The 144,179-nt window shown below is 43.5% G+C and overlaps 2 protein-coding genes across 3 annotated transcripts; one reads left to right on the forward strand and one right to left on the reverse strand.

Annotated features, from left to right (window-relative positions):
* Positions 1–5,451: 5,451 nt before the first annotated feature.
* Positions 5,452–56,502, reverse strand: SRD5A1 (steroid 5 alpha-reductase 1). Of its 2 annotated transcripts, XM_037893363.2 has the most exons (5): positions 55,558–56,502; positions 40,616–40,782; positions 33,564–33,665; positions 27,402–27,552; positions 5,452–7,085 (listed from the first exon to the last, which is right to left on the reverse strand). In XM_037893363.2, the coding sequence occupies exons 1-5, from the start codon at positions 55,869–55,871 to the stop codon at positions 7,019–7,021; spliced, it is 801 nt and encodes a 266-aa protein (XP_037749291.1). In that variant the 5' UTR covers positions 55,872–56,502; the 3' UTR covers positions 5,452–7,018. The 2 variants fall into 2 exon arrangements, 1 of the variants encoding a protein (XP_037749291.1); XR_006288778.1 differs by lacking the exons at positions 5,452–7,085; positions 27,402–27,552; positions 33,564–33,665; positions 40,616–40,782 and adding exons at positions 45,287–47,852; positions 48,590–51,959; positions 53,469–53,720 and having other exon boundaries at positions 55,558–55,686.
* Positions 56,503–56,579: 77 nt separating this feature from the next.
* NSUN2 (NOP2/Sun RNA methyltransferase 2) lies at positions 56,580–103,466 on the forward strand. The gene is made up of 19 exons (XM_037893362.2): positions 56,580–56,794; positions 57,078–57,235; positions 57,961–58,065; positions 59,611–59,716; positions 62,946–63,017; positions 65,965–66,049; positions 66,674–66,866; positions 70,629–70,703; positions 72,526–72,656; positions 74,673–74,746; positions 80,740–80,870; positions 81,595–81,691; positions 84,996–85,171; positions 90,035–90,127; positions 90,626–90,761; positions 98,050–98,130; positions 99,450–99,588; positions 100,835–100,874; positions 102,897–103,466. The coding sequence occupies exons 1-19, from the start codon at positions 56,708–56,710 to the stop codon at positions 103,279–103,281; spliced, it is 2,364 nt and encodes a 787-aa protein (XP_037749290.1). The 5' UTR covers positions 56,580–56,707; the 3' UTR covers positions 103,282–103,466.
* Positions 103,467–144,179: the final 40,713 nt, after the last annotated feature.

Below are 144,179 nucleotides of genomic sequence, written 5' to 3' on the forward strand. Positions count from 1 at the left end.
CCAGCAGATCGAGGGAAGTGATTATTCCCCTCTATTTGGCACTGGTGAGGATACACCTGGAGTACTGCGTCCAGTTTTGATCCCCTCACTACAAAAAGAATGTGGACAAATTGGAGAGAGTTCAGCAGAGAGCAACAAAAATGATTAGGGGGCTGGAGCACATGACTTATGAGGAGAGGCTGAGGGAGCTGGGGTCATTTAGTCTGCAGAAGAGAAGAGTGAGGGGGGATTTGTTAGCAGCTTTCAAATACCTGAAGGGGGGTTCCAAAGAGGATGGAGCGTGGCTGTTCTCAGTGGTGGCAGATGACAGAACACGGAGCAATGGTCTCAAGTGGCAGTGGGGGAGGTCTAGGATGGATATTAGGAAAAACTTTTTCACTAGGAGGGTGGTAAAGCACCGGAATGGGTTACCTAGGGAGGTGGTAAAACCTTTAAGGATGGAGATTTCAAGACCCAGCTGGACAAAACCCTGGCTGGGATGATTTAGTTGGGGCTGGTCCTGCTTTGATCAGGGGGTTGTCCTGAGGTCTCTTCCAACCCTAATCTTCTATGATTCTATGATCTCTGTGCTCTGGGATTTACTCTATCTCCTTTTTTGTGTAGGTGTGTAAATTCCCAGGGAATGCAATGTGGCTCTAGAGTCTTTTAGTGTGTGGAGGGATTCATCAATTTTTTCTGTAAACAACTTGGATCCTTTGAATGGAAGTTCTTCCACGGTAGTCTTAATCTCTCTCGGAAAGCCAGAAAGGTGAAGCCAGGAAGTTCTGCACATGACCACTGCTGTTGAGATGGAGCAAGCATCTGTGTCAGTGGAGTCTAGAAAGGCCTGCAGCAATGTCTTTGTGAGAACCTGACCCGCAGAAATGACCGCCTGAAACTGGTCCTTTTGATCAGCTGGAAGGTGTTCAATGAAGGTGTTTCATTTAGAAAAATTAATTATATGATTGTGTTTTGCCATAAATGCTTGGTAATTAGTGATCCTAAATTGTAGGGTTACCGATGAATATGATTTTTGTCCAAATAAATACAGTCGTTTCTAGCCCTTATCATATGGTGTTGATTTTAGCGTGGTGCTCTCTGCCACATAGCATTGACAACAAGGGAATTTGTGGATGGGTGGGAAAATAAAACATCCAGGTCCTTAGAGGGAACATAATAATTTTTGTCTGGTCTTTTGAATGTAGGAGTTATTATGGCTGATGTCTGCCATAGAGTTTTTGCTGGGTCCAGCAAGGTCTCGTTGATAGGGAGTGCAATGCGAGTCAATGATGGTGTATGTAGGATGTCGAGCAGCTTGTGTTCCTTCACCTCTTCAACTGGAATTTGTAGAAAATCTACTACTCTTAATGAGATCTTGAAACTGTTTGAAGTCATCTGCCAAGGTTGGTGGAGAAGATATAATGGCTTCATCAGGAAAGGATGAAGTTAGTTGTTTGAGTAATCTTTGTCTAGCCTCACTTCCTGTTCCTCAAACATCTCCTCTTGTGGATCATGAGGTCTGATAGAGAAGCTGAAGGAGATTGTCTTCCCCTATCCCAATGAGCGACACTGGGGGCCCTTGAGAATTGGTGCCTATAGGCCACCCAGAGGTCCCACTATGGCTACTGAGTGGCATGTGTGGGGGCATCCAAGGGTGTCTGTACCAACTAGGTTTCTCTCGTGGTGGTAAATTGGTTCTTTAGAGGTTACTGGTTGGCTCGCTCCTTGGTATTGGAATGGAGAACCTTCCACAGAGACTGAATATAAATTGTCATCATCATCCCCTTTATAGCTGCTTGACAGAGGTGGAGCCATCATGTATGCTGAGTGAGACTCTCTTGGTACTATATGTATGTCAAGGGACTGAGATGTGGCAGGTACTGAGATTGTGTTGGTGCCAAGTAAGGGCGAGTCAAGTGTCTCTCAGACTATTAAGTCTTTGGAGAAATGAAATTTCTGCAGTACCAAAATAGCAGTTGGTATCGTTGAGGCAAGCTGAGTGGGAGCATGTGATGTAGATGGAAACTGACAGTACCAGGAGTCTTCTGCACCCTGATGGATGACCAGGAGGTGACATTTTGATCTTCTGCAGGCCCAAAGTACTCTGTACCAAGGCCTTAGAGGATTCCGTCAGTGCTGTCTTAGAAGAGCTGCTTTGCTGCCTACTGCTCCTTTCCCCCGATGGTACCAATCTCCGTGAGCCTGTGCCCTCAAGGTCTTTAGGTTTACTAGAGGTACCAGTACCTGAGAAGCCTGCAGCTTCATGGGTATCCAATCATAGGATGGATGGTACCAAGGTAATCAACCTTCTCAGGGATTGTCTATTTACGGTAGATTCTCTACTCAGGAGACTTGTAGGCCCCCCCCCCCGCAACTTTTTTTAGAGGAATCCAAACATTTTCTCGAACCTGCTGGAGAATGTTGAGCTGAGGACATTGATGGAATCAGCCTTGTTGGGGGCTGCCGTAACAGGGGAAGGGGGCTTGTCCTGGGGCTGGTCTGAGTGAAATTTCCGTCATTAGAAGTCTTAGGGTTTAGTACATGGTTCTTCCTAGCTCTCAATTTTAGTTTCATCCAGAAAATGCACTTTTGAGGCACATGTGACTCTCTGAGGCAGTGAACACAGCAAGAATGTCCATCGCTGACTGGAATTGCTTCTCAGTAGGAAAGTATCAGGGGGTAGCCGTGTTAGTCTGTATCCACAAAAACATTCCTGCATCTGTAATTTTCACTTCATGCATCTGAAGAAGTGGGTTTTTTACCCACGAAATCTTATGCCCAAATAAATCTGTTAGTCTTTAAGGTGCCACCAGACTCCTTGTTGTTTCAGTAGGAAAGGCAACACTTAAACCCAGGAGAGCTGGGCATACCCGCTCCACGAGTCACTTCCCCAGAGGGAAGAGACAACAAACTAACTAAGGACAGGTAGTTGGCTATTCTAACAACAAAATAAAGGAAAATGTATTTATTTATTTATTTGTTTGTTTGTTTTTTAGGGGGAAAATGGAAAAGAAGGGAGGCGTATTACAACTAACTAATGGAAACTCTATGAGCTAACATTATTAATCAAGAACAGAAAGCAAGATATAGATGAGGAATTCTCAAATCGGACCCTGCTGAGGCTCCATCTCAGGCCAAAGGCGGTTGAGAAGGAACTGAAAGCTGCTAGCTTGTGCAGCGCTATATAGCCCTGAGGCAGGGCATGAGATGAGAAGAGCGCATGTGCGGGCCAAACAGACACTGCTACCTAAAAATCTCAATCTGAGATGCAAGGACGTGGATACACCTAGAGTAGAGCACTTACAGGCACACTAATCGAAGAAAAATCTCTGTTGGAGCAGCAACTACAAAGTATCTGGACAGATTGGGAAGCCCAGCTACGAAGATCTCAGCCTGGAATGGCAAGATGGATCCATGAGATCAGAAGGTTTTCTATGAAAGAGAGGAGGTCAGGAAGGCCTTAGCTAAACTGGAACTTGCTAACAGAGATGAGTTGCAACAGGGACGTAAAGAGCTGAGAAATCACCTAGAGAAGGAAATCAGAATCAGAAACCACAGTGGTCAGCTGCCTGGATGTGGAATTGGGCCAGTCAGAGGACTTGGTTAAGACCAGACATTTACAAACTTTTCTACCTGATTTGTAAACTTCCACCCCAAGGCCCAGAGGTGAGACGTCAATCTCTCCCCGCTCAGATAATGCAAAACCCTATAGTCTTTCAGTGGGAAACTCCCCGGGACACTTATTTGGCTCAGTTCAAAATCATAGCCCAAATAAATGGTTGAGAAGGTGAACAGAAAGGGGGATTTCTAGCAGCCAGCTTGAGTGGCCCAGCTCTGATGGTGCTGCAAAACTTATCCTCAAAAAGAGACTCAGTTATTCAGATCTGGTACAAGTACTTAATGTGCAGTTTGGAGCCAGCCATCAATGTGAGCTGGCCAGGGCAGAGCCCAGTGCTAGAAAGAGTGGGAAAGAGGAGACGCCACCTGCACTGGCAAAAGACCTGCAAAGACACATGTTCCTGGCAGCAGTGCACCAAGAAGAGGAAGCAGCCACTATTGAGGAAGATGGACTTGTGGCGATCAGCTTTCTGCAAGTACAGTTCTGTGTCTAATATGTAGAATGCAAGAGGGGATTCTAATCTCATCCATGACATTTTTTTATTACAAAAAGTGAAATTCACTTTATTAAAAAAGCCAATAATGCAAAAACCAAGGGAAAGCAGTTCAGTTAAATATTGGTACTGTGAAAAAAAATAGCATAAATAGGATTGTTATAAATATAAGGTAGGCCAGGACAGAATGTCACAAGTGTCTAGTGAAAGGCTCTCACCCAATTTGAAAAAAGAGTACAGGAAATAAGTAGTGGGTACTGGCTCAAACATAATGTAACCCTTCTGCCAGTCAGAGTTGGCAGCAACAAGGGCTGGGTTCAGCATCTAGGGGTTCCTTTTCAACAATACAACACAAACCGGCTCAAGCGCACACCCAGTGACCTGGGACAATTACACACCACCCTCTGGGCGCCTTTAAGAGGGTGCCTTCCCCTCTTGCAAGAACAGAGTCTGATTGTAGCACAAAACTTTTCATAAAAGGAGGGAAATAATGCGGCATTAATTTGGGGGAAACACTGCAAACAGGGTTTATAAACATAAACCAGGAACAAAAGACCCACCACCAAGTAAGTTGGGCAGTGTCCTTTTCCCCTCATGTTCTTAAATCCAGCAATCCAAAATTCCCTTTAACGTGTGTCATAAATATAAAGGGAAGGGTAAACCCTTTAAAATCCCTCCTGCCAGAGGAAAAATCCTCTCACCTGTAAAGGGTTAAGAAGCTAAAGGTAACCTCACTGGCACCTGACCAAAATGACCAATGAGGAGACAAGATACTTTCAAAAGCTGGGAGGAGGGAGAAAAACAAAGGGTCTGTGTGATGCTTTTGCCGGAGACAGAACAGGAATGGAGTCTTAGAACTTAGTAAGTAATCTAGCTAGGTATGTGTTAGATTATGATTTCTTTAAATGGCTGAGAAAAGAGCTGTGCTGAATAGAATGAATATTCCTGTCTGTGTGTCTTTTTTGTAACTTAAGGTTTTGCCTAGAGGGATTCTCTACGTTTTGAATCTAATTACCCTGTAAGGTATCTACCATCCTGATTTTACAGAGGTGATTCTTTTCTACTTATATTAAAAGTCTTCTTGTAAGAAAACTGAATGCTTTTTCATTGTTCTTAAGATCCAAGGGTTTGGGTCTGTGGTCACCTATGCAAATTGGTGAGGATTTTTACCAAACCTTCCCCAGGAAGTGGGGTGCAAGGGTTGGGAGGATTTTGGGGGGAAAGACGTGTCCAAACTACGTTTTTTCAGGAACCCAGATAAAGTTTGGTGCTTGCAGTGGAAGTCCACAGGTAAAATAGTTTGTACCTTGGGGAAGTTTTAACCTAAGCTGGTAAAAGTAAGCTTAGAAGGTTTTCATGCAGGTCCCCACATCTGTACCCTAGAGTTCAGAGTGGGGAAGGAACCTTGACAGCTTTGTTTGTCTTCAAAGCAGCACTTAAGATCTAAAAAGTGTCCAGGCATACTGAGAATATTTAAAAGGTAACCTCCCAAGGAAACAAAAACAACCCTCCTCCCCTACCTCACCCAAAAAAGAGAAACTGGGCTTGTGTCTTTCCTTAGGATTTAAATAAAGGAAAACAAAATTGTTAAAACACTTTCTGCTTGTTTTTTACATTAAAGATTCAGGACTTATTCCTACTTCTCCAGTTACCATAGTCTTTTACAGTGGATATCACAAGAGAAAGGAGACTGAAAGCTGAGCAACTGGGAAGAGAAGGGATTTTTAAATCACTATTTAAAACTCCATTTACTTTTAGTCTCTATTTAAAACCCAGCAATTAAGTCTCTGTTTAAGATTCAACAGCCCCACTCTTTCAGTTAAGGTACTGGAACTCTCATGAGTGTTTACTGTGAGCTCACAGAAGTCCTTTAGCAAATCTAGGAAAGGAGAACAGACTTGACATTATTAAGGTAAAAACAAGTATTCAAAAATCCAGTTCTCTTTGGAAGACAGATGTCATCCATGCACTTATCACAAAGAAGTAAAAACATTTTTGAAAAATTCTCCATAGTTCTCTTAGGAGGTGAAGTTTGTTATTTTAGGCAAGCCAGAAAACAGTGCTACCTAAAACTGCTAAAAGTGTCAAAGACCCTAAACCAGAAATAGATACGAAATGGAAACTGCAAAAGTCATTAGAAGACTAGTAAGCAATTAAGGCAAATCATTTACCAGTAACACTAACATTCTTGTATGAAAAATAAAAAGTGGAACAAAGAGTACAATGGAAAAAATAAGGAAAGCAGAACATGTCATGGAAGTGGGTGAGAAGACAGCCCCTGAAAAGTACCTGAGAGAGTTATCAATCTGGAGGAAGACATAAATCTTAACCCATTATTTGCCAAAGTTACTGCTACTGTCATAAGTAGTGCATGTAGTGTTAAGTGTTCTATTGTATGTGCCTGCACAGATGTGTGGGGCTGAGGGTACCTCTCACCACTACTCCTTGCTCAGTGGCTAGGTATAATACTGACTACATTTAGTGACACTACTAGCACTAGATTATCCATGGGGGGTAAGGCAAGTCAATCCAGTGTTTGTGTGGGGGTAGATAGTGCACAAGCACCCACTGCTATGGTGCAATATATGAAATCTTGGAGGTATTGTGCCTGGCTGAGGCAGAAACAGCAACAGGTAGAGGTAGGATAAGAAGCAGTACAGGCACCACTGTAGTTCCAATGATGAAGATATGATCTTACTAAGGCATTTATTACACTGTGCTCCAGATAGGAACAGGATGGCTGATTCTTCTGTCACTATGACCTTATCCATCAGTTGAATTTTATATGTTAGGAAACGAACATAAGTGGCACTGAAAATGTTCAAAGAAAACCTTTAGGCTAACTTGTTGGGAGTTGTTTGTGAACTGAATATTTTCAGAAGAGCAGCCACCGTCATTCAAAGTCAGCCAACTCCATGACGCACACCTCAGAACACAAATGGAATCACAATCTTCCTGGACTTTGGGTAGTCTTCAAATTTCTCAAGATACCATCTGAAAAAACAAAGCACTTGAATTAGTATTCATCTTCAAAATACTACAAAAGAGATTAAATTATTGTAGGAAACGGACAGAGAAACATTTATAGTAATATAAGTAGATTAATCTACAAAGGAACATCACCAGGCCTCACTTCATGTGCAGAACTCCTATTTTAAAATTATCACACCCATCCTCATGAGATCAGAGCGCTGACTATAAAAATGAATTAAAACCTATTGTTGCCAACAATGGTGAAATCAAATTAATGAGAGTGGTGTGTGTGGAGCCAGTGTTGGACTAGACTGATGACTGATATCGTTCTAATATGGGAAATGTAAGAAAGAGTGACTCCACAGCAGACCCCAGAATTTGGCCTGATCATTAGAAAGAAATATGTTTCTCAGGTACCCTACTGAGCCTGTGTTGATTGAAATTGCCTGTCAGTTTTACAAGGTCAGTGTTAATTGCAGAGACAAAGCGTTTGTTCTAAAAGTAACAAGATAACAGCTGACCTTTATGGCTGGTACAACTTTGTTTTCCTGAACTCTGGAGTAAGATTTGTGAAATCTCCCCACTCTTGCATGCTTATCTTGTTCGTTTCCTTTTTGATATAACAAGTGGGATGAATAGACTTATTGAAGTCTGCCATGTCCCACTGATTTTAGAGCAGTTATGTTAAAGGATGGGTAGGTGATAAAATACAGATGTGACAGGATATACATTGGAGTGTGAGTATAGTTGTATGTAGGATTGAATGAGGAATGAAAGATTAAAGGTTCAGGTGCCAGCCTTAAAATAAGACCGTTTGGCTGAAGAATGCAGTGGACGAGATAGCCCGACAACCCTGAGGGCATACTTGCCCCAAGGACAGGAGGGCTGAAGAACAAGATAACAACATACCATCATTTTGTCATTGCTGTGCCATCTGCGTGATTATCACTTCAAACATGAGAACAGCATGATGAAGCAAACCCTACACACCACACAACAAAAACACTAACCCAGGAACCAAATCCTGCAACAAACCCCGGTGCCAACTATGTCTGCATATTTATTCAAGGGACACCATCATAGGACCTAACCACATCAGCCACACCATCAGGGGCTCATTCACCTGCACATCTAACCAACGTGATATGTGCCAACAATGCCCCTCTGCCATGTACATTGACCAAACCGGTCAGTCTCTACACCAGGGGTCGGCAACCTATGGCACACGTGCCAAAGATGGCATGTGAGCCAATTTTTAATGGCACGCTGCTGCCTCGTGAGTCCCAGCCACCGGCCCTGCTCAGCCCGCCGCTGAACCCAGGCCAGCAGCGGGCTGAGCGGGGCCGGCTGCCGGGAATCCGGCAGGCAGCAGCGTGCCATTAAAAATCCTGCCCGCCCTGGCCCGCTCTTCTCCACCCCCCCGCGGGGGCAGAGTGAAGAAGTCTGGTCCCGCTGGCTGCTGCTGCAGGGCAGGCAAGCTCCCCCCTTCCCCGCTGTGCTGGATTCCTGCCTCTCCTCTCCCTCCCTGCTGCCGATCAGCTGATGGCCCTTGCGGGGGAGGGGGAGAAGTGGAGCCGCAGTGCGCTCGCTGCTCCGGGGAGGAGGCGGAGAAGAGGTGGGGACGGGGACGGGGCCTTGGGGAAGCGGAGTGGAATCATGGCATATCCCCTCCAGCCCCCTGCCATGAGCCACTCTGGGCAGGGGGCTGGGAGCACCCCCAAGACCCTAGCCCACACCCCCAACCCTCTGCCCTGACCCCTGCACCTCCCTCACCCACACCCAGCCCTCTGCCCTGACCATTGCACCCCCCACACACTCCAGCCTCCTGCCCTGACCCCTGAACCCCCCATAACCCCAGCCCTGACTCCAGCACCCCCCACACATACCCCCAGCCCTCTGCCCTGACTCCTGCACCCTCCTCACACACCCCCAACCCCCACGCCCTGACTCTTACACCCCCCACATTCCCACCTGCACCCCTTGCACCAAATGGGAGCTGCCGAGGTAAGCACTCCACACCCAAACCTCCTGCCCCAACCCTGAGCCCCCTCCCTCATTCTAGCTCCTGGCCAGACCCTACACGCCAACCCCCAGCCTGCTCCTTCACCCCCAGCCCTGTGCTCAGTGCACTCCCACCCTCAGCTCAGTACAGAAAGAGAGGAAGAGAATGGGCTAGAACCAGGGAGAAGGTAGGTACCCACTTTATGTGGGCAGGGCCGGGATCCCAGACCAGCAGCGGGCTGAGCGGGGCTGGCAGCCAGGACCCTGGCTGGCAGGAGCTGGCGGACAGAACCCCAAACCGGCAGTGGGCTGAGCCAATCAGCCCACTGCTGGTCTGGGGTCCCGGCCGCCGGCCCCGCTCAGTCTGCTGCCAGTCTGGGGTTCTGGCTGCCGGCCCCTTGCCAGCCAGGGTCGCGGCTGCAGGCCCTGTTCAGCCTGCTGCTGGCCTAGGTGAACGGAACCACAGGCTGGCAGCGGGCCGGCGGCATAAGATTAGCATTTTAATTTAATTTTAAATGAAGCTTCTTAAACATGTTGAAAACCTTGTTTACTTTACATACGACAATAGTTTAGTTATATAATATATAGACTTAGAGAGAGAGACCTTCTAAAAATGTTAAAATGCAATACTGGCACGCGAAACCTTAAATTAAAGTGAATAAATGAAGACTCGGCACACCACTTCTGAAAAGTTGCCAACCCCTGCTCTACGCAAAAGAATAAATGGACACAAATCTGACATCAGGAATTATAATATTCAAAAACCAGTAGGAGAATACTTCAATCTCCCTGGTCACTCAATATCAGACTTAAAAGTGGCAGTTCTTCAACAAAAAAACTTCAGAAACAGACTCCAACAAGAAACTGCAGAACTGGAACTAATTTGCAAACTGGACGCCATCAAATTAGGCCTGAATAGAGACTGGGAGTGCATGGGTCACTACAGAAACTAAATCAATTTGTTAGTCTCTAACATGCCACAAGTACTCCTTGTTGTTTTAAAAAAATCTAATTTCCCCTTGCTAAATATTCACACCTTCCTGTCAACTGTTTGAAATGGGCCACCTTGCTTACATTGGCTTCATTAACACAACAAAAGTGACTTCCACTCCTTCTTGTCAACTGGTTGAGAATTGCCTACTTCCAACTTAAACTGAATTGGCTCGTTAGCACTGACCCCCCCGCCCCCCACTTGGTAAGGCAATTCCTATCTTTTCATATGCTGTGTATTTATACCTCCCTACTGTATGTTCCACTCCATGCATCTAATTAATTGGGTTTTAGCCCACAAAAGCTTATGCCCAAATAAATTTGTTAGTCTCTAAGGTACCACAAGGACTCCTCATTGTTTTTGCTGATACAGACTAACATGGCTACCACTCGGAAACCTGTCACCTATAAACTTGTATGAGGATAAATCCCTATAAAAACAGACCCTGAGGACTTTGGGTCTGATTCTTCAAACCAACCTCCAAGAGCATCGGATGCGCATCCGACAAGGCCCTGCTCCACCCTCGTGTCCAGGCCACTTGGCCAGTGACTTGGCACAAGCATCTCCTAGGCTGGTAACTATAACAACCTTGCAGAACTTGTGGGTGTATGTGTGTGTGTGAGTGAATGAGATGTTATAGCTATAATTGATTGCTTACTCTGATTCTTTCTGTATTCACAATAAACACGGTGTATTGTCTTATCCCCTTTAATAAGATCCTGCTGGTTTTTATTTTCTTGTTATAACATTTTGGTGGAGAACTGCGAAAGGGGGAATACTGGCATATGTCCTGGTTATTGTGAAAACTGATGTGCACACCACCAGCTCTACTGAGCTTGGCATTTCTAAGTTGGTTAACCAGCCTTCTGGCCTCCAGGAGGCAGAGGTGAAATATACAGACCTCGTATTATTAAGCTACGATCTCAGAATCTAGGCAATGTCACTCGCTGATCTGTCAGGGATGACGAGGGCTCAGAAGCCAGGCTCTGTCACTCGCTGAACTGTTAGGTGTGACAGGATTTTAGAATCCAGGCTGTCACTCGCTGAACTGTCAGGTGTGATGGGAAAGTTTGAAGAAGCTTTTAAAAATGTTCAAGAAAAGGCAGGGTAAGCTCTCGCCTGAAGGGGAAATAGAACTGGAGGTGGCCCCAACCTCACCTTTTGTTAAGGAAATCACTCCTTTTAAACAAATCCTTCAAAAATTTGGGCACAGTCCTTGGACTGAACAAGCCCTAGCTGATGTCTGCACTATTTCGGACCTAGAGGATAGATTGGCTCAGTATATCCACATATACAAACCTTCTAGTGCTGCCAAAAGAGATGCAGCAGCGATTTGGTTGTTGTAGGAGGCATGTAATGATTCTTTCTTCCGGTTGGCTTCATGTAAAGAGGAAAAGGCATCTTTATAGGAAAAGCTAAACCAAACAAAAAAGGGAGCAGACAATTGGAAGGTGCTGGCTACAAATACACAGAGTCAGCTGGAAAAATAGTGAAAGAGGCACTCCAGGAATGCGGAGAGAGAGAGAGAGATTCCTGGCAGACCAAGCTGAAGCCTCTGAGAAAATTGAGAAAGAGAATCATGTGCTCCAAGGCATGGTAAAGAAATTAACCTTGGAGCAGGGCAGAACACCTGCAAAACATTGTCATTATGATTCACTAATTAAAGAGTCTAAGACAAGCTGGGCTTTGCCATTCGGCAGGTGGCAGCCGTTAGAGTGGGTGAAGAGGGAGAAGGTTGCATGTGCAGCACCCCCAACTATGAAGAAAGCACCTCAAGGGGTGATTATGATAGGGAGTGGACTGGGGCTGACTGGGAAAACACTTCCCTCTAGGAGCCCAACCCAGTTGCAGTCGTAACTTGAATCTCCACCACTGTCCTCCAGACAAATGGGGGGACTACCACTGTCATGACAACCCCTATGTCTACTGCCGATCTGCAAGCAGTAGGAAAAGCTTTGGGATCCCTCACACGAGAGAATTATTCCATGTGGGTTGCAAAATCATTACAGGTCTCCTTAAGAGAACACCTGTCGATAGAAGAAGTCAAGAGGCTGATGCTGACTTGCGCCAACTCCAGCATTTTTGGGAATTGTGGAGTGGGCCACTGGGACCATTGTAGCATCAGTAATACACATTTGCAGTACTGGGACAATTACTGGGACGGTGGCAGATGGTAGCAGCTGCTCTGAATGCTGCCCAGGAGCCCAATGAAGAGCCTGAAATGTATTTAACTCATCAGGGGTTGCTACAGGCAGTAGTGGGGCAGATTCAAGCAGGTCCACATCAGACGGTGGACATCCTGCCATACTCAGTTGACTCCCTTAGGGATTGTGCTGCTTCTATGCTACCTGAATACTCTGCTAGGTTTGGTACATGGGCAATGGGAGAGCCCGGAAACCTTGTTTTGAGGGACAAAGTCCAACAGATCAGGATCAAATGGGCCCAAAAAGGGATCGGGCCCCTTACATTGCAGCCTTGGAGCTGGTCACGTATGGAGAAAAACAATCAAGTGAGTCCGGTAAGCCCGACTATGACATGCGCCGGTTGGCATGGAAACTCTTGATGCAGTTGAGAGGAAGTAGAGAGAAATTAGATAGGGCCCCTACCCAGGATATCGTAAAAGAGGTTTTCAGGTTACAGATGCAGCAGAGGAACGTAGCCGTTGTAGCTGCCCTAAGCGCACCTCCCCTGGATCTGCCCCACCCCCACCTATAGAAGTAGATTACTTTTAGAGGGGCCCACTGGATGTAGAATCTCCACCTCATATCAGAGCACAACAGTGGAGATTCATAGGAAAACTGACCTGGAATCCAGGAGGAAGACCACATATATACGTCCAGCAGGGTAACCAGAGCTCCTACACTGGCCTACATTGCTCCTGCTCCTACACTGCACTGGCCTACACTGCTCCTACATTGACACTGGAGCAGCAGTGTCCCTTGTTAAAGCAACCCCTTGAGCCAGCAGTAAGGGAAAAACTGTTGTCCCACAATCTTTTCAAGGGAAGCCCAGTACCGGGCAGGAATGGGTACAAATCCCATTCTCGGTACAAGGTTTTCCCTTCTCGTTACAATGCTACAATATGACTGGAGATTTGATTCAGACTAAGTATATGACCAATGATGTGATTTTGGGTATGGACTGTTTATTTAAAAATATTATAATTGATCTACCCTGAAGTGCCCTATTGGCCGACGGAGGACCATGGCAATATTGTAACTAGGAGGAAAGAAAGACCCATCGCAGCGCTCACTGCAGCGCAGATGGAAGAGTGGCGTTTGAAGTTCCCTACCGTCTGCACCCCCCAAAAAAACAGACTGTGGTAAAATTAATGCTTGTGTTAAAATTGTAGGTGAACTGGTGCTGCCACAAAAGCAATACCGGTACCCCAAGGAAGCTGAAGCACAGCTGGTCCATATCATCAAGGATCAGGAAAAACAGGGGGTTGTCAGAAAAACAAATTCCCCTTTCAACTCACCTGTGTGACCGGTCATGAAAGCAGACAAGACAGTCATAGCGCTTGACTACTGATTACAGGAGAATCAACAAGGGAAGCGTGCCCATGGCCCCTATTTTGTCAAATATGACACAACTCATACAGAGGGTTCAAGCCAGACCCAGGTACTTTTCGGTCATTGATCTAGGTAACTATTTCTTTGCCATACCCCTACATCTGGACTCGCAGGACCAGTTTGCCTTCACCATAAAGGACCAACAGTTTACGTTCCAGCATTTACCACAAGGATTCCAGGACTCCCCAGCTATCACACACAGACATGTGGGGGATATGCTGGATCGACTAAAACTGCAGGCTCGACCATTTGTGTTCTCCTGTGTGGACGGCATTCTGGTTTTGGGGGAAACTGAGGCACAGGTACAAAAGCTCACCGAAGATGTCCTTGCCCTGATCCAAGAGACCAGATTCAAGGTAAGCCTGGAGAAGGAACAGCTTGTGCAACCCCAGGTTGTTTATTTGGGAATGGTAATTGGCCAAGAAGGAAGGCAGGTGGACCAAAGAAAAGTAAGGGCCCTACTTGAGATGCCAACTCCCACTGACGTGCACTCCCTAAGAGTCTTGTTTAGAGGATTCAATTTCTTGCGGCCCCAAATTTACAACTATGCTGAAATTACACTCCCTTTATGGAAGCTGCTAAAGAAAAAGGCACATTGGGAGTGGGGCCCAGAGCAAGATGCTGCTTTTTAAGCACACCAAAACGGAAGGCTCTGACCGCCCCTGCCCTGCGTTTCTCCGATTAATCCAAGTTGTTTGTCATCCAGCTAGCAGCCAATAAAGTGGCCATGGCAGCAACACTGTTACAAGAGAATGAAGCACATAAGCTGTTTCCAGTGGCATACGAGTCTAAGAAGTTGAAGGGAGCAAAGTTAAATTTTGACCCCTGTGAGCGAGAATGCCTGGCAGCTGTGTGGGCGGTGCAGTCCTTTGAGCCGCTTACCGGCAGCGCACCAATTATGATCTAGAATACCCACACTCCTTTAAAATACATCTTGTCTGGAAAACTAATGGGAGGCAACGTGTCTAATACCAGAATGGCACAATGGACTCTGACCCTAGTAAATAGGGGAGTCACTGCTGAGACTGTGTCTAAGCCCGACCTGATGACACATACTCTCACTGAGAAAGGAATCAAGCACAAATGTCCGAAGATTACATTGGAGAAAAGAAATGCTCGAGTACAGGCACCCCCAATTAAAGAATTGAACACAATGGGCCAGAAAAAACACATCTGGTTCACAGACAGCAGCTCAGTGGCAATACAGGGTAAGAAAAGGATTAGATACGCTACCATAAAGTTAGAAGAAAAAGTGATCAAAGGATAGCTGGATCACGGCTCAGCACAACATACCAAACTGCATGCTGTGTATCAAGTTTTAAAGCAGTATGAGAATTCCCCTAGAACTGTGTACATTTATGCTGACAGTAATTACTGTGTGAGTGGGGCACAACACTGAATGTTTGACTGGCAAAGGAATGATTGGAAATCTGCAGATGGAAAAGAGAGAGCATATGTCAAGGAGTGAAAATGGATTTACAATTGGGTTACCACCCACCCTGATCAATTAAAAATCAGACATGTAAAAGCTCACCGAAGGGCTCCAAAATGGAGACCATTTGGAATAACCGTGCTGATGCAATAGCCAGAGACTACGAAGTAGCGGTGGTAACCAGAAGACAGGAACAGAAGGCTAAGGAATCTGTCCGTATCCCCGGGAAAACTGAAAGACAAGAGTTAGTGAACATAGCTCACCGGTTTATGCATGAAGGAGTAGAGGGGACACTGAGAAGGTTAAAGCAAGTAGAAGAATGAAAGTGCATGAGAGCTGATGTGGAGACATGGGTCAAAAATTGTGTACAATGTGCCAGGGACAGAGCCCAACCCCCACACCTGCCTCAGATGCTCCAGCAGTGGCGACTGGGACCATGGCATAGGATCCAAATCAATTTAATTAATAGTTGCCTAGACGTAAGAAAGGATTCCGGTATTTCCTGGTAATCACAGATTCATTTTCAGGATGGGTTGAAGCCTTCCCCACGAGGAACAATAGTGCTCGGACGGCTGCCAAAAAGTTGTTTTCAGAAGTGGTATGCCGGTATGGAACGCCTGAGGTCATCGTCTCCAGTAACGGAGGGTCATTTGCTGGGGAGGTATTCACCTCTATGCTCAGTGCTCTGGGAATTACCCACAAATTCCATGTACCCTACAGGCCTCAATCCTCTGGCCAAGTGGAAAGGATGAATTGCACTGTTAAGGAGGCATTGAAAAAAGTTGTAGATAACACTGGCAGAGACTGGTCTGAGAAGCTGCCGCTTATTCTGGCTGCCGTTCGTAGCAGTAATAGGCTGACAACTAAAATCCAGCCATACCAAATTCTCTTTGGGCAAGCTATGAGATTGGTCATTGACCCAGAACAAGCTGTGGAACCAACAGGAGACAACCCAGCCGGGACTCACGAGCATTGGCAGTGGCTGAAGCAGCTGTAGGAGGATAAAACCACCCTACAATACAGGGTAAATCAAGCTACTGAGCTGATGAACAAGAGAATGGACCAGCAAAAAGCTGGAGATTCTCAGCTATGGGAAGCAGGAGATCAGGTGATGTATTTGAAATTGGGCAAAAGGGATCACACACTGGAGTCAAAATGGACGGGTCCCTACTCCATAGTTGATCGCCTCAGCCCTCTCATTTATCGTATTGATAAGGATGGTAAATTGAAATGGGTTCACATTTCACAAATTAAATTGTTTGCTTGAATTAATACTGTCACAATTATGCTTTTAAGCACAATGCCCCGATGCTGACTCGATACCAGGATCTGTGGACGTGGTGTGTTTTTATTGTTATTTTAACAGGACTACTGGGCATCGGATTGTGCTGCTATTACTCTCCCTGCTGTGGGTGCATGTTCTCCAGCCAGTCTGGACTGCATATTCGTTTCTTCAGGAGAACAGTGAAAAATAACACCGAAGAAGAGCCAAAGAACGCCCCAGTCAGCCTGGGGAATGAAACCACAGTTGGTGCGATGGTCCCTGATTTGGATTAATTTGCTCATTTGTGCAGTCACAGCAGAGGAAACCCACGAGCAGTGGTACAACAACACCCATGTTCCAGAACCCCTGGGAGAAGGTTGAACGATCCTAGCTGTTACACTAATAGGAAATAGCTCAAGATCAGAAAACACCCCATGGATCCCTGCTCATGACCCGGACATCCAGATCAGGTGACTTGAATGTAAGTGCAATGTGAGTACTGTGTTTACCAATAACCACACTTATTATTTGCCACAGCCAGAAAAGTCCTAGCTTACTGTGGGCACTGATCCGACCAAGTTTTCCGTCAATCTTGGTATTGAGTGGCAGGAACTCATCAATTACTTACTAAAAGGTAAAGAAGTAACACAGTTCTTAGAACAGACAAAAGGCAATATAGGAAACTGAACCATCAATATTATACATGCAAACGGGGATATGCTACGAATTGCCAATGCACAAAGACAGATAACGGCTTATTGCTATGACATATTCTCTGGTTGGTCCCCAACAACTACTGGTGTAGTCTCTGTACTGTTATACCCCGGACTAATTATTTTGGTTTTGAGTTGTATTTGTTTAATTGGAATGTGTGGAATGTGCTGGTGGATAAAAAGAATGTATGCAAAGCTAGACCTACAGGCCCAAATTGCCTCCCAGTAGTTTCTATTAAACAGATTAAAAAGAAAGTGACACTGGCAATTAATAGTCTTAGTGTCAAGAGGGGGATTATGTTGGACTAGATTGATGATGGATATCTCTCTAATATGGGAAATGTAAGAAAGACTGACTCCACAGCAGACCCCAGAATTTGGCCTGATCATTAGAAAGAAATATGTTTCTCATGTACCCTACTGAGCCTGTGTTGACTGAAATTGCCTGTCAGTTTTACAAGGTCAGTGTTAATTGCAGAGACAAAGCGTTTGTTCTAAAAGTAACAAGATAACAGCTGACCTTTATGGCTGGTACAACTTTGTTTTCCTGAACTCTGGAGTAAGATTTGTGAAATCTCCCCACTCTTGCATGCTTATCTTGTTCGTTTCCTTTTTGATATAACAAGTGGGATGAATAGACTTATTGAAGTCTGCCATGTCCCACTGATTTTAGAGCAGTTATGTTAAAGGACGGGTAGGTGATAAAATACAGATGTGACAGGATATACATTGGAGTGTGAGTATAGTTGTATGTAGGATTGAATGAGGAATGAAAGATTAAAGGTTCAGGTGCCAGCCTTAAAATAAGACCGTTTGGCTGAAGAATGCAGTGGACGAGATAGCCCGACAACCCTGAGGGCATACTTGCCCCAAGGACAGGAGGGCTGAAGAACAAGATAACAACATACCATCATTTTGTCATTGCTGTGCCATCTGCGTGATTATCACTTCAAACATGAGAACAGCATGATGAAGCAAACCCTACACACCACACAACAAAAACACTAACCCAGGAACCAAATCCTGCAACAAACCCTGGTGCCAACTATGTCTGCATATCTATTCAAGGGACACCATCATAGGACCTAACCACATCAGCCACACCATCAGGGGCTCATTCACCTGCACATCTAACCAACGTGATATATGCAATCATGTGCCAACAATGCCCCTCTGCCATGTACATTGGCCAAACCGGACAGTCTCTACGCAAAAGAATAAATGGACAGAAATCTGACATCAGGAATTATAACATTCAAAAACCAGTAGGAGAACACTTCAATCTCCCTGGTCACTCAGTAACAGACTTAAAAGTGGCAGTTCTTCAACAAAAAAACTTCAGAAACAGACTCCATCGAGAAACTGCAGAACTGGAACTAATTTGCAAACTGGACTCCATCAAATTAGGCCTGAATAGAGACTGGGAGTGCATGGGTCACTACAGAAACTAAATCAATTTGTTAGTCTCTAACGTGCCACAAGTACTCCTTGTTGTTTTAAAAAAATCTAATTTCCCCTTGCTAAATATTCACACCTTCCTGTCAACTGTCTGAAACAGGCCAACTTGTTTACACTGGCCTCATTAACACAACAAAAGTGACTTCCACTCCTTCTTGTCAACTGGTTGAGAATTGCCTACTTCCAACTTAAACTGAATTGGCTCGTTAGCACTGACCCCCCCGCCCCCCACTTGGTAAGGCAACTTCCATCTTTTCATATGCTGTGTATTTATACCTCCCTACTGTATGTTCCACTCCATGCATCTAATTAATTGGGTTTTAGCCCACAAAAGCTTATGCCCAAATAAATTTGTTAGTCTCTAAGGTACCACAAGGACTCCTCATTGTTTTTGCTGATACAGACTAACATGGCTACCACTCGGAAACCTGTCACCTATAAACTTGTATGAGGATAAATCCCTATAAAAACAGACCCTGAGGACTTTGGGTCTGATTCTTCAAACCAACCTCCAAGAGCATCGGATGCGCATCCGACAAGGCCCTGCTCCACCCTCGTGTCCAGGCCACTTGGCCAGTGACTTGGCATAAGCAACTCCTAGGCTGGTAACTATAACAACCTTGCAGAACTTGTGGGTGTATGTGTGTGTGTGAGTGAATGAGATGTTATAGCTATAATTGATTGCTTACTCTGATTCTTTCTGTATTCACAATAAACACGGTGTATTGCCTTATCCCCTTTAATAAGATCCTGCTGGTTTTTATTTTCTTGGTATAACACCAGGGCAAGTGGGTGGCCCAACATCATACAAAGTAGATAATGTACCACAGAAAGTGCACAGATTCCATTACAAGATGGATACATTGGGATGATGAAAGTGAAGTGGGTGGATTTTAGAGCAGCTGCAAGAAACAGCATGAGGAAGGACTGACAGGCTGGAACAATAGTACCTTCCTCTAGGTAAGGATCTATATCAACTCTCATCAGAATTTAGATATACCAATTCAGACTGCTGGTGAGAAAGAAAACAAATCATGAGGCTTAATCATCTCCAAACCTGGAAAAAGACCCAGGCTTATTTTGGTAGTATTGTAAAAGATTTGTCAGCTTTCAAGCTACTACACCCTCAAAAGGGACGCCATCAACTTCAAAACAAGACCATTTTAAAAAATGAGTTAAGTGTTTTGAGGTACTACACCTGTTCCTGGGTCCTTGTTTTACAAATATATTTTCCTGTTTTAAAAATATTTTTCTGCCCCTTCTTGCTGTGTGAATTGGGATCTGACTCTCACATCCTGGTGAAATGGGATCTGACTTGTGTTCATATTACCAGATCCAATGGCAGGATCAGGGTCTAAGTAACTATTAAGGGGAAACATTAAAACTGACTACACAGAAAAGACTGTCAAGTGCACAAAATAAATCATCTGGCATAATTTTTCTCTACTCTTTCATTTAGGGTTTTTTTCCCCACACACATCCCCTCCTGCTTGTCTTCTATGACACGCTTTTTTTCCTCCTCCTCGACCTTTTCTACCTTTCAACAGGCTCCCTGTGCAAAAAGTTTGCACAAGGGAACTGGCAAGGATAATTCAGTTTTCTTCTTCTTTGAAGGAGTTGGCAAAAGCTTGATGTAGGAGGAAACTGGAAAAATCCTAGGCAATTTGCCTTGGCAAACTATTTATACCTGATTGTGTTTATACTGGGCTTTAGGAACTCTAGCCACAATTGATCTCACATCACTGCAGCTCGACAGTGCTAGCACCTTGTGGAAGTGCTCGTGTAGAGCAGTGGTAGCAGGGAGGATTTGATTTAAATCAAATTGACTCAATTTGGATTTCTACATAAAAATGCATTCTTGTTGGTTGTTATAACCTTAATACATATTCTTCACAACTCAGAGATAGATGAAGGTTTCATTTTTAGAAAGTACACACTATGCATTTTAAAAGTGATTTATTTTGAAACTTTTCAGAAAATGAATGATTGTTTGGTTATTTCATTTACCAAAGGTAACTGAAGCTGATATTTATGAAGTCATTGGGAGGTGAACTATCTCCAATTCAACAGGTTAATCATTAATATTTGGAGGATTTTCTTGCTGTGCTGTATTAGGAGGAGAACATCACCAGACAGACATTTAAATTGTTTTATTTAACTAAAACAACGTTATGTATTCTGTTCTTCAACAGCAAACATATAATATTTTAACAAAACAAACATATGAAGTTTTGAATTTAGTTAAACATTCAAGTTTTTTAAAATCAGGTTTGTTTTTGTTAAAACTGTTTTAAACTAAATTATTTTTATCTACCCTGAGTGGTAGAGATTTATCACTACGTCCTAAATCTGGAAGAATTGCCTACAATTTTAAGGAGTCTACTACAAAAGGAGTAGGTTTAATCAGTTTAATTCTGCAGTTGTTATTATCAGCCTCCAGCTACTTAGTCTAGTCCAATCGCTCCATGCCACGTATCAGGGTGGATAAAAATCAATTTAAAAAAAAAAAATCAAGAAAATCAGATTTTTTTTTATTTAAATCAGATTTTTTTGATAAAACACTTTTTGAGGAAAAAACTTATCTAAAGATAGTTTTAATTACAATACATTATAGCTCAAAGATATCTCATCATGGAATAGAGATTATAAATTCTAATTCTATAGTATGAGACCACATATTCATGTAATGTTAAAGAAAAGTTTTGTAAATGAGTTCCAATAGTTCATGGATTAGGGACCCAATCTTATGGGGTTTCAGGGGCTTCTGTTTAGATTATTTAGGCTAATCTTTCTATCCATCCAATGGGACTTAGCGCTCAGTCTAGAAGATACCATCAGAGGTGCTTAGTTTTGCAGTTCTCAAACTGGATTTGTGTTGCCAGAGATAACATACTTTTTAACAGCAAAAATGTTTTAAAATAAATAAATAAATACATAATATACAGAGGTGAGAAATAACAGACCTCAATCCTATTGTCCCTCTGCAAATTTGTGTACACAGAGTCAATCCCTTACCTCTCTCTAAAAGTGCAAAGTTTCAAAAAGTTCGATGAATAGAAGATTGTTGGGGGAACAGATCTGGACACAGAGAAGAAGTCTGGAGATAAATGCGAGAAGGGAGGAACAAGTAGTAGAAACAATAGTGAAACTGAGCAGCATACTGCAGAAGTCTTGAGGTCTTTCTGAGTGTAGCCTTCATTGATTTAAGATCTACCATACCAGTCTCTCACTAGAAGGGAAAACCTATAATGGCAGCAGGCCGTAAAAGAGACTCAGTTGGGAATATTTTAATGAAGTTCCTCTACCTGTGGGTAAGACAGGCATCTGTGCACAATGCAAAGAGTACAACAAAGAAATGCAAGGCCTGGTTTCCCGAATGAAACAACAACATGAGAAGTGTTCCTTCTCAGGAGGAAGCTGCATTGAAGATGATGAAAGGAACATGTCTGAACATGCAGGATCTTCAGGTTGGTAAACTTTTTATTTCATGCTTCTTTCTTAAAGACTGCCTGTCTTCCTTCTGGACTATTCTTGAATTCTCATGTTTGAGCAAAAAATATAGTTGTTACTCTATGGTACTATCATTTTATATGCAGTTGTGATAAAAAAATAAATAACTGAAACAGGCATATCTTCCTTTTACAATTTCACTTTTAAAGTAGTACTGAGTGTCAGTAAATGCAATGAGTAATACTAAATGAGCAGTATGATAATAATAGTTAAATAACTGCATTGACTTATTTTGTTTAATCAGAGAATCACAGAATATCAGGGTTGGAAGGGACCTCAGGAGGTCATCTAGTCCAACCCCCTGCAGACCACCCAACAGAGCAGATGTAGCAGGCAAATTGCTGGATAAAGTGTATGAAAGAGAAACTGAGCAGTGTGGAAAAGGTCTAGAGAGTGAAATTGTTAACCTGAGTCTTGATGGGTGGAGCAATGTCCAAAATGATCCTGTTGTATGTGCTTGTGTGACAACAGAAGAAGGGAATGTCTTCCTTACAAAACCAATTGATACACCAGGAAATGCACACACAGCAGAATACTAACAAGAAGTAGCAGTAAAAGCTATAACAAACTGTGTTAAAAATTTCAAATGTCTAGTATGCAGCTTGGTCACAGACAACACTCCAAATGTATTCAAGATGAGAAGAAATTATTTAGAAGAGAGTCCCAAGCTAATAACATATGGTTGCAGTGCTCATTTGATGCATCTCCTAGCCAAAGACTTCAGTGTTCCAGAAATAAAGGCTAATGTTGTTGAAATTGCAAAATACTTCGGTAATAACCACTTTACAGCAGCTTCTCTGAAAAAAGTGGGAGGAACCAAGCTAACTCTCCCACAAGAAGTGCAATGGAACTCAGTAGTGGACGGTTTTGAGCACTATGTCAAGAATTGGCCTAATCTGATGACAGTTTGTGAACAAAATCGTGAAAAAATAGATGGTACTGTCACAGACAAAGTTCTCAATAGTGGGCTTAAGAGAAATGTTGAACACATGCTGATTACCCTGAAGCCTATTGCTGTAGCCTTGAACAAAATGCAGGGAAATAGCTGTTTTATTGCCGACGCTGTTGAAATTTGGAAGGAACTGAGTGAGATCTTAAAAAGAGAAATATGCAATGACAGAGTTAAATTACAAACATTAAAAAAACGAATGGGACAAGCACTATGTCCAGCTCATTTTCTTCCAAATATTCTCAATACTCGGTACCAGGGTCAAACCTTAATGGATGAAGAGAACGAGTTGGCTATGACATGGACAACCAGCAATCATCCCTCCATAATGCTGACTATAATAAACTTCAGAGCTAAAGGTGAACCATTCAAGAAATATATGTTTGCTGATGATGTTTTAAAGAAAGTCACACCAGTGAACTTGTGGAAGTCACTTAAGCACTTGGATTCAGAGACTTTTGAAGTGATAATCTCACTTTTAACAGCAGTAGCTTCTTCTGCTGGTGTAGAAAGAATATTTTCTTTCTTTGGACTAATTCATTCCAAATTGAGAAATTGTTTGGGACCTGAAAAAGCAGGAAAGCTTGTTTTTCTTTTCCAGATTATGAACAAACAGGAAAATGAAGGTGAAGACGACTGAGTTAGCTGCAGAAGCTAGTATTTTAAGTTGCTCGTGTTGACCTGGCTGACCTATTCAATTTATTTTTTTTTTTAATATTTCATTTAACTCTTTTAGTTAAAATCAATTTTAACAAAAACAAACCTGATTTTAAAAACCTTGAATGTTTAACTAAATTCAAAAATTCATATGCATTTTTTATTAAAATATTATATGTTTGCTGTTGAAGAAAAGAATCCAGAATACATAGCATTGTTGTTTTAGTTAAATAAAACAATTTAAATGTCTGTCTGGTGATGTTCTCCTCCTAATACAGCACAGCAAGAAAATCCTCCAAATATTAATGATTAACCTGTTGAATTGGAGATAGTTCACCTCCCAATGACTTCATAAATATCTGCTTCAATTACCTTTGGTAAATGAAATAATCAAACAATCATTCATTTTCTAATATAGCTGTAAAACTAATCTGAAAAGTTTTCAAAATAAATCACTTTAAAAATGTATAGTGTGTACCTTTCAAAAATGAAACCCACATCTATCTCTGAGTGGGTTTTAACAACCAACAAGGTTATAAGGTTATTAAGGTTATAACAACCAACAAGAATGCATTTGTATGTAGAAATCCATGATTAAATTGAGTCTTCCTAACTAATGATTTAAATCAAATCCACCCTGCCATGTATACACCTTATTTCAGATCCTTTCCTCCTCCTTGGTACTCAATTTTTGAGAGAAATGAGAAGCGAGTTCAAAATAATCAAATATTTTAAATAAGACACAGTGCTCAAACTGATTTAGATTACCATTTTTTAAATACTTAAGTGACTTTCCCCAATAAATGCTTACATTAAAACTCTGTGCTTGTCTTTATAGACCTAGCACAGACAAGAGCTGAATATGAACATATATTATTCAAAACTAATCAGTCTTATGATTCACACAGCAGACATTTTATTAAATGCAATGTATTGTTAGATTATTAAATGTCTTATTTTTATAGCTTGTTTGATATATACAGGTGATTTTGATAGATTACATACAGCCTTCAGATTGATTTCTGAAAGTTTTTGTATGCATTTTGTCCTATAGGAAGAAGCTGGAGTTCAAGGGGCAGAGGACTGGAGTGGTTATTTGTACAAACTACCTAATGTGTCATTCACTTTATAGGGTGCTTTAAGCAATCACTTAACATTCCTTAGAAGTGACAATTAACATACTCGGTTAAGAAAGGAAAAAATGAAACTGGCTATGCTATCGTTAGGTTAGGAGCTTTTTATAATTATTCTTTACAAATCTTTCAGACCTTATGTAATTTCTTAAGAGGGAGGGAAGATCTGAAGCCACCCCTTTGATCCATACCCCACTCCTAATGAATCAGCTTTATAACTAGATATAGTGTTTAACTCTTCATAAATGTTGGTGGTTTACATGATCATGTTCTAAATATGGCCCCAAACCTACACATGCACAGTCCCATTGAGTTCAATAGGAATAGCTACATTCATAAAGTTACTGTAAAGTTTTTGCATGATCAGGACTTGTATCATGATACACTATCTCTTGGTCAGCAACTAGAGAGCATCTTGATTATTTGTATTACCATAGCACTAAGGAGTCCCAGGCATGGAGCCAGACCCCAATGTGAGGTGCTATACAAAAACAGAACAAAAAGATTGATGTAATCTCTTTGTGGCAGGGACTAATATAATACAAGACACAACAGATGGATATAGAGAGATTGAGAGGGGATGTTAGGATATAGATATTCAGGCCTGTCTGTAAAGGCCTATACTCTAAGAATTTAGGTGTATTCTTATCACTTGGCTAGTTATAGAGGTACAAAAGAGAATCAAAATCACTGTCTGCCGGTGTAAGGGCCTTTTCTTACTGTGACAGTCTGAGGCCCTGTTCTTAGGCTAAGGCCTTTGTCTAAGTAACAGAGGCAGCCATAAGTTGGGAAGCGAACGGTCACATCCTCACATTCCAAACTAGTCACATTGAAGTAAGGTGCTGTTGGGCTGTTAGGAATACAATCCTGTCCTGATAGTGCCTATCACCTCCAGAGAAAGGGAAGTGCCTATAAAATGTAAAAGGAAACTTAGTTTGATAGCATCCTGTCTGGCAAGAACTCATTTATCAATAGCTGGGATGTGAAATCCTCACTTCTGTATTGTTTTGTCATTATAGTTCCCACTTTGCTATTGTTTGTCTGTATAATCTCTGTCTGGTTCTGTGATTGTTTCTGTATGCTGTATAATTAATTTTGCTGGGTGTAAACTAATTAAGGTGGTGGGATATAATTGGGTACATAATCATGTTACAATATGTTAGGATTGGTTAGTTAAATTTCAGGAACATGATTGGTTAAGGTATAGCAAAGCAGAAGTCAAGTTTTATTATATAGTCTGCAGTCAATCAGGAAGTAGGGGGGTGGGGGTGGGCATGCGGGTGGGGGAAATGGGAACAGGGAATGGGGCTGGGGAAATTGGAATCATGTTTGGCTAAGGGCAGGAATGGGAACAGGGACACAGGTGTAAGGCTCTGTGGTGTCAGAGCTGGGAAGGAGGATACTAAGGAAGGAAACTGGAATCATGCTTGCTGGAAGTTCACCCCAATAAACATCGAATTGTTTGCACCTTTGGACTTCGGGTATTGTTGCTCTCTGTTCATGCAAGAAGGACCAGGGAAGTGAGTGGGTGAAGGAATAAGCCCCCTAACAGGGGAGTACAAGGAAATCAGTGGAACAGTTTTGGTCACCATGATAGGCTGCAATTTCAGCACCCCAGTAGTCTAACTGTTGTCATGTTGTGGGGCTGCCAGGGAACTGGTTATGGCGCCCCGATTTTCAGGGTAGATCAGTACTGATACTGTGAATGCCCCAGCTACGCTCCTCTCCATGTCCCCTGCATCATAACTGAGTGTGGAGAGGCTGGATGCATCAGCTAAGGAGTTCTCGACTGAGCGGATCTGGCTGCTTTCTGGCCCTCTTGTACTCTGCAGGCAACATAAAGGGTCCAAAACACAACTATGAAGCCAATCCTCTGTTTTTTTAAAAGCCCAGTATTAACTGAATTACTTTAGGGGGTTAATATAGATATTTCTCTGGAGTATTTTCCATCCCAAGTATTCCAATATTAATTGCTAGCGCATCCATTTTACCAAGGCTAGTGATAGTCTCCATCACTGACAATTTTTAAAACCAAGACTGGACGTTTTTCTAAAAGCTATGTTCTAGGAATTATTTTGGGAAGTTATACGGCCTGTGTTATACAGGAGGTCAGAACAGATGATCACAATGGTCCCATTTCGCCTTGGAATCTATGAAAATTAGAATTGTTTTTATTGTTTCAGCTGAGTGAAATGTAAGTAGTAAGCAAGCAACAATTACTTGCAAGTAAATTTGATTTTAAACATTCCTTTAGGTTTCAGAAAAGTGTTTTTAGTAACAAAGGCTATGAAAGGAACATTGTGCAGGGTCCTCCTCTAATGACTTAATTCAACTGACTTCTGCCAACTTATACCTGCTCAGGAAATGGCCCTTATTTTTTTTAACATGCTATTCTCCCTCTCTGCCATTTCTTAAAAAGCCCCATAAGATTAGGGTAAATTATTTTATTTTAAAATGTTTTAAGTAATCCAAATGTAAAGTTATCAAAAGAAAAAATACTTCAGAGTCAACATTTTTGTATGGCTACATATAAAACCCTCTTATATCTTTATGTTCTAGAAATATTTTTACACCCTAGAATTTGTGACTCAATAGCAGATAATTCAGAGGAAAAGTGAAGAAGAGGAGATTGAAATTTTTAAATTTTGAAAACTTACTGATGATGATGGTATGCCCTGGAACCTAGGATGAAAAGTGTGCATATGGCAAAAGCAGCACTTTCAAAGGTGCAGCTGGCAAGAGCAAATCCAAACCATTCAAGAATCTCTCCAAAAAAGTTGGCTCCAGTTACATATTCAAACAATCCTCCTAAAGAACACAACACATTATTATTATTCGATGCAAGCAAAGTTGCAATGGCACCTGTAACAGTAGTAATAGTTGAATCAGGAAGGGCTGGCTAGATTTCCTTTATTAACCCCATTTGTGGTGAAAGAATTACTTCTTTGCAAGGTTTCTACTATGAATGAGTTTCTTTTGTGCTAAGCAGTTCTGAAATCTCAACTTTCAGACAATTTTCGTAAATTACTTAAGTATGGGCAAAATAAGTTAACTGATTTCAGTAGGCTTTGTGCCTACATACATCGCTATTTTACACTGAAAAAAGCTGACTGTTCCATCTACAAAGAAGTCTTTTTGTATTGTAGAAAATTCTAAAATGGTTGAATTATTCATATTTCTGTGTGCTGTAGGGGCCCAGTCTTGCTCAGTTAGTGAGACTACTCCCAGTAGTAATAAGAGCAGGAAATGGCCCTAATTTTTCCCTCTAAGGTTAACAAGCATATCTACATTCATAATGGTGCAACACATAATACAGAGTATTCTAGACATCAATTATGTTGGTACAGTAGGCTCTTATGACTCTTATGACATATATTTCTGAAAGTAGGAATATAGATATATAAGACTGATAAATGACTTCAAAACACCTGTAATAATTTACCATGTCAGTTTGCAAGCAACCAGACAAAATATATTATAAGTGACGAGCAGGACAAGCTATTCCATTGCTATCTTAATAGCTATAAAGACTATACAAAGCTTCGTTGATTATATAAAAGTCATAAATTCTACTACAAAACACAGTTTTCATAGAATCATAGAATATCACGGTTGGAAGGGACCTCAGGAGGTCATCTAGTCCAACCCCCTGCTCAAAGCAGGACCAATCCCCAACTAAATCATCCCAGCCAGGGCTTCGTCAAGCATGACCTTAAAAATATCTAAGGAAGGAGATTCCACCACCTCCCTAGGTAACGCATTCCAGTGTTTCACCACCCTCCTAGTGAAAAAGTTTTTCCTAATATCCAACCTAAACCTCCCCCACTGCAACTTGAGACCATTACTCCTTCTTCTGTCATCAGCTAACACTGAGGACAGTCTAGATCCATCCTCTTTGGAACCCCCTTTCAGGTAGTTGAAAGCAGCTATCAAATCCCCCCTCATTCTTCTCTTCCACATACTAAACAATCCCAGTTCCCTCAGCCTCTCCTCATAAGTCATGTGTTCCAGTCCCCTAATCATTTTTGTTGCCCTCCGCTGGACTCTTTCCAATTTTTCCACATCCTTCTTGTAGTGTGGGGCCCAAAACTGGACACAGTACTCCAGATGAGGCCTCACCAATGTTGAATAGAGGGGAACGATCACGTCCCTCGATCTGCTGGCAATGCCCCTACCTATACATCCCAAAATGCCATTGGCCTTCTTGGCAACAAGGCACACTGTTGACTCATATCCAGCTTCTCGTCCACAGTAACCCCTAGGTCCTTTTCTGCAGAACTGCTGCCGAGCCATTCGGTCCCTAGTCTGCAGCGGTGCATGGGATTCTTCCATCCTAAGTGCAGGACTCTGCACTTGTCCTTGTTGAACCTCATCAGATTTCTTTTGGCCCAATACTCTAATTTGTCTAGGGCCCTCTGTATCCTATCCCTACCCTCCAGTGTATCTACCTCTCCTCCCAGTTTAGTGTCATCTGCAAACTTGCTGAGGGTGCAATCCACACCATCCTCCAGATCATTTATGAAGATATTGAACAAAATTGGCCCCAGGACCGATGCTTGGGCACTCCACTTGATACCATCTGCCAACTAGACATGGAGCCATTGATCACTACCCATTGAACCCGGCAGTCTAGCCAACTTTCTATCCACCTTATAGTCCATTCATCCAGCCCGTACTTCTTTAACTTGCTGGCAAGAATACTGTGGGAGACCGTGTCAAAAGCTTTGCTAAAGTCAAGGAATAACACGTCCACCGCTTTCCTCTCATCCACAGAGCCAGTTATCTCGTCATAGAAGGCAATTAGATTAGTCAGGCATGACTTGCCCTTGGTGAATCCATGCTGACTGTTCCTGATCACTTTCCTCTCCTCTGGGTGCTTCAGAATTGATTCCTTGAGGACCTGCTCCGTGATTTTTCCAGGGACTGAGATGAGGCTGACTGACCTGTAGTTCCCAGGATCCTCCTTCTTCCCTTTTTTAAAGATGGGCACTACATTAGCCTTTTTCCAGTCGTCTGGGACTTCCCCCGATCGCCATGAGTTTTCAAAGATAATGGCCAATGGCTCTGCAATCACATCTGCCAACTCCTTTAGCACTCTCGGATGCAGCGCATCCGGCCCCATGGACTTGTGCTCGTCCAGCTTTTCTAAATAGTCCCGAACCACTTCTTTCTCCACAGAGGGCTGGTCACCTCCTTCCCATGCTGTGCTGCCCAGTGCAGTAGTCTGGGAGCTGACCTTGTTCGTGAAGACAGAGGCAAAAAAAGCATTGAGTACATTAGCTTTTTCCACATCCTCTGTCACTAGGTTGCCTCGCTCATTCAGTAAGGGGCCCACACTTTCCTTGACTTTCTTCTTGTTGCTAACATACCTGAAGAAACCTTGTTACTGTTCTTGTTACTCTTAACATCTCTTGCTAGCTGCAACTCCAAAACTTCCTGATTTCACTCCTGTATGCCCGAGCAATATTTTTATACTCTTCCCTGGTCATTTGTCCAATCTTCCACTTCTTGTAACCTTCTTTTTTGTGTTTAAGATCAGCAAGGATTTCACTATTAAGCCAAGCTGGTCGCCTGCCATATTTACTATTCTTTCTACACATCAGGATGGTTTGTCCCTGCAACCTCAATGAGGATTCTTTAAAATACGGCTAGCTCTCCTGGACTCCCTTCCCCTTCATGTTATTCTCCCAGGGGATCCTGCCCATCAGTTCCCTGAGGGAGGCAAAGTCTGCTTTTCTGAAGTCTAGGGTCCGTATTCTGCTGCTCTCCTTTCTTCCCTGTGTCAGGATCCTGAACTTGACCATCTCATGGTCACTGCCTCCCACGTTCCCATCCACTTTAGCTTCCCCTACTAATTCTTCCCGATTTGTGAGCAGCAGGTCAAGAGGAGCTCTGCCCCTAGTTGGTTCCTCCAGCACTTGCACCAGGAAATTGTCCCCTACACTTTCCAAAAACTTCCTGGATTGTCTGTGCACTGCTGTATTGCTCTCCCAGCAGGTATCAGGATGATTGAAGTCTCCCATGAGACTTCCTTTTACTATTCTTGCAGCTGTGTAATAGCAGAGTTAGTAATGAATTCTGCAGGAATTATTTCACAATGGGAAATAATTTTTTCTCCAGCTGACAGTGACTTTCATGCAAGAAGGCCTTAACAGAGTGGAGTGTCCCACTGAGAGCTAGGACGCTTGGGGCCAGCCAGCCCTATTTAGTTATCAGACCCAGCTGGTATGGAATCAGGTCGGGTGTTTGGTTTCTGTGATTAGCCCTTAAGTAGAGAGAGGGGCTCCTGGGTCCTGGCCGCTTGTTACTATTTATGGTTGCTGGTGAGTATTTGCTTCAGGTTGGGGGGCTGTCTGTAAGCGAGGCCTGGCCTGTCTCCCAAGATCTGTGAGAGTGATGGGCTGTCCTTCAGGATAGGTTGTAGATCCATGATGATGATCCTGCAACCACACACCACACAAAAAAACACTAACCCAGGAACCTATCCTTGCAACAAAGCTCGTTGCCAACTGTGTCCACATATCTATTCAGGGGACACCATCATAGGGCCTAATCACATCAGCCACACTATCAGAGGCTCGTTCACCTGCACATCTACCAATGTGATATATGCCATCATGTGCCAGCAATGCCCCTCTGCCATGTACATTGGCCAAACCAGACAGTCTTTATGTAAAAGAATAAATGGACACAGATCAGACGTCAAGAATTATAACATTCAAAAACCAGTCGGAGAACACTTCAATCTCTCTAGTACAGACCTAAAAGTGGCAATATTACAACAAAAAGACTTCAAAAACAGACTCCAACAAGAGACTGCTGAATTGGAATTAATTTGCAAACTGGACACCATTAAATTAGGCTTGAATAAAGACTGGGAGTGGATGTGTCATTACACAAAGTAAAACTATTTCCCCATGTTTATTTTTTCCCCCCTACTGTTCCTCATAGGTTCTTGTCAACTGCTGGAAATGGCCCACCATGATTATCACTACAAAAGGTTTTTTGTTTGTTTTTTTTTCTCTCCTGCTGGTAATAGCTCACCTTACCTGATCACTCTCGTTACAGTGTGTATGGTAACACCCATTGTTTCATGTTCTCTGTGTATATAAAATCCCCATACTGTATTTTCCACTGCATGCATCTGATGAAGTGAGCTGTAGCTCACGAAAGCTTATGCTCAAATAAATTTGTTAGTCTCTAAGGTACCACAAGTACTCCTTTTCTTTTTACAATGTATAGTCATTCAAAAAAAAAGTAGTGGTTTCCAGTGTTTTTGCATGTACAATTCACCTAACAGTACACCTTTATTCACATGCAGACGTCATTCTCTCATGAATTCTCTCATGTTGCTAGTACCTACGCTTGAAAATGTGGCACAAAGCCTACTAGAAATCCTCAACAAATGCCTGTAAAGCAGTGGCCAATCTGGTCACAGAGCCCCACAAGTACACATTCAATTAACTGCTTCCAAGTTTTGAAATATGTGAGAGCCAGAATTTATGAGAACTCAAAAGCGTGATATTTCTATTTATAAATGATAGCCTTTTTGAATAGTACCATACTGTTTTCAAAGGGTCATTTAGTTAGATTAATACAATGTTTAAAATCTGTATCCTAGTGGGATACCTTAGAAATTAAGTTAGTGCCAAACTCTCCACAATTTTACTCTTCTGAATGACAGTTTAGTCCTAAGTATTTTACCCACTTAAACCACAGAATTCGTTTGCTTAAAGTTTGGTTAAAAAACAACACCTCACTAGGAAACAGGAATAAAAGAATCTCAGGAGAATAGTCAACTTTACTGTTTTAACTCTGGCCTCTATTGAAAGAGACAAGGTATTAAAGAGTCCCAAATTGTATTTCACAGCTGTGTGAGCCTAAAGTCAACTCTTCACTACTGGGAATTAGAAGTAAAATAAATAAAAGGATTCTCGCACTCTTATTCATTTAGAAGAGCACTGACTCAGATAGTTCCATTGTCGTCAGTAAGAGTACTCAGATGAGCAAATGCTATTCAATTTAAGGGAGGCAAAAATCAGGGACAAAGTTTTAAAACTGTTTTCTTTAAGTAATAAAAATGAAACAGGTATCAGAAAAGTACAGTGGATGCCAAGCACAGTACTTACTTTTGACATGAAAATTTTTTACATCACATTTTGGTTTAAAGTTGTTGATTTTATTTAGGTAAATACATTTTTAAAAACAGCATCCTTCTACCTGTGCAGCAATTAACCTCTCACTTCTTTTGCAAAACTTTATATGTTGATCGTTTCATAGCAAGCCTACAATCAAGTCCTGCGTGGGTACTTTATTCACAATTGTCAATGTTAGAAGGTAATCTCAAAATTCAAATAAGAAGAATGATTGCCAAGGAAAGATTGCAAAATGACTGCAAAAGATGGTTGCAAAATTCAGTGGAAAGGCTTGTTAATTCTCAGAAGAGTGAATAAACACATTAACAATAACTGTGAGAAAGCAGTGCAGAAGTGGAGTATCTCAAAAAACTGCAGAGCAACAAATATTAACAGACCTTGGGTCATCACTAGGTCACTAGACTCTACAAAAGCAGCCTTTTGCTCTGAGGCAGTTACACAGAGATAGGCAGGGTTTTTGCGGTGTAGTCAGATCGTTTCCCTTCATTTAGAGTAATAAAGCCAATTTCTTGTTTCAGGAAATATGCTTGAAAATCCTCTTGCCATTGGTTTCCTGATCTTGATATCTGTTATGTCCCTGAGCAATTTATGTCCTTTAAATACAATAGAACCAAGTTCTGAGACATTCCTTTGCCATTTTAAATTCCTTAACTTTTTACTCACCTCTTGGTATTTTGTAGCCTGTTTCCCCTGGTTTTCTCAGATTTCTGAGAATGTGATCAGAATAGATATTAATTGCCATGCCACTCAGCCACCCTGCAAAACCTAAAGAAAAAGAGTCAAAGTAATAATATTAAAATACTGGACTGAAAACACCTGTTTTCATAGAACAAACTATGGTTTATACAAACAAATAACCCTACGTTTATATAAAAAAACATAAGCAGTAGTGTACCTCTAACTCTACATGAACCTGTAAATCCATCAAGCAGTTCTGGTGACACTGTAAAGTATGGCCCCAATCCTACAAAGAACCAATTGCAGGATTGGGAGCTATGAAAACAAGGACAGAAGGCTTTATTCTTACCACTACCCCGGATTTAAATTATACTTTTAATATATGCATATGTTCTCACACCCATATTGATAAACTGAACTGCTCAAATAAACTAACATTCAAAAAGATGTTAAAGAAATTAATCCACATTGATCACTGTCTAAAAAGCATGCTTTAACCTTCTCTTTCACTGGATGTGTTCCTGAATTTTCCACAGCAGATTCATCATTTTAGTTGTTACACAGGAGTAAGCACTGCAGATTCTGTTGCAGGCCCAGCACAGAAGTGTACATCCATGAGGCCCCTAATTCTGAAAATATTTATGCACTTCTAATTTTGTGCATGTGAATAGCCCGATTGTCTGCATCAGGTTGTCTCTCAGTATTTTCCAGATACAGCTTGTACCTTGTTAATATTAGACATTCCCATTTTTCCTACATTTCCTTGACTTCAATGAGACCTCTCATATGAGTAAACTTAAGCATGTGCAGGTTTGCAGAATCAGGGCCTAAAACAGGAACACCTACTTCTAAAAATTCTGCTACAGAGACTGAGTGCTGAGACTGCTGTCCAGCTTGGATGGCAAGCTTTTGAGTAAACTGCAAAGGCTCCATGAGCCCATATGGAGGCAGAGTTCTCTAGATGAGTAGGTCTGTCAGCCCAGCTGAGAGCAGATCAGAGATGAGGAGACTTTTCATATTAACTTTCTGCAACAATGGAAAATAAAGAATATTAAATATTCCAGATTCACCCGCTGCTACCTGTTCCTACAAACCTCCTCCTTTTGGTTGCAGTATTAAGCCAAGAAATTGAATGCAAATGCTGACCTTCTTGCCAAATGGTGTGTGTGTGTGTGTATATATATGTGTGTGTGTGGTAAGTGGAAACTAAGGGCTGGTCTCCACTATGGGGAGATCAATGGTGCTGCAACAGATTTAATGGGTCTAGAGAAGACCCGCTAAATCAATGGCAGAGCTCTCTCCAGTGGACCCCGGTACTCCAGCTCTCAAAAAAGAGTAAGGGTAGGGTGGCCATATTTCCCTATGCTGAATATGGGACACCTGGTAAAATTACTTGTATTCAAGTGAGTTCAATGGCAATCAATTGTACAAACATTCAAATTAACATCAAGTTGACTGAGCCCCTGTTAAAAAGAAATACCTCATAGTTGGATTCTTTTTATTTACCTTATCTTTATGGCTTTAGAATTCACACGGGGAGGAGTGACACCCCCCCCCCCCAACCCCCGCACACAGACACACAAGGAGGGTGACATACACACACTTCCGTACACCTCTCTCACACGGGAGGGTGACCGACTGACCCCACCCTCCCTGCCTGATGCTCTCCGCCCTCCGTGCCTAGCTCATTCACACAAGAAATGACTTAGGCCCCTCAGGCACCTAACTCCAGGTGGCAGGTTCCCTTTCATGGATTGCTAAACAGAGATAGATGCCTATCTCAGAGGACACAGTTTAGCACAAATCCCTATCATCAGCATCTCTCATTGGCTAGTTTGGGCGGCTCCCCACCTACTGTATTGTTTTTGTGGATCATGCTGTAAGGCACCTTTCCCTCCCCCACTCCCCACTCATTGTATAGTGAGCCTAGGCACTTAATTCAGATTTTGTGGATCACAGTGGTGTTCCTGTGATTTCCTAGGCACCTAAAAGTTTGATGCCATGATACTGAGCATGGCAACAACTAAGTACTTGTGTGGATCCAGGCCTTTGTATATAGTTAGGCACCAATCCAGAATGAGCTCTGAGTGAGCAGAAAAAACTATTGCTTACCTATACTATAACTGTTGTTCTTAGAGATGTAGGTGCAGATGTGTATTCCACTCAGGTGTGCACACCCAGTGCACTGAAGCCAGAGAACCCTGTAGTATCCTACGCCTACTTGTGGTCCCTCCTGAGACTAATTAGGGGCAGTGCTGCCATGGGTGGCGGTTTTAATAGGCCAGGGTACACTATGCCTCCCCAAACATGATGTGGCACACCTCCCTTTGGAGGCACACTGATGACCCACCACATTTGAGAGTGCGGATGCCTGGGCCGTAGCCTAGCCTGCGTTCCGCCTCAAGACCCTGCTCCACTCTTCCCCCATGGCCTCGCCCATGCTGCTCCTCTTCCAGCCCTGCCTCTTTCCGCCAATGCCTGCCCTTGCTTAGCCCCTTCCTGTCCCCGCTGCACCCCTTCACCTAAGACCCCCATAGCTCATCAAGTCACTCCTCTCCTCCAACCCGCCTTCACTGAGGCCTCCCACAACTGCTGCCGCCGCCCACTCCTCTCCTCTGCTGAGGAGAGGAGCGAGCGGTGACGGTGAGGCCTCAGGGGAGGGGGCCAAGCATGGGCGTGGCCTCAGGGAAGGAGGCTGAGCAGGGGGCAGGGCCACAATCTGGGTGCTGGGGGAGCTTCCAGCACTCACACCAGCCTCCCTAAATTCCCTCCTAGCAGACGTTATAGCAATAAGAAAGGCTGTCTTTTGGCAAAGGAGGGAAAGAGAATGTGATGCTAGGGACTCAAATGGAGGTCCCACAAGGGCAACAAGCACAATGTTAAGGTCCAAGAGGAGAACCACTTCTTTTACTGCTGGTGGAAAGCGACTGACAATACCTTTCAAAAATCTAACTACCATGGAGTTGGAAAATACTGACTTCCCTTGGATCGGGGGATGAAACGCTGAGATCACTGCTATGTGGGCCCTCAATGAGTTGAGAGACAGACCTGATTTACGATGTAACAGGGAATCTAAAATGATGCATTATAGCTGCCCTATGTGGACAGTGCTCAAGTGAAGAGAAGGTTACTCACCCAGTACAGTAACTGAGGTTCTTTCAGATGTGTCCCCCTAGGGGTGTTCCATTGTAGGTGGGATTGGAGAACTTTGGTAGCAATGCCTGCTGGCAGAGGGGAGGAGGGCGGGTAGTGGAGCACCCATAGGAACACACATCTTGAAGAATCTCAGTTACTGCCCAGGATGACTAACCTTCTCTTATGCTTATAATAGTGTCCTTATGGGTGCTCTACTCAGACCTCCTCATTCCACCAAATGGATACAGTTCAGCGTTCCCCTGCCCCTTTCTTTTCCTTGTTTAAACTCAGACTCCCTCCTCCAGAGCACTGCAGCACTACACCAATTTGAGGCCAGATTCACAAAAGGACTTAGGTAGCTAAAAATCAGAATCAGGCCCAACTGGAATTCACAAAACCCACGCTCAGCTACGCCCAAATCCTGTAGATGCCTAAATTCTCTCAGCAACTAAATTTTTACAGTAAAAGTTCCCTAGGTGCCTATGTTTCTGCCTCTGAACAAAAACACTGCAGCCCCACACCAAGCATCCAGACGCTGAAGCTCCAGAGCAATGCATGAACCAATGGAAAACAGGGGTTTCTCCACCTAACTTGCCTATCCGGTAAGCGTGCTCAAAGCCTGCCTATCAGATTGGGCCACTGTAAGAGAGCTTATTTAATAGCAAAGAATAGACATGCAAGTGATAGAAAATAAGAAAATTAGAAACAAATGGTTACATATAAAACAAAATCATAATATGCTTTCTAGAGCCTAAACTTAACTGACAAGGCATTCACCTATCTCCTACAAAATAGCTTACCCCTAATATTTTCCCCAGTGTTTTCAACCAGTTTGGCTGAGATGCCTCCTCAGACGTTCAAGCCCACTGGCGTCTTGTCCTTACACACTGAAGGAATAATTGGAGATTCATCTGTATCTCAGATATAGTTTCAAAAGTTCATTGTCTTATCCTTTAACAGGATAACCCATGCTGTTTCTCTTTTTTCCCGCAACCTCCACAATCTGTTAGCATTTTGCTCAGGCTGTGAAGGGCCATCCATTGTGAGCCTTAGAATACTTAATCAGTGACCTGCCTTAACTCACAGACCTAAAGAACATACCTTTTAGTACATATACATACCTTCACATATTACCCATACATACATCTCAAAATGATTATGATAACCAGTTTCAGAGGGGTAGCCGTGTTAGTCTGGATCTGTAAAAGCGGCAAAGAGTCCTGTGACACCTTATAGACTAATAGACGTATTTGAGCATGGAGCTCCACTCCATGCATCCGACAAAGTGGGTATTCACCAACGAAAGCTCATGCTCAAATACGTCTGTTAGTCTGTAAGGTGCCATAGGTGTCTTTGCCGCTCTTATGACAACCAATTCAGGCTTTTATTGGAGTCCTTACATGGCACTCTTTGGTGGATTAGTAGATAGATGCCTTACCCAAGAGATCTCTGTAATCCTTTTGTACCACTGTGCCTCTCTCAGTTTGCATCAAGATGTCCTTGAGTCACATCCCCGTCTCCACCTCAGGGGGCGAAGGGATAAGAACAGGGATCTGCCACCTCTGTTAGTTAGTACTCTAATCACTAGACTATAGGATATTCTGATGTGGAGTTCCCTCAGTCTCTCTTGTTGAAGCTGTTCCACTGTAGATAAATACTTGTAAAAAGAAATTGGGCCAGACAAAGAGAGTGAAAGCACACAAGCCTGAGAATGACTAGATTGACTGATGTTAAAGCACTCACCTGGGAGGTGGAAGACCCAGGATCTAGTCCCCTGGCTCCAATGACTCCCTGCAGCCCAGACATAGGTGCTTATCTTTATGAGAGTGGCAGGGCTTAACACATATCCCTTGCTTTTGGCAGCTCCCATTGGCTAGCTTAGGTGAGGAACTGCCTAGAATGCTGACTTTTGTGAATCCCATTGTGAGGCACCTATCTCTCCTTATTCATTGTATAGGAAGGCTAGGTGCCTAAACTAGGCTTTGTAAATCCCAATGATTTTCTACGTACCTCAAAGTTAGGCATGGTAGTGCTCAGTGTCATTACACTTATGTTTCTTTGTGACTCTAGCCCAGCAGACAATTTCCAAAAGAGAGTTTTTCATAAGAACATAAGAACGGCCATACTGAGACAGACCAAAGGTCCATCAAGCCCAGTATCCTGTCTTCCGACAGTGGCCAATGCCAGGTGCCCCAGAGGGAATGAACAGAACAGGTAATCATCACATGATTGATCCCGTCGCCCAGTCCCAGCTTCTGGCAAACAGAGGCTAGGGACACTATCCCTGTCCATCCTGGCTAACAGCCATGGATGGACCTGTCCTCCATGAACTTTTCTATCTACTAACGTATCTTTTTTGAACCCTGTTACAGGCTTGGCCTTCACAACATCCTCTAGCGAGGAGTTTCACAGGTTGACTGCTTTGTGTGAAAAAATACTTCCTTTTTTTTTAAAACCTGCTGCCTACTAATTTCATTTGGTGACAGCTAGTTCTTGTTTTATGAGGAGTAAACAACACTTCCTTATTTACTTTCTCCACACCAGTCACGATTGTATAGACCTCTATCATATCCCCCCTTAGTTGTCTCTTTTTCAAGCTGAAAAGTCCCAGTCTTATTAATCACTCCTCATATGGTAGCCATTCCACACATCTAATCATTTTTGTTGCCCTTTTCTAAACCTTTTCCAATTCCAATATATCTTTTTGAGATGGGGCGACCACATCTGCATGCAGTATTCAAGATGTGGGTGTACCATGGATTTATATAGAGGCAATATGATATTTTCTGTCTTATTATCTGTCCTTTACTTAATGATTCCCAACATTCTATTTGCTTTTCTGACTGCCGCTGCACATTGAGTGGATAGTTTCAGAGAACTATCCACAATGACTCCGAGATCTCTTTCTTGACTGGTAACAGCTAATTTAGACCCCATAATTTTATATGTATAGTTGGGATTATGTTTTCTAACGTGCATTACTTTGCATTTATCAACATTGAATTTCATCTGCCATTTTGTTGCCCAGTCACCCAGTTCTGAGAGATTGTTTTGTAGCTCTCCGCAATCTGCCTGGGACTTAACTAACTTGAGCAATTTTGTATCATCAAATTTTGCCACATCACTGTTTACCTCTTTTTCCAGATCATTTATGAATATATTGAATAGGACTGGGCCCCGTATAGACCCCTGGGAGACACCACTATCTACCTCTCTCCATTCTGAAAACTGACTATTTGTTCCTATCCTTTGTTGCCTATCTTTTAACCTCTTTTAACCAGTTTTCAATCCATGAGAGGACCTTCCCTCTTATCCCATGACAGTTTACTCCATTTACGCTTACATTGAGACTTGTAATTTAGCCAGCCTTTAATCCATTTAATGTATTCCATGTTCATTTTCTTGTAGCTTCTTAATTAAAATGTCATGTGGAACCAAGTCAACTGCAGTACAGAAATCTAAGGATATTACATCAACACTATTACCTTTATCAAACAAACTTGTAATCTCATCAAAAAAGGGTATCAAATTAGTCAGTTTTCCATAATCCCATGTTGACTGACATTAATTTTATTGATTTCCTTTAATGCTATATTAATCCAGACCCATTTCAGCCATTCCATTTTTTTGCCCAAGACCAATGTCAGGCTGATAGATATACAGTTGCTCAGATGGCACATCAGAAAAGGGAATCAAAACTCAAAGATGGAAGTAAGGAAAGAAAAATAAAGATTAAATGACTTCCATTGTATCACAATAAGCAGGTCTAACAAACAAAAAGTCTAGACCACTGGATTCCCATGTATGAGAACTATAATTTTATGTTCCTTTTTTTATAAAGATTTATGATAATCAATTTTGCTTTTGGTTCTCATAAAACAGCATGCTTTTATTCACCTCACCTACAATGAAACAAGGACCTTTCAGCCAACCAGAAGGATATTCTGCATAATTACTTAAGCTCCGGCCTTGCAAGTATCCATTACAGACACAGAATATGAGTGCTAGTGCAAAAACAATGAATGGTGTTGGTTTTCCTCCACGAAGCAAGACAGGAAAGATGAGTGCCCTAGAACAAATAGAAAAAGAAACATTTTAAATTACCTAGTTACTATTATCACAATACATAACAGTAGGTAGGAACTGTATTTTAAGGGCCCAAATCTGCAATCCTTATGCTTGGAAAACTCTTAGTTTTGCCTATGATCCCAATACAACAAAGTGCCAAAGCATGTGCAGAACAATAAACATGTGAATATTCTGATTTACTATGTTTGGACTGCATGATCAGGTCCCAAGAGGCAAGTTTAGTCTTTACCAAATAATCTTATTTTAGTAAGGTCTTTACTGAAGATAAACAAATATTAAAATTCAATATATTTTAGTTTTATGGTAAATTTGTTATATTGAGTAAAGCACCTTGGATAGCTCCTTGCTTGGAAAAGGACAACATGCAGCCGGTGTGTAATGCAGCACATAATTTGAGCCTTATTTTGTCCAAAGCCTTCATCATGGTGCTACCAATCATTTCCTTTAAGGCAAACATGACCTCATAATTCCTGTGTAAAACCTGCTGAAACTAAGCATAGGGGGAAGCAACCTGAGGAAGGCTGATGCTTTTAACCCTAAGGGACCCCAACAGGTTACCTCTGAAAAGCTGATCTAGCAAATGCATCTTCCAATTCCGTTTTGTTTTTGTCACTGTCTTCTCATAAAGTACTAAGTACTCACCCTCTGAAAAATCAATTCCATTTAAGGTCTCTAACTGACCTTCCCCCCCCAAATGCACACAACATCATCAGTCATTTGAAAGTGACTACTTGGCCTCAATCTTTAGCAGGTTTCATAGGAATTAATTAAGGATGTGGCAAATCCCCAACTGGCATTCATCTGTGAAAATGTGGAAAATTCTTCAGATAACATTCCAGAAAAAAACATAGAATATCATTTGATGTCTTGATGATGTGCCATGTTCATTCAGCCAAGTTCTGATCACAGAAATATTAACTTTATTATTCAAATGATATAGTCATAGTATTTAGGAGTAAATAAAATTAAAACAACATCATGTAAAAGCTGAATATGCTTTAACAGTGCTGCAGTTATCCAGTAGTAACAAATCTTTGAAGTGGATAAAATGACCATCAAAATACATCTTTCCTCCCTTCTTCCCCCCAGAGTGGAATACACATGTGCAACCACATCTTGAAGAACAACACTTAAAGTATAGGTATGCAACCATTTTTTTCCACATTGCCATATGACATGTGGTAGTTACAGCTGTTTAAACATTTTTTCCTAGAAGAGTTCTGGCATGATTTCCCTAATCACTCATATGGGGAAGTGTGGCAGTCTATAGCAACATGGTTGTACAATGGTTGTATAATGGTTATATATTGTACAACATGGTTATACTTGAAGAAAACAAAATCTGCCGACAATGATACCTTATCAGAATCTTGTTAAATTATGTTTAAACAAAGTAGTAGATAGACTGCTGATTCTAGGTGCAATGTCTATACTGGCAAAAGTCTGACCTGTAATTCACTGCCAGTGCAAATTCACCTGTGGTACCAACAGTGGAAGTGGTACTGCAGATTCAATCTTTTTTACCATCTTGTCATAGATTTTTTTTGGCAAAAGTTTCCCACCATTGCTAACATCACTGATACTAGCAATGGCAGGAACATTAGCACAGATAAATCTGCAGCCACCCGTGGCTTTTACCACTCTGCTCAGAGGAGTCTTAAACAATGTAACAGTTGTCATGGCAATCTTGTCTATGCCAACAGCCCCAATGTTGCTACCACTAGTAAAGCTGCATATGGCATTCCCCTGAGACCTCTTCCACTAGGTTACCCAAGAACTTAGTTCGACTACAGTCTTGTCACTGAGATTCCTTTATTTAGCATACATCAAAGCTATGCTAAGTTGATCAGACTCAAGCTTATGGCGTGGGACATAGGGTGTGCCTCACATTCAAAGTTACACAACAAACCTCTTCCTTTATATACATTTACACATTACATTGCATTTACTACACATTGCGTCACACATTTTGGGATTGGCTTGATCACTTTGTAGAAACCAGTCCCTGTACAGCATGCACTGTCCATGCACGTACTCTTTACCTCATTTTACAATTCAGGCTTATTTTCTCCATTATCTTGTCCATTGTGCATGGTCCCTGGGTGTTCAACCTTATCTTAACTAGTACAGACATTCTGTTTCTAGCCCGCTGATTCATTTACCTCCCTTAACCTGTTTCTCCAGAAATAAGGCCTGACCCGTGTCCAATTACTCATGTCAAGCCAGGCCTATACTGCATTGGGAAACTTTTGCAAATTCCTTAGCACAGGCAAGGTTTGAGAGTAAGATTATATGACATGATTGAGACCGGTCTGCAGTACAGTTTCTACTATTGCCACTATGAGCTGTTAATTACAGGTCTGCTGTTTCTTAATGTAGGTAAATCAAAATGGTTTTGGCCCTGCCTATTCTTTAATCACAACATTGAAACACTTCTTGACTGCATACCTATTTCTGAAGATGATGGAAGTTTTCAGTGGGTGCAGCTGAATAAAGTATAGTGGCAAGTGTGAGCAAACAAAATGTTTAGCACCATTTCAGAAATTAAGCCCTGGTCTATATTACGAGTTTAGGTTGAATTTAGCAGGGTTAGATCGATTTAACCCTGCACCCGTCCACACAATGAAGCCATTTTTGTTGACTTAATGGGCTCTTAAAATCGATTTCTGTACTCCTCCCCGACAAGGAGATTAGCGCTGAAATCGACATCACTGGGTCCAATTTGGGTTAGTGTGGACGCAATTCGACAGTATTGGCCTCCGGGAGCAATCCCACAGTACTCCATTGTGACCGCTTTGGACAGAACTCTCAACTTGGATGCACTGGCCAGCTACACAGGAAAAGCCCCGCAAACTTTTGAATTTCATTTCCTGTTTGGCCACCATGGCGTGACCACACAGAGCTCATCAGCAGAGATGACCATGGAGTCCCAGAATCAAAAGAGCTCCAGCGTGGACTGAACGGGAGGTACTACATCTGATCGCTGTATGGGGAGACGAATCCGTGCTATCAGAACTCTGCTCCAAAAGACGAAATGCCAAAATATTTGAAAAAATCACCAAGGACATGAAGGACAGAGGCTATCACAGGGACCCACAGCAGTGCCGCGTGAAACTTAAGGAGCTCAGGCAAGCCTACCAAAAAACCCAAGAGGCAAACACCCACTCAGGGTCAGAGCCCCAGACAAGCCGCTTCTATGATGAGCTGCATGCAGTTCTAGGGGGTGCCCCTACAACTACCATACACCTGTACGTGGACTCCTGCAAGGGAGTCTCACGCAACAGGGATGAGGATTTTGGGGACGAGGAAGATGATGAAGAGGGGGAGGTTGAAGATAGCGCACACCAGGCAAGCGGAGAAGCCATTCTCCCCGGCAGCCAGGAACTGTTTATCACCCTGGAGCCAATACCCTCCCAACCCTCCCAAGGTGGGCTCCCGGACCTTGAAGGCAGAGAAGTCACCTATGGTGAGTATACCTTTGTAAATATAATACATGGTTTAAAAGCAAGCGTGTTTAATGATTAATTTGCTCTGAAGACTTGGGATGCATTCGCGGCCAGTACAGCTGCTGGAAAAGTCTGTTAACGTGTCTGGGGATGAGGCAGAAATCCTCCAGGGACATCTCCATGAAGCTCTCCTGGATGTACTCCCAAAGCCTTTGCAAAAGGTTTCTGGGGAGGGCAGCCTTAGTGCGTCTTCCATGGTAGGACACTTTACCACGGCAGGCCAGTAACACGTATTCTGGAATCATTGCATAACAAACCATGGCAACGTGTGGTCCCGGTGTTTGCTGGCATTCAAGCAACATCCATTCATTATCTCTCTGTGTTATCCTCAGGAGTGTGATATCATTCGTGGTCGACTGGTTGAAATAGAGGAATTTTATTAAGGGGACATTCAGAGGTGGCCATTCCTGCTGGGCTGTTTGCCTGTGGCTGAAAAGAAATCATCCCCGCTGTTAGCTACGCAGTGGGGGGAGGGGTGAAGCGATTATCCCAGAGAATTGGGTGTGTGTCTGGGGGGGGGGCTTAGTTGGGTTTGTGCTGCACATTAACCTGAAAACATCAGCCCCTCCTTTTAAATGGCCAATGTGTCTTTTTCAATTTTAATCTCCCCCCCGCAGCTGCAAATGTTTCAGTGCTGCCACTAGGATCTCCATCCCAGAGGTTAGCGCAGATATGAAGGCAAAAAAAATGCACTCATGATGAAATGTTCTCTGAGCTCATGCAGTCCACCCAAACTGAAAGAGCCCAGCAGAATGAGTGGAGGCAGACAATGGTAAAGTCCAGAAAAGCACAAAATGAATGTGAGGACAGGAGGGACACGTGAGAGGACAGATGGCTGGAGCAACAGGAGAGGTGCCGGGATCAAGAGGAAAGGTGGCAACAGCATGATGAAAGTGTTGCCGGCACCCAGTGCCCAGAGGCAAAACAACAGCAGGGGTTCGTTACCCGGTGTGCTTCACTCAATAATCACAATGGGGTGGAGAAGCAGAAAAGTTTATTTGCAGCTGCAAACAAGGTATAGGGAGAATAGAATCTCAAATCCTGCACATCAGAGCAGGTCATTACACACACTTTTATATTCCTTAATGCTACTGCACTACACATTAGCCAATCAAAATTTGCACAAATACTCTACCTTCCTTATATGGGTTACAACAATGTTTATTTCCTGCAACCTCTAACAAGCATTCCTAGCAACTTAAACAACCAGCACATTCTGTCTGGCCTTGTAGTTGTCTCTCCTATTATCTTTAACTTGGCGTCAGCAAACCTTACACTATAAGGCATTATCTGCGGCTGCAATATTGTTTTAAGAGCAAAAGAGCTTACTCAAACCAGCCAGGCCTGAATTCTATTAAGGGGGGTTGAGAAGAAGCCCTTAGGCCTTCAGCAGGGAGACCTCCTCGACCCTTATGGCCTTCCATCCCCTCGACTTAACTAGTGGCCATGCCCTGGGGTCTCCAAAAAAAGGAAGCAGGATACAATGCTGAGGCTACTGGAGAATCAAACTGATATGCTCCAGTGTATGGTTGAGGTGCAGGAAAGGCACAGAGCGCCACTGCAGCCCCTATGTAACCAACCTCCCTCCTCCCCAAGTTCCATAGCCTCCTCACCCAGACGTCCAAGAACGTGGGGGAGCACTTGCATACAGAATGGAGAACTGCACTGAACTCTGGGACCAGAAAAGCAGGGAAGCACTGCATCATGGGAGATTGTCACATGTTAATGAACCTATGCCCGCACACCCCCAGCTCAGCAGTTATCAGACCAATTCTAGTAATGAATCTTTGATTGATACTCAAAATACTGAAGCAAGCTAATTGTATTGTGAGCTCCCTGGAAGGAACATCATCCATATCCAAGAATGATCAGCTCCTATTGTCTAGCCTAAAGAAAACTCTTGAGTCACCAGTTTACCCATAAACAAATCTAGTGTTCTCCCTTGAACCATTGTATTCTCCCTACAAAACCCCCTACTCACACTCAGTAAGTGTTCTGATGCTTGGATCGAAACTATGCATCAGTTCCACCGGGACTCCATCTTCTCCTGACTGATCATGCTGGGGGCTCTGCCTGTCTCCAGCACTCAGGACCCTGAGCTACTACCATCACCTGGGAACCCCGACCAGCTCAAGCTTCATGGAAGTGGTGAGATCCCCCTCTTTTTCTCTCTCTGTTTTCCTTTCTACCTCAGCTATTAACCTTTAATAATGTAACTGCTACATTGGTTTAGGCTCTCCTTGTGTAGTTATCACTATTATCCAATAAATAACTTTTATGGTTAAGCTGGTTGCTTCCCTCTCTCTCTCTCTCTAAACTTCACTCTTTTGTGTTTTTAGGTTCCCCATTTACTCTGCAGTAACGCTTCTCTTACCTAAGCTAAAGATCCCTGTAGAGCCCAAAAATACTGTGGGGTTTGCTCATCAAGGGGGTACTACCAGCATAACTGTGACGTGAAAGAGGTGATAGGGATGTGCTAAAACTGTGACATACGAGGGTGGCAGCTTGAAAGCGCTGCTAGACCCAGACTACTGAGTCCAGGGGCATACGAGGGTGGCAGCTTGAAAGTGCTGCTAGACCCAGTCCGCTGAGTACAGGGGCATATAAGGGTGGCAGCCTGGAAGTGCTGTTCAACCCAGCCTGCTCAGGCTTACTCTGTTCCGGTGTGGTACTTGTGGCACGTAAGGGTGGCAGCTTGAAAGTGCTGCTTGGCCCAGCCTATTGAGCCCAGGTACATATAAGGGGTCTGCTGGAAAGTGCTGACTGACCTGGTCCACCCAGACTTGCTCTGTTAATATGTGGGCGTGCGCCTTCGTTCATCTGGTTCTGGGGCTGAAAGAACCCAGCCCTGGGGAACCTAGGTCCTGCAGGATAGCTCCATTGAGAGGAGACTTACAGAAGGGAGGAGCAGAGCTCCACATGAAAACACAAGTGACACAAGCAGTACATTAATAGAATTACAGAAACAACCCCCAGAAGAGTAATCCTAATAAATGAGCATACCCCAAAGTAACGGGCAAATCTGATAACATTAAATACCAATTACCACCACCCACAAAAGGCTTCGTGGGAAAGGACATAGCTATGAGAGCCTACGCTGCCCTGCAATGTTATGTGTAAGTCCAGCTATCATTTTGGAAGCTGAATGAAGGGGTGAAGTGAATGTGATAGGGAGATGGAATGTGTGGGAGGAGTTTGGGGAGGGCACGGAAAGCCATTCTGTATCAGCTGCGGTGGGGAAGCGGCAAGCATGCATGTGTTCAGCCTGGAGCATTATTAGGGACTACAATATCTCTGTTTGTGCCTCCATCACTTTAATCATCTACTCCTGGTCCTTTACAATTCACTCCTCACTCTCCTTTCTGTCCCGTCTTTCTATTTTAAATTTTTCCTTGAGGGTCTCTCTCCACTTCCTTGATTCTTCCCCCATGGCCTCTGAAGATTGGAGCACCTCTCTGAAATGTCCTCCTTGCTCTGCCTTGGTTGCTTCTTTATCTGGAATGTACACAAGCCAGTGTGTAAGGGGTTGCCCTAAAGGCCACATCTGCAGAAGCACAAGAAACAATACACAGAAGCATGATTGTTAGTTCATGCACAGAATTGAATCAATACACCTCTTTTAACATACAAATCACTTTCTCACTGTCCCCTCACAAGCACATATCTCGGCGAATGCCCTGAACACGGTGAGTGTGGCCTGGGTGGGGGTTGGACGTTCAAGATGGGACTAAGGGTCTAGGTGTTTTTTTAAGGGGATCAGTGCAGTCGACTAAGGACAATATTATAAATTCTGCCACCATTTTCCATGTTGGGAGGGGGAGGGGCGGTCATTGTAGCTGATATCACACCCTGAACATAAGCAAGGATGCTATTTCTTGCATGTGTGTGGCTTCAGACCCAGCCTGTATGCTGCTCACCTGTGTGCTGCTTTGTTCCCTACACAAATTATTGCTGAGTGGCACGGGAAAGTTTCCTACAATGGTGGGAAGGAACAAAGCAGCTCTGCCATGGAACCTCTGGCAGAGAATTGGCAAGTACGTCCAGGAAAGTTTCCTAGAGATCTCTTTGGAGGATTCCTGAAATCTTAGTGTGCATTAACACATGGTTCCACCACGCTGCTTAGTTGTACAGGGGAATGTGGAGCACACTCGAATGTGGCGCACACTCAAACAGAAGTAGTCCTGGATATTTCCATCCCTTCACCCACTTCTAGAATACACAGAGCAAAGGAGAGCTCTATCTCATATAACCGAGCAGCATCAACTCAAGAAGGTCACTTACCAAGGCTCTCCTCTCCTGCATTATGCGTGTCAGAGACAGACTGCTGGGACTTGCTAGACCCCTTTGGTGTGGAAAACAGTTCCTGACTTGCTGTGCCACCAGACAACCCTGCTGTGTACTCCACATCATCCTCCAAATTGACCTCCTCATCCATGACTTTGTCCTTGGTGTTAAGTCCACTGCCTCCAGCCCCACCGAAGTATCCACAGGGCTTGTGGCAGTGGAGGCTGGGTTGCTGCCAAGGATGGCATCCAGCTCCTTGTAGAAGCAGCAGGTCTTCAGTGCAGGAACAGAGTGATGGTTTGCCTCCCTTGCCTTCTGGTACGCCTGTCTCAGCTCCTTTATCTTCGCATGGCACTGCTGCATGTCCTGTTTGTAGCCCTTTTCCAACAAGTCATGAGAAATTGCCTGTAGGCATCGAAGTTCCTGTGGCTGGAGTGGAGCTGGGACTGTGCAGCCTCCTCTCCCCACATACTCAGCAGATCCAGCACAGCTTTGGTGTGCTCCAAGCAGAAGCTGCATGGAGTCACCATAGTCAGCTGGGAAGATGCAATGTCCACACCAAGCAAACAAAGTGGAATTTCAAAAATTCCCAGTGCTTTCAAGGGGGAGGGGCAGATGCCTGTGTGCCTTAGTGCAGCGCAGCTGAGTTCAAACTGCTGACTCAGAGTGGTTACGATGGGCATTGTGGGACATCTCCTGAAGGCCATTTACGGTGACATAACCAAGCGTGGGGTCTACACTCACACTCTGTCAATATGAATTTGCCTCAAAAAGCTCTATACCTCTCATCGAGGTGGTTTTATTCTGGTGGCAAAGCAGGAGAGTTTTGTCCGCAGAAGGAGCATTGCCGTTTGTACGCCTCCCGTGTTTCGTCAACAAAACTGCGTAGCGTAGACCAGGCCTGAGACTGTTAAGTCTTTCTTGAACTGTTGTAGCACATAAAGAACTTTTTATCCTTTTTAAATGTGAAAAAAGACCTTTCACCACTGCACTTTGAGACTGGTAGCGTCAGGTAAATGCGTTGTGCAGTAAAGACATTTGGAAATGCTGTTTGCAAATTATGCATGTTGATTATCAGCATTTGCAGTGGTGTAGGCAGAGCTTGTGATAACAGCTGGGAGGCAAACTGCTTTATAAGCATCCGATGAAGTGAGCTGTAGCTCACAAAAGCTTATGCTCAAATAAATTTGTTAGTCTCTAAGATGCCACAAGTACTCCTTTTCTTTTTGCGAATACAGACTAACACGGCTACTACTCTGAAACCTGCTTTATAAGTGAGCACCATTGTACCCATTCTTCAAATATCTCTTTATTGAGGTCCTCTGATTAGAATTCAATTAAACTTCTGAGAGGCTAACAACAGTACTGTCAAAGTCACCTTTTAAAAAACAAATGGCTGTTTATTTTTGAATATGCACGAATTCTTCCGTTGAGATGGCTGACAAGTGAGTCAGCTAAAATTATTCAGCTTTAGGAGGCTTTAGGGGATGCCGTCTTTCCCAGGAGCTGTGTTTTTGTTTTTGAAAGTCTAGCCATCACTTCCTTGGGCGTAAAGTCAGTTTCCAGGACACCTGCTGCGTCGACACGGGGCAGGGGGCGGAGGCACTCTGGGCACTGCGCATCATTCTGGGCTATGCCGTTGAATACATCCTTGAAGTAGCTGTAGAGATGCTCAGATGGGTTCGTGCAGTAGGGCGAGGGCCCATCTAGGATCTCCCTCATGGCTTTTGAGCGGTTTGCCCGGTACAGCTTTTGGATCCCTGAAGCCGCTGCTGGATCGTAGCGGTGTCTGGTGTCTCTACTTCTGGCTCCCCTGGTGGTGGTGTTGAGGTTTGGAGCAGACGTTCTGTGGGCAGGCGGGGCGTTCTCCTGGTTCAAACTTCTCCTGGCAGCGGTTTCCGCAGACAGTTCTTGGGTGAGCCGGTCTACGAGGAGGTCGAAGTCGTCAAAGGAAGCTGTCGCTTGTAGCTCCTCAGTCCAGGCAGTCTGCCACGGAGTGGCAGCCCTCACCATTAGCTGCTGGCCCTCATGGTCCTCGACCCCGTCTGGTGCAGGCTCAAAGCCTGCACTATCAGCCTGCCGTCTATCTTGTGGGTACTACTCCAAAAAGTTGTCATAAATGCTATCTCCAACCAATCCATGGTTTCAACACATGAGTTTGCCTCTGCTTGTGTGTCACTCTTCTGCAGGGTCTGCACCAAGAGCCTGAAGCACAGATTTGTAGCTTTTGTAGTTGAATGATAAAACTGCAAAGTGCATCTGTTAGAGCTGATCACCTTGTGTCACTGAGGCACCTTGGGAAAAGTTCTCTCTTACTGGCCACAGATGGCTCCTCATTCAGAGAATCTCACAAGAGGCCCCAGCAATAAGTTGATCCTGTGAAAAACATATGCAGTTTTTGGACAAATTGAAAAACTGATTGCATGAATGCATGATTCTGCAGCAGCAACACCACATAGGTCATGCACTGGATGTAGACTCGGGTATACGCACTCGGGTCATACATTGGATGTACACTGCTTTCTCATTAACTGCAATTACCTGAACTTGCACACCAGAAAAAGTGCTAGACATGTTACTAGCATTATCATATGTTTGACCTCTGCTGTCCTTTACACAGATATTTAGTTCATCACTTAGGGTTTCCTTGATAACAATAAATGAACAAACAAAATTCAAGAAGTGTTCCACAGGTGTACAGTTATTCAGCACGTAGCTCACAGTAAACGTCAGTTTATCAGTATGGCGTGGAATCAACGCTGAAGGTAAAGTACTTAGCCAGTTTTAGCTCATCCACAATATCGTGCTTTACCTTGTCAGCCATGAATTTGATGAACTCTTCACAGATTGTTGAGGATAGATTTGATGTTGTGCCATGACAAGCATTCCCATACTTGTTGATGTGGCAGATCAGGAAAGGGTCGTATTCTGCTAAGAACTCTAAGCAGCCAAGGAAATTGCCATTATTAAGACTCCCAAAGGTTTCATTAGTCCTTCTCAGTGCCAGACCTCATGTTGTCAAAAATTTTATTGCTGATACGACTCACTTCAACACTTGTGTCCAGTAATTTCCTTCTTTAATACATCCATCTGCTATATGTTTATCAAGGTTTGAGTCTTTGATAAACGCATTATGTAAGTGGTGAGAGCTGGTTAGTGCTCAGTAGAACTTTCATCGTCACCAAGTCTGCCAATTTGATTCCATGAATCAAATCCTCTCTTGGCTAGTGCAGATGTATTATTCACAGAAAACAATTTGCACACAAAACAGAAGACACAGCCAGTCAATGGTGTGCATATGAGCCAGGGCCTTTCAATTGTTGCATCATTCGGGGACACCTGATTGAAGACTGTATCACAGAGTTTCCTAAAATAAAAAACATTTTAATATTAATGCACACTCTCCAACATTTATAATGAATATAGTCACACTTGTGGGGACATTAAGAGAGTAAACAACCTACAATGTACATTTTTATAATTAGAGACAACAAAAAGTAGTTTATTTCAATTGTCTCACTGTTAGCCGATGGCCAGGGATGTTTGGTGAGGTGCCAGCTATGCCCGTTTATACCATCCGTGACTTTAACCGCTAAGACGCACTGTCCCTTCGCGGCGGGCAGCCCGGGCTAGGCTGACGGATGCCCCAAGGTCCTAACCACCCGTGACTTTAACTGCTAGAGCTCAGAGCTCCTTCGCAGCGGGCAGTCAACACTGACTGACAGGTGCCCCAATGGCAGCACTAAGAGCCTCTCCACACCCGTGACTTTAACTGCTAGAGCTCAGAGCTCCTTCGCAGCGGGCAGCCAGGATTGACTGACAGGTGCCCCAAGAGTTTGCCCCGTGGAGGCGGCACAACTCAACGCTAGGCTCTTAGTACTCTCACCTAATGGCCAGGCTTTATAGCCAAAACGGCTGAGGTTCTTTAATTGTGTTGGCTGCTTTACAGTAAACCAGAGAAACAAGTCAGGCTTATGCACAATGGTTACCAAAATTTATTAAACTAGATTCTAATCATGTGGTTACAAAAATTGCTAGTGCCTACTTATTTAAATGTAGAGATGTTACACACACAAACAAGTTACAAAACTGAAGCCACAATCCCAAAGAAAGAAAACAAAGTATAGAGCTCTATTTCAAAATATGTGTACACTAAAGATAGGAGATCAGGTGTGGGTGCTTCTTACCCTCCTTGCATCTCTCGATTCCAGCGGTGCCAAGCCAGGATCGGTCACTCAATTCCGCGGAAAGACGAATAAGGGACAAGGCTTAGGGACCCTCTTAGCTGCAGGAGCCTTGGGAGGCTGTCACTTATCTGACCAGCAGATAGATAGTGAAAAGCACTCAAAAATCATGGTGCTGTAGGTCCCCTACTTATACCTCTGTACTCCTTTATTCTCTTTCTCCTTTCTATGCTAAATTGGGGCTGGTCTGTCGGGGTGACGCCAGCTCTCGCAAGAGTAGTTCACACTTGCAAGGGAGAAACAATAAGTTTCGACTACTGGACACTTCTTTTATCAGGGTAAATATTTTCCCACCTAGGATGTTGGTGTGTGTGCATCATGCTGTTTTAGTAAGGGCTAAGAGCCATGTCTGTCACAGGGCCTCTGCCTGCTGTGAGCCTAATCGTTGCATATGTTCCCAGAGGCACATTGTCACAGCACACCTGTGCTTCTCACAGCTTCAAAGGCTGTGCTGGAATTTATGTTGAGTGCCCTGTTTTGGCTCCCGTGTGTTTCCAGCAATGCTGGTCTGAGGGGGGGGGCTGGCTGTCTGGCTACACTCACAAAAGCAATAGTAAGTCAACCCCTGCTGGAAAAAGTTGATCTCATAAAATAACTCAAGTATTAAAAAAAGCATAAAAAAAGTTAATTACCGTGTTTTGTTCTTATGTTGCCTTGATGATATTGCATATTTTCCATTGCGATTTTGGCAGAAATCAGGACCCGTGTCTACGCAGTACTGCTGAGTGAAAGCATCAACAGTCCACAGGGTAGCATTGGAAGAAGGTAATCACACTGGTATGTTTTGCAGCAGCAGGTTATCACTGTTTTTTTATTTGGCGAAAGGATTTCATCTGAAGAAACAGCATGTTCTTCACAGCCATCATCAATGTAGGCTGGACCCACTGCCATAATAGTATAATTTATTACACGCTCATCAGTACCAGTAGTATTAATATCATCACCAGGAGTCTCTATATTGTTATTAATGAAATAACTGTTTACGCGACACAGATTTGCATTCTGATCTTCAACTTCTGCTTTATGGCTCCATTTTTGAGTGACACAAATGGTTTTTCATCATTATTTTCTTTATCATTTGGACTTGTTCATTTGTTCTCCTAGATTTATAGTCTCCTGCTCTGCTCCTCACCCATGCCTGCAGTATACCTCAGTGCGTACATACGCACCTACGCTGCTGACAGCATGACACCATGTTCCTTACCGTAAATGACTGCAGTGCAGAAACAAAACGAAAGGGCTGGGCTGGCAGGGAGCTGTGGATTGGGAGTGAGGGGCACCAGCAGAGTGTGTGGGGGAATTCAGGGCTGGGGTAGCAGGAAGCTGCAGGGCAGCACGAGCGGCAGCGTGGCAGGTGTGGGGGATGAAGAGACCAGAGCTGGGCTACTAGGGGTCCTGCCTGGGTTGGTCTCTGAAATAAAGCAGGGGCCAGGGCAAACACAGCAGAGGAGGAGGCAAATCAGTCCCCGGAGCGAGGTAGGGGCCAGAAACAAGAGCACAGCAGGGTGGGGGAGGGTCTATCCCCAGACTGAGGCAGGGGCTGGGGGTAAAGACAGTAGAGTGTGGGAGAGGGCAGATAGGATCCCTCCCAGGGCTGCACGGAGTTGGATCCAGCTCTGACAAAGATGTAGGTACCTTGGGAGACAGTTCTCTCTCTCCAGCTGAGCTGCAGCTCCTCCAGGCAGCAGCAACTGCTCTGATTGCGGTTACTGCTATAACCGAACTTTTAGTGTCTGGTCAGGCCAGGTCTGTGGACACCTGGCAACAGAGGCACTGGAACAAGGGAGGGGGGGAATCACAGGGCCATGGCCCCATCATTTTTAAAAGTGGGAGGGCTGTGCCACAAGGATGAATGACAGGTGTGACGGGTTGGATCACAGAAACTCCCTTGGGGCTGCCAACTGATGTGCCAAGACTACATCTGTCCCTGCTTTCCCTAGCAGCTTGGGACTCCTGTCTTGTTGAGCCAGACACGCACCCTGTCTTGTTGAGCCAGACACACCAGTTTGCTCCAACACAGACCCAGGGTCTGAACCATGTGCCCCAAAGCTGCAGGCTTAAACAGAAAGCATCTTTAACACTCAGATGTATAACTCCCAATGGGGTCCAAACCCCAAATAAATCCGTTTTACCTTGTATAAAGCTTATACAGGGTAAACTCATAAATTGTTCGCCTTCTATAACACTGATAGAAAGATATGCACAGCTATCTGTCCCCCTCCCAGGTATTAATACACACTTTGGGTTAATAAGTAAATAGTGATTTTATTAAAAACAGAAAGTAGGATTTAAGTGGTTCCAAGTAGTAACAGACAGAACAAAGTGAATTACCAAGCAGGTATCCTTGGGGGTGGAGAGGCTCTCTCTTTAGCCAGCTGAAGACCAAATGGTCTCTTGTGGGTGGAAAACCCTTCCTCTCTCCTATGCAAAGTCCAGCTCCAAGATGGAGTTTTGGACTCACCTAGGTAAGTCATATGTCCATGCATGACTCAGTTTTTACAGGCAGCAGCCATTGCTCACATGCTACCTTGAACATCCTCATGCAGACTTCTTATGTGGATTGGAGCCTTCCAAGATCCGCTGTCCCTTAAGTGCTTCTTGACTGGGCACTTAATTTGTACATTCCTTTCTCAAGAAGCTGACCAAATGCTTTACAAAGGTTACTTAAAAATCAAGCAAGTACACAGCCAATATTCATAACTTCGAATACAAAAATGGTACCTGTGCGCGTAGTGCACGATGAACAGCGCCAGCAGTATCCGGTTCGGCCACTCGGACAGGCGGGCCGCGCCGCTGAAGAGGCTCAGCCCCAGCGGGACCAGCAGCGACGGCAGCTCCTGCAGCGTCCAAGCCAGGCGGGCGGGTACTGTGTAGCCCAAGCGGCCAGTGGAGTAGCGCCCGTACGGCATCCGCAGGAAGCACAGCAGCAGCGCGGAGAGCGCCCCAATGCCCACCAGCCCGTAGGACAGGATTTCCAGCAGCCGCCGCTCATCCGTCCTCGACTGCCACTGCCACAACCCGCCCGCCGCTTCCATGGCCACGTGCGCTCAGTCCCCACCGGCCGGTGCCGCAGCGCCGCGCGCGGGGAGCAACGGCGGGGTTTGGCCACGCGGCACCAGTGAGACCACTGGGTGCAAAAGGCGCTGGCCCCTCGCCGGCCTGGGCACGGCGGGACTCTAGCGAGACAGGCAGCAGGCCAGCCAACCTGCACGACGGGGTAGGGACAGCTGCGCTGAGCCAGAGCCCCGCCTATCTACCCACCTACCCTCGCCCTGAGCCCGCCCACACAGATGTCACAATCGGAGAGGCGATATTTGGGGTGCGGCCTTGGGTGGGTTCTCTTACAGCTTTTCATCGACATACCACGGCAGGAGTCAGGTACCCAATCTCTGCAAACATCGACTGGAGAAGTTGTGCTGTCAATCGTTTAGATTAGCTAATACAAATTTGAGACATCGGGCCGAGTTCCTACCCTTATTTCCTCCTGTGGGCGACACACAGGCGCCTAAAGACGGCATGCTCATGGGCTAGTCCAAAAAGATAAAACAGTGAATCCCCACAAGTGATACAGAGATGTCCTCCCCGCCGGCCAGACCCCGGTTCATTAAAACAACGGCGCTTCCCGCTGCCGGCTGGCTCAACGAAGGGGACTATTAGCACACTTGAGTTTATGCTGCATGCGAATCCACGGGCAGCCCTTGGGGGGGGCTTTCCATGCAGTGCCGTCAGCCCGCAAGGACTCTGCGCACGCGCAAAAACTCAGCCACGGCATGCGCCACGTGACAACACTGGGTGACGGCTGGCCTTCGGCTGCGGGACAATTGCTCCGTGGCGCGTGGTAGCAGCCGGTTTCGTGCGGCGCGCGGGCGCGATGGGCCGCAGGCAGCGCAACCGCCAAAGGCAGCAGCAGCGCCGCGAGCGGGGCGGCGGCGGGGACGGGCAGGGCCGGGAGCAGGCGGTAAGCAGCTGCCGGGCGGGCTGGGCTTGGCTGTAGCCGACTCACTGACGCCGCGGAGGCTCGGCGGGCCGAGCGCCTGTGTCCCCCGCACGCATAGGTTGCTCGGGCCCGGGGCGCGCTAAGGGTCCCTGACTCTTAGTCAGATCCTCGCGCGCGAGATTCCCCCCCCCCCCCCCCCCCGCCGGGAGCTCCCTGTTGCCAACCCGGGAGCCGCGCCCATGGGGCGCTCCGTTCCCCTGCCTCGCGCCGCGTCTGACCCGCGGACCGCCGCCGCCTCTTGCAGGGCTGGGAAGGCGGCTACCCCGAAATCGTCAAGGAGAACGCGCTGTTCGAGCGCTACTACCGGGAGCTGCGAATCGTGCCCGAGGGCGAATGGGAGCCTTTCATGGCGGCGCTGAGGGAGCCGCTCCCCGCCACCCTGCGCATCACCGGCTACAAGAGGTGAGCGCGGCCCGGGGCGGGTGGGGGCGGGGAGAGGCCGGTGGCGGGGCGTAGGAAGCGCTCAGCAAAAGGCCGTTGCTGCGGAGAGTGGGGGGAGCCGAACACGCCCGCTGGGGACGCCGGTGGCGCGATACACGGAAGCGGCGTCAGCCCCTGGGGTTCGGCAGCCGCCCCCTGCTCTTACGCCTGCCAGGCGGTGTGTCCAGGTCCGGCAGGAGTTGTCGTGGGGGTATTTTCTGTCTTCTGGCCTAATCTGTAACTGCTTTCATCTGTAGGGTAGAGATGGCAAAGGTGGCGAAAAGGTGCCCCACGTGAGAGGGGTTTATTGTGCTCTAATTAATTCTTCATTCGTCGTCTTCCTGTTTTTACATGCCCTGACCAGTGCCCCCAGCAACAGGAGCAGCAGCACAGAATTGCACTAGTGCACATAGCACTTCACCCAACAGGAGCAGCAGAGTGAAACTGGTGTCAGTTTCTCTGTGTTGCTGGAGCTGCTCGGTAGATGGTGTATGCAGGACCATCAACAAAAGTGTGATCTTGCTTCTTAAAGTGGGAAGGATAAAATCTAGGTGGTAGAAGGTAACCATCAAACAGAAATGGGAGAGAATTGATGATGGTGCCCTCAGCCCCAGATGGAAGTGTTGTAATCAGAACAGTTTTGTTTCATTGCACTCTTCAAATCAATCAACTGTTTTTTAATCAAAAACATTTTGTTCTTTCTTTAGCCATGCAAAAGAAATTCTGCACTGCTTGAAGAACAAGTATTTCAAGGAGTTGCAGGACCTGGTAGTTGATGGGCAAAAAATTCAAGTGCCACAACCACTAAAGTGGTAAGAAAACTAAGACACTTTGTAAACTCAGAATATGTTGTTTCAAGAGTTTAGCTTGCTCTATTCCTTTGCTACCTTATCTAATAATTAACGTATATACTATTAGTAGTGGAATTTACTGAGCTTAAAGTTGAACCCTGGATTTGGCTAGTTGTTCTTGAAAGATACCCACTGGCTAATCAAATCTTATTGCTTATAACGAATGACCCCTTTTAGCATTAAACATTTTTATACATATTATAACTTTCTTGGTGCTACTAAAAATGGATTTAGGGTGCTCAGTAGTACTGTTTTTGGCGGATATTTCTCTATCGCATTTTAATACCCAAAATGAAGTTTCTTATAGAATTAATTTTTTTTTACATCATATATATTTTTTAGTAAAAGGGAAATGCCACATAGTTATTTGAAAAGTTTGTATCCATTGTAGTTACTAGTGACCACCTAAGATTATTATAACTGAACGGAAAAAGATCTGGGGGAGGGGAGAATCTCTATTTTTCAGTTCATTTTTCAGAATCAGTCTTAATTTGTCTGATTGCAGAGCTAAGTTCCCTCTAAGCTGTGCAGCAGCCTATTAACCACTGTGCAGGTGCTCAGGGCTGTGGCGGGGAAAGATGCTTCTCCCCCGGCCCCAACCCAGCCTGGCCTGGACCTGCTGCGGACAGGGAAGAGGCGCCTATTTCGTGGCCCCGGCCCCAGAGCTTCCACGGCTCTCTCCCTGCCATAGCCCTGGGCAGCCTGCACCCCAAACCCCTTATCCCTGGCCCCACTCCAGAGCCCGCACCCCCCTGCACTCCAACCCTCTACCCCATCCCTGAGCCCCCTCCCACTCCTACCGTCAACCCCACCCCCGCCACATGAATTTTTTCTCCATATTGTTGCACATAACAAAATTCATTCTGCACATGTGTGTGAAAAATTAGAGGGAACGCTGTTGTGGCTGTACTTCGCTGTACGCTGACCGCTTGCCACAGCACAACAAAGTATAGTCCAGTGGAAGTTTTTGGGGCAGTGGTTTGTGTGATCTTTCTGATAGTCTGCTATGAATCACAGCTATATCCGTTGTGATGCTGCTTTAGTGTAAAGGTTAATAATAGCCTCACAAAGTGTATCCTGTACTGACATAGGTAGGAGCAGGAATATTGTAGTTTGATAATGTCCTGTTCTGTTGAGTTTGCACATTTTCTTACTTTTCTTTCTTATGTTCTTATGAGATCAGATGGTCCCATGACAGATTTTGGCCCGGGTATCTGTGGTGTGGATTCAGCTAAGCTGTTACAATGAAAGAGTCATAGTGAGAGTTGTAACAGAATTGTTTAAAGCCTGGAATCTTAAAAGTCTAATATTTCTCTTACTTGACCATCTTACATATTTTAATTTTGTACTGTGTTCTGCGCTCTTCAGACAACTTGTATGTAAATAATTTAGACAATTTGTAAATTGCCTAAAGAAAAGTGGCTGTATATTTTCATTTAGAAAGATTTTTGAAGTTGCATTAGTTTCTGGTGAGTTTGCACTGGGTGTCTCTCTTTGTTTATTCAGGTATCCAGAAGAGCTAGCATGGCACACTAACTTGAGCAGAAAAATCTTGCGGAAGTCACCACAACTGGAAAAGTTTCATCAGTTTCTGGTTAGCGAGACAGAATGTGTAAGACGCCTTTTTTTTTTTTTTTTTTAAATAAAATGTAACAAACAAATGAATGAATTGTGTCCAAAGCTGAATTTTCTTTTTAGAACCAGAACACTTTTTATGGGGAAGTGAAGGTTTGTCTACGTATTACTGACAAAGTGCTGTATAGGGTGTGATTTGTAAAGCCCTAACGTGCTCAACTCTTAACTGCTTCATGTAGGAAGTCCTAATGCACTCTGAACAGGTCCCTAGTTCACGTTAATGCCAGCAAGATCTACGTGGGACAGTTAATATGAACTAGGTACTTTTTAGATTGTGCCAGCAGGGTTTATGTGGGGCAGTTAGAACGGCACATGTTAGCGTGCTTACAAATCACCCGTGTGGTGTACTTTGCTACACTGAGTGGACAATCCATGATAGTGATCACTTAGTCTATAATTATGGCTCCTGTTTTTGTGGATTTATTAATTTGGTGATTTGGGTTTGTTTATTAGCAATTTTTGTGTTTTATGTAGCTGTTCATATCAGAGTTGTGGGAGGAGGTTTTCTCTTTGTGTATGCTTTAATGAGTAATGTGTATTATATACATTACTCACTGTAGAAGTATATACTGTGATGAGTAGTCTCTTTGTAATGTTTCCTAGTGCACTTCGTGTAATACTGTTTCAAACAAAACTGTTAAAATGCTCTAGGGAGCCTTTTATACACACCAACAGGTTTACACGGCCTAATTAATGTGCAACACGTTAGTGTGCCTTAGAAATCACACCCCTGTAGTCCACAATACTGCTCTGTATAGACAAGCTTTCAGGTACAAGTAACCGTTTCTCCCAGTGCTTTTCCAGTGTTTATTGGATAAACACTGCTATCTTTATTATTATTTATTTATTTTGTATTTGGGGTGTTTTATCAGTGTTCAAAAGTCCTGTCTATGATTTCTGGAGAGGTAGGTTAAGGTCACAAAAGGTCTCATGAAAATCTATTTGATCTCATCCTAGTCCATTTTTGACAGTGTTTAATATCACAGGACCAGAACAGAGCAACAATAACAAAAAGTTTGGCCTAAATTTTAAAAAGTGGCTAGTGGATTTTGAGTACCTCTAATTTTGAATTGCCCAACTTGACGTGCCTTAAAGGTGCTTTAATATCATTTCTCCCCCCCTCCCCCCCCTTTCCCAGAAGGGAGATGTAGTGCTGAGCATTTCAGGTGGTTCAAGGTAAGTATCCGAAAATGCATGAACCCAAAATCACTAGTTACCGTTTGAAAACATAGGCCTTTGGCTGTCTCTGTTAGAGAGGCTTTTGTTGAGAATAATAGAACATAGGTTTCAGGATTCAAATTCATTAACAGAGAAAGGTGGGGAAGCTTGTACAATGCTTATCTGAACTATGCTTGATTGGAGTTGCTGTAGTTGCTTGCTCTTGAGTACGAAATACATCCCTAATCTTAAGGGAAAGAAGAGACGTTCGAATAGGATAAACTAATGTTGTTCGTTTGACTCATATTTGTCAGTTTTGTGTGAGCTTGATATTTAAATTTGTAATGAAATTTAGAATGCATGAGTGCAATGTCAGAATTATTCTTATTATTTATGTTACCATAGTGCCTAGAAGCCTTAATCATGGAACAGCACATTATTGTGAATGGATATGAGCAGGGCAAGACTGTATTTAAGGCCAGAGAAAAAGATGTTTGTAGTAATTGAGGTGTGAGATAAGCACTTGACTGAGAGATTTAGCTGTGTGGATGGATTGGAAAGGCCACATTTTAGGGATGTTGTGGAGAAAGAATTTGCAAGGTTTAGACAGCCTAGATGAGAGGGCCTAGAGAAAGATCTGAAACTACGATGATGCCCTGATTATAGGCCTGAGTGACAGGCAACATGGTGGCATTGAAGAGAGGTTTTAGGGGGAAAATTAAGACATCTGCGTTAGCCATGTTTTGCTTGAGCTGATTGGTAGGCATCTGTCAGGGTTCCCTCCCCACCCTGAACTCTGGGGTACAGATGTGGGGACCCACATTGAAAGACCCCCTAAGATTATATTCCACCAGTTTAGGTTAAAAACTTTCCCAAGGCACAAATTCCTTTCTTTATCCTTGGACGGTATTGCTGCCACCACCAAGTAATTTAAACAAACATTCAAGGAGGGGCCACTTGGAACCCTATCTCCCCCCCCAACCCCCCCAATATCTCCTCCCAAGCCCCTCCAGATTTGAAAGTATCTTCTTTCCCCATTGGTCCTTCTGGTCAGGTGCCAACTAGGTTATTTGAGCTTCTTAACCCCTTACAGGTAAAGGAGGGATTTTATGCTACCTGTAGCTGTATGTTTATGACAGCATCCATGAGGGAGAGGTCAGAGAGACATGTTGAGATTTTTAGTTCGGACAGAAGGACTTAGGTCTGGAGGAGGGGAGAAAGATTGGTGAATCATTGGCAAAGAGATGGTAATCGAATTTATGATTTTGCTAAGATTACCCAGAGAAAAGGGGCAAGAGAAGGGCAGACCAAGGGCAGAGCCCTGTGGAATCCCCCCAGAAAGCTGGAATGGGAGATCAGGATCCTCCAAAGAACATGTTGAAGAAGCAATTAGAAGCCAAAAGAGGACACGATTTCAAGACGAGTGTAATTGGTGGTCTCAAAGTTGGCTGACTTCAAAGAGGATGAGGATGGATTACTGGTTCTGAGTTGTGGCTAAAAAGAGATTATTAGGAATTTTGGCAAGAGGAGTTTCAGTGGAGCTCAAGGGGCAGCAGCCAGATTGGAGACGGTCTAGGATGGAATGGAAGGAGAGGAGCTCCATCCAGGGATTGTGAACTGTAGATTATAGTTCTGGAAATTTAGTAGGAAGGGAGATGGGACAGTAGTTGGATAGACAAGTGGGGTGAAGAGTGGGTTTTTTAAGATGGGAGAGACTGAGGCATGTTTATATTGTGAGAAGAAGGAGTCGGAGGAAAGTTAAGGAAAAGAGTAAGGAAGCGGAGGAGTGAGTGTGAGAGAGATCAGAAGATGGGATGCGCTCATTGGAGCAAGTGGAGTGGTTAAAGGAAGAGAGCAAAGGAAGAACTTTCTGCATCTGTGACGGAAGAAGGAAAAAGTTGTGGGGGGGGGGGAGTTGCATGGTGTTTTGTAATGCTGACTTTTTCAGTGCACATTCATTTATACAGCACTATTAATGTTTTATTGTGAAGTAAATCACATTTGTATCAGATCTAATGGATGCTGCACATATGTTCATTTTATTTCAGGGAAACATTAGTCGTCAAGAAGCTGTCAGTATGATCCCTCCTCTGCTGCTTAATGTTAATCCTCATCATAAGGTAATCTTCAAAGTAATGTGAGAATTGGAAGTATTACAGGAAAAATAAGAAAATTACAAACCCCATAGCATTTGTGTTGATTTATTTGTTAGAACAGACCATGTGTTCTGCATACAGAGATTAGCAATGACTCTAGGCTCCAGTTCGTGTATACTGAAAAATAAGAACAGATTTTTTTTAACTCTGTATGCTTAAGTTTTTGAATCAATTCATTGCCTCCATCCTTCAAAAAATATTTTATCTTCAAAATTCAACTGTATTCATGTATTTTCCCCCCTTCCTTTTCTGTGGCTTTCTCTGTTTATAATATTATAGTCACCTTTTTTAAGCTCTCCACTGTGGCTCATTTTTTCATTTTGAGCAAGAGCTATTTAGGAGCATTGTTTTGTTTTGTTTGGAGTGCTATCAACACCACAAGATGTGTGACTCAACCCAGGGTGATTGGTGGTTATATCTCAAGATGCCAATTAACTCAAAGTAGTTGACATGTTTGTAAAGCGTGATCTAGGCACTTCCCATAGGTTTGTCCATGGAGGGAACAAAGCGTTGGAATAAATGGTCAGTTTTCAGAATGGAGAGGAGTAAATAGTGGTGTCCCCCCAGGGGTCTGTACTGGGACTAGTGCTGTTCAACATAATCATAAAAGATCTGGAAAAAGGGGTAAATAGCGAGCTGGCAAAATTTGCGGATGATACAAAACTACTCAAGATAGTTAGGTCCGAAGCAGATTGAGAAGAGTTACAAAGGGATCTCACAAAACTGGGTGACTGGGCAACAAAATGGCAGATGAAATTAATGCAAAGCAATGCACATTGGAAAACATAATGCCAACTATACATATAAAATGATGGAGTCTAAATTAGCTGTTACCACTCAAGAAAGAGATCTTGGAGTAATTGTGGATAGTTCTCTGAAAACATGTATTCAGAGTACAGTGGCAGTCAAAAAAGCTAAGAGACTGTTGGGAATCATTAAGAAAGGGATAGATAATAAGACAGGAAATATCATATTTAAGGCTACATTTTAGTGATGGGTATTTTTAGTAAAAGTCATGGACAGGTTGTGGGCAGCAAACAAAAATTCATGGCCTGTGACCTGTCCATGATTTGTACTATATACCCCTCACTAAATCTTGTGTGCTTTCGGGGGGTAGGGTGTCCCAGGACCACCACCGCTTCTGGGGGCGGGGTGGGGCTTGGCGGGGCTGGCAGGCTCCCTACCTGGCTCCGCATGGCTCCCCAGAAGTGGCATCATGTCCCTCGGCTGCTAGGGCCAGGAACCATGGCCAATGGGAGCAGCACCTGTAGGCGGAGGCTGCGCATGGAGCCACCTGGCCTCGCCTTCACCTAGGAGTTGAGGGAGGGACACGTCGCTGCTTCCGGGGAGCCTCCCGAGGCAAGCGCTGCCTGGAGCCCTAACCCCCTCCCACACCCCAACCCCCTGCCCCAGTCCTGAGCACCCTCCCACACCCAAACTCCTGCTGCTGCTGGGGGGAGAGAGGGCGCGGTGGCCTGAGACTGCCCCAACAGTGGCTCCCAGGCCAGTCGCATTGGCCGCAGCAGAATCTGTGACTTCATGACAGATTCACAACCTTAATCATATTGCATCTATATAAATCCATGGTACGCTCACATCTTGAATACTGTGTGAAGATGTGGTCGCCCCATCTCAAAAAAGATATATTAGAATTGGAAAAGCTTCAGAAAAGGGCAACAAAAATGATTAGGGCTATGGAAAAGCTTCCATATCAGGAAAGATTAATTAGACTTGGACTTTTTAGCTTGATAAAGAGATGGCTAAGGTGGATGTGATAGAGGTCAATAAAATCATAGCTGGTGTGTAGAAAGTGAATAAGGAAGTGTTGTTTACTCCTCATTACACAAGAACAAGGGGGTTGGGTTTAAAACAAACATAAGGAAGTATTTCTTCACACAATTCACAGTCAACCTGTGGAACTCTTTGCCTGGGATGTTGTGAAGGCTAAGACTAAAAGGGTTCAAAAAAGAACTAGATAAGTTTGTGGAGGTTAGGTCCATCAATGGCTATTAGCCAGGCTGGGCAGGGATGCAAAACCATGCTCTGAAGTGTCCGTAGCCTCTGTTTGTCAGAAGCTGGGAATTGGCAACAGGGGAAGATCACTTGATGATTACCTGTTCATTCCCTCTGAAGCACCTAGCATTGTCCGCTGTTGGAAGACAGGATACTGGACTAGATGGACCATTGGTCTGACCCAGTTCTTATATGAAAATTTGTAGTTTTACTGTAAATTGTCCCCTAAGGTAAACCACAAACTCCTGGAGAGTGTCCAGACTGGCCTTTACAAATGTGTTAATTTTCAGTTCACCAAAGATAATTAATATGAAGTAAAAAACTGTAATTTAAAGGTACCCTTAATGTGTATGAATAGTTCTCATTAACTCTAATGATAGTTGCTCAAGTGCATGGAGACTGAACTAGAACGCCTGTCTCAGGCTTTGTCTACACTAGAGAGCTTACAGTGGCACAGCTGTACCGATACAGCTGCGCTGCTGTAAGATCTCTTGTGTAGTTTTTCTATGACAACAGGCGAGAGCTCTCCCATCAACATAATTAAACCACCCTCAAAAAGCAGCAGTATCTGTTAGCAGGAGAGCTTCCATTGTCCACATTGGTGTTATGTCGGTGTACCTTATGTTGCTCAGGGGTGTATTTTTTCACACCACTGAGCGAAATAAGTTTTGCCAACAGAAGTGATAGGGTAGATACAGCCTTAGCTGATGGATATATGCTCAGAACAAGGGTAACTCATCTGAGAAATAGCTAGAATGAACTCTTTTGTGTCATACTTTTGAACTTTCTATTTTATGCTTAAAAGAAATCTTTGCAAGAAATCACAGTTTAAAATCAAAACTGCTGAACACGTTTGAGAAATCTTGAAATGTTTTACTTTTAAACTTTTTATTGGTAGATTCTAGATATGTGTGCTGCACCAGGGTCTAAGACTGCGCAGCTCATTGAAATGTTGCATGCAGACATGAATGTTCCTTTTCCAGGTAAGTCTGAGAGTTGAAGTAACATTAAATGTGATTGGAGCTTAATTTGTCCATGTAATTAAGCAAGTGTGAATTCAACAGACTGTATCTTGGAAATTTTTGTTCTAGTGCTCTCCTTAGATATTACGTTAGGTTGTGTTAGTTCTTCATTATAAGAACCATCTGTTTACAGTCACTTTTCTTTAACTTTAGAATTCTTTTTACTTTCTATAAAATTGCTGCAAAAATACCATGTGTTGTGTTCAGCAGAGCAACTTTGTCCTTTTCGGGCATCAGTGCATATCATCTCTGCGATTAAGCTCTGCTAACTCTGGGATGAGATGCGGAAGAACTGTATTTTGTTGCAGTTGCATAGTGTCAAGATGGATCACTTCTAATTTAAACAGAGCACTCCATGTTCCAAATGTTTGAAACGAGGCTTAAAAATTAGGACTATAAAATGCTCATCTCCAAACAATTTATGCAATATGAAGGGAAAACTATATTTTAAAAATATAATTATTGAATAGTAAAGCCACGATTTGGCTTCTGTGATATATATTTTTGCAGAATGTTTGCTGGCTAATATATGAATGCAAAACACAGATGCTTCCTGTTAACCTGTAAATTTTATTTTGTTCCCAGAGGGGTTTGTAATTGCTAATGATGTTGACAACAAGCGCTGCTATTTGCTGGTTCATCAGGCTAAGAGGTTAAACAGTCCTTGCATCATGGTGGTAAATCATGACGCTTCCAGCATCCCTACTCTACAAATAGACAATAATGGAAGAAAAGAGGTCCTCTTCTATGATAGGATTTTATGTGATGTCCCCTGCAGGTATATTGCATTTACTTCTTAATACACATATTAAATGTGCTACTTTTAATGTAATCTTTTTTGTTATTAATTTGTCCTACTGTCTTTCTGCGAAGAAAGGCAGGGTTCGCTGTGATTTCCAAAACAAGCTGTTTCTCCTTTCACATCAGATTAAATAAAGAATTTTAGTTTAAAATAAGTGATCTTTTTGCCTCACTCCAGCCTATCCTTAGCTTCCATTGGCCAATGAGCTAAGTTTGTCTTCTAAACCTTTATATCAGGAATGGGAGGGTATATATGGAGCATATATATGCGATATAACACCTTTTAGTTTTTGTTTAATTCCAGAACTGCAGGAATTAATGGAAACAAAATTCATATTAAAAGCAAATACAATCTTATATACTAATACTGTATCTAAAATGAGATAGCCAGTCTAAATACCTATGGGAGAGCTAGCACTACTAAATCCTGCACTAATCTTAATTTCTTTCATTTGAAACAAGTTGTACAAGCATAGTTGTTTTTATTTCTTTCAGGGCTTAAAAGTGCAGTTCTGTTCTGAAAAGCGACTCTCTCAAAAAATGGCGTTGTAGGATTCCTAGTTATTGTCTCAATCACTTCCATATCAAATCTACCTAATTTACAAGTAAAACCTCTTCACCCCCACCCCCGTTACCCCCAACTGTTTGGAAATTTAGCTTGGAATCGGAAAGTCAGAATTCTTCCTAGTTCATGCATCACCAAGAAAAAAGAAAGTTAAGGGAAACGTAAATGGAATTCAAAGGGATGCAGTCAGGAAAAATACATAAATTATTTTCCCTCTATTGCTATCACCTTTGCCTACTAAAAGGAATTTTTTTTAATAATTCAGCATAGTTGCCCTTGTTTACTTTTTGCACTTCTTGGATAATGAAAATCAGTAAAGTCATTTTCATTTGTTTATGATCACTAATTTCAGGTTCCTAGTGCTGCCGTGTTTCTTTCAAATACTGCAGGGGTATGTTTTTAAGACTCTGAAAAAATCTGGAAACATTTTTATTTTTTGTAGATTTTCTAAAAGCTTGCTTTTTTAAACAAAATGTAAATTTTTGCACAAATGTAAGTTAATGTGCATTTAAGTATTCTGTTGGTAATGCATGAGCCAGAGTAGAATCCAGATAATTCTTTCAGAGCTGGGCTGGTGCTTGAAGAGTACATTGGATTTAAAAGTAAAAATTAGTTTAATGAGTAATGTGAACAGATATGACTCTGAATACCCTGAGTTAGAAGGTGCCGTTTTCACTGATTTTTTTTTTTCTTCAGAGAAGTATTCTTTCATCTTCTGTGAGTAGGATCACTCCTGCCTGCTATGTCAGCACCCTCTCCCACTGGAAGATTCCAAATGCTTGGTCAGAGGGAAAGATGAGACGTTGTCGTCATTTAGCTACTTTTGTATTATTAAATCAATTGATAGTTAATTGGATTGGAAGCTAAAAACTGAGGGAGAATTCCTATTCTGTGACTGAACAATCTTCTATATGTATTTTTTGTTAGTTCCATGTTTTTTGGAATTTTATTGTCCCCGTTACTCCCCTTTGATCATCTCTTCCCCTTGCTCCCTTCCCCTTTTGTCTTCTTTCCGGTGTCCTCTTAGTTGTTCTGTAGGCACTCAAGCCATTTTTCCTTTAAAGTTATGTTCACGCTCTTATTTTTGCTGCTGATGCACATTGAAGAGTAAGGGTTTATTTGTGCTAGTTATGGGTGGTGGGCGGGTAAACCGCTCATCCCACTTAGTGAATGGAGAATGAGACAAATGAGTGGCTTCAAGCCCCACCACATTCAGCACTCTGTGAGAGAGGGGTATAGAAAAAAAGTCTGGCCTGCTGAACAGGACCTCAGTGCAGTTCTTTAACCAATTAGTGTCAGTGGCTAACTGGCCATAGCTTAGAGCCATCCTGTGTAGCGCTGACTCTAATTGGCTGCTTGGGAAGGAGAAAAGTTGCAGGAGCAACTTCAATTTAAAGCTCTCCTCATCTAAAAATGAACTTGAAAAAAATCAATCTGTCACTACAAAAGCAGCTTTTTATGTGCCCTTATCCTGTATCATATTTTAATGAACATTCACATTTTTATGATTGTGCATTTTTAAATTTTTTTTTTTTTAGTCTGGAAAGAAGTCCTTTAGTATGAATAGCCGCATCTTAAAGCATTTAAAGCAACTTGTGTACTCTGGTTCTATTGTAAAAAGCTGGGCAGGAGGGGAGGCAGGGCGGTGTAGACCCCATATGTAGTGGCCTAGATGTTTCTATTGAGAGTATCAACAAAAATAACAGATGAGATGTTGTTTCTTATTGTGTGGATTATTGTCCACTGTAACTGGGATGGAGACTACTATTTTCACATCACCATCTGCTGTATGATTTGTTCTCACTTTTGGTTACAAGGAATCTACCATGACTCTTGATAAACTGTTCCAGTGGTGAATTACCCTCACTGTGAAAAATGTGCACCTTATTTCCAGTGCAGTGTTTGACATTACCAGCGTCCTGAACCATCCAACCAGCCATTTTGTATGAGTAAACCAAGTCACTTTCATATACTTACTTTACTTTCTCTTTAACTTTTAACTTCATTATACATCTTCAAAATGGAATTCTTTTAGTGAAAAGAGTACTTGTCGTGAAGAAGCATTTGTCAGGAATTTACTTGAGCCCAGTGATATAGCAATATGAAGTTCCAACTGTTGTAAATGATGTCACATTTTTGTTAAATCTCAATGCATAGTCTGAAATAAGTTAATTTAAGCAAAAATATTAACTAACTCTTTGAAAACCTCTCATGTTTTATATTAAAATAAGGAGTGAAATCCTAGCATCATTGAAGTCAATGGGAGTTTTTTAATTTATTACTTGGGGCTGGGATTTTATATGTTAGGTCTGTGAAATTAACTTCAGTGGGTGCATTACAAGGTTTTGTTGCCTATTGGACTTTCTTGATTGATTCTCAGCTGGTAAAACTAGTCTGGTGCTGGAAATCCACTCAGAGTAGAGATGGGTTGCATAGTTTCTGAGACTTTGGAGCTAAATAGTTGGATTAAGATGGAAGATCCAGTTTGCCCTAACTTAGAGGTAGGAGTCTGAGCTCTGCTCTTGGGTCTGGTAGCTTACAAGGAATGTGTTGAAGTGAGTAACTGGGGTAAGATAACTAGCAGCATATGAATCAAATTAGATAGTAAATTTTTCAGTTCAGGATTGGTATTCCTACATGTGTTCAGTGCCTAGCAAAAATGGGGTTGTAATACTGACTGGGCACTATTGCAATAATAGTGAAGAAAGTACTTGTTTAGTGATGTATTTTTTTTATTTTGCTTTATCATGTTTTGATTATTAACTTTGAAAACTTAATTTGTTTTTAAAGAAATGATTTTTTTGCCTGTAAATAGTTGTTCCACAATTTTCTTATCTTGTGACTGCCTTTAATCCCTAAAGAAATAATTAGAAAAGGGGGAAATCTATGTCTAACTTGATTGCTGTTCCAGTTTTTAGTGGGAATTCCGGGTAATAACTGAGACAGATTATTGTTCCGTTGTCTCACAGTTGGCTAATATTAGAGTCTGAGACAAGATCTGCGTGGGGTTTAGCATCCTCTTTAAGATGAATCCCCTGTGATTAGTATCAAAATGGATTGTCGCCTCATGGGTTAAACCACCATTTTTGTATTTACTTATTTTTCAGCATAGAGTTAAATGTAGATCATAAAAAATCTTTTATTTGTGAATTAACATATAAACTTCTATTGCAGTGGAGATGGAACCATGAGAAAAAACATAGATGTATGGAAAAAATGGACAACACAAAATAGCTTACAGCTACATGGGTAAAAGTGCATATTCTAATTCCTGTATATATTTGCAGAAAATATCATCAGTGTAACAGTTTTACAAATAGAAATTATGAAGTGTTGCCACCTTTCACTTCCCCAACAAACCGCTAATTTCCTCGTACTTTCTTCTGAGAAGGGGATAATTGTCCAAATGTGGGATCAGTCTACATTAAAGATAGGGTAGCATCCCTATTGTTTTTGGTTTTTATGAATACCAAAATAACTGGAGCCCTTCCAAATTCACAGCCATGAAAGACACATAGTGAACTGTGAAATCTGATCTCCCCTGTGATATCTATTATAGGGGAGGGGCAGGGCTGGGGGTGCCCCAGCGGGGGATTCCTACTGTGCACTGGACTCCAGCTGCTAGTCCCGGTGGGGCTAGGCAGGGATGGGACTTCCTCTTCCCCTGCAGGGGCCACTCTGGGGCTGGATCAAATCCCCAGGAACTTCCCCCGGCTGCAGGAAACTCCATAGTTGTGCTGGGCTCTGAAGGCAGCATCCCTGCCAGCAGCAACACAGAAGTAAGGGTGGCAATCATGCGACTCCCTACCCCCATCCGCACACATGCAAAGCTTTGCAACACCCTACACTCCCCTTTTGGGTCATGACCCCCATATTTACAATACCATGATATTTCAGATGTAAACATCTGAAACTGAAATTGACTTTTAAAAATCTTATGACTGAAATTGACCAAAATGAATTGGTAGGGCCCCACAAATAATGCAAAGGCAGGGAATCCATTGGAAGTGAGTTGTTAGCAGTGGGGGGCACAGTAATGGCAGTGAGCCAGCTAATTGGATAGGAGGCGAATGGCAGGAGCTGCAGGGAAGATCGTGCAAGCCTAAAATGGCAGTGTCCACTTTGTATACCAGAAGTCTAATGTAAAATAAAATATGAATATTGTTGAAATCCCTGTATTGTTATCTCTGATAAATATGAATAAAAGATTGGTCCTGACCTTGTTGTACAAATAAACAGCTTGGGTTCTTGGCTATTGTAATGCATCAAACATGGCTGTTAATTTAACACTGTAGTTTGGTGGTAGCGGGTTTATGTGAATTCTGGAATTAAGCATATCTTTGTAAATTGATTTTTTTTTTAAAGAAAAAAGAAATTTCTAAAATCTTACTTTAAAACCTAAAATTATTTAATTTTACTAACCTCTCAATTTAGATATGGTTTGATATGTTAATATTGTACTAACTTTCTGTTGTACAGATTTATATATGCTGCTTTTCAACACTACAAATTATTGCAATCCATAGAAATTTTTTTGTAAGGTTTTTGGGAAATAGCTTAATTGACTAAGTTCTTTAAAATTTAACAGTGTTTTGTATACCTAAGAAAGTGTATTTGAAAGAGTAGTATTCTAGTAGTTGAAATAAATTCGTTTATGGGGTTTATTTTAGGGGCAGAGTTGTATTGTGGATGCACATCCCCGTCCAGGATATTGTATTGTGTGATATGTGTCTTTCTGGTACAACACTAACTGTTGTGCTGGCCGTGCTTCTCATTCTGTTGATTTTAATGCTAGAATTCCTGGGCCAGAGAGGGATAGTGGCCAAGATAGGTTGCCTGCATTCAGATACTGTGGTAATGGACACATTCAATAGAGGCGTGAGGAAATTAAGCTCTGTGTTTAAATGTTGTGTGTCCCGTTTTAATGCCTAATTTAATATAGCTAGAATGTCTGTAATGAAGTTTTCCCTGAGGTTTCAAGTAAGCGTCACCTGTAACAGGGTGCTTTGTACAAGGGATAATGGGAGTCTTGCTGGTCCCTGAATGGTTTAGACAAACACTTTTCTTTTAGATTGCAGTTAAGGATTGCAACCCGTGGTGTAGAACAACTGGCAGAAGGAGGTAGGATGGTCTATTCTACGTGTTCATTGAATCCTGTTGAAAATGAAGCTGTGATTGCATCCCTGCTGGAAAAAAGTGAAGGTGAGAAAATGGGATATCTTGGCTGAATATTTACTGAACAATACATTAAAATCTTACTGATTCACAGTAATGGGAGATATGCAGATTAGAATGCCAGGGATGAGTGCAGTATAGATGAGAAACTCCCAGTGCGTGAATGGGAGGGAAGCTGCCTTATTTTCTCCTCTTACATCAACAGTTGTAATAAAAGTTCTCTAGACCAAATAAGGTCTCCTGCGACATCCTATCGGCACCAATAGCGTAGCTGGGGGGCGCCCTGCTCCCCCACCGAGCAGAAGTGGCGCCGTTTTAATTCTTTGGCGCCTTTTAAATTTTAACTCACCCGGCGGCACTCCGGGTCTTCAGCAGCACTTTGGCGTCGGGTCCTTCACTCGCTCTGGTCTTCAGCGGTATTGTGGTGGCAGGAGGGTCCTTCAGCGCTGAAGACTGGAGCAAGTGAAGGACCCGACGCCGAAGGGCTGCTGAAGACCCAGAACACCGCTGGGTGAGTACTAGTGGGTGGCGCCTTTTTTTTAATCTCCGCTCCCCCTGTTTTTTCCACCTGGCTACGCCACTGATCAGCACTGGTAGATTTTATAGCTGTAACTGTTGGATCTTAAACAGTTCTGTAAATGATGTACCAAAGACTCATTTAGACTCAGCTGTGTTGCCTTGGTAGCATCAACAGGAGTAAAAAGTAGTTAAACCTTTATTTTTGTCAGTGTAGCAAGCAAATATGGAGCACAACTGTTGAGTAAGAATGTGCCATTTTATGGGGGGAGGATCAGATGCAGCAGTATTTGGTAGTAAGTAGCCTAGGCCTGTTTGAGGAATGTTACCAAATATCAGGGAATGACACTAGCTCATGGGCAACTGTGTTCTAGTGCCTTCTGCCTGGGGACTGAGAGTTATGAGGCCTGGATTCTATTCTTGAGTCTGCTGAGATCCTTTGTGTCCTTGACTAAATCATTTAACATCTTTGGTTTTTATCCCACATCAGTTTCATGCCATCTGTAAGGTATTTCTAGACTTTCACATGAAGTTTTTTTATAAACTATATTATTATTCACACTAGACCCACCCCAAGCAAACATTTATTTTCTGACTGAATCAGCAAACTGCACACTTACAAATTATTTCCAGTGGTTTTGAATGTCTGTTTTACTGAAGCTCAAATCAAGGAGTTTTACTGTACATGGAGTCCTTCTAATATTTGTGACTAACTTCCAATTGAGACAGCTTTGAAAAATGACATCTCATGCCAATTTGGTGGGTTTACAATTATGTTTTTCTATTTTAAGATTTTCACCTTTTTATTATTGGGTGGAATACCTGTGCAAATAAGAGATGTGGCCGCTTGGTTGACAAAGGGGAGTGAACTGACAAAATACTATAAAATACATAAAGCAAGTAAACTGAAAATCAGTAAAGAAAAAAACCTTTCTCTGTTCTTTCATTTATAGCAATCCTGAGTTACAGCAATTTAATAATAATAAAAAAAACAGTAGTGTGTGGCCTTTTTTTTTTTAGATGGGTGATGATTCAAGTACACTTAAAGGAATCATAGAAAATGTAATTTTGTTCATGTTCAGAGCATCTTGAAGCATTTTACCAAGTAATGAGTTAAATACTGGAAATAGTGTTTTGCTGAGGGACTGTTAGATTGAAAGTCTGATGCCTCATAACCTATCAGGGTTGGAAATGGGCATTTTATCAAATTATAAAGTCATTTTCAACAGCCAGTGTTGTGTAGCATTGTCTTTTTATCCTTTACTTTTATCTGTTGTCAAACTTCTTTAAAGTTCTTACTGGATTTTTAAAAATCTGTTCATAATGATGTGTAATTTCATATCTTCTTTGTTACATTTTGTACTTCAAGGTATTTCAAAATAAATCTCTCTATCTTACCCAACATGGTGTATAATTTTATAGAAAATCATGTTTTGAAAGGTTACGTAGAAGTACACCTCTAAACAATTTCCCTGAAGTTTATATTTTCAAAAATACTTACTTGCTTTTGCGTATTTGGCTTTCTAGGTGCCTTAGAACTTGCTGATGTCTTTTCTGAGTTGCCAGGCTTGAAGTGGATGCGAGGGATTACACAATGGAAGGTATTCAGAAGATATTTCTGTAAAGATATATACCATAGTCCCAGTCTTGATGCATGCTTTGTTATCTGCACAATTTAGGGCTTTCAGCCCCCACCCTCTCTTTTTGGGTATTTAGGAAGTAAGGGACCCAACTTTACCCCTCCAAGTGTAAAGGTGGGCTCCCGGCTCTACTCCTCCTTGGACTCAGAGCTAACACCCATCCCCAGTGGACCCAGGGCTCTGCAGGGCCTTTTAGCAGTGAAAGTCTCTTACACAGTAATATCCTTAATCTCTATTTATTAACAATTACCAAAACAGAATACACACACTAAGCATACAGTGATCACCACACCCAATAAGGCAGATGAACTTTTCTTGATTGCCAGTCAAGATTAGATCGTCCGGGGCTCTAAGGGGCTCTAGTTTCTGCATGGTGTGGTCAGCAGATTATTGAGGTCTGACAGCTCTGATCTTGGGCTGTGTCCTAGAGTTAGGTTCCAAAGAACATCCCTTTGGACCCCAGTGTATATAGTTAAAACTATCTAGCTATATATACCTTAACCAATAATTTTAAACTACAGTACTACAAAACAGTGTTTTTCACCAATCCTAGCCCATGATGAAACAATTCCTTAACTAATCCTAGCACATTACAAAATAATTCTTGAACCAATTAGACCCCACCACCTTAGTTCATTTAAAACTTGTGAATTTAGTTATTCAACAGACAGAAACAATTAAAGAATCGGACAGAGACCATACAGATAAACAGTAGAGAAGTAGGGACCATAAAGGCCAAACAATAGAGAAGTATACATTTCACAATCACAGCTGTTGATAAGTGGTTCCTTGCCAAACAGAATATCAAACAAAGTTTTCTTTGAACATCTTATACTCTGTTTCTTTATCTGGAGATGGCGAGTACTATTAGGAAAGGAGTGCCTGCCTAACAGCCCGGTATTACATTGTTTGGATGCAATTTAGATGGAACGGGAGAATGTGACTCTGCGTCTTAGCTCATGTCTGCTGTTTCTCACTCTTGCTGCTGCTTTTACTGCAGAAAAAGGCCTCAGACCTTACAGCTTTGGGTAACTCAAAGAGCTCTAAAATTGAGGTATTAGCCTAAGCTAATAAAACTGGAAGAAGTTAAATGATATCAATAAATATGACACCAAGGTTTTTAATCCTCCCCAGCTAGAGTACACTCTACACGTTTTTGAGGCTCCACTAATACAGTCTCCCGGGGGGGAAAAAAAATCACTGTCATGTTTCTTAATTTACTTCACCATTTCAGGCAGTTCTGTCTCCCATTTTGTTGATAATGCTGTCAGATCCACTTTAAGTTGTCTCTTACCTTTAGGCATGAAGAGTTATAATCTGTCAAAAGAGGAAGCCACTTGGCTTCTTTCCCATCCTTTTTTATCCAGCCAGTTATCCGTCCCTGAGGCTCTGTAGCTGAACTGGATGCTTGGGAAAAAGGGTCAAGAAGTGGACAGGTCCTTCAGACTTATTGAAATACAGGGAGTCCTCGATTTTCGACTTATGACGTTTCTGAATTGACACCCTGATTCGACTTCGAATTTACGACACTCGGTCCTGCAATGGAGTGGATTGCAGTTTCGTTGTTTCGACTTACAACGCAATTTTCAGGAACCAATTGTATCATAAGTCCGAGGATTGCCTGTATTCTTTCAGCAGAAACCAACCTGAGAAGGTTGCTTTAAGTTTCCTACCCCTTCTGACACTGAAGGCTGAACCTTAAAATGTGTACCCATGTTGTAAATGCAAAATGGGTAATGGCATATGCAATTTGGAATCTTGTGTTTTGCATTTACAATTTAAGTACACACTTTTCGAAGCTTCACCATGAAATAGAATCTGTCTGCAGAATCATTAGCAAAATAGACCTGCCTGCGAGTAGAGGTGAAGCTAAAAGAAAGGAAAACAGAGGTAACTTAGGATGCCAAATTTATAAAACAAATCTTGCTTCAGAGGATCCTGGCAGATTAAATGTATTTACGGATAGAATGGTGGTTGGGGAGCGTGATTCCAGTTGTTTTAGGCTGCATCTCCAGCTTGACCATAAATGGAAAGGGGTTCAAGTAGCATCCTTAGTTGTACGCAAATAGCAAAACACAAAGTGAAAAGATTTTGCTTTCCCTTGACTGGGATTCATACTTTACTTTTTAAATAAGCAAAAAGATAGGGTTTACACACACACTGCTTCAGTCAGACACAAAATATCCAGAAAGAATGTTAACTGATGTACTGCATTCCTATGAATGTTTATGCTAAAAGTTGATCTCGGGATAGAAATCTTCTCCATAACATTAAGATGTATATTCAAAATAATGCACAAACACTATGCAGAGAAATACTGGCAGATTTACTTGTCTTGAACCCATGTCATGTCATCTACTTGAGAATGTACGTTAAGCCTTATTTTAGTGCATTTGTGGATGGTGAAAACAGCAGTAAAGATTAAGTGCAAGACTCATTTTAAATTCCTGGTTTTCACTGCACATAATTTTCTCAAATAAATCTTTACCACTGAAACTTAATGCTCAGGTCTGTCCAAAGGTGTAACTAGCTTCCTTTAAAACTACAATCTTTATGGCAGCTTTTAAGTTAGCTCATCATTATGTAGGGGGAGGAAAACATATCTTATTCAAAGATGCCCATTACAATTCCAACACACCAATATGGATGGAACTCTCTCAGGTCAAAATTGTGAGGTTCAGCAGAGGTCACCTTATGCTTTTTCTGCTGAGGTGTGTAGGCTTTCCTTGGTATTTCCATGGTTGTTTCCTTTTTGACTGTATGTCAGAACATCCTGCTGAAGGAGACCTGCTAATGTCCATGGGATGTGGACCAGAGAATGAGAAACTGTTGTGATGTATGTTTTCATAGATTTTAAGACTGGAATGGGCCAATAGATCAATCCAGTGTGACTACCTGTATAACACTTACCGTAGAATTTCACCAAATTACCCCATCATCGAGTCCAGTAATTTGTATAAAGTACATCTTCAAGAAAAGCAGGTTTTGAACAAGGCTAATTAAAAAATGGCTGAATTTTAGAAGTTGAAACTTCATGTGCTAGTCTTGACAATTTGTAAAGTATAAGTGACTGAAATTTAGTACAAAACCCCTTCATTATTGAATTGTATGTGATGACAGAGTCACATAAAACTGTAAATATTGTGTGAGCAGTTGTGTTTTCATGGTATTGTTTCATTGGAGTTCCACAACTATGTAGTTTTGATATTATCCAAATGTGAAAGTATGCAGTTAATTCAGCAAAATAGAGCTACTCCTTTTTTGTCTTAAATAGGATGACCTGATGTCCCGATTTTATAGGGACAGTCCTGATTTTTGGTTCTTTTTTTTATATAGGCTCCTATTGCCCCCCACCCCGTCCTGATTTTTCACATTTGTTGTCTGGTCACCCTTCTTAAACATATATTAATGTGATAAGAAAGATTAAATTAATCGTACAAGTCAGGAAAATGTTACCATTCTTACAGAAATGTTGACTTGATATCCTTGCCCATTTGTAATGATTGTTTTTTCTTGGTAAATGTATCCCGTACAAATATACTCAGACTAATATTGCCAAGTTAAGGTTACTACAGGAATTTTGAATTTCCCGCCTTTTTTGGTGTGGTTAGTTTTTCAACCTGCATTATTTCTTTATGTTCCCATCTGTATTTGTTAACAAGTAAATTAACCTCAAATTTTATTCCTAAATGGACAACTGGCACTAGTAATCTTGATACAGCAGATTTTAGTTGTTACACAGGGTTGCCAACTTTCTAATTCCAGAAAACCGAACACCACTGCCCCGTCTCTGCTCACTCCATTCCCCCCTCCCTCTGTCACTTGATCTTCCCCACCCTCTCTTGCTCATTTTCACTGCAAGGCCCAAACAGGCATATTTATTGTTTTGACCCATGTATTCAGGTTTTATTTGTTACATGACGCTAGAGCTGGCAGCCGAATAGTCAAAAAGGGTAATTTTTTAAAAAAATGAAATTTCACAAAGGTTTTCATGATTCTTTCCCTCCCCTCTTTCCATTTTTCGTAACTAGCTCTATGTTTTTTGTTCACTAAAGTTATTTTAATTTTATGTATGGAATTAGGACCACATGTTATCACAGCTACAATGGGTCCATTAAAGACCCACTCCTGAAGCCCAAATACAAATCCATAGAGCACAACCACAGAAATGCACACCTGTCCAGATACCTATATAAATAAATCTGTAGAAACTGATACCCACATCTACATGCAGATACACACTTGTGTTCATGTGTACACATCTAGCATGCACTAACACATGTACTTCCACATTATTTAATATTACAATTGTTGTTTAGTGCCTAGAGACCCCAACTAAGATCAGGGCTCCAGGGTGGTAGGTGCTGGACATACACATAAAAAGAGAGAATCTGCAACAAAGAGTTTATAGAGTAACTAGACAAAGGTGGGGAGAAACATATGATATATTGGCTCTTCTGCAATTACTAGTCAACAACAACTAGTCAACAACAGGGATTGGTCCTGCTTTGATTAGGGGGTTGGACTAGATGACCTCCTGAGGTCCCTTCCAACTCTGATATTCTATGATTCTGTGATTAACTTTTTAAGAAATAATACTTCTTTTTTTTAAGAGTTCCCTTCTCTTTTAAAAACTTGGTATGAAATGAATACACATTTTATGTCATCAATTTTTTTTAGCACAAGCCAGCAAAAGGAATAAAAGTCAGAGTTAGGCTGCAAATTTTATTCACACAGATATATACACATGTGGCAATACACACAGCCCCCTATACAAAGACTCACAGTCTCTTACACACATACAGTGCATGTGTATTAATAAGACACACACTTGCCTACACAGAGACACTTTTCCAGGGGCTGCCTAAATCACCCAACCGGGAAGGGAGGAGGGTGGGCTGGAGGGGAAAAGATGGGGGTGGGGTGTGGGTGGAGGAGAGAGGATGGGGAGGGAAAGAGGCTAAGGATGAGAGCAGGGTAGGGGTAAGAGGGGGCAGTAAAGGAGAGAGGAGGAGGTGTGTTGGGGGTATGTGGGGTGGATGGCGATGCAGGGGGAGGCAGGAGGTTATGGGTGCGTGAGGATGTGGGGGGCACGGGTGTATAGGGACATAATGGGAGTGGAGCAGTGTATGGACGTGAATGGGATACAGGGCTGTGGGGGGTGAAGGACATGGAGGTGGCAGCTCTGGGAGGTGGAGAGGATGGGTGGGAGAGCGCTGTATGGGATACAGGGCTGGGATGGGTAGGTGTGCGGGGGCTGGACAAGACGGGACAGGGAGGGATGCTATGAGGGAGGCGGAGGTTGGGATGCAATGACGGGGTGATGGGGGTGCAGGGGAGTTGGGACAGGGAGGGATGCAGTGGTGGGGAATGGGGGTGCAGAGGGGTTAGAATGGGGAGGGATGCAGCCGCATTCCCAGCACTCAGAGACAGGGATACACATACTCCTGGGTGCCGGCAATGGGGAGACAGAGAGACTCATTGCGGTTCGCCACAGGCCCCGCACTTCAGCTCAAGCCCAGTCACACAAGGCATCCGAGGAGAAGAGGGCCGGGCAGCAGCGGAAGAGGTGCATGCCACGCGACCCCTCAACAGCTGCATGCTGAGCGCTCATGAGTTGCGCTTGCGCTAGCTCCTCCCCTGCCATGACCCAGCCAATAGGAGCTGCGGGCAGGGAAGCACGTGGACCTAAGGCTAGGAGCTGGACATGCCGGCTGCTTCCCAACCCTGGAGCCGCACGGGGCAGAGGCTAGCAGGGAGTCTGCCAGCCCCGCTATGCCGCGTGGCGGCACCACCAACCGAACAGTCAGTGGCCCGGTCAATGGTGCTGACTGGAGCCACCAGGATCCTTTTTTGACCGGGTGTTCCGGTCCAAAACCGGACACCTGGTCACTGTATTGTTACGTGATGCAAAATTGCAGGCTGAAATGACATTGTCCCATTTTCCCATGCAGGTAATGCTAAAAGATGGACAGTGGTTTGAAGCCTGGAAGGACGTGCCTTCTAACAGGCAGACCCAAATTCGGCCCACCATGTTCCCAATAAAAGATGAAGAAAAACTAAAAGCAATGAACCTGGAGCGTTGGTACGTTTTCCCGGAGTGATTTAAAATGATACGGAATTTTGAGGTTTAGCTTTTATGGTGATGGGAAGACACTTTGCAGTAACTGGCAGTTCAGTTTTAGGAATGAATTGTGAGCTAACGCTAAACTTTTTAGTGTCTAGGATGGGGTTCATTATAAGCATTGGTAACTGGATACTATGATTAGAACCCTAAAAATACATATGGCGGTGAGAAATAATTATAGGTTGATTTCAAGGAAGATTGTACTACTTGATGACAACATAAGGACAAATTCTGGCTTTATTTACAGTCTGGTAGAATTACTACAAGTGTGTAAATGGCATGAAAAGTGCTATGTAACAGCTAGGTATTATTGTTAGATCTCTTGATTAAAATAATAGTGCAGTTAAACAACCAGTTGTGTGCAAATTGGAAAGATTTTCACAGTGAATAATCGTAAAAAAAAAAAAATCAAACATTTAAAACTCTCATTTTATCAATGCTAAAGTTTAGTCAAATATAAAACTAAGGCTGTTTTACAACTGATGCAATTCACTATAGGAAACTAGAGTATTTCATTTAGACTCTGTTTCTAACTTGATGATTTCATCTTCCTAATTTTAACAGATGCATAATTTTCACTAAAGTAAATGTGAGCATGTTTCTTTCATAAAATATTTCATAAAGTATTTCATAAAATCCCAGTTGCTGGTATTGACCATGAAGTTCTTTTTTCCCTCTCCAGCATTAGAATATTGCCACATCACCAGAACACTGGAGGTTTCTTTGTGGCTGTATTAATAAAAAAATCTCCAATGCCATGGAATAAACGCCAATCTAAGGTAATGTTCCTTTTTAAAGAGCAGTGATGACAGCATATATTGTGTTTTGGAAGCTTTCATAAACTATTTAGAGTATTATTGGGAAAACCACAGTTAGCTAAAGTAGTTGTCTTTAAAAATCCGTGAAGTATTTTTTAAACAGTGCAAAAGTTCAATTTTTTTTATTTTATGGAAACGTAAAGTATGGATTTATATAAAATATTAACTTTTTCTATATATTCTATATGTATATTAAACTCATGTGGTGGCTCTTCCAGTGTGAAACTTATTTGCAAAAACATTCCATGAAAACTCCAGAACTTGATTCCATGCTAGAATGACCTTTCCAAGTATTTATAAATACTTTTCATACTGATAAACACTCTGCTTTACAGGATTATTGTAATGTTTGTCTGAATTTCTTTTGTCTACTATTGTTAGAAGTAATACCTAAGAATGCAATAACTGAAAGAAATTAAAATTATTTTTCTCTGTTTTGTCAGTTTATTTTGTGTAGTCAGTCAGCTAGCTTGTCAATTCTCTTTTGTTTGTGTGGGCCTTTCACACAGCAAGAAGGTAAAGGAAAACATTTAGAGGTGGTCAAACTACAGCCTGTGGGCCACATCTGGCCCGCGGGACCCTGCTACCCGGCCCCTGAGCTCCTGGCCTGGGAGGCTTGCCCCCAGCCCCTCCCCCGCTGTTCCTCCTCCGCCGCAGCCTCAGCTCACTGCGCTGCCGGCGCAATGATCTGGGTGGCGGGGCTGCGAGCTCCTGGGGCAGCGCAGCTGCAGAGCCTGGCCTGATGTGGTGCTCTGAGCTGCACGGTGGCATGGCTGGCTCTAGCTGCGCGGCTGGGCTGTAACACTGCCAGCCACCGGTGCTCCAGGCAGCGCGGTAAGGGGGCAGGGAGCCGGGGGGTGGGGGGGGGGTTGGATAGACAGCAGGGGAGTTCGGAGGGGTGGTTGGGGCTGGGAGTGTGGATAGGGGTGGGGCAGTCAGAGGGCGGGGAACAGGGGTGTTGAATGGGGGCAGGGGTCCCGGGGGGGCAGTCAGGAATGAGAGGAGGGGTTGGGTGGGATGGCAGGGGGCAGTCAGGGGCGGGGACTCTGGGGATGGTCAGGGAGTGGTGGATGGGGCAGGAGTCCCGGGGGGGCCATCAGGGAACAGGGTGGGTTGGATGGGGTAGGAGTCCCGGGGGGGCCATCGGGGGCAAGAAGCGGGGGGGGTGGATTGGGGTTGGAGGCTGTGCCACGCTTGGCTGTTTGGGGGGAGACAGCCTCCCTTAACCGGCCCTCCGTACAATTTTGGAAACCCGATGTGACCCTCAGGCCAAAAAGTTTGCCTGACCCTGATTTAGAAGAAGGTTTTCAAAAGCACTTAAGGCAGGGATTCTCAAACTGGGGGTCGGGACCCCTCAGGGGGTTGCGAGCTGTCAGCCTCCACTCCAAACCCTGCTTTGCCTCCAGCATTTATAATGGTGTTAAATATATTTAAGTGTTTTTAATTTATAAGGGGGGTCACACTCAGAGGCTTGCTGTGTGAAAGGGGTCACCAGTACAGAAGTTTGAGAACCACTGACCTAAGGTATTTAGGGTCCCATAGTCTGTAAATCCCTTTTACAAGTAGGAGAATGGGATTGTGAAACCACAGTAAAAAAGAAAGGCAGATAGTGTACTGAAAGAGAACTTTTTTTTAAACAAGGTTTCAAGTTGGTGTCCCTTTAACTTAAAACATTGCGTCTCTTTAGAGGAGAATATTCCTCATGGGAATCACTTGGACCAATGAGGTGAAGTGACTTGCCCAGCAGGCCAGTGGCAGAGCTAGAAATAGTTTCAGTCCAGTGGTTTCTCCACTATGCCGCTATGTGATTCCTCAGTGTTCAGTCCCCCTTTCTGTACATGTTGTTTCAATGGAATGGAGATAATGGTCGTACTTTGAAATGTTTGCAATGTGTAGTTGCTGACAGGGCTGGTGAGAGAAATTTCATCTATGGTCAAAACCTAGACAGTTTTATTATATTGTTATTTTATAATTTTCAGTGTGTGAGAGAAGACAGGTGTGTCTTCCTCTCTCATTCTGCCTTCCATCTCACCATTCCCCTCAACACATACCCCCTCCCCCATCAAAATGTCCAGCACCCCTTCCGATCCCATCCCATTAAGCTATTAGTTGGCACTGTAGAAACCATTAACATGTAAAAAGTTGCTCCTTGCTGTCTCATACCCTATGCTGCTGCATGCACATATCACAGGCTGAGCAGCAGCAGTTTCAAGGGCTACACACGACCTTGGTTATATAGTCTGAGCTGCATGCTGAGCTGGCCCCTCACTCCTACTACCAGTCTCCAGCTGTGACTTCTCTGCCTGTTTCAGCCAGACTTTTCCAGCCATCATGCTCCACCTGCACCCAGCCTGCCCCTCCTCCAAACTGTACCACTTCCCCACAGCTTGACCAGCCTTCACACCCCACACAGGGAGTATCTTAACTATTCATTTTCTGGATTTCATGTCTTTAAATTTGTTACCTTCATTCCCACTCCCCAGATCCCCCAACACCATGAGAAAGTAGAGGGGCTCAGCCCCCTGCTGAGGGGTAGGGCTTCCATATATCCTAGCATGCACACCAGTGGGGAGAATTGAGGACTGACATCCCTACCTCCCAGTTTCTGCTATTCCTGATATTTTCCAACCACTCCTGTGTTCTCCCTTTCCACTTTCCTTAATTTCTACCCCTTCCACTTTACCAGAGGTCCCCTCCCCCCATTCCTCTTCCCATCCTTTAATGGAGACCCAAACCCTTCTTCCCCTATTACCACCTACTCTTGCACCCTTAGTTGCCTCTCCTCTCCCAATAAGCATTCTTGAGGGGAGGGGAAAATTTCCAGAAAAAGTTTCAGTGCGTTATGTATTCAGATTACATTTCTCAAAACAGACACACACCCAAATAACTTGACAAATGTCCCAGAATTTGAGCCACTATTAGTATCTCTCACCTCCAAGATGCATGCCAGATACCAAGGCAATCTGAACAACTGTGTAGATTTTAGAGGACTTAGAAAAGTTGAGGTCTAAATGGAAAGCTGGTCTTAACCTTAACTATAGCAGAGTTCTTGCTCAGCTATAATGGGGTTTATAGAGACCAAATACACTACATGTAACTTTGAATGGATGGTAACTTGACCTTTGGGGAGCTACTTTATCCATGATATATACAATTAACTTTTATGTAAATGTTAGTGAGAGCTGAGCATATGTTCATTTTAGGGATAATGTAGGCATTTTGTTATAACAGTTGTATCTAACTTTTTCTTCATAATCTGGAACAGCTTCAGCGCAAGTTATCACAGAGAACAGGAGATGTTTCAGTGAGTGCAGCTGCTACAGAAGATGGCTCTGTAGAAATTGTTGAAGAACCACCAGCTGCTGAGGATGAAGAGACTAAGGAAACTCAACACTTGCTGAATGTAGAGAGTGAACAAAGCAAGAAAGATGGAGTATGTGGGTAAGAGACTACATTTAAGCATCTGTCCTGTCCTTGTTTCCTGAGTGTCTAACAGAAGAGTTCCATGGTCTGTGGAGAACTTCAGTTCTGTTCAGTTCTTAAATTGTATGTCTAATTTTAAAAAGTGGACCTAATAGAATACACATTGCACTTTCTATAACATGATCATTTGCTTTAATTTTGCCCTTTTCCTTGCCCCGTCCTTAGATTGGTGCTAAAGTCATTTAAAGAGCTTACAAACACATTGCTGTACAAGACTCAGTGGAGGATGCAGTTCCAGTCTTGATTATCTTACTGTGTGAATACTCAAAGAACTAGTCTAAACAACTGGGCAGCCCAGAGGGAAGGGTGCTGGCTTAGAATGCCTTTTTAATAGTGGAATGATGGTGGCTTTTTGCAGCTATGGCTTGGTATTTGTGAGCTTTTTAAGAAATGAGTTTAAAAGAGGAACTTTAATGAAGAGAGTAGGTCTGTGGTACACTGGGATAGGAATGGAGTTCTTCGAGTAATTGCTCATGTCTATTCCACAATAGGTGTGCGTGCTCACCACGTGCGCTCGTGCCGGAAGCTTTTCCCCTAGCAGTACCCATAGAGGGGAGTGCCCCAGTGACCCCTGGAGTGGTGCCTCCATGCATGGTATAAGGGGAGCTGCGCGCTCCCCCCACCCTCAGTTCCTTCTTGCTGCCAGTAAAGGTGCGTCGGACCTACTCTGCTCCAGCTTTGCTGTAGCTCATCCGCAGAACTGCTTGTTCGTTCAGTGTTAGTACCTGTAGTTAGTTAGCGGTTTAGTTAGTTAGAGCGCCCGGGCCGAGGCATGCCCCACGCTCTGGGTTTTAAGTTGTGCGACGCTTGTAGGCGATCTGTGCCAAGGAGTGACCCACCCTCGGACTGTCTCTGCTGTTTGGGAGAAACCCATATCAGCGATCTTTGCAAAATTTGCAAGTTGTTTAAGCCCTGGACCAAGAGAGAAAGGGACATTAGGCTCCGGGCTATTCTGATGGGGTCGGCACTGACCCCAACTCCGGCGTGCTGCTCCACCCCGAGTTGGCACCGGGCACCACGGTGTTGGTGCACTGCGACCTTCTGGCGCCATCGACCAGTCGGCACCGCTCCGCATCCATGGGGCACGCCAAGAAGACTAGAAAGACGCCTTCTTCGCAGGGGCACCAGAGTAGACCAAGGACAGAGGCTAGACCCATGTCGGGCAGTCCTTGATCCCCACCGGCCTCTAGGCCTCCGACTCAAGTCGAGCAGAGTAGCCCAGCCCATTCAGAGCAGGCCTCCCTGGATGTCCAGATGCCCTCCACGCCAGAGACCCTGCAGGCGGCCCGGGACGTTATGTCCATGCCAGTACCAGGAGCACCACCTATGTCGGCTCCGTACTCCAGAGGCAAGCCACCGCTGGGATCTCCGCAGTCGGTCCCAGCTTGGTACCGATCTCTGTCGAGGGTACTTTCCCTACGCCATTCGCCACCCAGCAACCGTTCAGGGCAAAGTCCACATGCAGTGGCACCGAGGGGGGCTCGTTCGGTGGCCAGAACCTCCCTCCCTCTCCATCAGCCTCCCTCTCCAGACCTCCAAGGAAGGAGTCAATGGGATGTACGTCCTCGGCACCGTGCCCGGAGACTGATCGGGTGGTGGACCCTCTGGTGCCGGCAGACACCCGGAGTACCGCACCAGCCTGCTCGCCCTCCCTGGATGAGGTGATTATGGCCCCGCCTGCCTCCGTCCTGCAGGAGGATTTTAGGGCTCACCAAGAACTTTTAAGAAGGGTGGCAACAAGCCTCCACCGCCAGGCAGAGGAGATGAAGGAGCCCTCGGACTCCCTGTTCAATGTGCTGTCCTCTTCGGCACCGGGCAGGGTAGCCTTGCCTCTCCATGAAGGGGTGGCAAAAATTTCAAATGCCCTGTGGCAAACACCGGCCTCGTTGTCCCCCATCTCCAAGAGGGCGTAATGCAAGTACTTTGTACCCACCAAGGGACACGAGTACTTATACACCCACCCGGCGCCCAACTCCATGGTGGTTGTGTCGGTCAACCACAGGGCCAGCCAATCCCTACCCCAAAAAATAAAGATTCACAGAGGCTGGACTCTTTTGGAAGAAAAATTTATTCATCCTCGAGTTTTCGGTTACGAGTGGCAAACCACCAGGCTCTCCTGGGCCGGTATGAGTTCAATCTGTGGGGCTCTCTGCCCAAGTTCGAGGACTCGCTCCAGGAGTGCGATAGGAAGGAGTTCAAAGCGCTGGTGGAGGAGGGTACAGTGGCTGCCAGGGCGACCCTGCAGGCAGCTTTGGATGAGGTGGACACGGCCGCACAATCCATGGCCCCCGCAGTGTCCATGAGAAGGGCATCGTGGCTCCTGCTCTCTGGGCTGTCCTGCAAGGCGCAGACCTCCATGCAGGATCTCCCATTTGACGGCAAAGCTCTGTTTGCAGAACAAACGGATACAAGGCTGCAGGGCATGAAAGACTCCCGCACGACCCTCCAGACTCTGGGACTCTACGTTCCGCCTCCGGCTAAATCTGAATTCAAGCCGCAGCAGACTCCCACTCAAGCCACTCACCCGAAATACGAGGCTGCCTATAAGAAGTTGCGGGACTACAAGAGGCACCCTCAGAGGCAGTCTCAGCCTGCCCCCCAACCTGGGCCCTCCAAGGGCAAGCAGGCGGGGAAAAGGCGGTTTTGACAGGACGCTTGGGGGCACCCTGCTGGTTCTCATCAGGGATCCACCCTCTATAAAGCTTCCCTTCTCCAATCGGTTGTGTGCTTTCCTCCCGGAGTGGTCGCAGCTGACCTTGGACCGATGGGTCCTCAACACCATCTCCCCAGGCTGCACCTTCCAATTTACTTCCTCCCCGCCCAACCATCCCCCGCTCCCATCCCTCCTGGGAGACCCCTCGCACGCAGCTCTGCTCGAGCAGGAGGTGGGGCGGTTCCTGGGCCTAGGAGCAGTAGAAGTAGTGCCCAGGGAGTTCAAAGGCAAGGTGTTCTACTCCTGCTATTTCCTTATCCCGAAGGCTAGAGGGGGACTCAGGCCCATCCTGGACCTGCGAGGTCTGAACCAATACATGGTGAAGCTCAAGTTCCGCATGGTGTCCCTGGCCTCCATTATCCCCTTCCTGGATCCCGGGGACTGGTACGCTGCCCTCGACCTGTAGGACACGTACTTCCACGTTCATATATTCGAGGGGCACAGACACTTCCTCCATTTTGTGGAGGGGAAGAATCACTACCAATTTACGGTACTCCTGTTTGGCCTGTCCACTGCCTCCAGGGTGTTTACAAAATGTATGTTGGTAGTAGCGGCCTACCTCAGATGACGGGGTTCCAGATCTTTCCCTATTTGGACGATTGACTGATCAAGTGCAGCTCCGGGTCACAGATGAGGGATCATGTGATGCTTCTGTCCACGTGCACTTCTTTGGGCATGTTGGTAAACAACACTAAGTCCACATTAGTCCCAGTTCAATGCATAGAGTTTATTCAGGCACTCCTGGACACCTTTTCGGCCAGAGCCTCCCTCCCACCGGACAGGTTTGAGACCCTGAAGGGGCTAATCGACAGTCACAAGGTTCCCGGTGACAACAGCCAGAACGTGCCTCCAGCTCTTGGGGCACGTGTCGGCGTGCACGTACGTGATCCGTCACGCCAGACTCAGGATGAGGCCCCTCCAGCTCTGGTTGGCCTCGGAGTTCTCCCAGGCCAGGGACAGGATGGACAAAGTCCTCACTGTACCTCACTCGGTGATCGACTCCCTACGGTGGTGCTCCGCCCCAAGCAACATGCTCCAAGGGGTCTCGTGCAGGGACAGGGCCCCATCGTTGGAACTGGTGTCCGATGCGTTGGACCTGGGTTGGGGGGTCCACGTGGGGAACGTTCAGACCCAAGGTCTGTGGTCGGCTCAGGATCTGACGCTTCACATAAATGTCAAGGAGCTCAGGGTGGTACGGCTGGCATGCGTGGCCTTCCACTCACACGTGGAGGGCAGGGTGGTCAGGGTCTTCGTGGACAACACGGCCTCGATGTTCTATATCAGCAGGCAAGATGGGGCCTGATGTTCTGCCCTCTGCTGCGAAGCCCTCATGTTGTGGGATTTCTGTATAACCTTTTTCAGGCATAGAAGGCACCATGGAAGAAAGCATAAAAGAGTGAGGAGGAGAAAAGGGTTTCAGTAGCGAAGAGATGAGACTGATTATAGATGGGTGCTCTCATTTTTTACCTAACTCTGTATTGTCTATATTAAGGTATCTGTGTTTTATGGAATCATAGATTTTGTTTATACCTTCAAAAACATTTTATGGGTATTTTAAACCCTTCATTTCAGTGTGCCAGCTGTGCAAGCAAAGGTTTACATCACATCTAACACACTTCAATGCTTGATTTTCACTCACACTACATCAGCCTCCTATCTGCACTAACTGCTTCTTACATCAATCTCCTATCATAGCAGTATGGAAACAGTTGCCTCTTCTGGCTCCTCCAGAGTCCATTATTTCTCCCTTCCCTACTTAGGAGGGCAGTACTACTTTCAAGAGTTGAGCTGTTGCCGTTCCTGACCCTCTTCTCTTTACCTTATCTCCCACCTGCCTTCCCATTTGTGTCTGAGAAAACTCAGCGTGCTTCACAATTGCTCCCTCAATAAGCCTCTGCTCATCTTCCAGCTGCCATATATTTCCTTTCTGCCATCTCCATCTATGAGTTTTCAGTGGTTAAAATTGTAGAATAGTATGGAATGCTAACTAAAGTATGGGAAAATGTCAATGCCTGGTTTTGTACGTTTGTTACTATTTGCAGAACAAGCATTGACTAATGAGTAAATCTGCAGTGTTTAACTAAGTATTTACATGAATTTGCTTCTAGACCACCACCATCTAAGAAAATGAAGCTGTTTGGATTTAAAGAAGATCCGTTTGTGTTCCTCTCTGAAGATGATCCATTGTTTCCAGCCATCCAGTAAGGAGAAATTCTGTCCTTTTATTCTGTAATAAAGGTTTCAAAGTAATTCAAGATCAGTTTCACAGGAGACTAGATCTAGTTGTAGTTCTTGGGGGGAGGGGCGGAAATCTGGATTATTGCTCATACATACAGCAAGTTTCCTTAATTTTAAGATGAGGTGAACATACTCAAAACTATAACTCTTCCTTTTAAATGGAAATAGCCAAGTAGGAATGAAAATTGAGTTAAACTTAGAAATATATTCGGAATGCAGGCAAGGCATTCAGCATGGAAATTTTCAACTGAACTTTATTTTTAAAATGTATTTTTTCTCTGTGAGTTTTCTAAAATGCTTTGATTCTATGAAGTACCTGGATTAACCTCATGTATTCTGAAGCCAAGCCATCTATTAAGTGGCTGATTTGAGAGGGTGTTGTGGGGAATAGGTAAGTCAATAAATTGTCATGTACTCAATCTTGAACGTGGGCAAACAAAACATAAATATTATGACCACAGGAAGTTTTATGCATTGGATCCTTCATTCCCCAAGATGAATTTACTAACTCGAACTCAAGAAGGAAAGAAGAGGCAGCTATACATGGTTTCTAAGGAGCTAAGGAATGTATTGCTGAACAACAGTGAGAGAATGAAGGTATGACTCTTATTTTTAGATTTTTAGCATGGGGCCCACAGGCATTCAGTGTGTGGATACTTGTTTGTGTGTCCCTCCAGAACCTAATGTCTGTCTACAGAAGCTATCTGCTGCTGGGACCTTCACTTAGTCTGAATAGGTGTGTTTTGTTTCCTCTTACCTTATTGTCAAGGAAGTGACTGTCTGAATTTTTGGTACCCTGTCTCCTCCAAGACTGGAAGGAATACTACTTTTACAAGATGGGGGAAGGGAATTCTTTAAAATGGAGATGGTGCCACCCTACATAATGAAAATAAAATAAGTGGAGAGGACCGTACAATAGAATTTGTATAGATACATTTTATTCTTATGACCTGGGATTTGTAACAGTGGAGTAGAGCTGGTTGGGAACTTCTCAAACAAAACTTTTTTTGTTGGAAAAATATTGATTCTTTGAAGCCAAAACTACTACTGTGAGTGCTTGTCTATATGTGTTCCACGTCAGGTACACATGTGCTCTATGTGCCGAAGATTGGAACACTTTGATCAGCAGTGTTTGTTGTTCACACCTGCTCCCTGCAAAGCCTAAACCCCTTCTCCCTTGAGGTTTAGGGTTGCCAACCCTCCCAGTTTCACCGGGAGTCTCCGGGATCGGGCTCTATCTCCCGGAGGCTACTGAAGCCAAATGGGGAAATTTTAGGCCTCTGAAAGTCCGGCTGGGCTAAGACAGGCTCCCTGCATGCCCTGGTCCTGCACCATTCCCGGAAGCGGCCAGCATGTCCTTGGGGGGGCGGCAGAGGATCTCTGCGCGTTGCCCCCACCCCGAGCACCAACTCCACAGCTCCCATTGGCCAGGAACTGCAGCCAGTGGGAGCTCCGGGGGTGGTGCCTGTAGGCATGGTCAGCGCGCAGAGTCCCCAGCCTTCCCCTCCTCCTCCTCCCTCCCTCCCCCCCCCCCCACTGCTACCACAGGGACATGCTGGTCTCTTCAAGGAGCGGCGTGGGTCCAGGGCAGGCAGGGAGCCTGTCTTAGCTCCGCTGCTCCACCTGGCCGAAGCCCACACCCCTCACTCCCTCCGCACCCCAACCCCCAGCCCTGAGCCCCCTCCTGGAGCCCGCATCCCAGCACATAGCCCCCTCCAGCACCCAAACTCCCTCCCAGAGCTTTCATGCCCTCCTGCGCCCCAACCCCCTGCCTCAGGCTCAGCCTGGAGCCACCTCCCACACTCTGAACCCCTTGGCCCCAGTCCAGAGCCTGCACCCCAACCCCCTGCCCATTGAAAGTGAGTGAGGGTTGGGGAGAGGGAGGAGGGATGAAGTGAGTAGGGTGGGGCCTTGGGGAAGGGGCGGGGCAAAGGTGTTTGGGTTTTGTGATTAGACAGTTGGCAACCCTACTTGAGGGGATAAAAGAGAGCAGAGCAACCAACCAACCCTCATTTCCTTTCACTGTCCTTGACTGTTAGTCAGAACCAGTTGATAGTGTCCCATCTTGTCCACTCATATTAGTTTACCTGTAAATAGTTAGTTATTGGTAGTTAGGGTATATTGTAATTGATTTGATAGGTTTTTAGTTTCTTTGGGGTTTTTTGTTTTGTTTTTCCCAGTAGGGAAATTTCCTCATGTCTGCTCAAAACTCCCCAGGTTTTAAATTGTGTTTGTCATGTGAGGCTGCTGTGCCCCTTAATGACAGTGCTCTAATTGTCTTTACTGCCTGGCTAATGGACTTGTTAGGATTGTAAGTCCCTTATGAAAAGGTCTGCTAAATTCAAAGAAAACAAGCTAAAACTTCCTCTGATAGAAAAATCAATGTAGCCTAGTTCAGTCCCTGAAGGGAGATAGGATCTTCCCAGTCTGGAACAATTGTCAGCTACAAGTGTTCCTGCCATGGCCTGAGCCTCAGAGGGTCACTATTACCTAAGCCTCTTCTGATTGTGAGGATGCCTCACCTTCATCAAGGTTGCCATGGTATGAGCCATATAAAGTGGGGATGCAGACTAGCATTAAACGCAAACTAAGGTAAGTTAAGCCAGTTCCCTCTGCCTGATATCCAACCCCCAGTCACACTTTTTTCATCTATGTGGTCAAAACTCTTGAGCTTCTTGGCCTCTGTAGTCCTATCAACACATCACCGGCTACTCTTCAACATCTGCTTCCAGAGACAGGTCGTCTTCGCCTCAGAATCTGTCTGTGTTTCAGTAACAGCAGTTGTGTCAGCAGTTTGGGGTCTCTGCTTTTTAGCTCCCTTGGCTTTTTAGTAAGGATTTTACTTAGCATAATGCTATTGATATTATCCTCACATACACATCCCCTTCATTACCAGATAAAGCTGATTCATCACCTTCAGCTTTACCAGGATTAGAAATCAAACTTTGGTAAATGGCAGTGATACTTGGAATGCCAATTCAGACTGTCTAAGATAAGGGATATAAATTATTGGACATTTTATGTATGTCCTAATCTGAGGGGTTTGCTTTGCCCATAAACAAGATTGTTTTAGAACTGTCACAGTTACAATGGTAGACACCAGCATCACTACCTGCAACTTGTAGAAAGGTGAAAAAATGGCATTGGGTTCCTTCAGCTGAGTTTGAATATTTCCCATTTTTGGTGCTGGAAATAATTCAAAAAAGTTAGTCTATCCAGTAGCCACAACCTCCTTCCTTGTCCCTCTCCTGGGAGGGGTCCCTGAAGAGTCTACTTTAGCAAGGGGTTCAGTTGCTTCTGACTCTAGGGCCTGTCAAGGAAGTCCCCTGTTCAGCATTGGGCGAAAGGCTTCTATGCCCAATATCTTCCGATTCCCAAGAAATCGGGAGGCACGTGTTTGAGATTAGACTTGAGAAATCTAAAATCCTTTATGCATCAATTCAAGTTTCAGATGGTAGCCCTCTCTTCCTTTCTGCCCATCCTGGAACCTCCTGGTTGGTTTGCAGCTCTTGATTCACCTAACACATTGGACATACCTGTGTTTTGTAGTGGGCAGTATGCATTACTAATGCAGGGGGCTGCCTTTTGGCTTGCTGATGGCCACAGGGACTTCATGAAGTGCCTGGCTGTAGTTGTAGTGCATTTAAGTTGAAGGAATATCTTGGTTTACCTGTATATCAATGAATGGTTAGTTCAGGTTTCTTCTCCTTGATAGCATTTAGTACATGAGAATAAACAAGGGCCTGTCTCTCCTGACTATCTAAAAGAATAGAATTTATTAGGGCACTCATAGATTGCACAGTTGCAAAGGTGTTTCTATCTCAGACCAGGTTCAACAACATGTTGGAACTGATCTATCGGCTACAGAACAACCCTCAGACAGAACATGCCTTTTTGCCTGTTGGGTCATATGGTCTCATGCACTCTGGTAAGTCCATTTGTAAGGCTGAGTCTTCAGGAGTGGCTAAAACCCCTTTATTGGCTCAGAGTATGGATGTGAAGCTTCCCTCAGTTGGTGGAAGGATCAGCAACAAGTTTGCAAGGGCATTCCTTTCTCCCCATCACTTCTTGCAAGTTGATTGTCACAGATGCATTTTTAGAGTTATTTTAGAGATCTCTCAGTTCAGGATCAATGGTCTCATTGCATTACCTGACATCCTATTAACATTCTGGATCTCCGGTCAATACAGCTTGCATGCAGATTCTTTCTCTCTCATGTTCTACATCAGCATACTGAAATTTGATTGACAATACTGCAACAGTGTTTCACGTGAATAAGTAGGGCAGAGCCAGGGAAGCAGTCCTTTTATGGAACTTATGTATTACTTGGCATAACTTAACAATATCTGCTGTTCATCTGGCATCTCTTCACAATTTATTGGTAGACTGTCTAAGCAGGAATTTTTTTGATGAACCGCAAAAAGACTGTAAAGGACTCTGTCGTTAAGTCTGTATTTGGTCAATGGGGCATACCTCAAATAGATTTATTCCCACCAACCACAAGAAATGCCTGTCTTTCTGCTCAAAGTGGGAACAGAACCTGAGTTCTTTAGAGGATGTGTTTCTGATTCCATGGACTCAGGGTCTTCTTTATGCTTACCCCTGTTCCCTTATTTCCTTGTGTTGAGGAAAATCAAACAAAATGGAGCCCTGGTTATTCTGGTAGCTCCAGTGTGGCACAGACAGCACTGGTTTGCAGAACTCAGGAAACAGTTGCTTCCTCTTCCTCTGTGTGCTGACTTGGTCAGCCAGAACAATAGGGCCACTTTTCACTGACTTGTGGCATCTTTGAGCTCTCTGCATGAAAAGAATCTGGCTGACAGATTTGGAGAAAACTTGTTCTGTTGATGTTCAAAAGGTATTGATTGAAAGTAGGAGAACTTCTGTGAGTATTTACACAGCAAAATGGAAACGTTTTTCTATTTGGTTGACACAAAGCAGTCTTTCTCCAGTGGAAATGATGACTGTTGATAATCTTGATTACCTTTTTATCTTTGAAAAACTTGAAGTTTTCAGTTAGTTCTCTGCATGTCCATTAGGCTGCTATTTTAGCTTATCCTTCAGTTCAGGATTATCCTGTGTTTTCTTCTCATCTTTCAGTGAAAATATTTTTGAAAGAAGTTGTTAGAATTTTTCAGTTGTGTGGCAGCTTTCTCCTTCATGGGATCTTAAGGCTGTTCTTACAGGGCTCATGGGTCATCCTTTTGAACCACTGAGCTCCAGTACCTTGCTGCATTTGTCCATGAAGACAACTTTACTTATGACCATTACATCAGCACGGTGGGTGAGCAAGTTGCAAGCACTTATGGCAGGGCTGCCATATACAATTTTCCCCAAAGACAAGTTGATTCCCAGACTGCAACCTAAATTTTCCTAAGGTGCAGTTTGATCGATTTTAAATGACAATCTATACGTTTATCACTGTTCTTTCCCAAAACCATACTTTCAGTTGGATATTACAGAATCATTTAGGACATCCCTTAGGCCGTTTGTTTCTATTGCTGATAAGGGTCCTTCTGTTTCGAATACTGTGCGACCAACATGGCTTCAACAACTAAGGGTCAGGCAGTTTCAACCCAAAGAATTTCTAGATGGGTGTTGGGTTATATAGAGTTACAAGATGGCCAGTTTACAGCTCCCTGGGAACGTTAGGGCACATTCAATCAGGAAACAGGCAGCCTCTGCAGCCTCATTTAGAGGTGTTCCTATACTTGATATTTGTAGGGCTTCTACCAGGAGTGATGTACGTACCTTCACAAAACATTCCTCTATTGTGGAAGTATCATGTGCACATTCTCAATTTGGCAGAGCTGTATTAAAATTCCTATTTTAATGTACCCTCCACCTTTTAAGATTATACTGCTTCACAGTTACCAGACATGGAACACACATAGAAAAGCATGCAAAGAAGAAAGGAAGTTACTTGTTCAGTAACTGGAGTGCTTTGAGGTGTGTTGTCTTTGTGTTCCACAAAACATTCTCCTTTCCCAGCTTCTGCTGAGTCTAATACGTTGGAGTGGGTAGTGGTAAAGGAACAGAGGGTCAGTTTGTTTTTCCACCCTGCTTTATATACTCAAAGTTGTGAAGGTCTTGAGGCTGTGCAGGGAGTGGGGACACTGCAGGCTAAAGTGTTATGATCTCCAGTGCATGGAGTGCTTGCTCAGCAGACGTGGAACACACATAGATGACACATCTCGAAGAACTCCAGTTATTGAACAAGTAAATAACTTCCCTTTTTTGTGGAAATGTAGTGGCTACTCTCAGAATAGTTATTAGGGTCTGATTCACATCAGGGACTTGAATCTGAGTCTCCCACATGCCGAGCGAGAACCTGGATCATTGCCTCTTGGCTATTCTGGGGTGTGGCTTTTTTCATTAAAAATATTAAAAGTTTTGTTCACATCAGAGCAGAAATGTTAAAACCTCAAATTTTTTTGTGAAGTGGTGTTCTTATTTTCCGGACGGACCTATAGTGGAAATACATTACAGCCCTCTGGATCATGTGTGAAAGTGTTCAGATTCCATAGCCTCCCAAATAAAGGAATGTATATGGCCTTCATCAGAGAAGTATCTGGGCATCTCACAAACATTAAAGGCTTATCCTTGCAACACACCTGTGAGATAGGGAAATAGTCTCATTTGTACAGATGGGAACCGAAAGATTCGTGGCAAGTTTTTTTTTTTTTTTTTTTAATGGGTTACACTGCTAAGCATGGGTGCTTAAAATAGATTTAGGATCTTAACATTAAATGTGTACGTGTGTGTGCATTTTTTATTATATATAAAATTATATATATTTTCTAATATATATAAATAAAAATACACGCGCGTACACATATACATATATGGAAAAGTCACTTAAAGCCAAGATTAAAAACACATACCTGTGAGTGTGTGTATATGTGTGTGTGTGTATATATATAGAAGGGGTTACCTCAGGTCAATTAGGGACACCTGAATCCAATTAAGGGCTGCCTGAGGCCTTTAAAAACCCCTCCTCTAGGCAGAAGGAGGAGGGGGCGGGAGAAGAGAGAGAAGCTACTGCCAGGCTAATGGCAGCTGGGAAACAAGCTTTTCCAGGCTGAGAGGCTGTGCTCCTTCCCATAGGGGAACAGCCAAACCTGAGTGCCTGCTAGGGGAAGGACTGGCACCTCAGGGCAAGCAACAGGATGACACTGTGCCCCAGTGAGGAGGCAAGGAAAGGTATTCCCTTTTGTTTTGGGGTTTAAGAGACTGTTCCCTTTTTCTTTGATGAAGGATCACCCATTAGGCCAACCATGGGGCCTACCTTGGAAACACCGCTAAAGGAGCACAGAAGTGGGGGAGGCAAACTCTGCCCAGAGTGGGACTTATTTACCCCAGGCCCGCCATTGCCAGAGAGGGAAGTGCTAAGTCTGGCAAAACGAAGGAGGTGCCTTGCCACAGTATATATGTTTTTAATCTTGGCCTTAAGTGACTTTTCCAAGGTCACACAGGAAGTCCTAAACAGAGCTGGGAACTGAACCCATTTCTTAGAAGCATTTCAGTGCCTTAATTGCAAGACCACCTCTTCTCCCCATAGGAATAAGTGATCATTTTTCAACATGGAAGTGGTTAACAAGAGGATACCCCAAGATGTATAACTGTATCTTCAGAGTTGGGAACTTTTATTCATCCTTTTCTTCCAAAGCACTATAACTTGAACAGCACTAATAATGTAAGCTGGTCTAAATTTTGATTCTGACTTTTGAGTTTAGTTTAATCTCCAGCAGAAATGAAGACCTCTGTATGGCAGAGTTACTCTTCCCTGTGACTGCTAGTTAAGCAGTTTCAAGATGAGTTATGTAACTCTTAACCTTGGTTTTCCTTAAAAACTTTATTGATACTTTTTTACTTTAACTGACAGGTTATTAACACTGGGATAAAAGTCTGGTCTCGCAACAGTGATGGTGAACAGTTTGGCTGTGCCTTCAGACTAGCACAAGAGGTAATTGCAAAGCACTTTGCTTTCATATCATGGGATTTCTGTTCATATTTCCCATAGTGCCTGCTGTATCGTCAATATGAATGTTGCACATTATGAAATGCAGCCTCCAAACTTAGCGTTTTAAACTTCGTTAAACAAATGGATTGCGTTCTGATGTTACTGTTCATTCAGAGCTTTTCTTTAATTTGATCTTTTATCAGAAAGCAGTGTGAGCATGGCTGGTATGGTATACAGATGAGAATGCCAAACTCAGGACAGACTGATAAAAATAGGACAAACACACCCCAAACTGGTGGTTATTCAAACATTAGTTTCACCAAACCAGCAACAGAATGAGCTTCTGTAGCACCACACTGGTTAACAAGAAGCTAACAAGCCAGTCCCCTTAGGCAACCAGCCCATATCACTACGCAGACACCTGGGCTTTGGTGGGAGATTACTGAAAACCAGATTCATCGCATATGAAGTTCTTCTTCCTATCCCAAAGGATTGGCCACTTCCCCAATTATATATACTTAGACCTTACCCAGATATCACACTGAAGCTAATCCCTTTAGTCTAAAAGTTTTATTATTTTAAAAAAAAAAAGAGAGAGAGAGTTGTTAAATGGTCAAAGGAATCCTATACATTACAAGTGATTATAGAGATGTAAATCAGGTTCATAGCAGAGATGATAATTCTGGTGGCTTGCAAAAGTTGTTTTCTGGATCACACCCAAAAGCTTCAGGGTCATTCAGTCCTTTGTTCAAAGCTTCCATAGAAAGTTACAGTTCAGAGGAATGAAGCAGGAATGAAGATGATGCAGTGATGTCATAGCTGCAATTTATAGTTCACAACATAGGTACATGGAAATTTATTAGCAGAAATGGAGTCCAGAGTCACATGCCTTTACTACATCTCCTTACATGCTCTGTTGAATCATAGGGCATCAGTGGCTCCAGGCTGTCAGGCATCCTGGAGAAGAACTGCAGGGCGAGTTAAGTCCCTTCAGTGGCCTGTTACCTCATGGATGGGCCATAGTGCAGACATGGTCAGTGCTGATGCAAATTTGTCTGGGGGTGTCACCTAGGAACACAAAGCACAAGTTTGAGATACAAATATATAACAGATATTCATAACTTCAGATACAAAGATGACACATGCAAATAAACAGGATTATCAGATTTAGCAAATCATAACTTTTCTAATGATACTTTAGATGACTTGCATAAGATTTATTGCAGTTATATAATTATAATGTGATAAATAGCTACCCATCTTTTATATAGCATCACAAGCAGAGATTGCATTTTAAAACTAATTGTTTTTTTTACCACCAGGGAATATATACACTGTACCCATTCGTTAATGCAAGGATTATAAACGTGTGCATAGAAGATGTTAAAGTGCTGTTAACTCAAGAGAATCCATTCTTAAGTAAATTTACCAGTGAAACACACAAACGGGTCAAAGACTTGGGTAAGCTTTCTTTTTTTATTATGGCAATATAGAGCACTATTTTGCATCTGTAAAACTTTCAAACTCTTTACAGTGAGTTATCCATTCAAATGAATGGAAAATCCAACATCCAATTACTTTAATATATTAGTCTTCGCCATGACTTCTGGCCATCTATAGTGCAACAGTTAATATAGACGTTCTAATGTTGCTGGAGACAAGAGCCTTTCCAGAGGCTGTGGCTCCATCTGGCCCCAACCATGGAATCTTAGTAGACTAAGGTCTGTAAATCCTGCAGGACCCAGAGAGCCTGGACTCTTGCAAAGAACATGACCTTCATGGAACCAGAAGAGTCACCAGGTCTGGGATTCCCACAAAGCATAAATTCAGCAAGAACTTCTGACTAGCCACATTTCTTAACTCTGCCTATTTTTGTTCCTGAATGTACTTTAGTTGAAGCTGTTCCTAATCCCTGCAGGTGTCTTTATTCATTGTATGTTTTAAGGATGGCATTGGCCATCTCTAGATTAAATATACTAATATTTTATCTAAACAGGTAGGAAAAGACACCCACTCTGAACTTTTTTTCCTCTCCCTATTATGTGAAGAACCCTTACAAACAGGTCACTGACTATACAGGAGAAACAGAAAAATGACTATAGGCATAGTTCTGTCAAATGTACACAGTAAAGCAAAAGAAAATTTCTTTTTGTTTAAACTCTTTCAGCTATAGTAGTCTTAAGTATTACTTGTAAAAATTCAGACAGAAGTTTGATTTTAGTTCTTTCATGCTAGGGTTTTATATAATCTTACGTCCATACTCATCACAATGGTATCTGCATGCCTGATGCTGTCCCTTTAAGATAAAATGTAGAGACAAAAGTATTCTTCCAGAACTCTAACCTAGTCTTTTGGCCAACACTCTGTGACTTCTGATTTATTTTTGGATACTACGTATGGAACCTGTAACAGATTTGTAGAGAGACATTTTTATTATTCTAGAATTCAGGCATGTCTTTGTTCCTATAAGGGTGTTGTTTGGTTTGGGTTTTTTTTGTTTGTTTTTTTTCTTGGGGCGGGGGAGGGCAGGCTTTTCTGTGTGTAGATTTTTCCATCTATAAATATGAAACAGGAATAAAAATCTGAACTGTTTTCTAATCCAGTTTATTGTATTGCTAAACATAGTGATAAGGCTGTTTATAACATTTTGGAATCACAAGTATTTTTTATGTTTCCAAGTAAATTTTATCTAATCTTTCTTTTCTAGCTATGGGGAGCATTGTCCTGAAGTATGAACCAGATCCCAGGTAAATAGATGCTTTACTAATACATATTTTTTTTCACTTATCCCTCCTCAGAAAGTGTGTAAGATAAATACATGTGAATATAGAAACAAGCACGTAACTCATTACAGTGGGTCTTTATCTTGAATTTCAGTGTCAGTTTAAAGCATTTGAACATCTTTTGAAATGAAAATATTTGCTGTGAATTGTCGCTGTATTTGCTGATTAGAAAAATAGGCTTCAGTTAGTTTAGTGGTTATGCCTAGCAACAGCCAAGTGGTATTTCACTCCATCATAGGCCATGCTGGAGCATGAAAATTATTCATAAATGTGGCATTAGCACTTCTTACATTTTTAAAAAAAAAAAAAAAGGCTAATGTTGATTCTCCTTAAATTTGGTCAAGAAATGTTTTTTTAAAATCATCTTTCAGTCATGGATGTTACGGCCCCTATTTTTGTTTGGTCCTGAACTTGTCCTTCAGCATTGCAGGTGCAGCTTGGTGCTTCTAATTTACATGCCAAAGTGATTTGTAAATGTGATTGGGCAGTTAGAATTCTAAATGGGTGCAGTTGTGCAGGCCATTTTTGTAAACTTGCTTTTCTAAAAAGTTATGGCAGATTAGAGGTTAAGCAGCCTTTGCACTTCACCTTCACTATTGTCAGAGCTCTGAATGTAAATGCAAGGCTTGAAATACTTATTAACTCAAAGACTAAGCCAACTAGCCTGGAGTAGATGAAGAAAAATGTGAATGGAAGGCCCACCAGTAAGGTCAAGCAATACCAGGCAGGGGAGACATATCCAACACACAGTCTCTATTCCTCCTTACGGTCCTGGGGTTTTTGGCTTCTCCTTCTCCATTAACAACTGCAATACTTACCTCTGTTGCTGCTAATAGCTTTGCGGAGCACAGCTCTACAGTGAAATTGACGTGGTTCTTTACCAGTTTCACTGCTGCCTGCAGAGTTTGGAATAGAAAAAGTGAAAATGACTATTGTCTTGTCTGTCTTTACTTCGTAAAACGTAGAGCAGTAGCAAAAGCATTGGAGTTGTCAGTTGACTCAGGAAGGTAACAGTTTACATTTAGTTCACATTGAGAAAATTACCTTTGAAACTGTAAGGACCAGACAGTTTTATTTTAAAGGAACGCTTAAATGATGCAGACATGGATGGCTTAGTAGGAAAATATTGTTTGTCAATGGCAAGTTGGATGAGTATATTTTTTTTCAAACTTCTATATATCTGGTTGAATTTTGATCAATGGATTCTCTCAGTCTTTTCCATATATGGAAAGAATCCTGGGATTTAAAAGTTCTTCCCTTCCTCGCTACTGTGTAAGGAAACGGAAAAGTATGTTGAAAAATTGGAAAGGGTGCAGAAAATAGCCACAAAAAATTATTCAAGGGCTGAAGAAAATGCTTTGCAGAATTCAATCTGTTTCGGTTATCAAAAAGAAGATTGAGAGGTCACTTGATTGCAGTGCGTAAGCACCTTCGTGGGGAGAGAATACTGGGTACTCAGGGCTTTTAAACCTAGGGGAGAAGGATGTAACAAGAACCAGTTTTTGGAAGCTGAAGCCAGACAAATGGAAATTAGAAATAAAGCTTTTTTTTTTAACAATGAAGGTGATATTCCTTGGTAGTTTGTTCCAATGGTTAGTGAAAGATTCTCCAACTCCATGCTTTAGGCTCAGTACAGGGTAATTAGGTGAAATGTAATTGCCTGTGAAAAATAGGAGAATAAACTGATCAAATAGTGCCTTTTGGCCTTAAACTCTGTGAATATATGAAATATGAGTTTATATAGTTACTGCTCTACTTGCCTGTATTTTCCTCTCCCAATCTGTAAAATTGACTTGTCCTTATCAGTGTTTAAACAGTGCTGGATTAGGTATTGCATTAAAAGTAAAGTTGCTGTTAGAAATACATAATACTGTTGCCTTGCTCTATTGAAATCATGTGTATAGCTATTAAATTAAAATATTTCTGTAGAAATGAATTCTCAAGATTAATTTACTCAATCTTTACCAAACACTAATTTTTTAATAGCAAACCTGATACTCTTCAGTGCCCTATTGTTTTGTGTGGCTGGCATGGAAAGACCTCACTTCGTGCCTTTGTGCCCAAGAATGAGAGACTTCATTATCTGAGGATGATGGGAGTTGAAGTGTTTAAAGCAAAGAGGAAAGAGGAGGATTTTGAAAGTAAAACAGAGGAAGGAGATCAGGACAACACAAAGCACATGGAGGAAGAGATGGATATAGAACATAATGAATTAGCCACAAAAATGGAGGCAGAAGTGGACGAAGAACCTATTCATGAGCTTATGGAAAGCAGTGTTACAGAACCAGAGAATAAAATGGAAAATGTCCAGCCTTCCGGTGAAAATGCTGAAAATAGAGACATTGCTGACCTTAGTAGTGTGAAATCTTGAGTTTTCACTGTCTGTCATTTTGGCATTACTTTCATGATATGTAATCTAGACTTTTGTCTTCAGTATGTAAATACACTTTTAAAACTGTTTCAGTTTCTTGGGGGAAGTTGAAATGTTGGCACAAGGTATTCTTTTTACAGAAGTTCCTGTGTTATTTTTTAAATAAAAAAAAAATCTTTCCCTAAGAGTCTGTCTTGTTCTTCCCATTTAACTCCATTTCATTGATAATGTGGTATGTCTGTTGCCATCGATGGACTATGCACCAGTAAATTCCAACACCTGGTGTGTAGAGATTGATTTTCAAATATGAATTGTTTATTTAATTTGTAAATCCTGTCTGAGTCTGTCTTGATAGGATCATTTTTGAAAGAAGATCAATAGGTTTTCATGCAAAAAGCATGAGGTTTTCAGAGAAACATGATTACAAGAGAAGTAATTTTCCTCTATAGTAAATTATGCTAAATAGTTTATTGTAAAAGTATAAAACATATTGGGCCAATGTACCACAGTACAGTTACCAGAAAAATTACTCTTGTTACTGAGTATATTCAAAGTTGTAAACAAGAGACAACCCCCCTGAATAGGAAATACAGAACATATATATTTTTACATTGAGTGATCAGTATGTGCAAAAGTCCTAGATGGAAAGGCAGTTTCCCAAGTTTGAGAGCCAGTAAATGTCTATGTAACATTTCCAGCTCTTGTTGGGTGAGCGTACAGTAGCAATGTCCAGGAACACTATTGGTCATAGGTTTTTAGAGTGGTAGCCGTGTTAGTCTGTATCAGCAAAAACAACAAGGAGTCCTTGTGGCACCTTAGAGACTAACAAATTTATTTGGGCATAAGCTTTCGTGGGCTAGAACCCACTTCTGGGAAACTGCAGCCATCTCTTCCTGATGCCCACCATGCTTTTGTAATCCATGCCTCTGTCACTTGAAGACTAGACTGCTGCATTGCACTCTACCTGGGCACTGTACCTTAAGTGTGCCTGGAAACAAGCTGCCACAGAAGGCAACCCAAGGTAAGCAGGGCTTCCTAGCAGGAGCACATGACATCAGTGTTCCATAATCTGTATCAGTTGCCCTACGAGTAATTATGGGTGGAAATTAAAGTGTTGGGTTTGATACACAAAGTACTAAATGGCTCAGAGCCACTTTCTACCAATTCAGTGATACCCCACAGCTATGACTTTCTGATCCGTAATCTCAACAACAATATCAGACAAATGGTCTCTATTTCAGTTTTGTATAATTTCATAAAGAAGAATGTCCTATCTTCTGACGTGTTAAAGAAAAGAAAAAACAAAGTGGGTGAGGTAATGCCTTTTATTGGACCAAATTCTGTTGGTGAGACAGACAAGCTTTTGAGCTACGCAGAGCTGCTCTTCGGGTCTGGGAAGGGTACTCAAGTACGGTTTTTTTGTTCATTTTTTTAATAGTCTCATGTAGTAAACTTTTCAATTAAGAATCTCTGAAAAAAGGTTAAGAAAACTATTCTTCAAACTCATATTTCATTTGTTAAAGATGAGTCCATTTTGGAAATGAAAAGCCTGCTAAATATATTTTAAATGAAAGTTAGGATTCTTTCCTCTATTGTTTGATCAAATCAACTTGAAATTAACTATGCTACTTTTGGGCAGCTTTATAAACTGAAAAATGACTTGGCAGAGCTTTCCCTTGAGAGAGAGGTTTGTATGCCAACAAGTTCCAAATAAATTCCTGACTCTCTCTAATTCTTTCTTTTAGGGTGACTTGGATTTCATGCTGTTTTAATATTGGCATCCAGTCAGTTCGTATTTGCTTGTCTGCATCTGAGAATTAAGCATTTGCTTTAAGTGGAAGACGGGTGAAATATTTGTAGTATTTTTGAACCTTAAGGTCTCATGTACAAGGCCTGCAATGCCCTCTCCCCGTAATATAGTAACTCTTATCCAATCAGTACTGTTGATCAAAGCTGTTAGAACATAGTGTAAAAATTCACCCACTCAAATTCTCATTTGTGTTTATGGATTTTTATTTTAATGATGCCTGCCATTATGTTGCTCTCTAAGGAAAAGCCACCCATGAGCAGGTTGCATGAGCTGTTAGGATTGACTGACTTTAAGTCAACAAGTTCACATTGGCATCAGTTTATTTAAATACTTCCAAATAGTATTTTTTTCCTGTTTACATCAATAAAAGGTTTATTGGTGTGGTTCTAAAAATAATGTAAACCAAAGAATACTTTTAATATCTACCATTGTTTGGCACTTGGAGTTTCCTCTTGCTAAATGCTAATGCAAAATTCATTCTAATTTTTTTATACGGGTAGCAAGGGGTGGGTGGGGCAAGTAGCAAGGGGAAGGGTGCGGGGGGGGGCAAACTGCTGCAGTGGGCAAAGCAGAAGATGGGGAGGTCCACTGGCCAAAAGCAGCAGAGGAGCAGAGGGCCAGTCCAAAGGGGAGGGAAAAGGCATATGTGCTTCTGCACTCAGTCTATGCTGGCTGCTGCAATAGTCCCAGATGGTGGAGGAGGGTGCAGCAAACAGCGCTGAGTCCAGGAGTGAGGAGTGGAGGCAGATGGTAGGCGAAGGTGGTGAAGGGGACAGTGTGTTGGTTGGGGGAGTGGGGGGCAGATGGATCAAGGGAGGGCTCCTCCACCCACGCAGCAACAGTGATTAACACTACCACAAGAGCAAAGGTGGAAAACAGTTACTCAGTTCTGCAGTAGTGTTAAGGAAAAGTTAGCACATGTGACTCCATTTTGGTTTGGGGCCCACCATTGTCTAAAAGCAAGCACATCATGCACCAAGAGGAGTGTTCCTTAGATACTGCATTCCTGTGAAAATCCTCCCCCTTGTCTCCAGCCTGCCTTGACTCTCGGTATCTGTTCTTTGTCTGTCCCTAACTCCCTATCTCCTGGCCTTTGATGTGAGGCCTCCCATCCTGATAATAAAAGTTACTAATGCATTGCTTTAGGACCATGCTGTGTAATTAACATACTAGTTTAGCATGAGGAATGCACCAAGCAGGGATAGGTGGTAGATAAGAAAAGGGTTTGTTTATTGGCTAAGGTTTCCGATGCACAAGGGCAACATGCTTTGCTAAAAAGCATATAACCTTTGTATAATCTATATTCGGGGTCCCCTCCTGGCTAGCAGGGGGGCACCATGCTCGAGCATAATAAACTTGGTGTTTTTTGGGAACTCTGCAGTTGTGGACTTTGTTCATGTGCCTCAGCCTAGATTCGAACTGTGCGTGTCCTATCAGGTATAATTCGCAGCATTTGTGTGCGTGACCTATCAAATGTAATTCGTAACAGTAGTTGGTCCAGACTTTTCAGTGACAAGGGGCTAAAATGACTCTTTCATTTTCCAGAAAATCTGTCAATCAAGGATTATTAATAATCTGTGATGCTGCTTCTGACTCTTGCTTCACCCCACGTGTGCAGTGACAGAGATGATGATCTTGTCCTGACTCAATACTTGCAAAGAATGGATAATTCACACAGAATGTCTGGCCCAGAGCAGTGGGTGAATCAGTCCTGTCTTCCAGGCTATCTCCTTTCCATACCTGCCATCTATTAATTTTCCCACTCACTGTTTTCTATAAGATTTTTGTGGGAGAGAGTGGAATAATCATGTTCCATCAATACTGGTGGTACTGCATCTCTTAATTTACCATTGGTTGAGTTTCTAAGATAGCCACTCTCACTGGCCTGTATAGAAATACTTGTTCAAAATGGCATCTCCATTATGCTCCACACATTTTCCAGACATGGAATCTTTTATTTTTCCTGAAATGTATTCTGCAATAACATGTTACATAGCCTAATGTTCAAATGGCTGAGACATGTTTGTCAACTTTTTGTATTGAGCATTGGCTTCATGTATCACACAGCAGAAAAGAAGACTAGAGAGGACGTCAGAATAGAACATTGACCTAGTTATTAGAAGACAAGAGTTCTATTCCCAGCTCCGCCACTAACTTGCTAAGCGACCTTGGGTAAATCACTGCCCCTCTCTGTGCCTCCGTTTCCTCATTTCTACGAGGAATATACCACCACTCTCTTTTTGTAAAGCACTTTGAGATCTATGGATGAGGAGCAATGCATGAACTAAATATTTCTTACTGTGAGACCAAATACAAAGTATCTTCAGTGACATTTTCAACAGTTTAAGAGACTTCAAAATACAAGCCTCATTGATTTTCAGTGTCATTTGTTTTCCCAAGTCACTAAGCTCCTCATCCATAGATCTCAAAGTGCTTTACAAAAAGAGAGTGGTGGTATATTCCTCGTAGAAATGAGGAAACAGAGGCACAGAGAGGGGCAGTGATTTACCCAAGGTCACTTAGCAAGTTAGTGGTGGAGGTGGGAATAGAACTCTTGTCTTCTAATAACTAGGTCAATGTTCTATAAGAAAGAAGACTTAGACAAGCTGGACAAGTTAAATGGCTAGCCATGTATTTATTATTTATCTGTATTATCATAGTGCTTAGGAGCCCTAGCCATGAACCAGGACTCTATTGTGCAAGCCATTGTATAGTCACAAAAGGACAGTCCTTGTTGCAAAGAGCAGCTTACCGTCTAAGTAAGTTTGGCCAAGTCTGTCTTGTAGTCTTATAATTGCTACAGAGCTTTAGCATCATCTGAGGTTTGTAACAATTGCATAGTGATGTTCAATACTGTAATGTAACCAATTTGTAAGCTTGATTTTTTGTCCAGAGCACAATGTACTCAGTATAAGCATACATCTACTACCAATAGATGACATTTAATTAAAAAAGTGGTCTCCATGTTAAATCCTTGTTCTCATAAAAACAATTGGTGTATATGGTTAATCATAATGTACAATGTAATCCAATGTATGAAAATCCAAAAGATGGTGGAGTTGTTAGCATTGACTTAAAAGTACCTTAAAAGGTATGTAAAGTAGTGCCATTCATTGCTGCATTTACACAAGTTGCAAATGGATACCTGCAAAATCCCACTACACATATGTGAGATATCTTCTGCATCTTACACTGCCAAACGTTTGTTTCCAGAATGAGGTGGTTGCCTCTTCCCCCTCCCCCAAAGAAATAGATCCACTCTAATGTTGCGGTTATCAAAGGATCCCACTGCTTAAGTGCTGAGAAACACTGGGCACAGCAGGCGGCAGCACAAAGTTATAAACAAATGGCATATTCTGCATTTATTTCTGGGTATTCTAGGTGTTTGGGCCTGTTTAGGTTCAAGTTAATTTAAAATGCCTATGTTAATCTTTGGTACCAAGACTGTAATTAGATTATGGTTAAATCATGCAGTGTTTTTAAATAAAATTTCTGAAGATTATTTCTGCTTGGTGAATTTTGATCGCGCAGTTAAGCCTATTTTTGGGAAAGGCTACAGATTGCAAATCTACAGTTCTATGTCCATTTCTTTTATTAATGTATCCACTTCTGCTGTAAATAGAAGAAAATAAAAATCCACATCCAAGTTCAGTGTACTTTTTCCTTCAAATTACATTTAAGGTGACCATATGTAGTCTATCTAATTTAGTCGCCCATAATTGTTTTATAAATCATTTGTTTGTGTTCACAACATTTGTCACCTGTGGTGTAATACAGAATGTAAATATTGAGTTTTTCTTCTAAATAGTACAATAGAACAGAGCTAATTGATCTACATGTACCACTCATATTGCAAGATCCGTAATTATTACTTAAACATCAAATGTTTATTGGATAGGATAAATGTACAGGAATTGGTAAATCTGACAAATAAAAGAAGATAGGATATAACAGCTGAGCTGACTATGCAGTGTATTGTTTCTGGATATAATGTAGTTATCCAAGTACTGATTCCTGCCTTTATTTCACTGTGGGGTACGCATGTGCTGCATGTGCCTCAGAGTGGAGAATTCTAGCAAGTAATATCTTTTGGTCCACACCTGCTCCCTTGCTTTTCTCATGCTCTGTGTCAAGGACATAAGGAACCACCGATTACAAAGAGTCCATTTACACTGACTCTGGTGGCACAGGTGCCGACTTCCAAAGTGTCAGGGGGTGATCAACCTCCAGCTCTGCCCCAGGCCCTGCCTCTACTCCACCCCTTCCCCCAAGGCCCCACCCCCACCCAGCCTTTCCTGCCCTGCTCCACCCCTGCCCCGCCTCTTCCCATCCAATTCCACCCCCTCCCCATAGCGTGCTATGTCCTCGCTCCTCTCCCCAAAGCCTCCTGCCTGCATGCCGGAGAACAGCTGATTGCTATGGGGGGGAGGTGCTTATGGGGCCTGCCAGTGAGTGCTCTGCACCACCATTTTTTCCCTGGGGGTGCTCTAGCCCCGGAGCACCCACGGAGTCAGTGCCTATGTCCGGTAGTGTGACACAACAAAACACAGACTACTAAGGATTCGGGGTCCTATACCGCTCAAGAGGATATCTTCATCCTCCAGGACCTGCAATCTCTCCTGTTGTTGAGACCTGTACTCACCAGGTTGATTCTAGCACCAGGAGGAACCCCATCTCACATTCTATCCACTAGCTGTAGCTTCCCAACATTGGTACTGTCAGTGCTACCAACGGGACCAGACCAGACCTTCTCATCAGGAGAATCTGATATACTGGTGGAACCATACTCCCCTCCACCATAACCTATTTTTGACCCTTCATATTGGCCTTACAGGGATCCATAGGATACCTACATGTGGCATCAAGCAACATGCAATCCAATAAGGATCACACTTAACCCTCTAACAGGTCAACCAGATCCTTTTGAGCCTATGGAGGAGGAGGAAGACAAATCGGATCCACCTGTTCAGAGAGATTTCCTCCTCTTCACCGAAAAAGACGGTTGCCCCATCCTTGCCATCTCCTCTGGATGACAGACAGTTCCAAGAACTACTTTGGAGAGTAGAAGAAGAGCTCTAAATCCACTTAGAAGAGGTCCAGGACTCTCGGCACAAACTCCTGGACATCCTATAGCCTATGGGATCTAGCCGAATAGCACTCTCAGTCAACGAGGCCACCCTTGAACCAGCAAGAACTGTATGGCACACGCCAGCTTCTTGTGTCCCTACTCCCAAGAAGGCAGAAAAGCAGTAGTTTGTCCCTGTTGAGGGAGAGGAGTTCTTGTTCTCTCACTCTGCCCCAAATGCCCTTGTCATCCAAGCTGCCATGGAAAGGTCCAGCCAACAGTACCCAAGGACCACCTCTGTGTATAAGAAATCAAGCATTTAAATGACATGGGGAGAAATGTATTTACTTCTGCCTGCCTCCAATTTAGAATTTCCAGCTAGCAGGCCTTCCTGGCAAAATGATTTTTGAATTATTCTAAGTTCTTGGACTTTAAAGACAAGTTATCCCCTGAATAATAAGGTTCAATTTCAAGCCCCTATTGATGAGGGCAGATTAATGACAAGAGCCTTGTTACAGGCTGCAGTCAACACTTCTGATACTGCTTCAAGATCCATGGTGACTGCTATAGTGATGCACTGGGAATCTTGGCTTTTCAGTTTTCCCAGGGAGATATAGAACACCATACAGTACTTTGCCCTTTTAAGTCAATTTTTTCAACCAGAAAACAGACGTGTCTTTGCATCCACAAAAAGCCTCCAGGGCAACACTACTCGCTGTGTTTATATTCACCAGCCCAGATGTGATCTACTCTCAATAACTGATGAGGAGGTGTCAATACCAAGAGAGGGAAAATTGCTTTTGTAGTGAGCCAGCCACTCCCAGTCCCTATTCAAGCCCAAATTAATGGTGGTAAATTTGCAAATGAATTGTAGCTCTGCAGTTTCTCTTTGAAGTCTGTTTTTGAAGATTTTTTGTTGAAGTATGCCTCCTTTTAAATCTGTTTTATAGACTGTCCAGGGCGATTGAAGTGTTCTCCTACTGGCTTTTGTGTGTTAACATTCCTGATGTCTGATTTGTGTCCACTTAATCTTTTACGTAGAGAGTGTCCAGTTTGGCCAATGTACATGGCAGAGGGGCATTGCTGGCACATGATGGCATATATTACATTAGTAGATGTGCAAGTGAATGAGCCCCTGATGGTGTGGCTCATGTGGTTGGGTCCTCTGATGGTGTCGCTAGAGTAGTTATGGGACAGAATAGGCAACAGGGTTTGTCACAAAGATTGATCCTGGGTTAGTGTTTCTGTGGTGTGGTGTGTAGTTGCTGGTGAGTATTTGCTTCAGGTTGGGGGAGCGAGGACTGTAAGCGAGGACTGGCCTGTCTCCCAAGGTCTGTGCGAGTGAGGGATCATTTTCCAGGATAGGTTGTGGATCGTTGATGATGTGCTGGAGAGGTTTTGGCTGGGGGCTGTATGTGATTGCCAGTGGTTGTTATTTTCCTTGTTGGACAAGATGTAGGTGTTGAGACCCACAAGATCTTTCTCAAGCATTCTTAAAACTACAATACTCACCTGGGGAAGTGAGGAAACAGATTGACAGAGCAAGACAGGTACCCAGAAGTTACTTACTACAGGACAGTTGAAATGCCAATAGTGATCCTGGAGGACCCAGCCTACCCCTTGCTCCCTTAGCTCATGAAGCCATACACTGGTCATCCTGACAGTACCAAGGAAAGATTCAACTACTGGCTCAGCAGGTGCAGAATGACAGATGAATGTGCATTTGATAGGTTTAAGTGACACTGGTAGTGTTCATCCACAAGACTGGATCTCAGTGAGGAAAATATGCCAATGATTATGGCTGCCTGTTGTGTCCTGCATAACATCTGTGAGGCATAGGAGGAAAAGTTGCCCTCAGGGTGAAGCCTAAAGGTGGAACATCTGTCTGCTGACTTTGAACACCCAAACACAAAGGCCATTAAAAGAGTTCAGTGTGGAGCTATGTGGCTGAGGGAGGCTTTGAAAGAGCATTTTAAGAGTCAGCAGTGATGGGTAGTGGACTGTGCTCTATCTGCCCCTGTAGTTTTGGGGGCTGTTTTAAGAATTGTGCAGTGCTTGGTGTGTATATTTATGAATATAACCCTGTTAATGCAGTTATTAATTAAGCAGTGCTTACCATACATTTATAATCATTCCTGTTTTGCACTGAACCTATGAGTTCTGTGGTCCTCAACAATTACAAGTATTAGTGCTTTGATTAGCTCTCTCAGACCAGTGTAAGTAAAGCTTTTGTTTGGGAGGGGTAGTAAGGTGCCCTATGATGCCACGTAGAATGTTGGGGTGTGTAGGAAGGTGCTGAAATGGAGTTCTGCAGTGACTGCAAAGGGAAACAAGTCCTGAATGTGGGCTCTGCAGGTCAATGAGCATGTGCAGCATTTGTGTTTTTCTGCCTGAGCATACCCATTATATCTTGCTGTATCTCCCTCTCCTGTCCCTGGGCCTTTCTCCTGTCCACTTTTTCCTTCATGCTGTCTGCCATATCTAGTCTCCAGACCCTCTGTTCACAAACTGATGGTACACGGACTTGTAGAATCTCACCAAACATGTCCTCCCTAGTCTTTCTTTCTTTCTTTCTTTCTTTTTCTTTTTCTTTCTTTCTTTCTTTTTCTTTTTCTTCCTTCCTTCCTTCCTTCTCATCATGAATATCAGGCATTCCACAGGTGTGGAAGGAGTGCCCCTCAAGGCCTGAACGGCAGCAGCTACAGATAAAAGAGACAGATGTATCACTGTATTTACAGCACAATGGAAAGTGAAAAGTAAGTTTCAGAACTCACTTCCCTTATTTCTATAAACGTTTTAAATAAGACATGCTTATTGACACTTCAGCTATGGAGTGCCTCTGCACTGCACCACGCTCCAGCCATGGTGAGTATGGCCCATCAGGGCTAGGTGGTGGTGGGCAAAGTAAAGAGGGAATTGTTTGATTGCATGAAACAATAATGTTTTGGCCCCTTTTTCTACGACTATGAGTACAGGGCAGTAGCATGGAATACTGGAACTATTTTCCACAAGTTGTGGTGATTTTAGCTGATCATAGAATCACAGAATATCAGGGTTGGAAGGGACCTCAGGAGGTCATCTAGTCCAACCTCCTGCTCAAAGCAGGACCAATCCCCAATTAAATCATCCCAGCCAGGGCTTTGTCAAGCCTGACCTTAAAAACTTCTAAGGAAGGAGATTCCACCACTCCTAAGGGTAACAAAGGCATAGACAACACCACAGCTGCTGCTTGCATCCTGAAGGTGCCTGGGCCCAGATGGCACTAGCCAGTTTACTGTAAGGTGCCTGCCGAAGTCATTGCAGAGTGGCATGGGAGTGTCTGACTGTGGAAGGAAAAAAGGCTGCCATCCCTAGAAACCTTGAGGAGAGAATTGTAGAATGCCTTCATGAAAGTTTCATTGGGATCTCTCAGAAGGATACAAGGTTAATCCCCATGTACATAAACTGCTCATGAACCCTTCTGCCCTCCCCACCTAACCCTACATGGGAATGAAAAGCAGTTAACTCTACCTTTGTTTGTTGTACCTCTCCATACTCTAAAACAATGAAAAGTTGATACCTGACTTTTGCTAACTTGGAGTTGGGCTGGGTGCTATCTTTACATTTAAACATTGTAAGGAAAAAGGCATGCACACACTTAGCCAAGGTTCCTTCTCTTGGATTGGTCTCATCCATGCTCAGCTGGCATGACTAGCTAGACTGCATTGGAGTCTCGAAGAGATCCTGCCTATTGGCATAGCTGGACTCTCCTGCTGTGTCTTCCCCCTCCTCTTCACTGTTCACAGAAGGGGTATTTGTCTTGGGCTCCTTGAAAGTATCCATGGTAGTCTATGGGATGCTGGTGAGGTCTCCACCAATGATGGCATGCATCTTGTTGTAAAAGTAGCAGGACTGAGAGTTGGGGCCAGCTTGATTGTTGGCCGCTGTGACCTTGTGGGATGCCTGCCGTAGTTCCCTCACTTTCACATGATGCAGCTACTGATCTTATCGTATCCTTTCACCTGCCTCCACTGTGGAATCTGTTCATACACATCCATGTTTCTAGGACTGGTCTGTAGCTGTAAATGCACAGCGCTTTCTCCCCACAGGTCCAGGAGATCCAATGCTTCCTGTCTTCTCCAGGCAGTAGTGCATCTAATGTGGGGAACCAGCATGTTGGGCAGTTTCACCCAACAAAAGAGAGAGGCTAGGTGTGTTCACCAAGCTGGGTAATAAGGAAAAGACATTTCAAAAATACACTAGGGCTTTAAATGGGGGAAGGGGAATGGATGGCTTCCAGTTTGTGTAACCCCTGTATGCTGGAGTTCACAACTGTGACCAGAATGGATGATTTAGTTGGTGTTGGTCCTGCTTTGAGCAGAGGGTTGGACTAGATGACCTCCTGAGGTCCCTTCCAATCCTGAGATTCTATGACTCTTGTGCGTTGTGGGACAACTGCTGAGTGACTGTTAGGGTCACCATATGTTAGGCAGTGTCTACACTTACACTGCATTGACATCAGTGGGTCAACCATGGCTCAACACCTTTTGGGGAGATGGTGTTATTGCATCATCATAACAGGGTGCCTGTGTTGGCCGGAGACAAATTTGTGTGCGCACATGTAGGTTGACCTAACTTCGTAGTTTAGACCAGATCTGAGACAGGTAAGTGGACTGTCCACTATCTCCGGCAGAAGCATGGAGCCTGCACAGCTCTGCACTATTGTCAAGCACAGGGCACACAATCCTGCAGTATTTTCAAAGCCATAAAAAGAACCAAATGAGTAAGGAACATGATGATTACTTGGAAGACAGATTGCTGTGGTGCACAGTGAGAACCAATTCAAAGATGGTGGTGGTATTCATAGAGCAGCTGCAGACAGTTCAATGAGTGAAATCAGGAAGGCCAAATCACACCTGGAGTTACAGCTAGCAAAAGATGTTAAGAGTAACAAGGAGGGTTTCTTCAGGTATGTTAGCAACAAGAAGAAAGTCAAGGAAAGTGTGGGCCCCTTACTGAACGAGGGAAGCAACCTAGTGACAGAGGATGTGGAAAAAGCTAATGTACTCAATGCTTTTTTTGCCTCTGTCTTCACGAACAAGGTCAGCTCCCAGACTGCTGCACTGGGCAGCACAGTATGGGGAGGAGGTGACCAGCCCTCTGTGGAGAAAGAAGTGGTTCGGGACTATTTAGAAAAGCTGGACATGCACAAGTCCATGGGGCCGGATGCGCTGCATCCGAGAGTGCTAAAGGAGTTGGCGGATGTGATTGCAGAGCCATTGGCCATTATTTTTGAAAACTCATGGCAATCGGGGGAAGTCCTGGATAACTGGAAAAAGGCTAATGTAGTGCCCATCTTTAAGAAAGGGAAGAGGGAGGATCCTGGGAACTACAGGCCAGTCAGCCTCACCTCAGTCCCTGGAAAAATCATGGAGCATATCCTCAAGAAATCAATTCTGAAGCGCTTAGAGGAGAGGAAAGTGATCAGGAACAGTCAGCATGGATTCACCAAGGGCAAGTCATGCCAGACTAATCTAATTGCCTTCTATGACGAGATAACTGGCTCTGTGGATGAGGGGAAAGCGGTGGACGTGTTGTTCCTTGACTTTAGCAAAGCTTTTGACACAGTCTCCCACAGTATTCTTGTCAGCAAGTTAAAGAAGTATGGGCTGGATGGATGCACTACAAGGTGAGTAGAAAGTTGGCTAGATTGTAGGGCTCAACGGGTAGTGATCAATGGCTCCATGTCTAGTTGGCAGCTGGTATCTAGAGGAGTGTCCCAAGGGTCGGTCCTGGGGCTGGTTTTGTTCAATATCTTCATTAATGATCTGGAGGATGATGTGGATTGCACCCTCAGCAAGTTTGCAGATGACACTAAACTGGGAGGAGAGGTAGATACACTGGAGGGTAGGGATAGGATACAGAGGGACGTAGACAAATTGGAGGATTGGGCCAAAACAAATCTGATGAGGTTCAACAAGGACAAGTGCAGAGTCCTGCACTTAGGACAGAAGAATCCCATGCACCGCTACAGACCAGGGACCGAATGGCTCGGCAGTAGTTCTGCAGAAAAGGACCTAGGGGTTACAGTGCCCTTGTTGCCAAGAAGGCCAATGGCATTTTGGGATGTATATGTAGGGGCATTGCCAGCAGATTGGGGGACGTGATCGTTCCCCTCTATTCGACATTGGTGAGGCCTCATCTGGAGTACTGTGTCCAGTTTTGGGCCCCCCACTACAAGAAGGATGTGGAGAAATTGGAAAGAGTCCAGCGGAGGGCAACAAAAGTGATTAGGGGACTGGAACACATGACTTATGAGGAGAGGCTGAGGGAACTGGGGATGTTTAGTCTATGGAAGAGAAGAATGAGGGGGGATTTGATAACTGCTTTCAACTACCTGAATGGGGGTTCCAAAGAGGAACTAGACTGTTCTCAGTGGTAGCTGATGACAGAACAAGGAATAATGGTCTCAAGTTGCAGTGGGGGAGGTTTAGGTTGGATATTAGGAAAAACTTTTTCACTAGGAGGGTGGTGAAACACTGGAATGCGTTCCCTAGGGAGGTGGTGGAATCTCCTTCTTTAGAAGTTTTTAAGGTCAGGCTTGACAAAGCTGTGGCTGGGATGATTTAGTTGGGGATTGGTCCTGCTTTGAGCAGGGGGTTGGACTAGATGACCTCCTGAGGTCCCTTCCAGCCCTGATATTCTATGATTCTATGACACTTCTGGGCCTGAGAAACAAGCACTGACTGATGGGATTGGTTTGTAATGCAGTCTTGGGATCATGAGCAGTTGCTGAAGAACTTCAGATGCACAAGCCCACATTCCTTGATCTGTGCACTGAGCTAGTCCCAGCCCTTCAGTGTAGGGACACCAAAAAGAGAGATGCAGTAGCTGTGGAAAAGCAAGTGATGACTGCACTATGGAAACTTGCAAAACCATATTTCTACCAATCAGTCACAAATCAATTTGGAGTTGGGAAAATCCACCATGAGGGTGTGTGACATTGCACTCCATATGATTTTATGAAAATATGCTAATGAGTGTGAATATAATGTAACTGGAATACACTTCATGCAAAAGGTCTCTTGTAAATTATCATTACAAAGCTTATAATCTACTGAGTGTGGTTATCCTATTTGTATAAATGTATCATTCTTGTATCTGAAACTAGAAATATGAAATATAACTCTGAGGTCCTATTGTAATTATGCAAATGATGGTTTGGAATCTTGATGGCTCCTATCAACTAGGACAGTTGGTTGTAAATGGTTCTGTTTACTTGCAAGCCTTCCTGTCAGTCAGACCAGGAAGAACGAAGGCTGGGGTCTCACAGGACATGTGACCATGTCACCTGGTACTGGAATCCATCTTAAACCTAAAAGAAAAGGAGTACATGTGGCACCTTAGAGACTAACCAATTTATTTGAGCATAAGCTTTCGTGAGCTACAGCTCATTTCATTGGATGCATACTGTGGAAACTATAGAAGATCTTTTTATACACACAAAGCATGAAAAAATGGGTGTTTACCACTACAAAAGGTTTTCTCTCCCCCCACCCCACTCTCCTGCTGGTAATAGCTTATCTAAAGTGATCACTCTCCTTACAATGTGTATGATAATGAAGTTGGGCCATTTCCAGCACAAATCTAGGTTTTCTCCCTCCCTCCCCCCCACACACACAAACCCACTCTCCTGCTGGTAATAGCTTATCTAAAGTGATCACTCTCCTTACAATGTGTATGATAATCAAGGTGGGCCATTTCCAGCACAAATCCAGGGTTTAACAAGAACGTCTGGGGGGGTGGGGGGTTAAGAAAAAACAAGGGGAAATAGGTTACCTTGCATAATGACTTAGCCACTCCCAGTCTCTATTCAAGCCTAAGTTAATTGTATCCAATTTGCAAATGAATTCCAATTCAACAGTCTCTCGCTGGAGTCTGGTCTTGAAGGTTTTTTGTTGTAATATCGCAACTTTCATGTCTGTAATCGCGTGACCAGAGTAATTGAAGTGTTCTCCAACTGGTTTATGAATGTTATAATTCTTGACATCTGATTTGTGTCCATTTATTCTTTTACGTAGAGACTGTCCAGTTTGACCAATGTACGTGGCAGAGGGGCATTGCTGACACATGATGGCATATACCAACAAACACCAACAGAAGAGTGGGTTTGTGTGTGTGTTGGAGGGCGGGGGGAGAAAACCTGGATTTGTGCTGGAAATGGCCCAGCTTCATTATCATACACATTGTAAGGAGAGTGATCACTTTAGATAAGCTATTACCAGCAGGAGAGTGGGGTGGGGGGAGAGAAAACCTTTTGTAGTGGTAAACACCCATTTTTTCATGCTTTGTGTGTATAAAAAGATCTTCTATAGTTTCCACAGTATGCATTCGATGAAGTGAGCTGTAGCTCACGAAAGCTTATGCTCAAATAAATTGGTTAGTCTCTAAGGTGCCACAAGTACTCCTTTTCTTTTTGCGAATACAGACTAACACGGCTGTTATTCTGAAACCATCTTAAACCTTGTGCTTTTCAGTTTAGAAGGAGGGGTGGGGACCCAGAGAGACAAAAGATTCTCGCCTTGTGCCAAACCTATATAAGGGGGTGGAACAGAGAAATCCCCTAGTTACCACCTGAGCTTGAGCTAACAAGAACTGTACCAAGGAAAGGATTGGGCCCAGACTAGGAAGGAGTCCAGCCTATGAAAGAAGCTTATTGGAACATCTCTGAGGGTGAGGTTTTATCTGGAATCAGTTTCTTAATGTATTAGGCTTAGACTTGCATATTTTGTTTTATTTTGCTTGGTAATTTACTTTGTTCTGTCTGTTACTACTTGGAACCACTTAAATCTTATTTTGTATACTTAATAAAGTCACTTTTACTTATTAATTAACCCAGAGTAAATAATTAATACCGGAGGGAGCACACAGCTGTGCATATCTCTCTATCAGTGTTATATAGGGTGGACAATTTACAAGTTTATCCTGTATAAGCTTTATACAGAGTAAAACAGATTCATTTGGGGCTTGGATCCCACTGGGAGCTGGGTGTCTTGGTGCTGGAGACAGGAACAATTCTTAAGCTGTTTTTAGTTAAGTTTGCAGCTTTGGAGCACGTGGTCCAGGCCCTAGGTCTGTGTTGAAGCAGACTGGTGTGTCTGGCTCAACAAGGCAGGGTTCTGGAGGCCCAAATTGGCAGAGAAAATGGGATCAGAGGTAGTCTCAGCACATCAGGTGACAGTCCCAAGGGGGTTTCTGTGATTGAACCCATCACAGGGGGTTGGTCATGCAAGTGAGCAGAGCCATTAATCACCTCCTGCTATGCAGGACTGTGACTCTTGGCTGTGTGCAGGACATAGTGGGTGGATTTGCAGCAATGGGGTTCCCGAACTGGCGTGGAGCAATAGATGGCACTCATATCCCTATTTTGTGGTACCTTGCCACAGAGTACATCAACAAAAAGAGCTACTTTTCTATCATTATGCAAGCATTGGTGCATCACCAATATCAGTGTAGGCTGGTCAGGGAAGGTCCATGACACTTACATCTTTCAGAAAGTTGCAAGCAGGGACTTTCTTTCATGAGCAACAGATTAGCACTGGGAATGTTGAAATGCCAATAGTGCTACGGGGTGACCCAGACTACCCTGATTTTCGAAGCCATATGTTGGCCACCTCAACAGCACCAAGGAATGATTCTATTACTAGCTCAGCAGGTGCAGAATGACAGTTGAATGTGCTTTTGGTCAATAGCAGGGACACTGGCATTGTTTGGATTTCAAGATTGGATTTCAGTGACAAAAATGTCCCACTGTTTATAGTGGCCTGCTGTGTCTGGCATATTATTTGTGAAGCAAAGGGGGTGGAGGTGGACCTTCTGTCTGCTGAGTTTGAACAGCCAGATGCAAGGGCTACTAGAAGAGCTCAACACAAAGCTATACAGCTCAGGGAGGCTCTGAAAGACTATTTTAGCTATCAACCAGAGTAGTGTGTGGTCGTGGTGTGTGCTGTACCTGGCCCTGCTCTTTTGTGGCCTGTTGGGAATTGCATGGTGATTGCTGCACATGTAGGAATATCCCATTGTCAATACATATATTAATTTTGTTTGTGGCTTAGCCTATGAGTTGTCACACTACTGGTAATAAGTGATTGATTGCTTTCAGACTTGCTAAGCACTTGGTAGCAGATGTTGCAAACTAATAAAGATGAATTAAGTTTTAAATAATAGGCATTTATTTTGTAACAGAATTCAGTGCAAGAATGTGTAAAACTTTGAAATAAATATGTTTAAAACTTACTGTAGCTTAATAAATTAAGGGAACAGAACTTATGAAGGGGAAAGAACATTCATGTCCATTTCAGCTATACATGCACCAGCCGTGGTTTTCACAGGTCAGTGTAGGCAAACCTATGATTGTTTTTAATATCCTCTAGGGTGGAGTGGTAGGGGTAGTGCAGCAGCCCCAGATGCCACATGGGATGTTGAGGTGGGGCTATAGGGAGGTCTCAGTATTGAGTTCTCAATGAGCTGCAGAAGGAGGCAAGCCTGGGATAGTTGAAACTGCAAACCCCACAGAGCCTGCAGTATTTGTGTTTGCTGCCCAAGAAGCCCCATTATGTCCTAGTGCATCTTCCTCTCCTTTTCCTGCACTGTTCTCCACTCCACTTTCTTTCTTTCTCTACTGTGTCCCAACTGTTCATCCTCCAGGCCCTCAGTTCATGGATCATTGCAGCACGAGCTTACAGGATCTTTTCTCCTCCTTCTCTGGGTCAGATATTCTACAGGTGTGGGGGAAGACCCTGAAGGCCACAGTGGCAGCAGCTGTAGATAAAACACATAGATGTACCATTACCAGAGTATTCACTATGGAAAGCAAAACTCAACATATTGAACTCACTCCCCTTGCTCCCTAAAGTTTTAAGCCCTACATTCTCACTTCCACTTGGGATTGCTTGTGCATGGCACCAATCATAACATCAGCCATGGTAAGTATGACCCACTGGGAGTAGGGGAAATGAGGAGGGAATTGGTTGATTGCATGATTCTAGAAGTATAGGTTCTTGGCACTGAATACTGGCACTGTTTTCCACAGACGGTGGTGATTTTAGCTGATATCTCACTAAGGGTAACAAAGCCTGAGAGCCTTTCCCAAAGCTACACAGGCTCATATGCTACCAGCCTGAGTACCGCAGTGGTGCCTGCTGAAGATATTGCTGAGTGGTTTGGGGAAGTGTCCTACCATGGAGGGAGAAATAAGGCAGCCTTCATTAGAAACCTGTGGCAGAGGATTGCAGAATACCTCCATGAAAGTTTCATCCAGATTTCCCAGAAGGATTCTAAGGGACATCCCTGTGCATATAAAGAAACTGCTCTGAGTGGCCCCACCACCTCACTTTAGAGAGGCATTTGATGAAGTGGGTTCTAACCCACGAAAGCTTATGCCCAAATAAATGTGTTTGTCTCTAAGGTGCCACAAGGACTCCTCGTTATTTTTGAAAAGCTGATAGTAACTCTACCTCTCTTGGTTACTTCTAGTACAAGTAAATCAATGAAAAATCAAAACCTGTGTCCTGCTATTTTGGGGTGGGATGTATCCCTACAATGGAAAATTTATCTACACACTTATCTGAGGTTCCATGCCCTGCAGCAGGCTTGCCCATGTTCAACTATCCGGACTATGGTGAGTCAAAAACAGGTCCTGGCTTGCTGTGCAGCTGGATCCCCCAGTTGCTTGTTCTCTGTCCCCATGGTCCTCTTCCTCTTCCACCTCCTCATTGCTGTGCATGGCAGAGGCCTGTGACTTAACAGTGTTGTGTGGGGGTCTGGGGGGTTCTCCATCAAGTATGACATATGACTGGTTGTAAAATGGGCAGATCTGCCGCTCTGCACAAGATCGATTTTTGGCCTTTCTGGCCTTCTGGTATGCCTGCTTCAGCTCCTTGGCTTTCATGTGGCCCTGCTATTGGCATAGATGTCCACATTTCTCTATCTGGTTCAAAGCTGTACCTGCACAGCGTCTTCTCCCCACAGGCCCAGGAGATCCAATATCTCTTGTCTACTCCAGGCTGGAACACGTAGCCAGCATGGTCACTTGGGAAGTTGTACTCAACAATGGAGAGCTGCTAGGCATGCTCACCAAGACAGGCAACCAGTAGAAGGAATTTCAAAACTTAGTGGGCCTTAGACCAGAAACCCCCCCCCCATTCCAGTTTATGTGACCCTTAGACAGTGGAGTTCACTGTGGTGAGCAGAGCAGTCAGTGGGAGGCTTTCTGGGGCCATTGCTGGAGGACTGTTAGGGTTGGCATAGGTAACTCAGCACCTATGTGAGTGCTCCATCAACCTCCATACATTAACCTTGGCTCAACGCTGTTCAGGCATGTGATGTCACTATGTCGGTGTAACAGGCTACTTACATCAGTGGGAGACAAATTTAAGTGTAGACACATGCACAGCTAGGTTGATACAAGGCAACTTACATTGACCTAACTTTGTAGTGTAGAGCAGGTCTGAGCCTGCAGAGAGCCTAACACATTCTGGCTGCATGAACTGTCCATGAATCTCAATGGAGTGTTAATTCCAATATATATTCTTCCATGGGTCTTGGCAGCATCACATCAGCAAAGACCTCTGTGTGGCAGGAGAGGAGTGCAATGGGTCTGGCCCACCCTCCCTCACACTTTCAACCCAGCTGCTGTGTCATAAATATAAAGGGAAGGGGTTAAGAAACTCTGATACAGTATTATAAAATCCTCTTACCTGTAAAGGGTAAAGAAGCTCAAGTAACCTGGCTGGCACCTGACCAAAATGACCAATAAGGGGACAAAATACTTTCAAATCTGAGGGGGGAAGAGGGGAAGGGGAAGGCTTTGTTGGTTTGTCTGTGTGATGCCTCTGCCGGGGACAGATCAAGAAAGCAAACAATTCAACTCCTATAGAGTTAGGGTGTAAGGCTTGAAGGGATATTTTGGGGGACAATGTCTCCAAGTGGTCTCTTCCCTGATTCTTTGTTAAATCGCTTGGTGGTGGCAGCATACTGAATCCCAGATGCGGGGAATTTTGTATCTTGGGAAGGTTTAAACCTAAGCTGCTAGAAATAAGCTTAGGGGGTCTTTCATGTGGGTCCCTACATCTGTACCCCAGAGTTCAGAGTGGGGAAGGAACCTTGACATGCTGGGATAAGGGCTGGGGGTCCTGTTGGCATTCTGGGGCAGGGGAGAGCCATCTGCTATTGCTACTCCAGTTTAGGGGCAAGGCTGTGAGGGTACAGTGCTGTGGTGTGCCTACAGCCTTGGATTACCTTAATCTAACCCTGTCTGTAGCATGTGATAGATTTAAATCAGGACCTGACTTGCTTTACTGATTATTAGTCAGTAGTTCCATCTTTAAATGCTTTGAATTGTTCAGACTCACAAGGGGATGCTTTGTTTCTTAATTCAGCTGTATGGGGAGCTGTCTTTCCACACATCTTCTGGTTTGTGCTTAACAGACCCATGCCTTTCCAAAGTCAAATTTTTCCTAGGGGTGCAACATTTCTAAAATTCTCAATTACTTAATGTTTAATTCTATGCCTTCCTGATCTCACTGGAAAGAAAGATGCAATTACAGTACTGTCTTCTTCCCCTGCAATGTTCAGGCTTTTGCTGCATCTGCCAGTCAACTGAGCAGGCAGTTGAGGCTAGCCTTCCTTTCCTGTTCTCAGCATCCTTCCATTTAAAGTGAGGTGACTTGACAGTCAGGACAACATTTGTGCTGGTGATTTGCACACACACAAACCTCCCCTTTTTATCATCCAGCCAATCAGTTGCAGGCCTCTTTCAAAGCTGAGGCCTCCCTCCCCCTGAGGGTGTCTTGACTAGGGAGCTCTGACTTCTTGTCTGCTGAACTGAGAGGGTGGTAACTATGGGTTTGTCTATGCTGCACACTAAGCCCGGGTCTCTAAGATCCGGGTGTGTGGACCTAAGTTCCCTCTAAGCTGTGCTGCTGCACAGCTGCCTATTAAGCCCCGCTGTGGTGGGGAGAGGCCCCAGCGTGGACCTGCCCCGGTCAGGGGAGAGGCGCCTCTCCCCTTTTCCCCCAGCTGCTGCAGCAAGAGAGAGCTGGGGGGAGTCCTCTCTCCCCACCGCAGCCCCGGGCCAGCCTGCACCCCCAAAACCCCTCACCCCTGGCCCCAGCCCAGAGTCTGCACCCCAAACCTCTCATCCCCAGCCCCACCCCAGAGCCTGCAACCCCAGATGGAGCCCTCTGCCCCAGCCCTGAGCCCCCTCCCACACTCCAAACCACTTGGCCCCACCTCCATCACGTGAATTTTGTTATGTGCACCAATATGAAGGTGATGTGTCACACCAATATGAAGGTGATGTGCTGGAACCTGCTGTCTAGTAGCCATGAGCTCCAGTAAACACTCAAACAGTTCCTGCTGTGCTCTGTCTTTGTCCCACAACCCACAGGCATGCTCTGTGAATCTATCTGCCAATCTCTCCTCACACTGTGCTGCCTGTCTCTCTCTTTCTGTTCTGCGAGCATTCTTATCCTTTTGGTACTTGAGTTGGGCCTTGTGGACCTGGATTTCCCAGTTCATTTTATCAAGAAGATCTCCCATCAGCTTGCATTGACTTTCTCTTCTCCTGCATTAGAGTGGTCTGCAACTCCAGGCTCCTGGTGCCGTGTGTTTGCTCCGTGGAGGTGGAAGGGCCTTGAAAAGACAAAAAAACTGGAACATTGCCTGAGCATGGCAAAAAATACTGTGACGGGTTTGGTCACAGAGACCCCCTTGGGACTGTTACCTGATGTGCTGAGCCTGTTTTCCCTGGCAGCTTCGGACTTCCAGAACCCTGCCTTGTTGAGCCAGACATGCTAGCCTGCTGCAACACAGACCCAGGTCTGGTCCACGCCCCCAAAGCTGCAGATTTTAACTGAAAACCATTCAGCAGGTCACCTATCTCCAGCACCCAGACACCCAGTTCCCAATGGGATCCAAACCCCAAATAAATCCATTTTACTCTGTATAAAGTTTACAGGGTAAACTCATAAATTGTCCGCCCTCTATAACACTGATAGAGATATCTGCATAGCTGTTTGCTCCCCCAGGTATTAATCACTTACTCTGGGTTTAATAATAAACAAAAGTGAGTTTATTAAGAATAAAAAGTAGGATTTATCTGGTTTCAAGTAATAACAGACAGAACAAAGTAAGTCACCAAGAAAAATAAAGCAAAAACACGCAAATCTAAGCCTAATACATTAAGAATCTGTTTACAGGTAAAATCTCACCCTCAGAGATGTCCCAATAAGCTTCTTTCACAGACTGGACTCCTTCCTAGTCTGGGTCCAATCTTTTCCTCTGGTACAGTCCTTGTTCCAGCTCAGGTGGTAAGTAGGGGATTTCTCATGACTGGCAGCCACCCTTGTTCTGCTCCACCCCCTTTTATAGCTTTGGCCCAAGGCAAGAATCTTTTGTCTCTCTGGGTCCCCAACCCTCCTTCTAAATGGAAAAGCACCAGGTTTAAGATGGATTTCAGTATCAGGTGACATGGTCACATGTCCTGTGAGACCCCCAAGCCTCCATTGTTTCTGGCCTGACTCACACGAACACAGGAAGGCTTACAAGTAAACAGTTACAACCAATTGTCCTGGTCAATGGGAGCCATCAAGATTCTAACCCACCATTGCATAATTACAATTTCAGAGTAATACTTCATATTTTTAGCTTCAGATACAAGAATGATGCATTCATACAAATAGGATGAACACTCATTAGATTATAAGTTTTGTAATGATACCTTAGAAGACACCTTTTGAGTGATGCATATTCCAGTTATATCATATTCACACTTATAAACATATTTCCATAAAACATATGAAGTGCAAAGTCACAAATGCATTTCACAGTTTATGAAAGAGGCGACTATACTTCAGGGGGTATTGTTTATTGGGAGAACTTATCAGTTGTCTTAGTTCCAAGCTTATGGTTTTTCAGTTCTTCCACTCAGGAAGCTCTAGAATATCAGTGTTATCCAGAGCTTATCCTGCCTGAAAGTGTGAACGTCTGTTCCAGACCAGCAGGACAGCTATCAGAGTGTGCTAAGGAGCTATTTTGGTATCTAGTGACTGAACAGCATATCACAGAATGGAGTGGGTTCATGAATTACAGAGGTGGCCCTAATAAGTTTACCCTGCTCTGGAATGTAGCAGACCATCTGGAGTTTCTCTGTGTTAAGTTCGCTTTCATCACCAGCCAGCAATGTGTGAAAATTGGTGGTAAAATCAACAAAATGCTGGATTAGCATGGAGATGCAGTACAGCCTCCTTATAAGCACCCTGCATCCATCCAAACACCCAGCTCACTGCCATCCATTGGGACTCAGACAGACTGATACCCTCCGCTGCAGTTTGCACTCGTACATTAAATCAATAACAAACCAGATACACACTCCAGTTTTATTTGAACTTATAACAACGAGGTTTTTGGTGACTCAGTTCACAGGCAGGTAGGAACAATATGTGCATGGACAGTTTATAAAGTGTATTGCATTGCATGGAAGGAGTACATGAGACTATGAATTGTTGAGCACCAACCCATACATATACCTATCAGTGAGGAACTAGTAAAAATTTCGTAACTGCTTGTTTAATTTTTTCTTCGTTTTTGCAGTGTCCATTTTCAATCCACATGGCATTGGGGGATGGTAGGGAAATGACATAGGTTCTCCCCTGAATGGAAGTACACAACCCCCCCAGCTTGTATTAATAACTCAATAAGCCCATAAGCTGGAAATCCCTCCCATCCATATATTGCTAAAAACAAACATGGAGGCAGAAACTTACAGGCTCCAGCTCCAGCATAGCTTCTGATGCTGTATCTGCAGCAGACTGCTCCCCAGGGCTATCCCTAAATGGGTCCTCTGAGTACAGATCTAGGATGTTCTGTAGCTACTCCAATGGCATAACCTCTTTGGTTATTGGCATTGGCTCCAGGGTTGCTTCTTGCCCTTCATCTGGTGGTTGACTCTCCTCTGGTGGTACTTGTGAGGGGTGTTAAGAAGTCATCATCCTCACCATTGTCATGCACCCTGGAAGCTCAGAGCTTAATGCAGTTTACATTAGTAGGCTGAATTCCTTGTAAAAGAGGCAGGAAGATGGGGAGTTCCAGAGGTGCCATTAGCATCCTTGACTTTGCAGTAGTCTAGCTTCAGCCACTTGAGCTGGTCTCTGCATTGTTCTGCTGTCCAGTCAATCCCCCCCACTCTCACCAGCTGCTCAAATATAGATGTGATAATTTCTCATGCTCTTGCTAAAGTCAAATGTCTTGCTCACTTTGCACCAGAATCTGAATCTGTTCCTCTGGCCAGCTACCAGTGCACTTTGTTCAGGAATTCATCTTACTGCTAGTCACAGCTAATACATATTGCAATAGTCTGTGTCAGTTCCTGTTGAGCAGGCTGCTTGGAAATGAAGTGTTAAATGCCAAGCAGCTGTATTTGAACCAGGAGGTTGCTTCCAATTCCTGGGAAGTGAGTTGCAAGTTTTGGAATTGCAGGACTGTGAAGCATAGCCCTCAGGAATCGTAGGATGGTGTTAGTAAACTCTTCAGACCCAAGTCTCGTGGTTTGGACTTGAGCTGTGTCCAAACTGCAAAATGCCTGGGGCCCACCCCTCTTAGCATGGTCCACAGGTCCAAGTCAAGAGAGTGTTCCTAGCTGAATCAGACTAATTTGTGGTGATGGAAGAGAAGGTTGGCCCTGAACCTGAGTCTGGGCTTAGTGTGTTGTGTAGACTACCCCAAGGTACCAGGACTTCCTCAGCCAGCACTAGGGAGATACTGAATAAGGCTCTGATTCACCAGGATGTCTAACTTTAAGCATTTAGTCCCTCTGAAGTCAATAGGAGTACTGACATGCTTAAAGTTAGGTACTTGCTTGATTACATAGTTCCACACAAATGTCACAAGGGCTAAAAAATGGTTCTGTGCTGCTTACATTCTATTTGTTCAACTGCTTCTCTCCTTCCTCCTGGGAGGTGGGATGATCAGTGAAAATGTGAAATTGCTGCCTCCATCCTTTGGCTTCTTAGAGAGGGGAGAGAAGATGCTCTTTTACACTGACAGTCTATACTATTATGGTCACCACTTTTACAAGACTATGACAAACTTTGTACAAAGTATGCCTTGTGAGGGATCATTTGAAAAGTCATTATCTGCTAGTGTATCTTCGTCGCAGAAAAACTGGTTTGTGGGTGTTACCCAGAATTACAACGTATTTCAGTGACAATCATACAGTAGAATCTTATAACTTTGTATATAGTGTTGCCACACGTATTTTAACAGGATAATGATACATCATGAGTGGCTGGTCAGAGTGCTCATGTATTTAGCTGGTAGTGAATTTGCATGCTGAAGGCTGTGTGCGCAGGGCAGAACTGGAAATTCTGACAGCAAAGCAGTGTGAAAGGCACCCCCTGCTAGAGATTAAGGGGACACAGGTGTTCAACAGGCCAGATTGTACTCTGGGTAATGTCATACACACACATCCCTCCAGCCTTCCCAAAAGTAGAGGATCCCAATGTCATCCTCTCTGAAGGCTAAAGGTATTTGAGAGGGAGGGTTACTTCTGCCAGATTGAGTATTCCATGGTGCCATGGTTCTGTGTGGGCTATTCATAGAGGTGCAGGATTACTCTGGGTTTTGTCGGATTTTCCCCATACCATAAAATTTATGGGAATAATAAAAACAGAGTTGTTTGGGCTGAAATTAGCAATGAGGCAGAGGGCGGGAAGGCCAAAACTCAGGCAAGTTTCTTGGTTTTCTCTCAGGACAGCAGAGTTGAACAGAGCGATACAGCCCCCTGCCTCCTTATTGAAATTGGCAGGTACAAAGGACACATGGGGGGGGGGGGGGGGCTATTTCTTTGTTAATTGCTATTGATTCTGTTTTACCATTTAAATATAGTGTTTGAACTTGTTGGCTGATACCTTGTTTTTCTTTTGTTGTAAAGCCATTTTGCCCATTTAAACCAGCTTTGTAACTGTTCCCCTGAAACCATTACAGGAATGAAATAGCACTGACAGTGCCCCATTTCATTTTTATACTTTATTCTGATTAGAATCCATTGCTACCTGTACCTTCTGGGCGCACCAGAATGAGATTTTGCCAGGAGCAGGTGTTTGCTCTCTGTAGATGCTGTCCAGATGCTCAGAGATGTTATCTGACATTGTGACTTCCTGCTTCAGTTGATATAGATAATATTTACAGAGTGGGCTCGTTCAAAGGTAATAGTGACTAGAAATGTCTTCTGTGAGAGGAAGAAATACAATCACATACATTATAACCTGAAAGATGGCGGTTGGATTCTGTAATGGAAATATAGAGTCCCCAGCTAGTAAGTTGATTCTCTGTAACTTGAAGTCTTCAAATCATGATTTGAAGTGCACAAGATGGAAGAGAGCACAAAAAACCCCACGAGGCCCCAGCCACAAGTAGGGACCAGACCAGTCGCAATCTCGGTACTCACCTGAGTACAGTGACATTGCAGGGCTTGTGTTGCTAGCAGCACACCATTCCAAATGGGGAGGTAGGGTCATGACCCTGCAGCCCCGGAAGCTGCCAGGAGAGCTGACTTGCTCCAGAAATGAACGTGTGCTGCTCTCCTTTATGCAATAACATTCCCATTTGCCTCTGCATGTTACAGCACTCCAGAAGCCATTGTGCAGTGCCTGAACGAGGTCATAGCCAGAGCCTTAATGCTGCTGTGTGCCCTTAATGTTTATCAAGAGCTTTGAAGATGAAAAAGCATTGTCATTGGTTGGAAGTAGCTATTATGACCACTCCCCCTGAATAATTTATAACTCGAGGTCTTAGGAGTGGAGTATGGGAGGGAGCCCAAGTTACATGTAGCCCTGTTTTCAATATACATTATTTTCTTCTGGTTGTTAGCGCTCAGGTCCCAAACATCCAAGTCAGAGTATCTGCTTCAAAGGTAACAATTTTAATTGCTACAAAGTTTGTTTTTGGATCTGCACTTTAATTGGTGGATTAATAAAAGCAGTGTTCCTTCTTTCTGCTGTCTTCCCCCATTCTCCTCTATATTTTCTAAACAGACAGCATTTCCTGTCCTGTCCTGTGTTATAATATAGAGGATAATGAACACTGCTCAGAGCAGCTGAGTTCTGCAAAACTCACTGAGAGCTTTTGTTCCTATAGGATCTATAGATTTTTATCACTGCAAAAGTCATTCTGCTGGAGCATATGTAATTACATAAAAATGGACATAAAAGCTTTGGAAGTTAATTGTTGAATTATCTCTGAAATTGAATGTACATGGCAGAGAATGGTGATTGTCGACCTGCATCAAGAAGAGCCTCATTAAATCAATCCCAAGAGTCAGTTAAGAGCTTGAGCTGCCTGCCCTTTGCTAGGAGAGAGGGGGAAAAAGTCAGCATCCTTCATGTACCATATGGGCTTATGTACAATCAGAAATTGTAGGTATGTTGCCCTATGTAAAGCCATTTCACCCAAAGCAGAAGTATATTTCACTCTCCAGTATTTCCTGGGGCGGGGTTCACATTTGAGACATTATCATTTCTCTCTTTAGAACATTACAGTTTAACGTTGTGAGTTTTAAGCTTGACTAGGTTTGAATGACTCTTTGAGTTTAACAGGAAGAAAGTGCCCTGTACTCTTTCCAGCTAAAATTCGTAGGTTCAGTTCAAATAATTTTTAACTTGTTCTACCTTAACTATGAATTTTTCTTTGTAGTACAGACAATCCTTGGAAGACTATCCTTTTCAGTTCAGCAAAAAATTATAGGAGCCTCTTATGTGTAATACACAAGGCTATTCATGCCTAAGTCCTAAAGGAAGCTTGGAAACCATTTAACCAAAAAGTGCCACTATCTGCTTTGTGTTCTTAGATTTTATTCACTGTCATGAAAGGTTCATATTGAGAATACTAAAAGGGATTAGTTATAAAACTGGAGAATTTCTAAATGATTTCCAGCATTTCTTGGCTTATCAAATTGAAAAGGAAAAAATGTTTTCCTACAGACCCCATGGTATCTTTTCCCATAAATATATTTTCTGTGTATTTAAAAGTGGCCTTACTGACTTGTGTATACATTTCCTTTAAGGCTTCAGTATTGTACTCAAGCTCTGTTCACAATCTCAGAATAGCTGTTTTTTCTACTAAAATGATTAGTTATTGGTAGTTAACCAGAGTAACATTAAACCTGTCAGGTTTCACTCCCCACTCTGAACTCTAGGGTAAGGATGCGGGGACCCGCATGAAAGACCCCCTGTCATAAACATAAAGGGAAGGGTAACCACCTTTCTGTATACAGTGCTATAAAATCCCTCCTGGCCAGAGGCAACATCCTGTTACCTGTGAAGGGTTAAGAAGCTCAGCTATTCTGGCTGGCACCTGACCCAAAGGACCAAAAAGGGGACAAGATACTTTCAAATCTTGGGGGAAGGAAGGCTTTTGTTTGTGCTCTTTGTTTACGTGTTTGTTCTCTCTAGGGACTGAGAGAGGCCAGACAGAAATCCATCTTCTCCAACCCATCCTAATCCAAGTCTCCAATATTGCAACCAGTATAGGTAAGCCAGGCAAGGCGGATTAGTTTATCTTTTGTTTTATGTGAATTTTCCCTGTGTTAAGAGAGAGGTTTATTCCTGTTTTCTGTAACTTTAAGGTTTTGCCCAGAGGGGGATCCTCTGTGTTTTGAATCTGAATACCCTGTAAAGTATTTTCCATCCTGATTTTACAGAGATGATTTTTACATTTCTTTTTTTTTAAATAAAATCCTTCTTTTAAGAACCTGACTGATTTTTCCATTGTTCCAAGATCCAGGGGTTTGGGTCATTGATGATTTTGTAACAAATTGGTTAGGATATTATTCTCAAGCCTCCCGAGGAAAGGGGGTGTGTAGGGCTTGGGGGGATATTTTGGGGGAATAGGAACTCCAAGTGGTCCTTTCCCTGTTCTTTGTTTAAAACGCTTGGTGGTGGCAGCATACTGTTCAAGGACAAGGCAAAGTTTGTACCTTGGGGAAGTTTTTAACCTAAGCTGGTAAGAATAAGCTTAGGGGGTCTTTCATGCGGGTCCCCACATCTGTACCCTAGAGATCAGAGTGGGAAAGGAACCCTGACACCCCCTAAGCTTATTTCTACCAGCTTAGGTTAAAACTTCCCAAAGGCACAAATTATTTGCCCTTGGAGGGTATGCTGCCACCATCAAGTGATTTAACAAAGAATCAGGGAAAGGACCACTTGGAGTTCCTATTCCTCAAAATAGCTCCCCAAGCCCTTACAGCCCCTTTCCTGGGGAGGCTTGAGAATAATATCCTAACCAATTGGTTACAAAGTGATCACAGACCCAAACCCCTGGGTCTTAGGACAATAAAGAAATCAGCCAGGTTCTTAAAAGAAGGATTTTATTTAAAAAAAAGTAAAAATCACCTCTGTAAAATCAGGATGGAAAATAACTTTACAGGGTAACAAAAGATTCAAAAACATGGCAGAACTTCCTCTAGGCTTAGTTTCATAGTTATAAAAAACAGGAATAAACCTCCCTCCAGCAAAGGAAAAATTCACAAGCAGAACAAAAGATAATCTAACAGCCTTGCCTGGCTTTTACTTGCAATTTTTATAATAAGAGAGACTTTTAGGATGGTTTATAGGATAAGGAGTTTTCTGACCTAATGCTTCTCTGCTTCCCAAGAGAACACACAAAACAAAGCCCCCCATCCCACCCTGGATTTGAAAGTGTTTGCTTTCCCCATTGGTCCTTTTGGTCAGTTGCCAACCAGGTTATCTGAGCTTCTTAACCCCTTACAAATATGGAGGAATTCTAGGCTACCTTTAGCTGTATGGTTATGACAAAACCCAATGCTATAGCAAGACAAATTGGGATAGTTCATGCCTTCTCAGGATGTTGTTTCAATCTGTCTGACTACAGATTCAAGGTGACAGTACTGCCCAGATGTCATTTGGAAGCAGAAATACTAATTTTAAATCTGCAGAAAATGATCAATCTGCAATCCAAAATGTGGTATGCTGTATGGGCTAGCACTGTCTTTTGTCCCCCTTCCTGTGTCACTGCTGGCAGTTGATAGGGGGCTTATTCCTTCACCCTCTCACTTCCCTGGTCCTTCTCACATAAACAGAGAGCAACAATACCCGAAGTCTGAAGGTGCAAACAATTCGATGTTTATTGGGGTGACCTTCCAGCAAGCTTAAATCCAAGTTCTTTTTTCCTTATTTTCAAATCCCAACTTACTTCCTGTTTGCCCCAATTTATATTGTAATATTCTTAGCTATACCTTAACCAATCATTTTTCTGAAATTTACCTAACCAATCCTAACATACTGTAACATGATTATTTAACCAATTATATCCCACCACCTTAATTAGTTTACACCCAGCAAAATTAATTATACAGCAGACAGAAACAATCACAGAACCAGACAGAGACCATGCAAATAAACAGCAACAAAGTGGGAACTATAATGACAAAACAATAGAAAAGTGAGGATTTTACAACTACATCTAGAAACACATAAGGGTTTCCCAGCTGTGTCTATTGATAAGTGAGTTCTAACTAAACAGAAAACTATCAAACTAAATTTCCTTTTACATCTTCTAGGCTCTTCCCTTTCTCTGGAGGTGATAGATCGGATCACCTTTCTAACAGTCCCAGATTGCCTTATTTCAATGTGACTAGTTTGGAATGTGAGGATGTGACCATACACTTCCCAACTTATGGCTGCTCCCACTGCTTAGCCAAAGGCCTTAGCTTTTTGGAAACTGTAGGGGACAATTTCCTGGTGCAGGTGCTGGAGGAACCAACTAGGGGCGGAGTTCTTCTTGACCTGCTGCTCACAAACCAGGAAGAATTAGTAGGGGAAGCAAAAGTGGATGGGAACCTGGGAGGCAGTGACCATGAGATGGTCGAGTTCAGGATCCTGACACAAGGAAGAAAGGAAAGCAGCAGAATACGGACCCTGGACTTCAGAAAAGCAGACTTTGACTCCCTCTGGGAACTGATGGGCAGGATCCCCTGGGAGAATAACATGAGGGGGAAAGGAGTCCAGGAGAGCTGGCTGTATTTTAAAGAATCCTTATTGAGGTTACAGGGACAAACCATCCCGATGTGTAGAAAGAATAGTAAATATGGCAGGCGACCAGCTTGGCTTAACAGTGAAATCCTTGCTGATCTTAAACACAAAAAAGAGGCTTACAAGAAGTGGAAGATTGGACAAATGACCAGGAATGAGTATAAAAATATTGCCTGGGCATGTAGGAATGAAATCAGGAAGGCTAAATCACACCTGGAGTTGCAGCTAGCGAGAGATGTTAAGAGTAACAAGAAGGGTTTCTTCAGGTACGTTGGCAACAAGAAGAAAGTCAAGGAAAGTGTGGGCCCCTTACTGAATGAGGGAGGCAACCTAGTGACAGAGGATGTGGAAAAAGCTAATGTACTCAATGCTTTTTTTGCCTCTGTCTTCCCGAACAAGGTCAGCTCCCAGACTGCTGCACTGGGCAGCACAGCATGGGGAGAGGTGGCCAGCCCTCTGTGAAGAAAGAAGTGGTTCGGGACTATTTAGAAAAGCTGGACATGCACAAGTCCATGGGGCCAGATGCGTTGCATCCGAGAGTGCTAAAGGAGTTGGCGGATGTGATTGCAGAGCCCTTGGCCATTATCTTTGAAAACTCATGGCGATCGGGGGAAGTCCCGGAAGACTGGAAAAAGGCTAATGTAGTGCCAATCTTTAAAAAAGGGAAGAAGGAGGATCCTGGGAACTACAGGCCAGTCAGTCTCACCTCAGTCCCTGGAAAAATCATGGAGCATATCCTCAAGAAATCAATTCTGAAGCACTTAGAGGAGAGGAAAGTGATCAGGAACAGTCAGCATGGATTCACCAAGGGAAAGTCATGCCTGACTAATCTAATTGCCTTCTATGATGAGATAACTGGTTCTGTGGATGAAGGGAAAGCAGTGGACATGTTATTCCTTGACTTTAGCAAAGCTTTTGACACGGTCTCCCACAGTATTCTTGTCAGCAAGTTAAAGAAGTATGGGCTGGATGGATGCACTACAAGGTGAGTAGAAAGTTGGCTAGATTGTCGGGCTCAACGGGTAGTGATCAATGGCTCCATGTCTAGTTGGCAGCCGGTATCTAGAGGAGTGTCCCAAGGGTCGGTCCTGGGGCTGGTTTTGTTCAATATCTTCATTAATGATCTGGAGGATGATGTGGATTGCACCCTCAGCAAGTTTGCAGATGACACTAAACTGGGAGGAGAGGTAGATACACTGGAGGGTAGGGTTAGGATACAGAGGGACGTAGACAAATTGGAGGATTGGGCCAAAACAAATCTGATGAGGTTCAACAAGGACAAGTGCAGAGTCCTGCACTTAGGACGGAAGAACTCAAAGCACCGCTACAGACTAGGGACCGAATGGCTCGGCAGCAGTTCTGCAGAGAAGGACCTATGGGTGACAGTGGACTAGAAGCTGGATATGAGTCAACAGTGTGTCCTTGTTGACAAGAAGGCCAATGGCATTTTGGGATGTATAGGTAGGTGCATTGCTTGCAGACCGAGGGACGTGATCATTCCCCTCTATTCGACATTGGTGAGGCCTCATCTGGAGTACTGTGTCCAGCTTTGGGCCCCACACTACAAGAAGGATGTGGAGAAATTGGAAAGAGTCCAGCGGAGGGCAACAAAAGTGATTAGGGGACTGGAACACATGACTTATGAGGAGAGGCTGAGGGAACTGGGATTGTTTAGTCTATGGAAGAGAAGAATGAAGGGGGATTTGATAGCTGCTTTTAACTACCTGAAAGGTGGATCCAAAGAGGATGGATCTAGACTATTCTCAGTGATAGCAGATGACAGGACAAGGAGTAATGGTCTCAAGTTGCAGTGGGGGAGATTTAGGTTGGATATTAGGAAAAACTTTTTCACTAGGAGGGTGGTGAAACACTGGAATGCGTTCCCTAGGGAGGTGGTGGAATCCCCTTTCTTAGAAGTTTTTAAGGTCAGGCTTGACAAAGCCATGGCTGGGATGATTTAGTTGGGGAAAGGTCCTGCTCTGGGCAGGGGATTGGACTAGATGACCTCCAGAGGTCCCTTCCAACTCTGATATTCTATGATTCTATGATTCTAAGAACAGGGCCTCAGTCTGTCACAGTGAGAGAAGGCCCTTACACAAGCAAACAGTGATTCTGATTCTTTCGTTTATACCTCTATAACCAGCTAAATGATAAACATATACCTACATTCTTAAAGTCAATGCCTTTACAGACAGGTCTGAATATCTATATCCTAACAGAGGTAAGAAGGGAAATGGCTGGCTTGATTAACCTATCCTCTCTCCTTGGCTGAACTCAGTGGCACAGAACTGTTGTATGTCTTGTACTGTCAGGGCCCTTAGTGCTTTGCTTCCCTGGACTTCTGTGGTTGTTTGAACCAGACTGCGTGAGCTTTGGAAGAATCCAACTACTTTTACTTTGTCTGGGTGAGGTAGTTTGTAGTCAACTTGCTGCAGAGTGTTACTGTCTAGATATCTGGTAGTGTGTCCTACAAGAAAGTAGCTCTATGCCCACTCCAAGCACTGCCCCTACCAGCTCCAGCCCTTGGGAATTCCCAGTAAACACTCTTCTATTTCTATTAACTAAAAGAGGATTCTTTACTAGGTCTGGCAGGAAAGACAGTATGCAAATACCCTAGGACACAAGTCTTAGGGAGCAGTTACAAAAAGAAAGGCAGAGGATTTCCATATTATCCCCATGGGAGGAAGGCCAAAAGTGTACAAGTTTCAGGATTTCTTGGGTCTAGTATACAAGCTGACTATTTATATCCAGCCACGTCAGACAGAGTCAGTGAATGAGTCTTGGTCTCACAGTCCTGAGCTTGGTTGCCCATCTGGTGCTCTGGATGGTGCCTAGTGGTCATGTTGAGGGTCCTCCCATGTGGTCTCCCTGTGCCTTGTTACACCGTTGGTTTATGTCTTTTGCTGGGTGTGTGACTTCTGCTCATGTAGGTGATAGATACACTGCATGATGCTCCCCCCTGTGGTACCTATATGAGGCTCTTCTCATACCTTGTTCTCTGCTTCCCCTTATCTTCTGTTAGTCTAGCTCCTAAACCATTGGCCAGCCTGCTCTATCCCCCAGCACTAACTCTTCTGCAGCAGCTGCTCCTCAATAGCTCCTTTGGGCACCTTGTATCTCTGCCTTTCCTGCTCCCAGATCTTCCAGACTTGATTTGTGGCTGCCCAACTCTAATGCAACTTTCTCTCCACAGCCAGGTCTAAGGCTGCTATGCACACACTTCACCTTCCATCTACCAGGTCCAGTTGCTGATCCTGTCTGTGCCCTCACTTCCTTATCCTGGTCACTGTGGGTAACACAGAGACCACTACTGGCTGGATGCTGATCTAAGTCACTCCCCTTCCTAAGAATTGGATGTGTTACCCAGTAAAGATTCAGCAGGCTTGCTACACTAGTTTCTCATCTGAAAAGGTTGCTACTCTGTATCACAGTTAAACCAGAAGGGGATCCAATGAGCTGCCCTGTACAGTCATCCTCTGAGCTCATAACTCACTCTCAGCATCACCACTTGCCTTGCTTGGGTGCAGAAATGGCATGTGGTCAGATTGTTCAACCAGCTGCTGTGTGTGTCTCATTGGCATGACTTGCTCCAATCCTTGCTCCAAACTGACCAGTAATGGCTTCTATGTGCTCTCCTACTGTGTGCCACATGGTGATCCTAAAGCCTAAGATATCTCCCACTCTGGGGACCTCTCTGATTGTGGAAGACCATGTTTTCCTTTGGCCTTAGCTTTCTGATCCAAAACTCTTGATCCAAGTGTAGCACAGGCCAGACATGCACGGCTGCATCTTTGGCTTCTGCTAGAACAGGGGTGGCCAACCTGAGCCTGAGAAGGAGCCAGAATTTACCAGTGTACATTGCCAAAGAGTCACAGTAATATGTCAGCAGCCCCCCATCTGCTCCCCAGCTCCCAGTGCCTCCCACCTGCTGGCAGCCCCCACCAATCAGCACCTACTCCTCCCTCCCCCTGCCCACCACAATCAGCTGTTTCATGTGCACAGGAGGCTATGGGGGGAGGGGAAGGAGCAAGGTCATGCAAGGCTTAGGGGAAGGGGCAGGAGCCTTAGGGGAAAGGGTGGAGTGGGGGCCGGGCTTGGGGCAGAACAGGGGGTTGAGCAGTGAGCATCCCCCAGCACATATAGCTCCAGCCCCGGAATCAGTGCCTAGGTAAGGAGCTGCATACTAACCACTGAAGAGCTGCATGCGGTTCCAGAGCCACAGGTTGGTTACCCCTGTGCTAGAAAGTTCATTCATCCATCCTTTTTTCAGCGCCTCAGCAGGATTCATTTCCTGGGATTTTCTTATGGCTTCCACTGGCTTGTCTCTTACTTAAACATCTCCCCCCACCCCAGGGCTAGTGTCCTCATGTTTCAAGGCCATCACCCAGTATCTGAAGCAATTCTTTCCTATGTGCACTCTGATTCTTTATCCTTCTTCCCATCCTTGTCACTGTGATAGCTCTGTTGGCCATTCTATGGCCTATCTTTCCATGTGAGAGTGCATCTATTATTTCCTGCTCCATATTCACAGCCTTGTTCCAATGTCCTACCAGAGCCTGTGACGTTCACGGCTGCTGGGCCCTTCCTGCCTCCAGCCACATCAGACTCCCCAGTCTCTCTCAGTAGAGCTGGTCAGGAATATTTTGATATCATGTGCTTTCATCAAAAATATTGATTTGTCGAACCTGAACTATATCTGTTGTATCCTTGGGGGCAGCAAGTTTAGGAAGAAATCACTTGAGACACAGAGATCTGAGAGCAATGAAAGCAGACGTTTATTTTCACACACTGAACTACCCAAACCAGCCAAAACTGGCTGGGCTATCCCCTAATAATCTAACTCAGTTGCCATAGCAACAACAAGGTGCTATTACCACAACAACCAAATACACAACATATTCCTCCCCCCTTAATAAGAACATCCCCTAAATAAAACAAACACTAAACTAGAGAAGGAGGGTAGACTGCCTTCATTCCCGGCTAAACCCAGGGGATTATTTTGCCCCATAACCGTGGGTTCGCCCTAGCTAAAGATCCAGCCATTGAGGGGGTCTTCTGTCTCTAGGTGGATTACGGTGAACTTCTGGTGTTGTTGCACTCGAAAGTACCTTGGGCGCTGGCCTGACAATGGGCTCAGGGTTCGTAGCATGAACGGGTGAGGAGGTGGCATCAGCTTGTTCCGGGCAAGGGGGTATCTCAGCCGCCGGCAGTAATGGAGGAGAACAGTCAGGAACAGGTGATTCTTGATTCGGTGTCTCGCCAGAAGGGGTGAAGTCAGACAACTCAACTGAAGATGTGTCCTGACGACTGGCATGACCTGGCAACAGCTGATCTACATGTCGCTGCCAGGTGAGATTCTTTGCAGTCCGGACTGTGTAGGAAACAGGTCCTGTTTGAGTGATGATCATGGCAGGGACCCATTTAGCTCCAGAAGTATAATTCTGAGCCAAAACTGGCTGTCCTGAGCTAAAGGTTCGGTCTTTTGCTCTGGGTGCATGTCTGATGACTTGATATTGCTGCTGACGTTGCACAATTTGTCTGGGTTCAGAAGGTTTCAGCAGATCAAAGCAAGTGCGCAGCTGTCGTCCCATCATTAGAAAGGCTGGGGATGCCTTGGTTGTAGCATGAGATGTGTTTCTGTAGGAAAGTAAGAAGGTATCCAGACGCTTTTGAATGGAGTGTTGTCCCTTTGCTGATTTCAAAGCTTGTTTCATTGTCTGCACAAATCTTTCAGCTAATCCACTGGTTTGATGGATGATATGGTGCTGAAGTGATGTGGTGTATCCCATTTGCCTTAGTAAAATTTTGAAACTCCCGAGAGATGAACTGCCGTCTGTTGTCACTCACAAGTTGTTCTGGCAGACTGAAACGACAAAAGAGTCCCCGTAGTTTTTGGATAGTATTCTCTGCAGTAGTGGACTGCATTATAGAGACTTCTGGCCATTTAGAATGGGCATCTACCACCACCAAGAACATGCTTCCTTCAAGGGGGCCAGCGAAGTCAACATGAACGCGTTGCCAAAGGTTTTCAGGCCAGTCCCATGGGTGTAGGGGCGCCCACTGGGGTGCATTCCTGACACCCTGACATGACATACAAGCTCTTGCCTTCTCTTCAATAGCACTGTCCAATCCAGGCCACCAAAAATAGCTTAGTGCAATTTCTTTCATGCGCACTATTCCACAGTGACCAGAATGCAGCTGTTCTAACATCTGTGATCTCATTGGTGGTGGGATAATGACACGTCTCCCTCACAACAAACAACCAGATTGGATTGATAATTCTGTCCTCCTGGACATGTAGGTAACAAGATTGGGTGAGACCGGAGAGGTTTGTCGAGATTTCCCATGCATCACCAGGTCCATAACTTGGGACAATACTGGGTCAACGCGAGTTGCCTTCTTTATCTGAATAGCAGTGATGGGTGTATTCTCTATGTGTTCAAAGTAGAAGATTTCCTTTTGGGCAGTATCTTCATGTTTGATTGGCAAAGGCAACCGTGAGAGACCATCTGCATTGCCATGCAGAGTGGATTTCTGATATTTGATTTCATATGTGTGCGCTGAAAGTAACAATGCCCAATGTTGCATATGACTAGCAGCTAATGGGGGAATGCCTGCATAGGGTCCAAAAATTGACATCAGAGGTCGATGGTCTGTAAGAAGAGTAAACTTCCACCCAAACAGGTACTGATGAAACTTCCGAATTCCAAAAACGATTCCCAATGCCTTGTGTTCGATTTGGGCATAGTTAGTTTCTGCTTTGCTTAGAGTGCGTGAAGCAAAAGCAATAAGTCTCTCTTCTCCCGAAGGCATAATGTGTGACACGGCTGCTCCCACTCCATAAGGGGAGGCATTGCAGGTCAATTGTAGGGGTAAGGACGGATCAAAGTGTGTTAGAACTTCAGAATTTAGCAATGCATCCTTAGCTTTGTTAAATGCAACATTATAGGCTTCAGTCCACTTCCAGGTCTTATTCTGCCCAAGGAGTTTGTGAAGTGGTTTTAGCAGTGTGGCTAACTGTGAGATGAACTTTCCATAATAATTCAATAGTCCTAGAAACGAGCGCAGCTGGCTAACATTTCGAGGTGGGGGAGCCTCCACAATAGCCTTAACTTTTTCAGGGGCCTTCTGAAGACCCTCAGCATCAATGATGTGTCCCAAATATTCAACAGAGGGCTGGAAGAATTCATATGTGTGTTTGCGGACTTGTAGGCCATATTCTTCCATATTCTTCCATATTCTTTGTAGGGTAGCCTCTAAATTCTTTAAGTGATCCTCTTCATTCCTTCCAGTGACCAGGATGTCATCCAGATAGCACTGAACTCCTGGCAAGCCACACAAGATCTGGTCCATAGCCCTCTGGAACAGGGCAGGAGCAAACATTATTCTGAAGGGTAGGGACAGTATCGATAAAGCCCCTTATGAGTCACAATAGTCAACAGCTCTTGGGACTTTTCATCAACGTGCATCTGTAAATGCGCTTGACTCAGATCAATCTTACTGAACTTTTGTCCCCCAGCCAGACCCGTGAAGAGGTCATCGATGCGGGGAAGCAGGTATTGCTCTGCACACAACACAGTGTTGACAGTGACTTTAAAATCATTGCAAATCCGGAGGGAGCCATCTTTCTTCACTATTGGAATGATAGGAGTGGCTACGATTGCTATGGCTACTAGGCTTTATTCTATCCTCTTCATTATCCCTGCTTCTATGAGAGCGCTGGTTCTTGGTGATATTAGTGCCTCTGCACTATTCTGACTGCCAGTGTTCAATTTAACCCATCTGAAAAGAAGTGTCATTTTTTCTAATGAAATATTTTTAAAAATGGTCCAGCTGTTGAAGATCCAAGGGGGGCAGTGTCTGCTTTCAGCAGCAGCAGAGCACATAGTTGAGAAGCTCTGTCTTAATCAATAGATGTCAGTGTATCATCAGTAGAAATTATTCTAGGATTGGCTTTCACCAACTGAAAAAAAAATGTAAGTGGCTAGTCCTTCGACCATATTAAAGAAGCAGCATACTGACAGGTTATTTTTCAGGCTCTGCAATAATCAGATTGGTTTGCTGTTGGAGGCAGAATTGCTTGTATTCTATAGCACAGTAAAGAGATTATTCATCACTAAAACGTAGATACAAATTCCAAGGTGGAATTTAAAAGCTGTGCTACACAAACACTAGTTTAGGGGAGAAAAAATAAACTTTTCTGCTGCAAGAGGAATGGAGGTAAGCAGAACGCAATTCCTCACAATGGAAGCTGGCTCAAAACATCAAATTAAACCTCCCACATAAGCAAAAAGTGCTGTAAGATCTTTAATGTCCATGATTTGTCAGAGTTTTGTTTTACATCGTCTCTGAAAAAATACTCCTCTACATGTAACAGTGGTGTCCTTATAACCAGGTCAAGGCATTTCCAGGAGAAAAGATTTAAAAGTTCGAGCACACACTACCGCTTCCCTTAACTCTTGTATATTCCTAGGAGGTCTCATATCCAAGCCTGACCCTGCTTTAATTGACAAGAGCTGAGCCCTTGCCAGCCCAATGTGTGGTATATTTGCAGGCTGGGGAATAACACCCTTCCCCATTAATGAATATTTCCATGCTCAATACTGAACCAGAGATTAGCACACCTTATCTGTTAATACATCTACTGAATACCAGTTCAAGTCAGTGCTTTCATCTGAGGTGCAATCTGGTAGCAATACGCCATTTATGAGTAAATCTGTTCAGGGAAGAGCATTATGGCTAGACTTTTGGGAAGGTTTCAGTGGGCTGTATTGTATCCTTTAACAATACAATAAACATAGATTTTTTATTGCCATATAAATTTTGCATGAATGATAAGCTCAAGAGTTATAAACAGCATTTAACACAGTACTTTTCAGTGTCCTGTAATAACAGACAGACTGTAGGAAGAACATATACAAGATCAGTAGCTCTAGCTTTATTTAGCAAGACAATTTCTGTGACAGGGAAAGGTCATATCACAGCCTTTGATTTATTTCTTTTCATAGTAACAATGTCTATTTATAAATGATGATTAAATGAAAGCACATTATGGAACAGAAGCTGGAAAACTGACCCCAGGCTATAACTGTACAGTAGTGTAATATTTGCTCTGGGTGAAATAAAGTTTTGGGGATACTTGATGAGTCATTCGTTATAGCTGTAATTTGATTTTTAAATAAGGATGATTAGTGTTCCGCAGCTGTGAAAATCATGCTGTCCTGTTCTCCTTCCCCCCACTATTCTCTGCTTCAGTATGGAAGGTGAATAGTGCAGCTAGGCTCCTCAAAACAAATTGTAGAAAGCAATTATCAGCAAATTCCACTTCTTAATAGATAGCCTTGCTGCTTTGTGGGATGGGGTTGTTTGCATAACATGATACTTAGCCTCCCCACTAAAAAGAGACAATGCAGCATCTAGACAGAGGTGTTTGTTTGGCTAAGGCTATGTCTACACTAATGAAGTCCATGCAACTTATGCCGATGATCATAAACCACTAAAATTACATCACTTGTGCATGTTCACACAACACTCCTTGTGTCAGCAGAGCAAGTCCATAATTGGTGCTCTAGCACTGAAAGAGATCAGTGCACTGTGGGTAGAAACTCGCCATCTTCTACAGCTAGAAGTTGTGGGAATTGATCACTGTGCATCATGGTTGCGGGCTCACCATCACATGATGCAGTTTTTTCTGTCCCATCATTTCATGGTCTTCCAGTTACATTTTGTGCTTTTTTTCAGCAGCCCATGCAAACTGTGTGCCCACCATCTCTGCCTGAAAGCATGGATCCTGCATTACTGTCCAGTCTTGTGATAATTATTATGAACACAACATGGCAGATCATGCAGTATTTCATGAACTACAAGTCCGAACAGGAATCCCTGGTGCTTGCCCTGCTATGTGCCAGGGAAAAAAACAATTCCAGATTACTTTTGG

The sequence above is a fragment of the Chelonia mydas genome, chromosome 2, assembly GCF_015237465.2.
Source record: "Chelonia mydas isolate rCheMyd1 chromosome 2, rCheMyd1.pri.v2, whole genome shotgun sequence".
In the NCBI taxonomy this organism is placed as follows: Eukaryota; Metazoa; Chordata; order Testudines; family Cheloniidae; genus Chelonia; species Chelonia mydas.

Excerpts from the sequence above, each read along its gene's own strand:
- NSUN2 (XM_037893362.2), top strand. The coding sequence starts at position 56,708 with ATGGGCCGCAGGCAGCGCAACCGCCAAAGGCAGCAGCAGCGCCGCGAG. Across the intron at positions 63,018-65,964 it reads ATGTTAATCCTCATCATAAG|ATTCTAGATATGTGTGCTGC; the intron begins GTAATCTTCAAA and ends TTTTATTGGTAG. Across the intron at positions 90,128-90,625 it reads CCATTGTTTCCAGCCATCCA|GAAGTTTTATGCATTGGATC; the intron begins GTAAGGAGAAAT and ends TTATGACCACAG.
- SRD5A1 (XM_037893363.2), bottom strand. The coding sequence starts at position 55,871 with ATGGAAGCGGCGGGCGGGTTGTGGCAGTGGCAGTCGAGGACGGATGAG. Across the intron at positions 40,783-55,557 it reads ATCGTGCACTACGCGCACAG|GGCACTCATCTTTCCTGTCT; the intron begins GTACCATTTTTG and ends TATTTGTTCTAG. Across the intron at positions 27,553-33,563 it reads AGGCTACAAAATACCAAGAG|GAGGATTGTTTGAATATGTA; the intron begins GTGAGTAAAAAG and ends TGTGTTCTTTAG.